The following is a 144179-nucleotide window of genomic DNA, read 5'->3' as shown; positions in this document are numbered from 1 at the left end:
GAGATTTGGCAAAGTAATGGAGTATAGTGGGATATTAGGAAAAGAAACGCATTAACAAACTGCTAAAATGTATTTTATTATCTCCATATATTAGAAATGTAAGCCTATTTAAAGCCATTTCCAAACAGTGGTCAGTTGGCTATCGTCTGCAATCGGATTTCTGTTTGTCTTCAACCGTGCAAGTGATGACTCTTAGCGTGCTCTGTGAATTCTTCAAAATTAAATTCTATTGCTTAGAGAATAATTTGTAAGCCTTTGGAGAGCTCATGGCTGAATGAAATGAGGTGTGAAAGAGCAGTGCAAGTATACACCACAATTTACGTGTTTTATAAAAGGCGACAACCACCCAGAAAATATTATTTGGATGGGGAGGGGAAACGGGGACAGAAAATGGTTTAGACGGGCTGGTGGAGACGACCGCAGGGGGTAATAAACTGTGGTATTTATTAAGAGTGATGATGCAAGGTAAGTGCATGGCAAGGCACTTGAAAGTAGCATTAGGTCCAGCCGGCTAGAATCGGGTTTCATTTTCTTCCAGAAGTTCCTCTAAGACCGTTTAATCATATCAAATAGAAGAGAACTGCGGAGGTCCCTTCTGTACGTATCAGTACAGATGACGTCAATGTAAGTGAAGGAATTAGTAGTATTTCATGAAATTTTTGTATTGAAGGAAACTGGTTAACGTGATATAAGATGGGTGAAAGCATATTCCCTAAAATACATCTTTTTTGGTAAGTTGAAAGTCACTCATCTGGTCACAAAGTTCACCTTCCCTATGGAATAAGAGGTCCTTTGACATGGTCGACACTATGCTGAGCCAGATTAATCCTATAAACATTCTAACATCCTACTTCTTACAAATCCATTTTAGTATTATCATTTCATTTTTGTCGAGGTTTTCCAAGTGGGTTCTCCTTTCATGTTTTGTGATCAAAAATATTATGGCATATTTCACCTTCCCAATGTGATCCACTCGTCAGTTCGGTTTTGCAGTCATAAATGTGTGCTGCTCATACCATAATTCGAAACTAAACATAAACTGAAGTACAGACTATCCTTGTAGCCGAATATTCTTGCATCAAATCATAATCCTTCAGACATTATTAATTATGGTTCCAGGTGGAAAATTATGTTAGCCTGTCTTTCCGTTTGCTTTATGCTAAAGAAAAGTAACCCACTACCTGTACTCTGGATGTGTGGACGTGTGAACGTCACAATCTCTGTGTGGCGTGGCGGTGAATTTCAGACCACGCATCGAGATTTGAACCCAACTGTGCAGCTTGTAACAATGTTTGATGCACATGCCAAGGGCCCAGAACTGCAGTAACAGTCAAAACAAATCTATCTAACCACATAAGCAGACAGTCTGCTTTTACCGGTTCTCACGGTCTCTTAGCTTGCAGATTTCTTATATTTTTTCTTCTACCCTGAAGATGGAGGCGATACCTTCCTCCGAAACGTCGGTTAACACCACATATACACGGTGCCGAATCCCAGAAGACTGCTTTCTTCATAGTCACCGCGGTGAAAGCCTCAAATCTTACACATAAGTTATGTTTGACGATGAGATTTTCATATGTGATAGATGTGCCTACATACATACCCGTATATAATATAGCCCTACTTATTTTTAAGCAGTTAATCCATTTACCAGCTATTTATCGCATCAGACTATAGCATCGAGTTTTTGAAATATTACTAATAATGATTCGGATAGCATGTGGAAGGAACTGGCATCTGCCTGGGGGCCCTGAGGAATACCACGATAACCGGTGTCTCGATAGTTGGTTTGCGAGTAAATGTTTGAGCCGCAGACCTCCTGAATACGGAGGAATGCGAACAGTTTTGTGGCATTCGGTCACTGGGGACTACAGTCAGCCTCTGAGAACACGAGATCTCCCTGGAGGTCTCCCATTGATAGACATACTCGTACAGAGAGGGCCACGATCACCTTCAGTTTGCGTAAAGGTTTGTCATACGTAATGGGACATAGTACGAGTATATTGACCGATATGTACGCAACGATAAATAGAACAAGAAATTTACTGTCTTCCAGGATGTGACCAGCTTAATCTTTTAACCTGAAGACGGAAGTATCAGGTTCCCCTGAATCCTGAAGATATTCAGAGATGTTTAACAGTCACAAGATGCTTGATATTGGGGCATATAGATCCGTTGCTAGGCAACGACCACGAAATAAGGTGCTTTATAACACCCATTGTTAGGTAATGACCGCAACGCATGCACGCAACAATACTACAATTCTTCATGGGAAATATGTGTCTCACTTCGTGTAGCAGTGTAAAATGTTGTCCCTCACATTATCTTAAATTATACTGCAATTAATTATTATTATTGCACGAGGGTTATTTTTATTTTCGTAATGCTAGGATCGTGAACTCAACACCCTGTAATCCCTGGTGGGGAGAGCAGTCTCTTCGCTTGATTGTTTTCATTACTTACAAGATATTTGCAAGGATTACGGCTGCAACATAAAGGAGAAGAAATGAATGTAGGAAGGAAAGAGAATGAAGGGTTTATGAAGCAATTCTAGTGGAATTTCAAGTCACAGGGTTTAGGAATAAGAACTGAATCCGAACAAGAAGGGAAGAAAGTAAAGGGGAAACAGTTTTCAAGTAAATTAGTGATTTTTCTCTACCGGAACCCCTAACGTTTATAGGGACTACCATAAAATCTTGCAGTAAGCAATGTAATTAATTAAATCATTTTCCACTATTTCCTAAAACTATTCTACATTAAATCACATCTTTTCTTGTGGGTAGGCCCCAGATCCGGTCTGAACGATATGGAGAAGAGATAATTCTTGACCTTACCGGGACTCAAAACTCCGACCCGTAAAGACTCGCTGTAAAGAGATTACATATAATTTCTCATACACGAATGACCTTGTTTACGTTACTCTGAACTCGATATATCACTGACAATACTGAAGCGAACGATAATAAAATCAACCCTACATTGAAAGTAGGTTTCGGCACAATTAATACAATACATCACGCCTGAGCTCTGCCGCGCGCCGTTCCTTTCCTGTAGATATTATTTTTGTAGATTTCTTTAGGGATACGATCTACATAAATTACTTACACTTCGTCGAAACGGTTAGAGCCGTTTTCGACAAAATCCCAGTTCTGTTTTGGGGCCTATTTGATGTGTCACTATTTTAGAACTTGAACGTTAATATTCATTTTTATAGACGAACCCTTAAACACCGAATGTCAATAAAATCTGTCCAGATGTTTAGGAATTGGCGAGAGGTATTTCCAAACAAATAGAACGCATTCAAAAACCGCTTTTTCGTATCTGTCCTAATTGCAGTACTGTGTACAGTAGGTTTTTTTAGTTTAGTTTCTTGGGGTGAGGTGAGACTGATTCCATTTGGTACGTCGGTTACTAACTGGCCTTTTGTACCTGTCCCGGATGATAGATTATGAGTGTGGAGCAGTCGGTGGAATGAGAATTGCAGGAGAAACCGAAGAACTCAGAGAGAACCTGCCTCAGCGCCACTTTGTCCACCACAAATCTCACATGACCTGACTTGGGATCTAACGCATGTCGCCCCGGTGGTAAGCCGGCAACTAACCGCCTCACCTATGTCGCGACACTACTGTGTACACTAAGAGATTTGTGATCTGTTGGATGAGCTGACTGGGTGTTTGCTTTTGCTACACATGTTCGGATTCGGCCTAGTAGCCTCAGCATGCTTCAGGAGCAACAGAAGTGCAGGCAATACGAGTATACCAGCCGGCAAACCAGGGCACCACTTTGGTCTGCTCATACATAGTGGCGTAGAGAATACCTTATCACCCAAAGATCGTACTCGTCATGTCGAACATCAGCTTCTTTAATTCGGTATTGGAGACTTTCGCGAAACGTGAGCGAGCAATGAAGATTTTCAGCCACATTCATTTGTAAGCGAGACTAGTTTACCTAAGACCGGAAATGGACTGTTCGTTGTATCCCATAAAACTTGTCACAGACTTCGTTGAAATTCAACACGAGACATTTAGTAAATTGTATTTAATTATTTATAATTTTAGGCTTTATATTATACTTCAGAGTTGATAACATTGGCCGCGCGGACTAAGGCATGAATCGTTTTCGACACCTCGAATTCTGTAATAATGTGGTTCGAAACCCAGTAGAGGCATGGATGTCTGTGTTTTAGTTGTGTTTCTGTCACAAGTAATATGTTTTTTTGACATTATCCATCGTCTTGTCTATTTTTTAAAACCGTCCTGTTTCTTTTTCAAAACACAACGTTTCGGAGACTGGATTCTGTCACCGTCCTCAGGTAGAACCTACTCAGTTAGGTCCAATAGATAGAGCTAGCTCCTACTTCCGGACACCTATTCTAGGGGGCTAGCTCTATCTATTGGACCTAACTGAGTAGGTTCTACCTGAGGACGGGAACAGAATCCAGTCTCCGAAACGTTGTGTTTTGAAAAAGAAACAGGACGGTTTTTAAAAAATAGACAAGACACTGGATAATGTCCAAAAACATAATACTTGTAACACTATACCCTCATCACAAACTTTTAGATCTTGTTTGTGTTTCTGTTGTTCTGTGTGTAAGTAGCGGACTCATTGGACCCCGTCCAATGAGAAACCGAAAAATCGGCAAAGGTTCACGAGTGTTGCAGAGCCACACATGGGATAGGGTAAACTTCAGAGAACACCATTAGCAATTTTGTATACTGCGCTAAGGAGTACACCCTTTCTTGAAAAAGGTAAAAATTGTAAAATTATCACTGTAACAGGCCGTGGAGGCCCGTGGAGTTGAGAGACACCGAGACTCTCATATTTTCTAGACAATCGGGTCACAGATGGCGGTAAGGTTGTCAGCCTTACGCTCCGGCCGCTCTTTACCCTCCCAGGGAGTTTCCTGGTACTCATTTCTGTTAGAGGCTGAGTCGACCCCAGGACCATAGTGCGGCTGGAAGGATTAGGTCAGTTGAAAAATCCAGTGGCATCATCAGGAATAAAACCCGCGACCTTCCGGCTTGTAGCATAGTGCCTCAATCAACTGCACTATCGCATGCCCCCTACATCCTTTCTAACCTTGTTATATATGCGGTGCGATACACGTAGAAGATGGTATGAAGAAAAAGGAAGGTTCTTCTCGGAGAGCTGTAAGCAGCGCCAAGCTCAACGTCGCAGTTGAACTGAGTGTACGTCCCAGTAGGAATGACGCAAACTGTCACTAGAAAGACACGGCTGGTTTCTGTCTCGATGACGCGAAATTCTGATATCCTTCTTTAGATTTACTTTGACGTATTCGCTCTTCTTTGCCCAGTAACTTACTGTCTCGATCAGAAATTTATTCCAGGTCATGCGAAAGGTATAGATGTGCTCGTAGGCACTCTGTGCAAGTCTACTTCTTGCTTCGCTTTGCAATGAATATTTGTATTCATACGCAGTATGTGCTTGCACTAAAGTCTGGCAACAAAGGCAGGGCAGGTAATATCTTTCATTCTAACCTGGCTGGCTGCAGTGATCGAGGTTAGCTTTTCCTAGTGGAACCCACAAAGTAGATGTCTCCAAAACACTCAACTGAGGATAGAAACAGGTCCAGATTCCCAAAATGTGTGTTCTTTAGTATTTTTAGAATACCAGACGATGGACAAAGTCCAGGAACACAATAATTCCGTGTGGTTGAGTGTGTTTCTAGAGGAATATTCTGGGTTTAGAAAATATAAAATAACATTCAATTAAGCAGGACCTGAAGTTCTTACCGCGATGGTTATGAAAGTCCTGTCTTCCACGTTATAACTCAGTATAGTCTGTTGAAAATCGAGCATTCATCTTGTTATCTGCTTCCTACTGGTTCCTTGCTCGTCTTATTCTTCGTTCCTGAAGCTGGGGGCAGTATTTTCCCCTGAAAAGTAACTCAGTTTTCAACGGACTGCATTGCACTATATAACAGAGAACAGAATTCTTCAGCTCTCAGTCATGCTCACAGATTGGCCATGCCTTTAGATATGCCAGAACATACAGGAATTAGTGTTAATAATTAATTCGGAGAACCAGTGATTATCCTCCCCATAGCGTCATGACAATTCACTGAACCGAATCTGATATGCAACCCGCTTGACACTCTCGCATCCGGATGCAGGGGGGTGCTAACAGTAGATTCATCTGAACTAGATACCAGAAAACAATACACGAATACACGAACGCAACAATAGAACAAAACAAACAAAAAAGCAACATATTCCGTGGCATTAAACCGCAAGCTAACTATGCCGACCGAGCGACCGCCGCTTGTCGGCGAATTTAGTGCCAGCTTTAGCTGATAAAGATTGTCGCGTGGTCAGAGCAACGAATTCCCACGGTCGTTAATTTCGGTTTTCTAGATCGCGCAACACTAGAACAGGAGTTGCAAAAGGTGATTTACATGTGGGTCCCCGCCATGCCCATTGCTAAGCAACGACTAGGTAAACACGTCTGTCGAATATTCAATAATAGAGGACGTCCATTGCTAGGCACATTTACGGACGACACCTGTCTGTACGCGACAGATCGCAAGACGGGTATTATTGTTAGAAAACTCCACCGCGGTCTCAGCTCAATGGAGACCTGGTGTGAGCGCTGGAATATTAAAATTAATGAAGATAAAACTCAGGGGGTCTACTTCTCTTGTGGTCGTCGACGGCCTGAATCTTGTCTTACTCTAAATGGACGAAAGATTCCATCTGTAAATAGTGCAAAATATCTAGGTGTAATCTTCGATAAGAGAGTGACATGGAGATTACAGATAGAAATGATCGAAGCCAAGGCCTTCAGAACATTCATTAGAGTATATTCCCTATTCAAAAGTGAGCGATTGAGCGCTAATATTAAACTGACCCTCCATAAAGCTCTCATTAGATCCGTAATGACTTATGCTAGTCCCGCCTGGGAGTTTGCGGCAGACACCCATCTAGTGAAATTGCAGCGCCTGCAAAACAAGGTTCTCCGCACCATTGGCAATTTTCCAAGGCGCACACCGGTCCGAGAATTGCACATGGCATTCAAAATCCCTTACGTATATGACTATATAACAAAATTATGCAGGAAACAAGCAGAAGTCATACAAAATCATGAAAATGAGAGTGTTTTTGCAACATCGGACAAGGCGAAGCCAGACAAAGAAAGTATAAGAGGCTTAAACTTGGCGGCGGTCACTCATACTACCGTTCAAGTGACCAGACTGCCGTGGTAGCGATTACTACTATAAATAGGGCATAATCTGCTGTACAATGCCTGGATTGACAGAGGCCTTGTATATATTGTACAAAGAAATAGGAATTAAGATTAAATTTGTAAATTTATGTAAATACTGACAATGGACTTACTAATACGGACTATGACTGACAAATGATAATACCCGACCTCTCGTCAGAGAGGGCGCCCCAAATGGACAGGACAGTAACTTTCATATAAGGAAAAAAAAAGAAAACAAAATATTTGGTCATGAGCCTCAGCCGGGGCTCGACACCAAGACAGACAGACTGACTGACTGACTGACTGACTGACTGACTGACTGACCGTCAGTCGCAATGTGACTTGAACTTGGACTTGGCCAGATAGAGACTTTGACTTTGGCCAGGTAGAGTCGTAGAGACGTAGAGTCGGCTCAGATCCGAATTCAGGGAGTCGACAGTCGAAGGAATTAGACTGCCAGGAAGACTGTACGTACATATGCTGTAGTTACAGAGATATTACAGAGAGACTGTGATTAGTCGGTTGCCAAGAAACGGATAAAGAAGACTAGTGGATGCACACTGAGAGAAGATTCAGTGTAGAGTGATTTGTAGTGTAAGAATAGGCAAGAGTGTTATATTTATTTGTTGTGGGTGATCAATAAATCCAGCTACCAACCCGTACCCTGTCTATATTCACTAATACACGTGAAAATATGTTATTTAATTGGCGTTTAGAGCCTAATTCTCTGTATTATGAATATCGTTATCCGGAATCCATCTTCGAGTACTCAATTTCGAAGTGTAGCCATGATCAGCATTTAACAACATGCAAGGAAAAGTAAATACCTTAACTTCTAATGTCTGTTGTATTGCTGATCTCTGTGAAGTAAGATTTTGGGGTTCTCACAGAGGTGGTTATGATGAGTACTGCCAACTAGGATACAATGCCGTGTAATCCGTTAAAAGTCAACTGATGTTTCGGAGGAATAAATCGCCTCCATTTTCAGGGTCGAATAAGTTGAGCAAGCAACTCGGCTTGCCACCTGCTTTCACGGTGGTGTCTTTTCGACTTATTCGACCCTGAAGATGGATGAGATATACTTCTCCGAAACGTCGGTCGACTTTGAACGAAGTACACTGCGTTATATCCCAGAAGATGATACAATTTGTAAAGGGATTTAATGTGCAGTAAAGGGTCATTATTAAAGTAAGGTCACAGAATGTTCACTACATGCTACAGAAGGCCTATCGGTTCATCACACAATCATAGAGAATTCATAGCAATTTGACACGGTATGTTGGTAGTAAGTTTTAAACAATTTCATATTACTCTCAGTAATAGCGCAAGGGGATATCACGCAAGGTTCTTTTCTATAGTTATGTTTCATGGCCGTCCAGATAAAGGAGAGATGTTCTAAAAAACAAAGCTCGGACAGCTGCCAGAGCCAACAACAGAAATAGTTTCAAAAGCTGCTTTCTGAGAATTTCGTCACTGATGTTTCTTTATTAGAACTAGAGCTTTACGAGAGATATTTCAGGTAAAATCCCATGAAGAGTGTTCTCTTCAGGATTGTAGTGTGGTTGAGTTTGATAGAAGTTTATTGATGTTTCGGAGGGGCCTGCTTCCTCCATCTTCACGGTCTAATATGTAATCAAACAGACAACGACCAAGACGCAAGTAGCAAACAGACGAGAAATTAGCTATGAAAACCAACTAACAAAATACAAGATGTAAATAGAATATTTCTTGCTGCTTGGTTCTTGCTGGTTACTTGCCTGACTTGCTGTTCGACTCTGGAGGTGGAGGCAAAACGATCTTCCGAAACGTGAGAAAAATTCAACCAGACTTCACGACGTTAATTCCCAGAAATTAGCGATTTAAGAACCAAAAAATCCTAATAGGTTAAACATTTCATCACACTCCGCCTAATTGTATTTTAATGATGCGGCAGTCAACTGCAGAAACTGTTTCGACTCAAATATTAAGAATCGAGTTATTTAAATTTCCAAGATTGTAAATATTAATTAAAACTTCATTTTATCTGTTAATTATGTTTCTATCACTGGATCTGAATATTTTCTTAAAATGGAGAAATGGTTGCAGGGTGTGAAGTTCTCACAGCTCTGGTTATCGAGAAATGTAGGCCTTTGAAATCTAACCGACGTTGCGGAGGAACCTGTCGCCTCCATCTTCATCTGGTGTCTTGCTTGGCTTCCTCTTGGAACTAGCGGATATAGGAAATGTCGGTTGGCTCTTAACGGATTAGAAGCACATATATCCCAGGAGATAAAATTATTGTTACTTGAACCAAAAGAGATAAGGAAACAAACTGCCGTAGATGCAATCAAGCAGCTGTATCCACGTTTCCTGCAGAGCACTGAGGAAAGACATATGAATCAGGAAGATAAATTAATTCTCTGCATGGAGAGACGTCAGTGCTGTACCGACCTGTTCACTTCTTTCCATGATTTTGAGGGATATTTCTGAAATGCAGCCAGGAATGCGTTATGAAATGAATGTGAGAAAATAAACAGAAGCAAATAAAGTGTGTATAGGGTATCATATAAACAGTATTGAGTCTGTGTTCAAAAGAAACAAGTCTCGTGTAGAGGCAAGGTTTGTTTGGTCTCAGCTTGAAGTGTTTGGAAGAGTGTATAGTGACTGCCACCGCAGTCAGAAGGGCTACGACGAATGAATTGAGGCTTACAAAGGCCTATCGGTAACTGACATATCGATACAACTCTCTTGAGTTTTGAGACAATTCATGAACTGCAACTTATCATATCTTGAAGAATGCTGTCTTCTGGGATGTGGCGCCATGTAGATCTTGTGTGAGCCGATGTTTCGGAGGAACGTATCGCCTCCAGCTGCTCATTCTGGTTTCTCGCTCACGGATTTTTCTACCCTGAAGATAGAGGCGATATGTTCCTGCGAAACGTCGGTTTACAGGAGATCTACACGGCGCCACAACCCACAAGACTGCATTCTTCATAGTCACCTTCGTGAAAACCTCAAATCTTCTCATATTTTTTTCCGCAATATTCAGGGTTCTAACGTTAAATATTACTTTGTGGTGAACTGCAATGAAAATGAAGATTCCTATCTTCTAGGTCCTAGAACAGTAATTAAATCTGTGTACGTAAATCAACGTTTACATTATGCAGGATCTGAGGTTCTCACAGCGCTAGTTATGAAGCTATAATATATATCTTCTGGGATATAATGCAGTGTAGTCCACTGAAAGTCAACTACGTTTCTTCAGGGTAGATGATAAAGCTGAGGATCCCCGAAAGGTCTGTTAACTTTGAATCTAGGATATAAGGCAATGTAGTCCTTTAAAATCAACAGACCTTTCGGGGACGTATTTATTACAAGGCAACACACAACAGATTTTATCCATTTTATATCGCTCTTCTCTATTGCAGCTAAGCTTTCACGATAACTCAGGATATAAGTGAGAAGTGGAAGAAATAATAGCCAGACTTTGTACCATATATAGGTAACTATTCCTCCCCTCAATTTCAGAAATATTAAACCATATCCTATATGATACTCATACAACATTACTTGATTTCAGTATATACGTATGGTCTACACGACAATAAGCGACAACCCTTCCTTGTCAGCATACCAACACACATCAGTTGAAGATTGAACGTGAGCAAGCACAGCATCTAACCTGTGTTTTAAATATAATATACAATTAATTGTTACGCTATTTATATTTTAATATTTTTAATATTACTCTTTTCCTTTTGTCTTGGTCTTTATGTTTTCAATCATATAATATGAATTGTATACTAAATTGTAGATATATACCTTATTTAATATATATACTCGCTAGCAACGCACCAATCAGTTGCAAGAATACGGAACTGTATTATAACCAATTTAATCATTTTAGTTATGTTCATGAGCGCCTGATGATGACCTAATTATATGATCCAAACATGTAGCACAGTTACGTTTGTGTTAAACACGTAAGATATATACCAATAGGTATTGTCTTTACTGAAGATATTCCCATATTACTTGTTTTGTCGACGGCCATAAAAATTTTTAACTTTTTTATTGTTTATTTAATTAACAGCATATTTAAAATCTACTCTCGATAATATGGAGTAGTAAGTAAATTTATTCTAAGTAGGTGTCTTGAATAGAGAAGACATCCACTGATAATACTCTGACACAGTCATAATCTAAGGAATTAAATATATTAATGTTGCTCTATTAGTAACGAGGGAAAGTTATGTTGCAGTAGTAATTATTGTAATAAACAAGAAATTCGGATTATAAAATCTTCTGAGATAATTTTTTTAATTCGCTTACTGGGGGTGAGTCCAGTTGGGTCAACTCGGCACGGCGGCCACTGATAGGCCTATTGTACCTGATTATGATGATGGAGAACTTGGTGGAATGGAGATTGGCATGGGAAACCTAAGCGGAGAAAACCCGCCCCAGCGCCACTTTGTCCACCACAAATCCCACCTTACCAGACCTGGGATCGAACTCGGGCCGCCGAGGTTGGAAGCCAGCGACTAACCGCTTGAGCTATGGCACGGTCATTTCTGAGATCATACTCATGTAGAGTTGTATGTGGATATAAATGTTACGGAGAAATATACTGCCTCTATCTTCAGGGTCAAAGTGAATATTGCGAGGATGACACTGGGGTCTGCAAGGCGTAAAGTGTTACAGACTTTAAGGGGGTATAGTCCTCACTTAATCGAGCAAAAGTCTCCGTCGACATTCGTCCAGAAACCAATGCCTCCTGAGATATGGGCGATTTTGCATTTGACTAAATACTAAAGTGATGAACCCCTAGGATGAGACAAACAGATGCAGTATACGATTGTCTCCTGGTGAATGGTTTACAGGTAATATTGGAACATGTGTTATGTGAATACTTGTTCACGCGTGATAGTGCACCACGCCATTTCCTCCGCACTGTCACACAGCGCCTGACCCACACTTTCGGTGAACAGTGGAGAGGATGCGGAGACCCAGTCACCTGGCCAGCACGATCACCTGACCCTATTACTCTTGATTTCTGGCTCTGGAACACCCAAACGTGGTGTACTCAACGCCGATCAATAACATAGATTTATTAGAGGAGATTCGAGTGAAAGGAGGAATTTGTGAAAGTGTTCACCTCTGTGAGACGAAGAGATGAAAGTTGCGGTGAAATGAATGGCAGCCACGTAGAACATCTGCTGTAGAGATCACACGAACATCGCCAATAACTCAACAGGCATTATTTCTGGTGGCAGGTTGACTGGTAGTGTTATGCTCATTTAAGTGAGTACTCCATCCCCTGAAAGCCTCTAAAACGTTTCTGCTAACAATCTTTATAGGCTGATTGAAGGGAGGGGGTGAGGTGGTACCCGGTCTTTGTCAAATTGAAGGATGAACAAGAACAGACAGTCTGAATACAGGAAATTTAAAGCAATAGACGGAATGGTCTGTGGAAAGTAAGTGTTGCTGGGGAAGCTATCGGAGTGTCTTGAGAGCCGTTCTAAATTTCATGTTGAGTTTCCGAAGCTGTAGATTAATACTAGCCCGTCGTATCGACAGGTATATGAAGTAGCCTAACTTATATTAAAGGGGAAACGGACAACAGGTGTGGGGACGGTTGCTACACAGCAGAACTCACGCTCAGCACTTCTCTGAATCCTGCCCCGAACTGCCATCTTTAAAATTACTTGTCACACGGTGTGAATAGCAGCGTTGTCAGAGAAACTGGTAAGGAGCAAGACATTGCATTCTGAAGATGATACTTCGATTTTGTTCCCGGTATAGATAAGAGTATAGAATAAAAAGATTATGGCTGAAACGCAAAGAGACAAGCAAAGTCTATTAAGGTACTATTTTCAACGATGGACTAAGTAAAATCATTGAACAGTTTACAGAGAAAATTCCCTCAATCGGCGATACTTTTCCGAAGGTATCTGATGCTTATTCAGTAGACATGAGGTTACTGAGTTTCAAGACTTAGTCTTCATCTGATATTCTGAAGGAACGCAACCTTTAGAAACGGAATCCCTTCCCATCATCAGGTGAGGTGATAGTGAAGCATCTGAGTTGTAAGAAAGGATCATTATCAACCATTCGAAACACTCATAAACAAATTCGTTCCTGAAACTCCTGGTTATTTCCAAACTTTAAAGGTGGATGAAGTCTAGAAGAACAAGGAATTAAGGTTAGCTCTTTATAACGGGCTCAGCTGAGTAGGTGTCTCCTATCCTTACACGTGAGGATGGAACTATATTCAGCTTCCGAAACATTGTGATCCTTCAGGATGCTAGGTGACTGTTCATTGATACCAATATTACGCCTCTGATTTGCATTCGGCAGGTGGCTGGTTCACATCTTGGCCAAGGCTCCAGGTATGCCGCCTGGAATTTCTTGTGATTCTCCTCTGTGCATCCGAGCGAAGGCCAGGATAATTTTCAAATTACGTCACCACTTCTCCTTACAAATCCTTTCCAATTCATTGTTCACTTATCATTATGACATATGACACCATATTCATATTCCGAGGTATGAACGACATAAAATAAACCATAAATAAATAAATAAAGAATGTACACTTTAGTCAAGATAACCCAACTTGCATCCGTGATTCGGTCCCGGTGCTATCCAGGTACGTACTGCTACATTGTAACGTTCAGAATTTGGATGAGATTTCTGATCAGTTCCTTCCTCTCTTATGATGCGACAGTTTTTCAGTTTGCAGAAGTCATAAAACAGGGAATCATAAACCTTAATTGACTACGTTGGAAATTCCATTATTTATAACAAGGTCAATATAAAAGATTGCCTTCCCATGTTTCGGCCACTATTGACAAGCATCATTTTCTCTAACATTATAAATTGAGACCAAATTTTTAATGCAGTCAAAGTAATTTTTGTATTCAGAATTACTGGGTTTTGGGACTTTTCTCCATTGTCCGGTATTCTATAAACTATAGAACAAAACGTATAGGAAACTATCTCTTTCCGTCCTCAGGTGAGGGGTGAAGACACCTACTAAGCTGGGTCCCTTAGAAAGAGCTAACCTCAATAACTGGACCAAACTGAGTAGGTGTCTTTCCTCCTCACCTGAGGACGGAAACATATTTAGTTTCTGAAACGTTGTGTTTTCTACTTTATAGAATAAGGGACAATGGAAAAAGTCCAAAAACCCTGTAACTCTGAGTGATATACACCATCGCCAGAACCATTTAGAATCAAATTTTTAGTGTTAAAAGGAATTATTTAAAATAAGTTAAACGTTCTTATTGCTTAAGTAGAGGAGCATAGCAAAGCCCTTCATTCCTATCGCTATAAGTTATGCTATTTGATTCTAAATTATTATCGGGGTTTCCATAGATTATACACGTAATTCTCAAGCCTAAAACAATAAAATAAAACTGCTGACCGAATATAAAAGGGTGACTCAAAACGTTTTATATTGTAACCAGTCTTTCTGACTTCCACCTACATATTTTCTAAGTAGTTATATTTCGTTATTTTTGGTTTGAAAATTATACCCCACGGATATTCCGACAATAATTCAGAATGACCCTATAAACAGTTGGGTTGTTGGCCGTATGTCCATCTGCAAATATATTACAGTTATTCTAGTTCGTATTTATTTGTGCATTAAGAAGTGCAACGGCTCAGTTTGGTTGTTATAAAATAGAGACCTTGCAAAGAAATGGATGGGAGACCAACTAAAACTCAATGGCATTAGAGGGTGAAGATCTTCGCTTTGAGGTGCAGAAGATGATGTTATATACGGCCAAATATTATTGGAATATAAGACTACGATATCTTGCTCCCAGTTTCTTGCTGATGAAATGACCCAAGACACCTTCTAAACAAAATCCAGGTCACGTCAACTAACCTGATAAATCCGCTAAGATACGTGAGCTATTGCAACTCAAGAAATCATTACGCAGTGACGTGTCGGAAGATGTATTGCCATTAAGTGGGAAGAGGATTGCTTGTGGAAGCTCGGTTTTAGGAGCCCCAAGTCCGTAACTGATTTATTCATTTCAGATCTTCGAACCATATTTCTGGAAGGTAAAAAGTAAAGCTAACCCTGCGCCGAATAATTTAGCACCACACCATAAGACGTATGGGCTAGTCGAGGTATGACTCCACTATAGTTGACCACAGAACTAGATGGATGTGAGTGGTCAGCGACCGGGGCGGTCGCTTTACCCGAGGAGAAAGAGCCCTCGGTAGCCATTGACTAGGAGGATGGGGACCGGTCTGGACTAAGTGGAGAAAAGAAAATTCTTGACCCTGCCGGGAAAAGAACCCTGACTCCTCTCTCGTCCAGCCCGTAGCCAGTCACTGTACCGACTGCACTGTGTGCTTCTGATAGATGCAGTCAAAGTAATTTCGTCCTCAGAGTAAGAAGCGGTTTTGCAGTGTATTAGGAAAGAAAATAGAAGGTTTACGTGGTATGGAGATTGTTTCCATATTTCGTGTAATATTAATGAACGCTGAAATCCTACTGAGTCACAGACTCTGTGACACTCCAAACCTGTTACTTTTTTTCACGTTAAAGTTCATTTACCATTGTAGTCATTTCTTAGGGTTGACTGATTTATTGGCGAGTTACATGTTTCTCATTTCTGGATAAAAGAAAATCATCTTGTCTTCCCTCCAGTTTGAGTAACCTGAAGTTCCACAATATCAGTCCAGGCGGCAGGTCAGAATTTCTCTGGAGACATGAATTCGTCTCTTGACATATGTAGCTGTCACAATATACAATATGTTAGGAAGGATATAGACAACCCCCTGTTCTGGAACATAACTAATTCCATACGTGAGGTCTAAGTACTATCTCTGTGAACTGCTTTGTTCTCAAGACTCGTTACGTGATTGGATTATGCTGATTTCATAACGACTTTGACTAGTTAATTTCAGTCTGATTTCATAAAGAATTTGACTAGTTAATTTCAGTCAACCTGAGACAAATTCTTATCTGGGACGGTGATATCATCAGTTTAGATCCTTCTGAGTGATGACTCGATACAACTCTCATCAGAGTCAGGTGTTATTTGGCTACTTTACATGTGCTTATCTAAATAAATCAATACACCGATATTGGCATATTCAATTTTGAAGCTAATATTAAAAGCAACATTGCATATTGCGCCGTTAAATTTGTAAATCTTTCGCCATCAATTAATAAAAAGTTTATCAGCAGAGTAAATGTTGTGATTAAAAGGATGGACTAGCTTCTTATACGTAGTTTTCTTTTGTCTAAAATAATGAGAGGAGTTAAATGTTCCTCTGAGCTGGCAAAACCGTGTAAGAGGACGGCTCTATCTCCTACAGAATGTCGAGTCCCTCAGCTGCTATATTTATAGAAAGAATTATCATATTTTCCTCCGTCTGTCAAAACTAAACTTAAAATTAAGCTGTTTATGCTTTCTTACGACTTCTTCTTAGTCTGTACTTTACAAAAACTAACCTCATATTTCAATCTCCTGCCTTTTTTAGTATTACAAAGCTAATGACTATGTGTGTTTCCGTCTGGGTGCACGATCCCAGATTAATCACAGTCACGTCTGGTATAAAGAATTTGCTGCTGACAAGACACCGGAGCAGATCAGCTTGAATGTTTTGTCAGCATCTTTGTACCTCTCACCTCCCTGTCATAAACACTATCAATATGGCGGCTGTTTCATGCAGCTGGAAATCTTGAAGTGTGCGTGATAAGAACTAATTGAGAAATACGGAAATGTATTTATGGTAAACAGAACGAGTAAACGTACCCATCAATAAGTGTGATTACAGGAAGTTTCGAAAGTTTATAAGTTGACAGAAGTGATGATTCTATTGAGACGATGTAAAGAGAATTTCTCTGTCTTCACTCGCTTGGAAACCGGGATCGTGGGTTCGAATCCCACTCAGAGCATGGATGTTTAGTTTGTGTGTGTGCGTTTTTCTGTGTTTGTGTATAGGTAGAGGCCTTGAGACGAGCTGATCACCCGCCCAAGGAATCCTACCGAATGTGTAAAATCTAGAAAAACCGAAATGAACGGAGTTCATGGAGGTAGGCCTAGGTCCACTACGGCTGTAGTGCCAAGAAGAAGAAGAAGAAAAAAAGAAAATTAAAAAATTACATTCCAGAAGAAACTGAGAGAAGACTGTTAAAATAAAGAAAATTAAATTTTATCTGCGTTTCTGTATTTGTGTAGAACGTGGTGTCTCACAACAAGGGAGAAACTAGACTGAGGGTTTTTGGAGCAAACTGCATAGCTGAATATTTGGATCTAAGAGGGAGGAAGTAACTCGAACCCGGAGGGAACTTCATAATGAGGATCTTTATAATTTACACTTTTCACCATATGTTACTAGGTGAGAAGTCGCGAAGAAAGCTCTGCGCAGATCACGAACACATGAAGAATGCATATGAAATTTAATCTGATAACATAAAATGTAAAATCGAATTCAATTGAATATGAATTCATTTCCGGGTGTACTTTTCACGAGATGTGTATGCACTTTCTTGTACCAGTTTCATATGAAGCAATTGCCGCATTTCCGCCACTGGTAGACTGGATCTCTCTTTGCTGCACGAAAGCCAACGGATCTCAGTATGAAACGTATATGCCCGCGGGATGATATCCTCTTTCTTCTCTCGGTGTACCTCGCTCAGCACCGGAAATTAACTTGTGTGATCTTCAGTAACAGTCCGTGGCACAGCGTTTCTCAACAGGTGGGACGCTTCCGGTTGGTCGGCTTGGCTGGATATTGGGTCTAGAAAAAAGAACGTTTATTAGTGATTAATAGAGTATTGTCACATCTTAGGGGTGTAACTATAGAGGGGGTATGGATTGTTAAATGGATCTATTGCCCATTTATACGTACATACACGACTCGGAACTACAAGTAATTACAGCGTTATCTACACAGTCCACAATTCACAGATTACCACAGTACCTGCTATATTCTTTTGCAGCCTGCTGTGTCTTCAACAGCCGTTCTCTAGTAAAGGTTTCTAACAGTGGAAATTCTTCAGGTTCTCTCCCTCATGTCGTTACTGTCCGGCGAATATCCCGCAACTGAACTCTTTTCAACTGTAAACTCGACTCTAGCGCCATCTCAACTGAACTGCCAAACCTCAAACGAATTCACTCACTCAGCAGTCAATTGCGTCCACTTCACTTCACTCCTCTCATTCGACCTGGGTTCCTCACCAGATAGCCACGGGGAGGACCCAAAAAAACACCGCCTCCAGCAATCCCTATATTATCGATATGGGCGGTTGCCTAACAATACCTTGGATATTCCTGACGTGTTTATTTGCCGTTACCAAGCAACGCATGTTCCTTCTCGCGATCGCTTCTTAGCAACGAGATTACACGTTACTGTATTAAAATATACGTAATTGTATAGGTAGGTTTCTTGGAAATGAGGGCTTAACGATGTTTGAGGTTTTCATGGCGATGACTATGAAGATTATTGTCTTCTAGGATTTGGCACTATGAAGTCTGGCAAGCTGTTCCCAGCGGTTTGCGCACCCCCTGCTACCTCCACACTGCTGTTCAGGGCCCTTGTCCTTGTCTCTCTCGCCCTCCCTACATCCATCCATACTACGCTTTTCCACAGTCAGTGTACCTTGTACTTGAAGATGATAGCGGGCTTTTCCTCCGAAACATAGGTAACTCAAAATACTACCAACATATACTTGACACAGGACACACGTCTGGCACAATAACTCAAACAGTAGAAATACTACAGATCGAAAAGAATGGCCAATTGCTAGACACACTTAAACGATTCCAAATATATAGTTTAAGTAAACAGAGATTACAAATTAATCATACTTTTGCAGATACACTTAACCCAAATTCGACCTAATAATAAACAATAATGAATAAAAGCACCCCCAAATATAACCCACCACAGCCACTTTCAAAATACAATCACCCCCACATCACATGACCTAAGAACTATAAAAAGTCAAAGGAGAGCTATCCTTGTACCAGGCCGTGAAGGCCCATAAGGGTGTGAGACGTTGAGGATCCCACATTATCTAGACAATCGGCTCAGAGATGGCGGTAAGGTTGTCAGCCTTACGCGCCGGTCAGGCTTTACTCCCCAGGAAAATTATTTAATTAATTCTTGGTCCTCATTTCTGTTAGAGGCTGAGTAAACACCAGGGCCTAGTGCGGATGGAAGGATTACGTCAACTGAAAAAAATCCAGTGACCTCATCGGGATTTGAACCCGCGACCTTCCGGCTTGTAGCATAGCCCCATCATAATATTGAAGCGTAGCCAGTACAAACAGAAACACAGAATGGGAACAACCGCCATCTAATAACAAGAAGAGATGGAACCCCTCTACAGGACACTATACAGGATACACGTAAGTAAACGGAACCGATGTTAGAGGAAATAACACTAAAATAGCATATAAAAACTCCACTAAAATATCCACTCTCTATACAGAATAACTCTACTATAAGATTTCAGCGAAAGCGAACTAATGGTTTGTTCACCTTTTGTCCATTTCGCTGGCAGAGCGGCAAAGCAAGAAACTCTGTGCTCATTCTGGACAGGAAATATTACATACATATGCTATTCCTGTCGTACAGTAACGCCCACTTGGTTTATCTTCCTCTTTATTGACATTCAATTTGTAACATGGGGTGCCCAAACGAGTCTGCAGGAGCTCAACTACCAGAACAGAGAGAATACGAATTTTCGGGATCCACAAATTTATTTTGTTCTAAGAAGTACAATGATAGCTGGGAATAAATAGGTCGGGGTATAGGTTGGCAGGCGTCGCAAGCCAAGAAGAAGATGGATTCTCTCTTCTCGTACTTCATGCAGAAAGAAGATGAGAAACCTGGATTCTGTACAGACGAAATATATACCAGCAAGTCAAGATGAAACTTTAACTGAATTAAAATAGCTGGGAACAACAAAGTCGAAGGGCAAGCTTTTCTTCCACTGTAGACGTTTCACTGAACAGCGAAAGAACATTAAGAAAAGCTTAGATTTTCGTGTTCTTTCGCTTTCGTTCAAATAGTACTGTATATATACACATCATTAATACTTCAGTTTGTCTTTGTCGCACTAAGTCCAGCTCGCCGAACCACGCAGAAAGCAGCTACTGCGATGACCTAACAAAAGCTGAGGATTACTTACGGTGTTTCCATAAATGTAGGTTTTCTTTTACCATAGGGAAGCTGGAACTTAATGAAACTTGCACTCAGTCTCTTGATGTCTTGTCCAGATTAAGTGGAATCCTCAATAGCTCTATTACATTACTCATAATCACGAGTAACTATCTATCTATGGCTCTGCAGCCCTTGTGGATTTTGTCCGCTTTTTCAGTTTTTTAATCCATACAGAGCTGGTAGGACTCCTTAGACTGTGAATCAGCCCGTCTCAAGGCCACTACCTACACACAGAAGAACACAAACAGACAATCATGCCTCGAGTGGGACTGGAACCCACGATCCCAGTTTCGAGCGGGTGAAGACGGTTCATGCCTTAGACCGCGCGGCCACTGTGACCGGCAGTCGTAGTCACTGCATGTTTATTTAAATTTCTAAAACTCATATATTCACGTTGTATTCCATTTTGCTTAAGTTTTTAGGACGTAATTTCAATTTTCGGCAGCAAATGCGTTACTATGTTGGGGAGGCTGTGACGAGGTCGCCTACAGCTGCAGCTCCGTCTAGTACGTCATGCTCAAGAACAAAAACTGCTGCTGTGATGCTCCATTTTTATGAGCAGGGCAACCGTTACATGGCAGGCCGTCAACAAATGTAGCTTAGAACCTAAATATATACCCACATGCCCCAGCGAGATCTAAAAGTGGACTCGTCCGGCATTGGTTCAATAAGCAAGGGCGGTAGCATTTAGGCCAGTTGTGGGGAGGGAAACTGAGGAGCTAAGAATTGTTCTCGAATTGTAAGATTTGAGGTTTTCATGGCGATGACTATGAAGAAAGCAGTCTTCTGGGATGTGGCGCCGTGTAGATATTGTGTTAACCGACGTTTCGGAGTAACGTATCGCTTCCATCTTCAGGGTAGAAGACAAGAAGGAATCAGTGAGCGAACCAGCGTGAGCAGGTGGAACAGACTCGAATTATCGAATTGTTGCCAACAATGGTTTTACTAACCTTTTCCATATTAATAAACACCGTAAAAATATTATATTAAAAGGAAAAAATGCATTTATGCTACGGTCTTTTGACAGTGGGAATTTTCTTACAGTTCCACAATAAAAAGATTTCATACATTTCCATACTAACAGCAATTTATTCATTAAGGAGTCCATGATTACTCAGTAAGTAAAATAGTTTATACTTCTTTTAAAACCGTCACAACACAACTATATCAAAGTCAGTGCCTAGTTTTGGCTCTGCTACATGTTTCGACTATTAAAATCCATCATCAGGCAAATACATGGCCAGCATATATACAACCACTGAACTGCAGTACTAATAAAATTGGATACAATAATATTAATTATATTAAAATATTTGTCGTGAAAATGCAATAAATTAGATTATATAAAACAAAAGTTATAGTATAAAACAAGAATAACATTCTTCGATTGATGTTCTACATCATCGAGTCAGTCGTTGGTTTTTGTGATTTTGTTGCGTTCCCACGGAAAAATTGGAGTATTCTATATTTTGTGTATATACAGGATGTTTCACGACTTTAGGGCATAACTGCATAAATGTCTTCCATGAGATTACAGCCGTCTGTCTTCAGCTTGTAACCGGAAGTTCGACGAAAGGTTTATGGCAAATTGTTATTCTAGTACGCCGCATCATAGCGTTTCTAAATAGAATCACGGAAGAATAAGACACACAGAAACGAAATTCATTCTTAACATCATTCGTCGCCAGTTGTGCTTCGCAGTAGGATCCGGCCGTCTTATTTTGGTGCCTCTCTTAAACACTAATGAATATTGGTTAAAGTCTGAATCTCTGTGAGGTGAAATTCGGAGGGAGGGGCGAGAGAAGGAAAGAGATGCTTTCAGGAATTAAATGCACCAAAACTTGAAGATGCTAATCGGATGGTGCAAGTTGATGTAAATGTTCCACGGAGGGCAAGAGGTAAGTTAGGAATGAAAATAGAATGTTTCGCTACTTTGCAGCTAGAAATGCGACCGGGCGCTGGAATGCTAGCCATCCAGACACGTAAAATAAGAAATAAACGTTACATCTGCCAACGAAACCAGAAACAATTAGACCGAAAATTAGCCCCCCTCAGTGTGGCCATTGTGTTTAACTCTTTGTTTCGCTTTGAGATATGCTGTAACGGACTCTGGCAAACATCATTGCATTTAGGCAACTTTTCTTGTTGTATATGGAAATGCAAGGTAATTCAAAACACAATTTCTAATTGTGGCAGGGAAGAAGCTCTCGATATAGTATTCATGTAGCACGCGCTGGCAGAGAATCAGTCCAAGTCCCTTACACATTTCTCTGACGCTAGTCTGAGGTTTGCAACTTACACGGCAGAGGGCGACCTGACATTGTAGTTCTTCCCGGTTTCATCAGTGGTGCGGAAACGGCATATACTTTACTTGCATGTGTGTCCTTTGGATACACACAGCTTACACCACCCGTGAATCAACTTTCTTTGTGTTGAGCACTTCCGGTAAAATTTACGGAACTCCGTGGCACACTCGTAGCACAATTATTCCGAGAATATTGAATGCCTTCGTCGGCGCGGACGCCATTTCCATTGAACTTGTACCTCTGGTGGAAGAAAGGAGAACCACTGTCCTATATCCCTCTCCCAGGTGTTGGGTCCCTCCTTGCTACAGCGGAAAGACGCTCGATGTAGCCGAGCGGAGGCTGCCTTTTCTGGGATTTGCATAGGCGCCGTCAAGGACTGATAATTTGCGACAATTCCTCAGCCAAGATGTGTATATGTAGATTTATTGTACTCAGACAGGTTACACAAGTTGCAAGTTGGTTATGCTGCCCAGACCAGAGTACAGTGAAAATTAGTAACTTCCCTTCGAATAGCAGTCTGACGGGGAGAGTGCCATCCACTGCAATCGGGAAAGATGTTCTTTCGGTTGGCGTCCAAAGCCACACACATAAGAGCATGGTACTACATTCTCACCTCTGCTTCTGTTCCCACGACCTGAATACCTTGTTACAAAATTATAAATTCCATTTTAATTCTAGGCGACAGTCAGACAGCGTGGGATGCAGTTGCCAAATCTGAGGTTGGGTTCCGAGTCCTTGCTTTAAAGAAATGTTTAGCTGTAACTGCCCCCCCCCCCCCGATATACAATCCTGCAGTTGTGCTGTCGACGTGACTACCGGATACGGAAGTTATCAACATAATGTCACATCCCAAAATGGGAAGCCTTAGAAATCTGTACTCAGTGGTGTGCTAACGAACTGTAGAACCCTACTGAGCGCAGTGATACAGAATTACGGAACGGTACATATAGAGATTTCATAGAATATGAAATTTTGTTTCCTTTAGCTATCCAGGATTCTACACATTTCCTTCTGGTAGTATAAAACTAAACCTTCTTAGCTAATTAAGGCGCATGATGGGTCGTTGCGAAAATGAATACTGTATTATTAGTGCCTGAAAGTGCTTTTATTTTCGATTACACTGCATAAACTTATGGTCATATCTGCGAATGACATTAAGAAATCAATATTTCATTGCAAACAAATTAAGAACAGATTAAATTCCGAAAGTTCTTAATGTCGTGTGTATCAGAATACTTTATTTGTCCTTCTGGTCTCAAAATATTTAAATTAAAATATTTTGACATGACGTTTGAAAGCCGGCATAGTGGAAATAATAAAGCCAGTCATTGCTAGGCAGTGACTGAGTGCTCGCTGCAGTCAAATCCAGTAGAGTGGGCGTGACCAGTAATAGTCAGATCCCTGCTCTTGTTGAAGAGAAGACTCCAATTCAGAACACGTAAAAGTCCTGGAAAGAACAAGAATATGGTCATGGACACTAATGGTACCCGAAGATAGAATTTATTGTGCTAGCGAGGCCCATCAGTAATATATCCGACCAAACGACAGAGAGGATGCTGGGAGATATAAATGCAGGGACCTGGTCCTGCGGGTTCGGGTAGACACGAATCTGAGAAGGCAAAATATGGTCGTTAGTTCCGTGGGATCGGAACCAAGAATGTCTATGTTGGCAAGGACCAGAAGCTATTTAGCAGCCAGACAGAATTCAGTTAAATAGTGCGACAAACATGGCGTCTGCACCTCCGTTCCTGGAAGAAGAGGCCACACTTCTAGACACGTACGAGTCTAGGGGACAATAAAGATGTTATTCATATATCTCGGTTATACTTGACACAAAGAACGCTTGTCCTGGGTAAGGCCAGCAGGTTTACTGACCGACTGAGAGTGGAAAAGTGGACAGTTAGTGAGCTAGTACCACCTCGAGTTCTGTTTGTAGTAGAGGGGTGACCAGAAGTAGTCTGACGCCTCCTCTCGTTGAGGTGCAGGTCCTGGCTTCCCCCATTTGACCCTTGACGCGTACAGATGAGCCGGGGGGATGCTGTTCTATTCAGGTGGCTGCGGAGAAGCTCGGTAAGGCTTAGTGCTTTAGCTCACTGTACCATCTTCTGTTGTAGATAAATGATCTTCATTGAATGAAAATGAGATACGGACTAAATTTTGCCGAGACTTTGGACACCCAGGAGAAGAGATTCGAACTAAAGACTGATGCTGAAGCTGAGTGTCAGCATGACACTCGCTACTGAATATATGAAAATATATCTCCCTTCTACTAATTTTCAGGTGGTATATAAACGCTTCATTTCCGTGGCTTGGGACATCCAATCTTTCTACATCCAAGGGATCAGTACATTACTCGCTCCGTACCGAAGGCTGGTGGAGTACACGTGTTCAGTTGACTTTTCTGAGTGCTACAGCAATTGTCCCCTGGTCGCTACAGCCACTTAACTATGTCCCATGGTAACCACACAAATTCCTTTCCAATAAATTTCTAGACATCACTAAATTAATGACTTTGATAGTGTTTAGATTCCTAATTCGCAACCGGCGGATGACAACTCTGTATTAGTTGACCTTTGGTCATATTTTTATTGACATTTCCTTCATCCAATTCTGATACTTTTTATTCTTAGTGTGGTGAGACAGTCCAGCCATTATTGGCCTATTGTACAAGCCCCGGATGATGGAGGATGGTGATTGTGGAGCAATTGGTGAAATGAAGATTGACAGGGGAAACTGAAATACTCACTTACCCGAGCGCCACTTTGTCCACCACAAATCCCATATAACATGACCCGGGCTCGAACCTGGGCCGTAGCTGTGGGAAACAAGCGACTAACCTCTAGAGTTATGGCCTTCCCAAATTTTTAGTGTTAGGCGTAGTTGTTCTGGTGTTTACAACAGCATAAATTTGTGTTAGCTTCTGATTCAACTGCATCTTTCACACTTGTCGAGAGGCTGAGGGTCATACCCGTCTGTGAAGTCTGTCAGTAAAGGCAAGAACGGTATTCAGAATCCTAGGTTTAAACACAATATATCAACAGTAATCTGGATCCGTGAACCATTGGACAAACCTTGGCCAAAATTGTCTGCAGCACTTGCAGCAGGAAAACAACATAATATACGGAGTAGTAACAATGATAACAGATCGAAACCTGATTCAGGAGGAAATTAAGAGGCGATTGAACTCGGGTAATGCTTACTTCCATTCAGTCCAGAACCTTCTGTCTTCTCGTCTGTTGTCCAAAAACATAAAAATTAGAATATAAAAATATAATTTTGCCTGTGATTCTGTATGGGTGTGAAACTTGGTCTCTGACATTAAGGGAGGAACATAGACTGAGGGTGTTTGAGAACAGGGTGTTGAGGAGAGTATTTGGACCAAAGAGGGATGAAGTCACAGGAGGTTGGAGAAAACTGCGTAATGGGGAGCTTCATAACTTGTACTCTTCTCCAAGTATAATTAGAATGATCAAGTCAAGGAGGATGAGGTGGGCAGGTCACGTAGCACGAATGGGGGAGGCGAGAAATGCGTATAGGATATTGGTGGGAAAGTCAGAAGGAAAGAGACCACAAGGAAGACCAAGGCGTAGGTGGGTGGACAATATTAGAATGGATGTTAGAGAGATAGGATGGGATGGTATGGATTGGATCGAAGGTTAATGGCAGATCAAGAAGGGAAACACGCAACGAAAATATCACGGTGGTCCATGCTAGCAACTATTCTAGTAGGGTTACTAGTCAGTATATTACTTACTTACTTACTTACTTACTTACTCATGGAGTTGAGCCCTTCTTGAGGAGCCGCCAATTCTGCATCTACTCAAGAATTTCCCAGAATTTTATGAAACCCGAAGGTTCATTATCGTGTTCACAAGAGCCTTCCACTGGTCCCTATCCTGAGCCAGTTCAATCCAATCCATACCATCCCATCCTATCCCTCTAAGATCCATTTTAATATTGTTCACCCACCCAGGTATATGTACCTTGCGATCATATTTCTCTTATTGTTTAATTTAGTTGTTTCCTAATTTCTTCTTACCATGGCATAGCTACTCTGCAGTCTAGCCTCCAACTCTTTCACATACCTGTCATAGGCATAGCATGCATTTGTCGCCTCTTTTTGCAGACTACGTGGCTGGTTTGGCAACCGGCCATACCGTAGTTAAAATGGCATGTAATTTGTTCGAAATTTGTGGTGTGCCATATCTGAATCATTGATCCCAATTCCTTAAATCCATAGCCACATAACTCATAACATATTTCATCAAGCTTCGGTGAGTTCTTTCTATTGATCCTTGCTCCTGTGGTCTATATGAAGGAGACTGACAATAATTTTGAACAGGTTTCTGAAATTTTCACTCAAAAATTTTGTCAACAGTTAGATGAACCTACTTCTGGTGTTACTTACGTATATCAAAACAAGGTTTTCTACACATGCCTTGACTAACTCGTCTGCTGCACAAAATGACTGGGTATTTGGACTTTTTGCATTGTCCGGTATTCTAGAAAACAGAAAACAGGACGTTTCAGAAACTGGATTTGTTTCCGTCCTCAGGTGAATGTGAGAGAAGTCGCTTAGTCAGTGGTGTCCCTTAGAAAGAGTGATTGAGAATAGCCGGACGAGGGGAAAAAGTCCAAAAACTCGGTAATTTCATTGTCAGAACCTAACCTTTAGAATCTACCGACTCCTCTGCTGGTTGTTCTTGCAGGGTTGCAGGTATTAACAATTTTGACAAATCATCCTCCATGGTTACGGTATATCAATAGTCTCTTTGGCTTGGACTAATTGGATCTAATATATCAATTTCGAAACCTACGGAGCTTGTACCTGTGACGCTCATCGGCATTCGAGTGTGACATATGTTAGTTTTTTTATATATAGTTGTGTTGTGACAGTCTTAATAAAGAAGTTATAAAGTGTTAGTTTGTTCTTTTGCCACTTCTCACATTTCTCGAAGAAGATTTCTATATCCTCCTTCACTCCCTCCCAACTAAGTCATCTGTTTCAGCCCTTTCTATGTTCAATACATTCCAATGTGCACTCCTATCGCGGCTTCATGCAGTTCTTTTAAGATTTCTGACGTCTCCCTATCAGTAAGCTTCGTATTATTCACTTTAATTTCCTCGGGTTCACTATTTGTTGCTGCATTTTCGTTTTCTGCACAAAGTGGTTGTGACTTTCCCTTCTCCTTTTCTTCCCCTACTTCTTTAGAAGATAATTTGTCTTCCCCCCACATCATCGGTGGTCATAATAAATATTCTGCACAATCCGTCACTCTTAGAATTTTCTTTACTCTCTTGTAAATAATGGTGTAAACAAATTATTCTAATTTTGCAGAAGCAGTCTTCTGGGATGTGGTATCGTGTAGATATTGTGTTAACCAACGTTTCAGATGAAAGTATCGCCTCCATCTTCAGGGTAGGCGACAAGAATAAATCCGCGAGGAACCAGCGTGAGCAGGTGCAACAGAATAATTTTGATGTATACATCATGATTCTAAAATGTGTGCTGTTCATCTTAAACTTTGAGGTTAAGGGCTTATGGTCTGTAATAATAGTGAGCTATCCTCCATAGATATACGGTCTGAACTGCCTGCATTGCCTTAGTATGGTTATCAGTCCCCTCCCAATTATTGAGCAGCTTTTCCATCTTTAGTTAAAACGCGACTGGCATAAGCTACCGGGACATCCTTCCCGCGTATGCTTTGACTTAGTTCACTTGCTAGTGCACCTGCTCTGGCATCGTACGTTACCACGAGTTACTTTTCAAAGTCAGGGCACAGTAAGAATGGGTAGTTACACTGTGAGATTTTCAGTGTTTCAAAGTCCTCCTGTTGCTCACTTCCCCATACGTAGAATATATTTTTGGGTGTTAATCTTTGTAGTTACTGTAGTAACTCTTTTTTTTTCCTTTGCACTGCAGCACCAGTGGGCCTAGGCCTACCTCCATGAACTTCTCTGTTCACTTCGGTTTTTCTTGATCTTACACATTCGGAAGGACTCCTTGGACGGGTGATCAGCTCGTCGCAATACCTCTACCTGTATACAAACACAGAAAAACACACACAAACATCCATTCCCTGGGTGGGATTCGAACCCACGATCTCGGTTTCCAAGCGAGCGAAGACAGTGCATGCCTTAGACCGCTCGGCTACCGTGACCGGCATTGTAGTAACTTGCAAAGCCTAAAATCCCGTAAACTGTTGTGTGTTGCTTAGAACTTGGAAATTCTTCACCGCAGTATCCTTGCTTTCATCCGGCTTCACAATCTCGGGAGTGGTCCTGCGACAAAATTAACAAAGTTCAATCCTACAAATACACATTTGTCTTGTTGCGGGCCTGGAAAATGACTTGTTAATCTATATACGTAAAATGTCAATTAACCTCTCGCTGTGTTCCCTCGTGATGACTCCCAGCATTACAAAGTCGTTTAAATAAATCAGTGCAATTGAACCACCTTTATATTTGTAATTAGGCTTTGGAACATGGATGGAAGCGATGCAATTCCCATCGGAATAGCACAAAATCCAAAATTGATGTTCCGTCTCTGTTAATGGCACTTAGTAGACTCCATTAGCGACATCTAGGGTGGTATAGTACCGTGCCTTCCCTAAAGTGTCAAATATTTAAGTTATTAGTGATAAAGGTTATGAATGTCCTATTGTGACCCCGTTAAGCCTCCTGAAATCCACGACTGACCTCAACTTCTGTTTTCTTGAAGCTATGGGCTAGTTGAGTGGTTATTTCAATTTCTAACGTCTTTTCGGTAATTTCGTCCAGTTCCCCTTTTAGAGCCCCTGGTTTCCTGTAATTTACACTGGCAATGCCCCTATATGAGTCTGTGTTCGGAGTTGGAATAGAATACTCTGATACCAGAGTGGTCGTTGGTTTGCTTCGCTATGAGTGAAACCTATCGTTACAGTCCTCAAAATTTCTAACAGTGGATGTCCTGTCTGCATCATTCAAGTGTTCTGCTACTAGTCTGTATTTTAATTCATGCAGTGTATCTTCTGTACTACGTATGTATATGTGCATTGCTAATAACTGTTATCAGTGTCGTCTCTTCCCGTAGTCATCTGGGTCCACTTTAGGGAAGCAAATCTGCATCAGTTGATTGAGTGTGATGCCACCATTATTATTCCGAGGATCAGTGGTCTCTTGCATGTACGAGTATATTAATCCTGGCGACTCTGTCGACGACCTTACTATAGCTTCAGTTCTGGGGTATACTGTATCCGCTTGTTCATTTAGTTTCCTGCCTTTGTCAAATTTGACCCATACTTCTGTCATTATGACCTGCACGCCGCAATAATCCATATCGACCTTTTCCTTTCCGAAGAAATCCTTCCCTAAAATACCATCGTGTGGAATGTATAGCCCATGTTGTTCCTTGGACATGAAGGGGGTATGAATTTCTTTAACGAGGGGGCCATCTTATGTTCAATTTATTAGAAATTAATTATAAGTTTTGTAAAAGTGAATATATTAGGTGAGCCACCGGATGGCTGGCCCGCCGGAAACGGGAGATCAGCGTCGCGACTGACACCTCGCATTTCTTGTCAGGCGATCATAAAGTATTTATCAAAGATTGCTCTCGGATCGGGTGAACGAGACAAAGACAATTCTCGCTTTCGCACGACAGGTTATCGGCCAGTAGGAATGTGCCGACTTTAGGGTTTGGAGTGAGCAGAATTTTCGTAAGTTGCAAGAATGTTGAATTTTTTGGTGGGGGAGGGGAGGTTCGGATGGGAGGAACCGCGAAATCTCTGATTCTAGTAGTCGTTCGTAGCAGTCGTTCGGAAACAGTCGACTCTAGAAATCGTGTGGTAGGAAGTAGACGGGATGGCGTCAGATGTGTTCATTTTCAGCCACTTTTGTAAGCGTAATTGCCTGTGGTCGGATCACTGATGGTTTTTGATATGTAATTTCTGGTTCAGTGATTAGGACATGAATTTTGGCTTGTTATTGGATTGTTAGGATAAAACTGATTAAATAATCTTAGCATATAAACTTTGGTTCATGGATTGTTAAAGAGTAATTTCTGATTTATTTGGAGATTATGAGGAAGCATAAATTTTTATTTATTGAGTGATGGTTAAGATATAAGGATCTGGTTTAGTAATTAAGTTTAGCGTGTAACATTTCGTTTGTTAATTGTTGGTTAAAATTTGGAAATTAGTTAAATGATTCGCTGTTGGGATACGAAAATTTGTTTATTGTTTTTAGTGTATGAATTTGATCCCTTGACTGACTGTTAAGACGTAATAATTGATTCACTAGTTGTTTGATGAAAATACCAACTGTTGCTCGTTTATTTAGTGTTAACATAGGAAATAAGATTTATGGGAATTAAGAGATGAAATGTGGGTCACTAATTGATAGTTAGCGCATGAATTTTGGGTTGTTGTTAAGATATAAATTTTGGTTAGAGAATGATGGTTACAGTATGTATTTGGTTCGCTGTCGTTATATGATAACTTTGATTTACTGATTGTAGGATATGAAATTTGTGTTTGAGTTAGCTATGTTTAGTAGATTATGGGTAGTCAATTGTAGGAAGTTAATATAGAGTGTGTAATGGCAGATTGTATATGTGTTAAAAGGGTTGTATATAAGTACTTGTTGATTTGATTATATTTGTCTTTGTTTTCCCATGCTGAGTGTTTATTGGGGTATTCGTTATAATTATGCCACTGAGCTGAGTAGGAGCTATCCACAGATGTGTAACTGGTGGAAATTGGGTGGGATATTCTAAATTTTGATGGTGGCCTTCGGAAGCCACAACAAAACTGGTTTGCTGCGGAGAGATATAATAAGAATTTGGAGGTCGCAACTGGGCGGAACAACAAATTGATGACAGCGTTGGGATTAGAATAAGAAATTTGGGTGCCTCCTCCCCGCTTGCGCCATAATAAACTGGTCGCAGGGGTGGGGGCACAAGGAACTGGTGGTCGCGTGGCATGGAATGAGAATTCTGGGAATCCCAAGGTGGACGGTGCTTGTGACATAACACCCATCTGCCACTATCTGAAATTGGTGTTCTGTTTCGTGCCCTGCAGTGTATAGCCTAATATCAGGTTCTCCTAATATTTTTTCTACTGAATCTAATATATTGTCTACATTTAGGGTTTATTTGAGCTGTATACAATACTTTCTTTAAAACAACTCTATTTACATAGACAGAGCTCTGTACCTGTGCCGAACAATAACTTCATGTTTACTTTAACTTCTGCAAATGTTTCTAGTGTAATTCTACTTAATGGAGATCTTGCTTTTGTCTTAGAGCCTAATATTACTGTTGTTGGGTTCCAAAAGAACTGCTCCCTCGCTCCCACCTTCAGTTTTCCGAATTATTCTTCCTCGTCGTGTTACCGTTCCTCTGCCTACAAATGCGCATTATATGGCTCCTTTTCCCGCATGCGTGGCAAATAATTCCTGTAACTACGGCTTTTGTAACTACGGGTATGTTAATTCCTTCACCATTCCCTACGTCTGCGCACTGTACTGCATCCAGGACGTGCCAATCCTGTATTCAAATCTCGGTTTGCAAACCTGAATCCTCTACCGAAACTCATTCAGGTTTCCATGGTTACCTGCTAACCTAGTGGCAATCTCGGGCCATTTATTCAATTACGTTGCACGAAGCAGTTTTTCTGACTGTTCTTCGGATGCTGAGTCTGTACTACTGAATTACCCTTTGCTCTGAAGATCGTTGGAATTGTCTCATTAACTAATCCTTGCTCAAAACGAGCCCTGGTCAAATGGTTATTCAATCCCATAGCCGCTGTAGAGTCGTCTTCTTCACAAATACTGAAGACTGCTTCTGTCAGCTCCGACTGCATTGTATCTATAATGCTGCTCCTTTATGCTATGGATTCAGAGTTGCCTTGTCTACTGCTGAATATCTGAATTATTTTTACGTCATATTCTTGTATAATATTTATTTAATTTATCACCTGGTGGAAGAAAATTCCGTAACAGGTAGTTTGCTCCATCTTTGTTATCACAAAGTGCATCAGCAAAGCATGTTCTTCCAGTGTAACACGTTCTAAAGCGGTCTTATAAATGCACATTTACAATTTCCTTCTGTCGCTGTCGAAAGGCACGTTTATCAATTTCATTGCTTCCGAATTAATGCAATACTGTTCTACTCTGCTTTCTGACATTTCCCTAGATTCCACTGACTCATGTTGATCAAATATATCAAATATATTAGCCGTTAGAATGTGTGTTACCATTACTATAAATTTAAATATGTACACAATAATATATTTACCCTATCCCCTGACACAATTGGAACCAAAATTCGTCAGTACGAGATGTAACTTTTGGGCCAAGGAAACCGTCAGTCAGTGCTTGCACAAAACCGGTTACAGTAATGCCTTCTTCCCTCATAAACGCCTTAAGTTTATACGGCCTTAGTCATAATAATTTAGTCGCTCTACGCGCTGTTGCCGTTGAAACTTGTGCCTGCTGAACTAATCATGTCAGGGATTTGAGAGGATAATGTTCTAACGTGGGTCGTTTCCTGAAGTTTTTCTTCTGTTAATACAGCATTGTCACATGTGCAGCGTAGAAGCAGCCCGCCTCTTGACTTGTATATATTACCATCTCAATTCAATACTGCAGGTTACAACCCGAAACAGATTTCTTGATGTCTACGGGAGAAGAAATGAGAATAGAGCTAACACGTATTACAGTTACTCAATTAGAGGCGCAGTCGGCCATGAAAGAGAGAAAACAGCTGCTCAGTAACCAGCTAAGGGGCACCCCGGCCGTGTGGGAACTTCAAATTCATATTAATGATTAATTAATAATAATGTAACAGTTACTACTACGTGAAGATCCCTGCACTGAGCGCGGATCTCTGTGACCCTCACTCCAGCGTGGCGTGAATGCAACGGTAAAGTACACGCACTACCACGATCTAAGACGCCCACGTTGATGAAGGCAATAGCTATATCTCACTAACATTTCTCCCAGTGTTTCCTATCATACTTACTTACTTACTTATTTAATCGTGGAGCTGAGCCCTTCTGGAGGAGCCGCCAATTCTGCAGCTACTCAAGAATTTCCCAGCATTTTATGGAACCCGAAGGTTCATTACCGTGTTCACAAGAGCCCTTCACTGGTCCCTATCCTGAGCCAGATCTATCCAATCCAATCCAAACCATCCCATCCTATCTCTCTAAGATCCATTCTAATAGTGCCCAACCACCTACGCCTTGGTCTTCCCTGTGGCCTCTTTCCTTCTGGCTTTCCCACCAATATCCTACATGCATTCCTTTTCTCCCCCATTCGTGCCTCATGACTTGCCCACCTCATTCTCCTTGACTTGGGTCATTTTAATTATACTTGGAAGGAGTACAAGTTACGAAGCTCCTCATTATGCAGTTTTCTCCAGACTCCTGTCACTTTGGCTCTCTTGGGTCAAAATATTCTCCTCAACACCCTGTTCTCAAACATCCTCAGTCTATGATCCTCCCTTAATATCAGAGACCAAGTTTCGCACCCATACAGAATCATAAGCAAAATTATAGTTTTGTATATTCTAATTTTTAAGTTTTTTGACAACAGACGAGAAGACAAAAGGTTCTGGACTGAATGGTAGCAAGCGTTACCCGAGTTCAATCGCCTCTTAATTTCCTCCAGAATCCGGTTTCGATCTGTTATCGTTGTTCCCAAATATCTGTACTGTGGTTTCCTATCATATCACTGCATTTTCATAACTCACAATCATAGTTCATTCGACATACAAAATCCCAACTTATATTCGGGAGACGCCGGATCGATTATTCTGAGACACTTTCGTAAATTTACTGTCCTTGATGAGAAATGCTTGGATAGGACCAAAAATTAGGCTACGGTTGATTGCTTCCATATCACTTCCAACTAACCATTCATCCTACCGTTTCCAAAGTATACATCGTATAGTCTGCAACTGGGGACAGCATACTTAAATGAACCGCGAATAAGCAGACATATATAACCCAGCGTTATGAAACTTGCGCAAATTTTGCAAGTATCCAGCTTGCTGACCAGATAAGTCGTTTTTACGTTCTCTCTTGTATCATCTGTTAACGCAGCGAGCTAATGAACCGGTGTTGCCCACCTTCGGCTGTGCACACAGTTAGAGCTGATGTGTATGACAAGTGCCTCAGAGAAAACGGTTTGATTCTGGCATAAACGACAGGGCCCTTTACGGAGCCCTAGCTGGATAGCGAACATAGAATGGACCCAGTTGTGGCCCGAGTGGCTGGGGTGTCTGAAGCTGCCCCCCTCAACACGGTCAATACAGCGTGAGTGGGCGAGTGTCAATAACCGTGTGAGGGGTTTCTTGCATGGGTGGGTAGGTTTGTGAGTGAGTCGGTCCGACAGCGAAACTGAAGAACAGTGCTGAAGCGCAGGACGAAGGACGGAGACAAATATGTGTAGAACACGTCGAGAGAATCTCTTATGAAAGTGCTTGTTTCCTTAATCCATCTATATTTCATTTTCTTGACAACGATCAAGATGTCTTTTCAAACAGATTTCAGTACACAATAATCTTCTGTGTTGAAAAAGAAATAAACAAGTTATATATAACTAGCGACTGTATACTTTCGTCTTACACTCAAGCGATGCCACGATGGAACAACGCTTCGTGTGTGCATGTGCTCTGTGAACAAGCTGCTTCTTGCTATAATGCATCACAGTCTATAGCAGACACATGGACCCTGACTTGCTACATTACTTCTTTCTGTGCTTTGAAGTGAACGTTTAGAGCACAACAAATCTTATTGAATCACTAAAAGACAAGAAACTTTGGAAAGAAATTATGTTTCCATCAGTACTCGTAAACCTACTGTTTCTCACAGATTTCTAACCCCAGATATATGTTGGTATTATTATTATTAGTAGTAGTAGTAGTAGTAGTAGTAATAGTAGTAGTATTAGTAGTAGTAGTATTGGTAGTAATATTAGTAGTAACAGCAGTGTTAGTAGTAGTACTTGTAGTAGCAGTAATATTATCAGTAGAAGCAGCAGCAGCAGCAGTTGATGCACCGTTCCTCATCCGCGGGTAACTTTTTAGAAGCTCTTATTTATACCTCACAGATTTTCCTATGTTCGATGTCTGTCCATTAAACAGAAAAAGTCCTTCTGTTAGAGGCACATCGTCTCTTAGTGGGTTTTGTAATGTTAAAAAACATCAAATCGAATATTTCTTTTCGCTGTGTTAGTATGGCTCGCACATTACGAGTAAAGTGATTCGCTCATATAAATGTGACACGAAAATTAAAACTTGAGGCGTCGATTTGCCCCTAATGCCGTAAATTTCCTACGAATTTTTGTGAAAATCTGTTAACTGGTTAAAAAGTGTAAGTGAGGCAAACGTACAAAGGCATGGCGATCTCATGGGAGTAGGTCTACCAGATTTAATTAAGAATGCAATGCAAACTACAAATCAGGAAACAGGAAGAGAAAATAATTAAGGAGATAGGAAGGAGGAAGAAGAGAAAGAAGGACAAACGAAAGATTATTTTAGAATTATTGCATTAATGTCGAGGAAAGAAGCCAGCAAGTCACGTGTTATTGCGGGGTTAGCTTTTATTTTGAATGTTGGAGGTAAGGCAGTGTGCCTTCTTGGCTGCGTACAACGTAGAGTGAGTTATTAACACATAATGTGTAGTAGATTTTGTATTGGAGAAGAATTCTTAAAATTATTAGGCGAAAGGAAACAGACTAAATGGAAACGGAATTAGATCTGCAGTCCACACAGTTGAAGAAAGTCTGAAGAAGAAAGGACAGACAGCAATAAGAATGGAAGTGTTGCTAACCTCGTCACTGGGTGAAAGTATGTGGTGAGCTTCAAACTTGTGCCACATAGTCCCAACAGAGAACCTAAGTAGACCCTGAGCCAGAGGCAGGGCGCAATCTCCTGTTTGGCGTTGTCAGCTGCATCTCATGTCATGAAGGGGATGAAATAAGAAAGTGCGAAGAAAGTGTCATTTTCCTGGCCCGAATGTAAGTATGAACAGCATGAGTCAAGAATGTCTAAGTGAGAATCATGATTCGAATTTGGATCTTCCGAATGGGAGCCGTTGCAATACTGAATTCTAGTTTCCTCTCCNCGAATGGAGGACAATGCTTCGAGAACGTATCGTTAACATCAATACACTATATTTCTAAATCCTCTGAGTATATCCTTTTCTTTCAGTTCTATCCTCCTCCTAACCTCAACAATACCTCCCGATTATCACCTTCCTATATTCCTCTATACTCGAGTAGTGGGTGTTTCTTAACTTAAGAGGATTATTCCTAACGTCATTCCGAGGGAACCATTTTTCTGTCATCACGTGTTGAGGCGGATAGTCGCCAGATTTCTAGAAGGGCGGCCTAAGTTCGATCCCATGTTCTGACATGTGAGATTTGTGGTCGATCCAGTGGCACAGGGACGGTTTTCTGCAAGTGCTTGCGCCTCTGCTGTCAATTCTCATTCCTGCAACTGCTCCACATTCGTTAGTCATTGTCACCGCACTGTATAATCCACACAGAGAACAGAAGATGTTGTTTAGTAACCAAGGAAACAAGGGGAAGAAGAGGAATCAAGCACATGGGTACTATTGCGAATGGTTACGTAGTTTGAGATGCAGGGACATGGAGCGGCGCTGATATATGCGGGAGTCACGGCAGAACCTCGTGTTGGCCCCACAGCAGCAAGCAGGTTGCGCAGTTCATGTTTGCTGTGTGACATTTGCGTGCTATAGTAGGACTCACATCTCTTGACTTCTGAGGCGTGGAGGCTCCTAAGCTGTTGGCATTTTTTGTTCTTCATTTTTTTATTGTTTTCACTGTTTATGCGATGAAAGGGTAAAACTGTCCCTGTAACAAGCCGTGGAGACCCATAATGTTGTGAGTCGCCAAGGCTCCCACATTTTCTAGAACATCGGCTCACAGACGGCGGTGAGGTTGTCAGCTTTCCGCGCCGGCCGCCCTTTCTCAGCCAGGAAGATTTCTTGTACTAATTTCTGTCAGAACCGTCGCGACTTGGTATCCTCTTCAACAAGATATTCAGATTAAAGATTGATTGATTTTGTATTTGAAAATGCATATTGTCGAGAAGGTCCTGTCGCTGTTTCTAGCTTTCTGTAGAGTCTTTGTCATTTTAGATTACGCCGGCAACTTCATCTCATAAATATCTGTGTTGCTTTTTTCGTTTGTCTTTTTGTCCATACTTCTTATAACAGTTTTTCTTTATTTCACGTCACACCACCTGGCCACCAAGACCTCGATAATATGAACAAACATATGACGATCAGGAAAGGTTACAAATTATTAGTTTGTGTTCGCCCTTGATATGTCTACCATATAGAAGCTTTGTCGTTTTCTTTTCCAGGACAAAGAATTTCAATTTTTTGTCATAACTATGGGCGTTTCAGCAGACTTGAATATGTAATGATATATACGCTAATTACATTGTATACAATCTCTTATTCAAACTGTCTAAATATATCACAAAGCTTATTAATCCGAGTAAAATTTGCCATGGTCGTTACAGTGTAAGTGTTGCAAACTTCGCAAAATATTATATTTTAGCATCCCGTTGCATTGAGACATTATCCTTATTATCAAAGTACACGTCAATAATGCAACAATATGAAAGACATTAGGAATAACTAGAGACATTTTAGAAATTTGATAATCACTTTTGATATATAAAATATACTTTTAGTGTTCTATTGACATGTAACGATTTTAACAACATCAAAGTGTTAAAATATATTTTTAGTGTGAAACATATTTCTAATTTCTTTATATTGTTGCATTATTGGTGGATACTTTGATAATAAAAACTTCGCAAAATAATTTTTAAAGAGAAAATTTTCCTGGAGAAAAAAGAAGCGGACTGGATATTACTAAATATTAGGATCTCACAACCGAAGTATGTTAGAAAACAGAATCGACTATTTCGAGATATGTCGGGAGGCAAAGACTACAAAGGGCGTTGAGGTGTCTCTTTAAACTGGAAAACACACAAATATTGCAGGAAGAGCGACAAACCTAGAGGAATTTTTAGGGGAAGAATAGCACATGACAGTTTACTTAATATTTCATTCACTTCTTCTGTTGCCACGTGACCGCTACGATATCACTTTCCTAACGCTGACGCTCCAATACGCGTTTGAGGAAAAATAAAGAACGCCGCGGCGACTCCCTATTCTTTCTCGCCAAACGTGAAGATGAGCAAGGCCATTTGTATATAGTGACGAAGATTTAGCTGGCGTGCTCTCTGTCTATAGGTCCTGGAACGGAAACACTCCTGCTGCTGTTCCTCAGGGATATCTGAGGCGAAGTATCCCAGATACATGAGTACTTCGTACTGTGCGCCGACAAATGCAAGAATGGGGAACGTCTCTCGGATTTTCGCCGCCAGCCAAACGTATTGTGAAGCGAAATGTAGACTCACAGAGACCATTAACGGACTCGTGCATTGCAGTCACAGTATCAGTAACCGTCCAAGTGCCACTCACCTCAGTCTTCCTCACACAACATGACGGAAGGTGAATTCTCGTGGTTGTCTGTCCAGCAACACCAGCTCCTCGAACATGGAAGCTGGAGTAGGCGGTTGGAAAAATGAAACTGATTCATTTTATAACCCATTCCTTTCGACCGACACATTTTATACATTGACTAGTCTCATTTTGCCCATGCTGGGGTAAAAAGTAAGTAAAAGTGAAGCTATCCCCGTACCAGGCCGTGAAGGCCCATAAGGTTGCGAGACGTTGAGGGTCCCACATTATCTAGACAATCGGCTCAAAGATGGCGGTAAGATTGTCAGCCTTACGCGCCGGCCGCGCTTTACTCCCCAGGAAAATTATTTAGTTAATTCCCGGTACTCATTTCTGTTACAGGCTGAGTCCGACCCCAGGGTCACAGTGCGGCTGGAAGGATTAGGTCATCTGAAAAAAATCCAATGACCTCATCGGAACTTGAACCCGCGACCTTCCGGCTTGTAGCATAGCCCCTCAACCACTACGCTACCACGAGAATTCAATAAATTCACCCTCATTGTTCGATGCTAATTCAAACTGAACAGTGGGATTGAATTGTCAGTATTGTTTTTCCGCGGATGTATTGTGCGATTTAGTTAGTAGTCACCCCACTTGACATCTCTTCTTGGATGGCCGGACGACAAGTTCAATCTCTGGTGGCTTCTGGGATGTGTCAACGTGTCTATAACATCTCGGAAAGGAATGCATTCTGAGCTAACCTCTTCTGCTAAGTTGGCGATCGCTACGCCCCTGGTGTCATCATCCATGTACCAAAAGTCATTTCCATGTTCTTTCCTATGTGACGCCAGAGATTCCTACATTCTCTTCAGCTCAGTTTCCCCTCCAATCACGGATTCACGTTTGTCCTTCCTGACCTATGAGAAGCTTCCCCCGACAGCAACAACCCTCGACCCATTCTTTCGTTGGAGAACCTGTACGGAGCGGACGTGTGCTCGGTTTTGTCTTGAAATTGTTTTTCGGTTTAATCTATGATAATTTTACGAGTAATTAAATTATGTTTCGTGTGTTTTTAAGACTGGCGGCAAGTTTCCTTGTGGGTGTGTGTGTTTGTGAAATTCCTTCAAGTATGTGCATTGTATGGTGGCGAGTTATGTGTTGGTTTTGTTATCTTCAGTGAGCCCGTAAGTATGTACATTGTATGTTGTCAAGTTATATGTTCTTCTTGTTCCCTTCAGTGAGACTATAATGGCGTTTCTTATGTCGGTCCTTTTGACTGTTCAGTTTACGAGTACTGAGGCAAGATTACGTCACTGTAAATATTCATTGTTATAGGCTTGTCTGTAACTCAGGTTCTGTTTGTATTTTCGTCGTTGTCTAACATAGTGCAAGGAGCCTGAGCACGCCTGACTGTGCAGGAAACAGCCATGTTAATGAAACGGCTTTTGTTGCGTACCTCATGTTATTTTGTTCGAGTGACGACCATTTTCTTACTTTTCGTAACCCTGGTTTTATTTTTCCTGTTATTGATTCATATTAATTTCTTACCATTAATTCTTATATGTTTTCGTTTATTCACTACATATTATGTAAATGTGTGTTATTTTTTCCTTGGCACTACAGCCCCAGTGGGCCTAGGCCTACCTCCATGAACTTCTCCGTTCACTTCGGTTTTTCTAGATCTTACACATTCGGTAGGACACCTTGGGCGGGTGATCAGCTCGTCGCAAGGCCTCTACCTGTACACAAACACAGAAAAACGCACACACACAAACTAAACATCCATGGCCTGAGTGGTATATGAATCCACAATCCCGGCTTCCAAGCGAGCGAAGACAGTACATGCCTTAGACCGCTCGGCTACCGTGACCGGCGTTAATTTTATTCATGCTTACTCAATTCGTATACTTATTATCCTACGCATGATAGTGCAGGTCTGCCTTGGCCTCTCCGTCCTGAACCCACTAGATAACCAATTGTTTTGTTGTGCCTGCCACTGTTGTATCGGAAGATCTGAATTGCTCTTATCATGCTTGTTAGTCTCGGCTATTTCTGTCTACCTTGGTAGGCATGTAATCAATACGTCAACAAGAAGGTAACATCTTGATCCGTACTTTTTGTATCAAGGATGGCTCAAATTCCAGCATGAAGGGAATTTCCCACATGTCATTCAACTTGCGACGGAGGATCTGAATCAGCAATATCCTGGTCTCTGGATTGGCCGTGGAATTTCCTCAAAACTGGCCACCGTGATCGCCGTTATACCCCCCCCCCATTTACATATGTTGTACGAGATAACAAATCTTGCTTATTAACTCAAGGCTGAGACACTTCCAGTGTCGATGCGGACACATGCACCAATGACAGCGACAAGCTTTGTAGACTTACACTTAAAATGTAAACCCGTGGACCACAATAAAGTTTTAGTTGCATTGAGTTGCCGTCCCCAGACATCCGTAACGTTGAGAGTTGTACCCACGTGGTAACCAGATACAAGGAGAAAGAAAATGAGAAAGTGTTCATGAAGTAAGAAGAGAAATTCATGGGAAGAATAAAAAGGCAAGAGCGTGAAGAGGAAGTAAGTCTGTGACACTGGTAATTATCAGAGATTGTAGTAGTGTACGCACAGTAAAACTGCTCATGTGCAATACATTAAATCTTGTACCGAAGGAATAAAATTTTAAGCTAGGTGCCGGAGCATAGGACCAGGGGGTCGAACTCAGTAACCCCAAAAATGAACACAGCAACCGACTGAATAGAAAGCTCCGCCACCAGTTCATTAACATGGAAAATAATTCAAATAATTATAATTATGATTAGCAAATAAGAACCAGACGAAACACAGTCAGTCTTCTCAAACAAGCGCAGCTTATAAACGCATTCGTCAACGAAAATCGTACACGTGTAGGAGAACAGGAAGTAACAGATCCACAAAATCACAACTCACGGCAGAACACACACAGATACAAGGAGCCAGGAGCGAATGTGCTTTTATGATGATGGCCTAAAGGCCGAAACATGTAGAGAAGAATTAACATATATTCTATCTTTACAGAATTTCTAATCACGGAGATAAGTACAATTGTATGCTCCTATATAAATAAAAGCAAGAACGCGTAAAATTTTCGATTACTTAATTGCAGTTCATTTGAAAGCACTATGTGAAAATAAATTATTCATATTAAATTTATAAAATCGTTCTTTTTATTATTTTTATAGATGCAACAGTGTTGTGAGCTTAACATTCTTCAGGGCCATAAGGCACCCTGTGCACCGCCGAGGTCAGAGTTCATTTCCGGGCCAGTTCACACGAATCTCTTGATGAACGAATTGGATTCGGAGAAAATTCATCTGAAATCTGACGTTGATACCCATTTCCCTGTTGCTGATATGTGGCTGGCTTTACCCTGCTTCACTTATTATACTTACACACCTTTGATATTTAGGGTAATGGGTTTTGTTTGGGCGCCAGTAAACTGCTACTATCAGTTTACAGATTTAGGAAAGGTGTGAAGGATTAATGAAGGTGTAGCAGTCGTGGGTAGCTAGTTCCGCCGGTAGAGCTACGATTCAGTTCTCAGGCCGTTTGGCAGGGTCTTGCTCAGGAAGGGAAGTGGGAACTCCTGTTATAACACAAACACACACACACACACACTTTGTTCCACAAGACACTTTATTAAACTGTTGTCCATAGTGGACGCCACTAACGCACTAGATTGAATTTGCGTCCAAATGGTTTGCGATCTGTAATACGAATTTTTTTAGAATTTGGGTCCGAATGGTTTGAGATCTGAAATACGACTTTTAGCAGAATTTGCGTCCGAATGGTTCGCGATCTGTAATAAGGCTTTTTCAGAATGCCTTCTCCTCGACACACTCGGAGTCGTCTCGGTCCACAAGTCAACTCCCTAAATTACGAGGATTGTTCACTTAAAAAAAAATGAGAGTACACTAATTAAGTATTCCTCCAATCCGTTTAGGTATTACAAGGAATTTAGGCGCTAAAACTTAACGTAAATCCTGTCAGTAGCTTTGACAAATGTTTCGCTTGGCTTGGGCAGAGAGACCACCCATCTTTTAAGTTATGGGTTCAAAACTGTCACATATTGTATTCTTAAAGGATTCAGACAAGTAAAATTTTGTGTGACTTTCTAAGGAGCCAAGCTGCAGGGGGTCTTCCTCTTTCATTTCGCATCTGCGTTGACCAGTCGTTTTTCTTTTGTCTTTTTCCTTCGGGAATTTCGGCTAAAACTCCTTATTGAGGGGAAGAAATAGCCTATGTACCTCTCGTCCATCTGCTGTAGGTTACAAGTAAACCTAACCGAACATGTTAATTTACCTGGATCAAAACATGCTACTAAATTAAATCCAGCTGGGGTCGGCAGATCGGTTACATTGCCGATTTGTTACAAAATTTCTCTTCTATTCTTACTTACGGCAGAAATACAAGCTCTAATTGAATTTCGTTAAGCCAACTTAACTTCTGCACTAATTCGCATTTGTGGTTGGTTTACGCCAGCAAAAGACAAAATGGTTTAATTTCAGTCAAACAACGCTCAGTAACCAGTGCAATCACGTCAAAAGATTCTGAATAGAAAGAAGCGAAACAAGTACTCTGTCTATTCGAAACAGTGGAACTTAGTCTTCTGGGTCTTCCAACAAAAGAAGCAAACTTTAAATTACTGGGCAGAAATTGCTTGTTTCGTGTGTGAGGATGAACCTTCTGTTACACTCTCTGTCCAGCTGGGCAAGAAGGAACCCAATGCAAACTGCACATATTGCGTCCTGCAATTGTGAAATAGAAGAATCGAAACGAATGGAGAAGAAAACAAATGTAATAATCATGTAGACATGTTGTGCAAGCAACGCATTGAGGAAACCAACAAACGAACAAATTATTTTAAGGTTTGCTTGCGGTTATACTTATCTATTTTGTAGGAATTGGTTCCAGTCAACATTGCTGAACTCTTAATGCAAATGATATGTTGTAGTCACGTGTTCTTCAGAGTTACAATAACAGCAAATACTTAATAATATCAAAAGGCAATAATGGAAAATGTTCTAAAAAAATGGAGGTGTAAATTTCAAGATTTTTTAGAAATATTAGAAAAATTGTTAATGTGCTTTTGTTTCCCTTTTCCCTGCAGGAAATGCGAAATATGATATGAAAATATTTTTAGTGAGTAGGGCTGGTAATCAGTATAATTTATTTTTATTTTTAACCTCAAGGAAGCGCTAATCGATTCTTTGTTCAGAATTACTGCCTTTGAAGGAATTACACACGCTAAACTGAGATTATGAACTGTTGCCTGTGCACACAGACCTACATTTTTACTGTGTGGACTTGTATCTATTCGCCGAGGCTTGCATGACAGCGAACAATAATTTCAAAGGATGGCCAAAGAAGCGGCTGTGGCCGAATTTAGGGTAATATCCATACATCTGCCTGGAGAAACAGAATAATTCCACGAAACTAATCGTTGTATCCAGTGTAAATACAAGTCGAATCTTTATTGCTTGTGCCATCCTGCTCGGCAACTGCGTGTGGGAATTACTGTTTAAGCCATATGTGAAGTGAAGTGTTCAGATAAGGTAACATTACAGTAAATATGCAGAAAATATTATGTTTGTACTGGTAGAACAGAAGTAATTTCCTTTTAAAATATTAAACATTTCAGTTACTACTTTCTTTAAGAATCAGCAATCTCTTTTCCGAATAGGTATTGTCACGTGGTAAGTATGAGTAGAAACGGGGGTTTGCGTTGGTATTCGGATTAATTGGTCTTTTCAAGAACGTAATTATAATTAAGTACGTCAGTCTCACTGAGTTACACACTCCGAAGGTCACTGTAACCGCAGCACACATCAAATCTTCTCAGTCTTCACTAGCCGTCGCTTGCGAGCATTTTCCTCTTCCCCTGGGTACCCGAACTCTTCCCGGCTTCAGCTATCAGCTTCTCACTTCTCACAAAAGCAACTCTTAATTTACTCAACCGTGGACTAATCCCTGTTTCGGGGATCACGCCCTCGAAAGCAGGCTATCATATCATACCAAATTCGTAGTATTCTAACTGCCTTCGCAAGCTTATCTCGTAATGGCAGCAGGTCTCCCATGTAGAGCTTCGACAAGCACCGCAGAGAAAACACCGCTTCAATTGTTGCAGGTCCTCTTGTTGCCGATGAAACAGCGTGTTCACAGAGCTGTTCCCTAGCAACGGCAGTTGTAATTCTCATCTCTTTACACATGTTTTAATTGGTAATGGATCTATATATCACAATATACTGCTCTAGGTTAGATTCACGTTGTTTTTATACGATGGGACGTAGGCGAGAATCGCTATTGGTGACACATTCCAGATCATGAGTTCTTATGGTCAAACAGTTGACAAGCACACCACGCTACGGTATGCTATGTAATTCTTTGATGACAATTCGAATTGAAAATTATTCGGTGCTACTCACAATGGATCTGAGTGGGACTACTTTGTGAAGAGCATGAATATTGTAGAAAATTGTAGTTCCTCTTCTTATCGTTTTCTCCACCCTCGTGTTACGTCCTTCGCCCTGGGTTCACGTATTGTCTTAGCGCTTTATTCTCGTGTTCTTCCTTCAGTGCAACAGATAAGTTTCACAAAACAAGAAAAGTTGAAGTTCTCTCTGTCCGGATATATTTGCGTGTGGTCCGGTGAAGGACAACAGACGATTAGGACAACTATATGGTGTTCAACTTCAAAGTTGAAAAGGAAGTCAAGCAAGAAACCAGCATGAAGAAGGGTTTTTGCTTTAATCTAAGGTGTGCTACATTTGAACTAGTAGGAAATGTTTGGTTTACGGAATAGCTGTCAGTAAAGCGACTGCCACAATCTGGACGATAGAGGCGTATTCCACTCAGGGAGAGAGGTTTTACTGTTTCCAGCCAGTGTTCAGTTGTCAAAGGGGTAAAGCGGTCAGAGCATGAGACTGACTCTGCTCTAGTACCGCAGTCTGGAATGAGCTTTGCTTTGACTATACGTCTTCATGTCGCTAAGCAGAGACGCAGAGCCCATTTGCATTTGAGTTCAGTTCGGACACGTTTATTTGTTAAGTCACGGAAGGGATTAGGTGCAGCAGCGAAGAAGTCCGGATGGCAGGCAGTCTGCTGAATTTGGATGCGGTCAGGCATCAGTGTTCTGCTTTCCTCTATTCCAGTAGGCAGAAAATTCGCCGTCACTGACGAACCTGCGAACCAACCGAGAAGTTTCTAAAAACGTTTTCATACATTAATCTGAAATTAGGTCCATCACTGGAAAGAATAGTCTTATTTTACCAGCAAGTTGAACTTAAATGTGAGAAAGAAACTAGTGAAATGCTACATTTGGAGCATGGCTTTGTATGGGGCTGAAACATAGACACTTAGGGCAGTAGATCAGAAACATCTGGAAAGTTTCGAAATGTGGTGTTGGAGAAGGATGGAGAAGATCAGTTGGACCGATTATGTGAGAAATGAAGAAGTGTTAATTAGAGTCAGTGAGCAGAGGAATATCCTACATGAAATAAGAAAACGGAAGGCTAATTGGATTGGTCATATCTTACGCAGTAACTGCCTTATAAAAGAAGTTATTGAAGGAAAGATAGAGGGGCGGATATAAGTGACCAGAAGACGAGGAAGAAGACGTAAGAAGATGCTGGATGACCTTGGGGACAGAAGAGGATATTCTCATTTGAAGGAGAAAGCTCTAGGTCGCATTAAGTGGAGGAACTGTTTTGGAAGAGACTGTGGACCTGTCGTCAGACAGATTGCTGATGAATGAATGAATGGGTGGTGGAGTCCAACTGGGTCCACTCGGCACGGCGGCCACTGATTGGCCTATTTAGCCTGCCCCGGGTGTTTATGACGATGGAGAATTTAGTGGAATAAAGATTGTCAGAGGAAACCGAAGTACTCGGAGAAAACCCGCCCCAGCGCCACTTTGTCCACCACAAATCCCACTTGACCAGACCCGGGATCGAACCCAGACCGCCGCGGTGGGAAGCCTTATCGTGTAAAGGTAAATTCTAAATCCTGCCGTCGAGCTGCGTCTTCGTGCCGCTTCTCATCCTTCCCAAGCAAAGGTTGGACGCATTGCTCCGATGTTTCCGTTTTACTTGAAGACTAGTCGAGACGGTTTTGAGCAAATTCAGGGCCTCTTCGATAAAACAGCGGCCCATTATAATGACAATTAAAGGAGCAGTAGGGAGAGAGGGATTGTACAGACGAGCCGGGAGAGTAGTGATATGATGGAAGATAGAAATTTGGAGGCGAAAGGAGTTTGGGAGAAATGATGAAGAGACAAATTTCTCCATATACAGCAAAGAGGAAGAGTGGAGTAAAGGAGACACAAAATTTTGGAGAAGAGGTTTAGACTATCGGTGCAGAAACTAAGATTAGGAGCGTAGTATGATGCTAGAAGAAGAAGGTATGGCAGAGATAATATGAAGGTTTAAGGATGAAGGGAAATGGGAAAGGATGATAAAGCACGAGCATAAAATAAAAATAAATCTGAATAATTAGTAATTAGCGGAGATAGTAAAGGGGCATGCATAATTAGAATAATATGTAGTGAACAGTTCTGTACAATGGACAGAATCAATGAAGGGGGTCACACACCAGAGCTCCAATATTTAAATTGTAACGTATAAAATGAAACACTCATTTCATTCTTATATTCATCAGTGGCTCTACAGACCTTCGTTCGGCCATGGCCACTTCCTCAGTTTCGTAATATTTGTTACACTGTCGGGAGGACTCCTTGGATGGGGGATTAGCCCGTCGCAAGACCGCTGCCTGCACACAGGATAAAAGAAACACAGAATACGCACACACATAGGCACCTATGCATTGCGCGACAGTTCATGTACTTAGACGGCGCTACCGCTGTGATTGGCATTCAGTGATAACTAATCAGGTGAAGACGGAACTAGGACGAAGACACGTGTTATTTCGTGTAGTCTGTCAAATGTACCTCAGAAAATGAGTAAGTTCCAAAATAAAGCTGCAGATTTTATGTTATGTATAATAAAGTGCGATCGCAAGCACGTTTAACCGAAAGGGCACGGAAGAAGGTGAGTAGGCCCAGTTCCAGCTACCGCCCAGTAAACAGGTCGACAAATTACGGAAAAACACGGAAAGCCCATGTAGAGTCGAATACAAATGCAGAACATTGCCGCTGCATCAAACTGATCAGACACTTCAGCTGAAACAGCGTCGTTGAATAACTTAGGAGTTAAAAGCTCTGCTTTCAAAGCTCGTACATGCGAATGTGCAATGTTTTGTTGGAAGTATGATGTTTGTCTTCTTCTCCTAACTTTACTCAGAAGTTGAATATAATTCGCCAACGTGCGGCCTCAGGTTATTAACCTCTAGCAAAGAGGAAGAACAAGTAGTGGGAAACAGATCAGTAGAACATAAAGTTGTTATTATTAGTCAAAATAAAATGAGACTGTTTGCATCATTAAATCTGAAAGAGCTTCGAATTTAAATTCCCTGGCGCACATTCTATTCTTAAAGGCTGAACAATTCGACACAAAGTATTTCCTTTCCTCTTGAAATACTTTATGCCGACTGTAAAACAGATAAGCACTACGCCATGAAGACTCAATGCATTGTTAACCTCGGCACGCAGTGATGGCAAGATTTCTGTTCTGCAAAGGAGCTGCCAGTTAGTCTGTGTTGAATAGCAATGGTGCCCAACCTCGTCCTCTCTATTGTGCCGTTTTCTCGAGGCCAACTATATGACTCGCTGTGGAGTCAGATTAATACAAGTATAATTTTACTGCTTCAAATCAACTAATTTGTATGTATACAAATTAAAATTCCCCCCTCCAAATTCCAAAAGAAAAAAAGAGTTCATTATCACCATTATCGAGTGATTTATCTTTTCTTAATCCCAGGCAATATGTTAATTACGTGGTGGGAGTTTTTGCGACAGTCTGTGATTCGAGACCCTTCTCTGTCCCTGATTTGTTTGAATCGTGAAAAAGCTTGCAAAATGACACAGATTTTCTGTGTTTCTGAGAAATTTTATAAGGCAGTAACTTCGAAAACTGTGTAGTGTCAACTGATATATAAATTACAAGAAGTTTACATTTGTTTTTAATGTTGTATTATATTTTAATTCGATCACTTGCATCTATGTTTGTATCCAGTGCTCCTATTTCCTCCATAGATATAATAATTGGATCAGTGAATAAGATGATGGTGATGTTCCCTCTTAAACACTCACTAAATGTAGAATGAAAAGTTTCTCGCAAAACATTTATTGAACTAATGTATTTGGAAGATTAACACATACTCTGATTTTCTGTTTGTGATTTCAGATGTTCGAGATAAGATAAATTTCTTTTTAAATTGAGTACAAAATTGTAATTATATATTTTGATTATATTTTTACTAAATGAAATAAAAGTATGCACAAAATATTTTACTGTAAAATGTTTTTGTTAAAAATTACTGATGAATGACACGAAAACTTCAGACAAGNAAAAAAACACTAACAGAATATAATTTTGACTGGAACCGTCTGCAGTGCGTGACAGTTGATTGAGGAAAAAACATGTCTGGTATAAAATATGTTTGGTTTGCCAAATCACAAAAGCTTGTGAGGATGCAGGAATATCAAAGCCAATGTTTCTTCACTGTGTTATCCACCAACAAGCACTCTGTGCAAAACACGTTGATATGAGCTCTGTTTTAAAACCTGTTATTTCTATCGTTAATTTCATTCGGTGTCATGCGCTTAACCATCACCAGTTTCGGTGATATCATATATCATATATTAAAGACAAATACAGGGAAAGAAATTTGATCGAATTTTATAAATTTCTGAACTCTAAGCAATTTCCAAATTTAAAGAAATTTCCTTGTAAATTTATCTCCATTTTAGGGCGACATATCTGTGTGAACAAACTTTTTCCCCAGATGAAGTACATCAAGTCGAAATACAAGGCAAACTTATCCGATGAACATTTAAGGTCGCTACTTGTGATTAGCGTTTCAAAATTTGAACCTCAATTTAATCAGATTTTAAGAATGCAAAAAGAGTTCCATCATTCACATTAATTGTTTTATTATAATTTGTGATGAAAATATGAACATTTGCTGCTACTGTCTGCTGTCATTAATATACGATAATTTATTCTCATGTACTTTCTATTTAGTTTATGAAATTCTGTGCTTTCAATAAAACTCATATACCTAGAGTTATTAATTTCTCATTTTATCCGGCCCGTTGAAAGTGCTGAATTACCTAATGTGTCCCGCGGTTAGAAAAGTTTGGAGACCCCTGGTCTAGAGTGTGCCTGCTGCACCAACCTGCTCGGCGTAAGTGTTTTGCTTCAAGCTCTGGTTGCTTTACCTGACACGGAAAAACACCGTGCCTTTAATATTACTTCATTCTAGTCTAATGTAGTTGCTTAGTTTTCAGGTCCTACTTTCCTCTCCTGTCACAAAGCACGTTATAACTGCAGCGAATATCTGATAGCCCAGGCCAAGGCTCAGGAAAGAAAATTGAGAAGTGTTAATGCGAGTGGAAGGCTACCAGACTGGAGTTTGAGAGGAGGGCTAAAGACTTCTTACTTTATATACTACAATATAGAAAATATTAAATATTGTCACAAATTTTTGTTTATTTTACTTCGTTATCAGTACCTCAGATTACATGGTGTAGAATTCGAATTCGATGTTCTGTGAAAAATGAAATGTGAAGGATTTGAAGGCAAGCTGTGGCGGATTGACAACGATGCTATCACGGCGATCTTAGCTTCAAGATACTGAAAAAAAAAAAACAGAAAAATGTCAGTAGAGCCTTTGTCCCAACCGAGATTCGAATCGCTTATCTCCGGAATGCAAGTATAAAGTGTTACCGCTACGGTAGCCTATTCCGTGTCTCGGAACTAGAAGCATTCTTTCCAACCGCCACTGCAACCGGAAATGGAGATGAAGAAGCAGGATGCGAGGGTGCGAAGACAAGAACCAGTGAACACGGTGATGACCCTTCAGATTCAATAAAAGGAGAGGAGGATACATTTACCAACAAGAGTGTCTTTATGTTTTCTGTTCAAAAACTTTCGAAACTTTTGAAATAGCGCGCAAACACGACACCTTTGCAATGTCGGGTAAGTTGCGCTGCCTAGCGGCATGCTTCCTAATTATCATTTTTTTGCTGCGTCACCCTAGAGCTGCTTGTTCACTTGCATGTCGGGTATAAGAACTGTGCTTCATGGAGTTTGGTTGGATGGTTCTGTTTAGTTCTTTAAGATATCTGTTCATGAGAGAGGGAAGTTTGGAATCCAACAGCTGGAATGAGTGAGATTTCAGCAAGTGATATTCTGTTTTTCTCGGCAACTACTCGTCACTCTATTAATATATTAGTTTCGAAAAAATGTACTAGTCAAAGAATTTTTTATATTTTAATTTTTCGTTCTATTACGCAGTTACTGTGTGCAACACAGCTGTTACAGTTAGAGGAACACTGGGTTCCAATCCCACTGGGGACATGAACGTTTGTCTTTCTTTTTATGTTGTCATGAGTAGGTACAGAATTTGCGACGGGCAGATCCCCTTTCCAGGTCTTATAAAGTATCTGAGACATTTTTAAATGCTGAATCAATTCCGATGCGCAACAGCACTGAACAATCAGTGACCAAGGGGAGAAATTAAATCCTGCCGGTGGCGATGTTAAAATGAGTACTGGTCATTAATTTTCACGTAAAGAAAAGATGTAGTATTGCGGTACCAGAAGTTAAATAAACCATAAGAAATTATTATCAAGGAATTCGAATTTTGGGGCTTCTAGTAGAACATACTTATATAATTATGTATGAAAAATATGTAGTTGGTCTAACTTCGGTTCAAACATAATGCATATCACTAGCGTATAGATTTGGAAGTGTAATGACTCACTTGTTATTATTAAAATACTCTATTGTTATTAAAAATTAACAATTTTCGTGGAGGCGATGTTTGCTGCTTAAAATTGAATAAAATTTAAATTAAAATTGTACATTCGTTAATTTATATTAATGGGTCTTAATATTAATTATGGTTGTAGTAAATGTGATTGGGGTAGCCGTCCGTGCTGGGAAGCTTCTCAAAATTATGGCGTATTGCGTTTATAATATTCTTATTGTTTAGCTGCTCTACTCGATTTTGAGCTTGGGATCCCCTCCTGGTAGATTTTCGTGGGATTGGGCACTTGTAGGTTTTATGTGACGTAAAATGTACGGGTCTCCCGTTGGGGTGTTGGTGTTAATGTTGTAGGGATCTTGTCAGTATTTGTAGTTCCTTGTCCAGTAAATTGTTAACAAATAAGTTATTATTTATATTCATACAAATCTGAGATGTACTAAAAATATCATTTTACACATACCGAGAGCAATTGTTGGCGCGGAACGCGGGCTCGCGCGCGGACGTACGCAAGCACACACACATACACGAACATACTCTGATTAATCTGTTAATTAGTGTCATATCTTTTCTTCACTGCTTCTACAGCCCCCTTGGGCAGTTGCCTCTGATTTTTCAGTTTTATGATTATTTTACATACGGTAGGACTGCTTGGACGAGTGATCAGCTCGTCACAAGGCCTCTACCTAAACACAGGACAAAACAAACACAGAATAAACGCATACACACATCAGACATCAATGCCTTGTGTGGGATTCGAACCCGCAAGCCCGGTTTCCGAGCGAGCGAAAACAGTACATGCCTTAGACAGCTGGGTTACCGTGACCGTAGTAAAACTGAGCATTCTGCCCACAGAGTGAATTTATGTGTGCCGTATGGTTCTCACAATAAACAGCGACTGTTTCAATAAACAGTATTAACAGGTTGATGTTTGTAGTAAAGGCGTAATGTGTTTCCTACGAGATTCTAAATGAATTTTCAATATCGTTTATAAGAAACTATGTCTTTATGCTCATTCGATGTATGCATATAAAAAAAATTCCGTACGGCAGATCTGTAAACTTTTTCAAATAAAATAACAACCGAAATAGGACTAACGCTATTCGTGTATTTCATGCCGAACTGCTGGCTAGAATTCAGTTTTCATCCACAAGGTACTGCTACGTGCCAGATTGATCAAGGTTTACTATGGTTTTTCCAGATCCTGGGGCAAATTCTGTAATTCTACTTTGTATAGAACACCTCACATGCAGCTTTCTCAATGTTTACATAAAAATGTCGCCCTAATGCAGCCTTCTCGATGTTAAACAAAATTTTGCTCTGATACAGCCCTCCCAACGTCAATATCAAAATTAATTCAGATGGTGCGCAGTTAAGTCCCTGCTCAAATTCTCTCCTCTGCTGACAAGAAAGTTCACATCTATATCTTCACTCTCTTTACTTCCTAAAGGTTTATCCTCCCGCAAACGTACCTCTACCAGAAGGGTTAGCGCACAAAGCCTGAGAACCTCCAAAGTCGGAAACGTCCCACTCTCCCTTCTCTCTCCCAAACTTTTGCAATCTTTAAAGAGTTACTAACAACTTGGAAAGCTCTTTATCGAGAGCAGGTGGATGTATCGGCAATTTTCTGCGGCCTAGAACTATGCTTTTATTGGGGAGGTGCCCGGTTCCATCTCGGTCACGAAACAGCTCTCCTGACTGAGGAGTTTTGTTGTTTTCCTCAGCAATCCAGGCAAATGTTGGAATAACACATCGATTAGGCCAAATGCTCTCTAGTGCATTAATTAATTACCTTACAACCTTGACGCCATACATTTGAATATCTATCTATGGCTCTACAGCCCTTGTGGAGCTTGGCCGCTTTTTCAATTTCTTAATCTATATACAGTCGGCAAGACTCACTGTACGGGCGATCACCCCGTCTCAAGGCCGCTACTTACACACAGAGCCACACAAACCCAGAATGAATGCATACAGATAACCATGCCTCGAGTGGGATTCGAATCCATGATCACAGCTTTCGAGTCGAAGAATACGGTTCGTGCCTTAGACCGCACGTGCACTGTGATCGGCCGTCATTGGAACTTACCACAAGAAATTGAGTTCATCACAGATTTTTACAAGGCTTCTAACTCGTCTGTAATGTTAAGTGATGAAACAGATACGATCTGACATCTTTGCTTTAATGACAGTCAATGTCGGAAATTGTACGTATTGTCACGTGTATGGGATACTAATGAGGACTGTGACGGATTCTAGTTCGGATGGTTGGATTTATTAGCACTTCGGCTACAATTTCTCTCAGTTACAATGAATACAGCGCTATCGCTGGTTTGTACATTTTCCAGTTCACCGTTGAGCACGCACTAGGACTTTACGTCTTCACTAGTCGTCTCCTGGCAACGGATCTCATCAAAGAAAATAGAACTTCAAATTTCTATGAAGTCTTCTTACAATTTCTTGTTCAATCACCATGAAACATTGGAACTCAACTTGAAACTCCCAGTACTCTTCTTAGCTGCATTCGGACTCGTGTTAAGGCGCGTCCACATTACTCGTGCTCGTGCTCGCCAAACTTGTGTTCGTCGGAAGACTCGTCTGGCCTTTACTTGTGCTCGTGAATCTTAATTTATTGGCTATAGTTTTTAAATTAAAAATTTTAAATTTGCTTGTCTCGTGACTTGTCATATCATCCACATTACTGACGAGCATAGCGAGTCGCACGAGCAGGAGCACGAGTATGTGGACGCGCCTTAATAAAGCAGCGGTACAGACACGCAAGGAACAATAGTCACGTGATACCTAAGCATTGTTGGAATGTGACGTCATTACGCCTACGAGGAAATGTGTTTACCGAGCCGTTGCCTAGAAGCGGGTTGCATAATCCCGTTGTTCCATTGTTCGTGTATTACTTAGAAACTGCTGTTTCTATGGCTCAACCGTTCTTGCATGGGGCAAATACGCCACAGTATTATTAATCTATGCTGTATAGTGAAGCAGCTGGTTCCTGTGAAACTTTTCCACCCATCTGTTAAATCACACGGCATTAGATAGCATTAAGAGCTTTATATTCGCAGCGGTGAGAATCTCAGATATTATTGTCAAAAAATGGATAAGAGATGACAAGTTAAACTGCGATAAAAGCTGCTCAAAGCGAAACGATATTTTTCTGAATTTCTTGTGACATTACAGCAAACTGAACAATTCTCACAAATTTGGTTTATGTACGGAAATATTCAAGGAAAGCAAAATGTTTTCCATATCATGTTAAGAACTGAATTAAAGGGTATAATCACAATACTGTCATTAAGACTTCGTTATCAAAATTTCGTGCGGGTAGATCCTAGTTCCATCACCAGTTAATGTTCTTTAATTTTGGGCTGTAATTATATAAAAATGTAAGTGAAGAACTAGCAGATAATCATATAAATATTTATTGAAATACAAATCATACTTAAATTCTAGTAACTTCTGATGCAAGTTACAGAAATAAGATAACAAAAAAGGAATATTGTTTAGTTAAAAATAAGCTGACTTATAGCTGGTCAAATATAGCCAGAAATTTCTGAAATTAATGTTTAGTAATCTCAAGTTATAAAAGAATACAGTAATTATATAACTCACGAATAAATGCTCTAGTACAAAATTTGTGGGCACTGTGACCTTTGACATTCACTGGACAGCCAAAAGAGTAGGTCTGATATTTCCCCAATCCGTGGAAGGTCCATTATTTTTATCAACTAAAGTAAAGTCTAAGTTGTTCGGTATCCGAAAATATTAATGTATTCGGTTAAAGTCTCTGCAAATTTATACCGCTTTATAAAATTTTTACAGAAACAGAGCTTCTAGACGCACATTTTCACCCCCACCCCTTTAGTCGGGGTATTTGGTCGCAGTAGAATTTAGTTGAATATGTGATCTTGTTGTTCAATATCCGAAATTTTTCGTCCATGTATATCTACTAAGAAGATATCCACCAAGAACTCAGCGATAATATTTTGTTTCGACTCTGAAAGAAGAAAATGAGCCGGGATAGCGTAATCGGTACAGCGACTGGCTATGGTATAGACGACACAGGGGTCGGAGTTCGAGTCCTAGTAGTGTCAAGAATTTTCTCTCCTCCACGTCATCCAGACTGGTCCTGGGGTCCACCCTACTTCCTATCCAATGGGTACATGGGCTCTTTCACCGGGGGTAAAGCGGCCAGGGCGTGAAGCTGACAACTCATGTCCAACTAGTGCCGAGGTCAAGAAAATGTGAATCGATACACCCACTCCCCCATACGCCTTTATGGTGTGGTGCTTAATTAGTTAAGCACAGGGACAACTTTACTTTTTTGAAAGGGGAAATTGAAATATTAAAGACTGAAGAATGGTGAACATCGCGTTACTGTTGGTTTCTGTAAGCTTCTTCATGCAGCCGGCAGATTCATGTAACCAGCATAACCCGTTACACGCATATGCCGAATAACGGAGAGCCTACTCTATATAGTTTAAAAATTATAATTTTTAAAAATTTCGTTATGGTAACTTGTTAAAGAAGGTAAAGCTAAGCCTGTAGCAAACCGTGGAGGCACATAGGGTTGTGAGACGTCGAGGCTGCCACTTTTCTAAACATTCGGTTAACAGGTAGCGGTGAGGTTGTCAGCCTAACGAGCCGGACTCGCTTTACGCCCAGAAAGATTCCTGGTACTCATTTCTGTTAGACGCTGGGTAAACCATAAGGCCCTAGTGCTGCTGGAAGGATTAAATCAATAAAAAAATCCACATCATCGGAACTCGAGCCCGCGACCTTCCGGCTTGTAGCATAGTGCCTCAACCAACTACGCTACGGTGTGACCCTCGGTAATTTGGTACTAGGTCTTAAAATATCATCTGAAAATAGATGATAAACTCAAGGACATAACTGCAATTCATGTCGATAATTCTACTGCAAGGAAAGTGAAGTCATCAGTGTTACATTTTAACTGTAAGCAGAGAAGGAAAAAGAAACAAGAAGTTCTGGGAAGAACTAATCTTCTACATTACATTAATGTGGCACACGCCGCATAGAACACGATGCGTCCAATAATTCTTCTGTTGTTTCGAATGTATTCGTTGCATCGGGAACGTGTTTACTGAGCTATTGCCTATCAACGATTGGGGAAGATATACACACAGGCACAGAGCAAGGTGATTCTATAGGAATAATTAAATGTTTCCAAATATGGGAAATAGGCTGAAAAAATTGGACTTTCCAACGCAAATACAAAAATAAAAAGGCCGTTGACTAGCAAAGGCACTAACGTGTTTAAATCTGATGCTTATCAATGACGGTCTCCTCTGTCTTTTGGCTGTTACAGTTAGTGTTCTCTCACCGGTCCGCCCCAGTGTATAAGGCAGATGTTAAAAACAGATGTTGTCACCCATGTGGGGGAAGGCGGTCTGTTGCTCTGTTCAGTCAGAACGCCTACAATGAAATGCCGATCCCTCCTGTAGTCGGAAAGGAGGCCCCTTGCCTAGCAGCGATACGGAGGACACACGGATACAAAGACAAACAAAGAGGAAAGAGATCGCATAAGCCTACTTTAGGAAAGTAGACTAATCCTTTGTTACGTCACAGACCGCATAGAAAAGACACCCCTAATATTTTTGTTGTTGCCACGGAAGCGCGTTTAGCAAACTGTTACCTAGTACTGATAAAGGCGTACGTAGACAAATCCACAGACTCTTATATGATACTATACGGACCCTATAGAAGACGACATGCCAAAAAATTCTTTGTTTCATGTTTTCGTTGCCTTGGGAACTTGTATACTCAGTCCTTGCCTATCAACGGCTGGAAGGGTACATACGTGTATACAGGCACATAGATTGAAGGGAGGGATTTATGAAGTACTCCACTGAAATGGGCTAGGTATTGTTACATATCAGTACCTCAGCCCATCTCAAAGGCGCTAGTAGCAAAGTAACTCTGATTCTGACTCTGACTCTGGTTACCTGAACAAAATTTATTAAATTTGGTATATGTATATACACACACACACACATACATACCAAATTTCATAACTTTTGTTCAGGTAACCATACTCAGAGTCAGAATCAGAATCAGAATCAGAATCAGAGTTACTTTACTACAAGCGGTTTACCGCCAGTCAGTTCGTCCTGGCGACAAGCCCCTTGAGACTCATGACACAGTTATTTTATTTTCCAACTGAACCCTCGCGGTTGTAGTCCTTATGTAATATCCTCTCTGACGAGAGGATGGGCCTGTCGTTTACATCTGCCGCTGGGCCTCGCCAGCGCTTCAGATATACAAAAGCTGGTGGGGGTGATAGATAGACAAACAGACCAGATGGAGATTGCATAAGCATACTTAGGAAGCAGAAACTGTTACCGCTTACACGTCAAATTCCGTATCATGACCAATAATTGGGAATGTGGGAATTAGGATCGTGACTGAGCGGCGAGGCTCACGTACTTTACTGAGATAACCTTATGGAGTGAGGTGTTTTCGTGAGATCCGCGCCGAGAGAATCTGTGGGCTGCTACGCACTTCTCTCCTTTCTCTTTCTGTGACGTTATATTGCAGGATAATTTCTCTCCTTTAAATTAGTTAAGTAGGATGGCGAGTAGATATAGAGAGACTTCACATTGCCCTTCCCACAATTAGGAACAGTTCCCTCGTGGTTGCTCACTCATGAGAGTAAAGTGACTAGGATACGGATTCGGGTTCGATTCGAGACACTAGCTAGAGACATTCCACGGAGCCATGATCGGCCCTGGGTTTCACGCCGCCCCCTCCCCAATCCGCAATAAAGTGACCGGTGACGTGAAGCTGATCTCTCACCCCCATCTAATGCCGGCGCTAGGGGTGCGTGGAGCTTCTCCTCTCCGTACACCTTCATAGCATGGTCATTAATCACAGGAAAATCTACACCCTACGATCTTAATTCTTAGGGTAAGACGAGATTGAGTTCTTCAGTGCTTAGGCCGTAGATTATCCTCTATACTTGAACCGAGTAGCAGACGAGAGAAATTGCGAATCTGCTTGAATACAAATTGGCAAAGTAAACGGAAGTACACGGAGAAAATCTACTGCAGTGCCAGTTTTATCCAGAAGTCCCTCATGGACTGAGTTTGGATTTAACCAAGGCCACTGCTATGATAAGCCGCCACTAACCACTAGAACTGTGACACGATTTATTACTTACTTTTCTTCGGTAAGTGCCAGGCCACGAAGGCGAATGTGGGGCATGTCGTTAAGATCCTCTTATTCTTACCTCAGAGAGATGTGAAGCTCTTATATATGCGATCCATCTTCCTTTACTCCCAATGAAAGGGTCACTGGACCAGGCCCAGTCTGGCTGAATTTATAACGCTAAGAATGTCAGTGCCCTTGCTAGGAATCAAACTCCATTTACGTAGTAGTAATCTGTCACGTCAGAGTCTAACCTCTCACGATTTCAGCACACAAGCTCTCAATATTTTCCCTTGTTCAGGTTCTCTGCGGAGAAATCTTTTGTATGAGGAATTTCATTACACGAGGTACTGCAGTTAGTTTGATTACAGTGTCGAGAGATGGCAGGACAAGTATTTCTTCACTGTGTACACGGCCTACCGAAGACCAAGAAGGAAAGCGGATTTGAAAGCAATATACATCTCTCTTCTGTAGCATTCTAATAGATTATTGCAAACTACGTTAATTAGTGAATCAACAAAGATACGAAATATAAGATAAAGGAAACTGGACAAGTTCATTTGTACTCCATAGAAACGGAAATCGTGCAGAATGAAGACACAGTTTCGGGAAAAATCCTGTGATGCAGTATGTTAACCGGCGTCAAAGTTTAGCGTAGTTTTGTTCTTGTCACTGCGTACAGCGAAGCTGCGCTCTATTCAGCCACCCCCGATGTGAAACAGCTGTTCTTCAAACAAGTGCCAGGGACATTCAACAGATAAACTGACTCGAATTACATTATTTAGACAGAATCGTAAGCTCCACATCCAGACAAGCGCTACGGATCTCTTCTTCTGAAGCACCCTCCATAAGTGACATGCATTTGCAGACTCTAAGCGCTTACGTGCATCTTGTACGGTTGAAAACTTATTACGAACTACAGTTTAACAGAGTGCTCGTAAGAAATCACCAATTAAATTCCACATGAAGAAAGCAGTCTTCTGGGATTTGGCACCGTGTATATGTGGTGTTAACCGACGTTCCTACGAAACGTCGGTTAACACCACATATACACGGTGCCAAATCCCTGAAGACTGCTTTCTTCATAGTCACCGCCGTGAAAGCCTCAAATCTTAAATTCCACATGTCGCACTCCAGTGTTCACTCACAATTACAAGGACATATTTTGCAATATCACACCGCTATTACTTTCCAGCGCCGTAAAATCATCCTGATGATATTGCCACGTGTGTGTGACTATAGACGGGGTTTGGATTAGTGACTCAATTTATTGACCACTTAGAGATCGTACTACAAACAACTATAATCCTATCGCTATTTCCACATTTTACATTTCACTGTTAAACACACTAGTTTCCTTAGACTATTACAGTCTCCACTAACCGTTTCCTGGCAACGGATTCTAACATATTAGTAAAAATATTATGTTTCTGTCCAGAATCTAGTCCCCAAAACGTGTTTTGAAAAATAAGCACGGCGGTTTTAGATAAAGACAAGACGATGGATAATGTTCAAAATTATAATACTTGTGTCAACTTACCAAGAGGGCGGGTCTATCGTTTACCTTAATGACTTGTCAAGGTAAAAGTTTCTTTGTGACTGGCGATTTACTGCCAAAAAATTCATCTTGGTTTCAAGCCCCTTGAGACACACGACCAGAGATATTTGTTTCAGCTGAACCCTTGAGTTCATATTGCTTATGTAAAACACTCTCTGACAAAATGATTTTATATCTTACGAATATGCTTGGCCTTTAGTCTAGTGTACGTATCGCACATATAGCGTTGAATTCCTTGAGCCGACCTGAGTTCCTCATTCTATAGCCTCGGAGCGGACCCAAAGGAAAACACCTCTCTCAACAACACAACAATTGTTGGACTTTATCAAGAAAACGTGTTTACTGGGCCGTTGCCTAAAAATGGACGTCACCTCTGGCTTCACTATTCCTACCTTCAGGCGTCATGTCATAATATTGGGGCATATCTGTTGAAAACCAGAATAGTGAAGGCAGCGGAGACAGGTGTTGGTAGGAAACGGCTCTGCGAACACGCCCGTTGCTAGACAATGGTTGAAACTGACACGTACGCAAGAAGAGAAGGGCTGTTGGAAGCAGTGATCTCTGTGCGGGCCGTGCTGAGGCTATATATAGATAGAACGAGAGCCAGCTGCCATTATGATAGAATCCTGGGACGGCATTCAGAAGAGTAGGAGGTTGGCGTGAGATGACCGCCAGCCTGCGAGGGTGTGAGCTTGGGAACAGAGGAGAGTCCACTGTTGAAAGACATCACCAATCAGAGCCGTGAAGACCGTGACTGAGAACACTAGTCTGTGTATGATAGTGATTTGTAAAGTGTAGTCAAGGGTTTTGTGTTAAAGTGTCCAATAAATCCGATTACCAATCCAAACCTCGCCTATAGTCACTACATCACGTGACAATAGGTTTTCAGAATTTACGTTTCATAAGTTCTAGTTTGAAATCTTGGCCTGGCGTCTGACTCTCCTCACTGCGGGTTCTCTGAACATTGACTTAAAATTGACCCGACCCACTTCCAGTTCATCATCGTACCAATCCACTCAATATGAACTCTACTCTTGATGGAGCGTGAAGCATACGGAGACTCAATGGAACTTAAAACACCAGCGCACGCAGTATCCAGCATCGAGTTAGGAATAGCGGTCCTGTTGACGTTAACATGCCTCTGTTGAAGATAAGACATCCTTCTGCTGTTTAAGACACGAGTAGGTGTGTGGCCTTCATACGCACCATATGCATATTCAATTTAGTGACAATAAAATATTAATATTCACTAATAGCCAATTACAGCGGTAGCGCGTTTAGGAAACAATGTTTCCTACCGCTCGGCTGTTCATATCCCACTCGGGAAATGATTGCTTACTTGTCCGCGCTCCTTCTTTGCTGTATGAGCGGCAGTCAAATGAAAACGGGTCAGAAGCCAAAACATATTAAAGAACTTTTCTTACTTCAAAAGTAATATAAAAAACTATTTATACCTTTATCCCACTGGGAGATAAGACGGTCAATCCCTTCCTTGAAAAAGCTTGTGGCCTCTCTACGGAACCACATCTTTGCCCAGCCACACACTTTTTCGTCCGATGCCAACCGATGTCCACGAATGTCTCTCTTCAGGTCTCCAAAAATGTGAAAATCACATGGGGAGAGATGTGGACTGTAGGGGGGGGGATGTTGAAACACTTCCCAACCAAATCTCTTTTAGCGTATTCCTCACAGAGGTGGCAGTGTCGTGGCGCTCATTATAATGAAGGTTAATGCCGTTCGATAGCATTCCAGGGCGTTTTGACTTTATGGCACGTCTCAGTTTCTGCAAAGTATCTTCATAGCGCTGTGCACTAATTGAGGCCCCATGCTCGAGAAATTCGACAAGCAGACGGCCCTTGCAGTCGAAGAAGAACGTCAACATCACTTTACCGGAACTTGTGTATACGGCTTTGGATTTCTTCGGTGGGGGAGAATTCACGTGTTTCCACTGTTGACTCTGCCGTTTGCTCTCGGGTTCAAAATGGTGGCACCAAGTTGCATCCCAAGTGGCAATACGGAACAGAAAAGCATACTCTTCCTCATGGTATCGTTGCGAGTGACCCAGTGATGCAGCCATTCTCTGAGGCTTCTGTTCCTCCGTGAGTTGATGTGGAACCCACTGCGCGCAGATTTTACGGTACAGCAGGTGTTTTGTCACAATGGCGTGTACGGGCCGTGACTTATTCCCACAAAAACTAATTTCTTTCACAGTGATCCGTCGGTTTGCCCGGATATGACCATCCAACGCAGCAATAACATCAGGAGTGATGACACGATGAGCCTGTCCTGGGCGAGCATCATCTTGCAGTGACACACGTTCCTCTCGGAATCTCTTATGCCACGCCAGCACACGCGAACGTGACATGTTGTGTTCGCCGTAAACAACAGACATACGACGGTGAATTTCTCGTCTTCCTCCTCCTTCAGTAGTCAAAAAGCGCACTACACTTCGCTGTCCTCCTTTACCCGCCTACATTGCTGATGTTGGACGATCATACGTAGCGCTAACCTTACTTCCAACACAATAAACAAACGACTAGTTTGCAAGGGCACGTCGTCACTGTGCTCTCCCGAGTCCCCAACATATGTTCATACCGTAAGCAAATTCCAGTGTTCCCAACTTGCGCGCCGCATACGTGGTAACCCCATTTTCATTTGACTGCCCCTTATTCATTGAGGTCTTACGATTTCTCGAGCCCTTTTTCAAGGATTTCCCCAAATGTGTGATAGACTGGTGTTTTCGGAAATTAATTCTGAATTTGAACGTGCCACAGGTCCTGGTCCGTAAGGCTGCAGAAGAAGAAGATGAAGAAGAAGAAGAAGAAGAAGAAGAAGAAGAAAAAGAAGTATTTTCACTGATGTAACTGACTCAGAAGTTTTGTCACAAGCAGCAAGCGAACAAATGCGCCTGGCAATTTTGCTTCCAACAAATCATGAAAGTATGGTGCAACACTATTTATTTCGACAGCAGTGAAAGGAAGACACAATGACAGGATTCTATTCCTCGTCTTCTTCGTTGTCTTTCACGATACCGAGTCGCTTAGCAACCTGTTTTACAGTGTTAATAACTTCTTCCTGCACTAGGTTAAAACTCATAGCAAGCAATGCTATTCCGAAGAGGAGGTACAAGGAACAGAGGGCAATGCTGACTGTGGCGTCCTTGTTCTGTACACGTTTCGCAGGAACGAAATCACCAAATCCAATAGTTGTCAGCGTTATGAAACAAAAATACGCAGAATCAAGAAACTCCCACTTCTCCCATTTCGAAAACAAAAACGCTCCACAGAGTATGTAAGTGACGACAAGGAAAACACAGAGCCAGATAGGGACTGGTTTCGACCTGCTCGACTGTCCGCCGCCGTAGTCATCATAATCGTAGTCTACAAAGTAGTCTACAGAGTCGTCATAGTCTGCGTCTTCTCTCAGTCTGGAGAGTCGAGATGATTTCAGTTGCCGCTGCGACTGCTGGCGACTAATGGCGAACCCCATGGGCGACATGATTCTGGCCCGGCAAGGCGATGGCTGACGGGGATCATCTCCATGGTATCGGTGTTGCCCACTGCCCGAGTAAGAGCCAGAATAAGCTCCCTTACTGCGAATGCTGCTCTTCAAGGAATCTCTGGTTTGCGCTGCAGGTGAGGGCGGCAATGGCGGAGGTGGAGGTGGCATGTCAACGGCTAGGTAGTGCGGCTGGCGGCCTCCGTCCTTATCTGCTGTCGTGGAGTTGGCGCGCCTGGGGATGGTATTGTCAGCAGCCTCGTCGCGCTCTATGGCGTACCTGTTGGACAGGACTGGCACTGTCTTCGTGTCTAGCCCCTGGAGAATGTCGTCACTACCTGAAATCCAATTTTTCAGCTGTCAACAGTTCTGCAGATTCTTCTCTGTTAATTTTACTATATACCAGAAAATTAAAATATATATAGACGAAGTTAAAATATTTGTCTGAATCTCTTGTAGTTCTGAATGGCGTTAAACAAAGAAACGCTTCATAGACATTGCATAATTAGGTAGGTGTAGGAGAGTTAGAGGAGACTGGGAATGAATGGAACTAATCAGGTTCTGGTTTGTTCTCGCGATGTCAATTTACTGGGTGAAGTATGAACACCATTCGCAGAACACACACTGTCTCTACGTCAGTAAGGGTGTTGGCCTGGAAAGAAACAATGACAATTAAGTGTATGTTCATGTCTCGTCATTAACTTGCGGGACAAATTCATATTGAATCGAATGACGATAAATCGTGTTAAAACGTGGCAACGTCATGAAAGAAGGAAGAAGTTGGGGGCGATAATAACACGCTGAGAGAACTTAACTGTTACTCAAACCGAATCCCAAGCAAGTTTCAATGACGTTCCACTTATAGCGTTGTTGCCCAAATGTGTTCCTTATTATTACAGGATGGAAATTTATCATCCTGTCTCGTCTCTTTGGGGCGATAATTATAATAAGACTCACGAATTTTACTCATAACCAGTGAAGAAAATAGCTGTGAGTACATAGTGAGTGGGCCAACACACACACTCAGATGGTAAAACTTAAAGGAGAAATTTTTTATTGTATTTCCGTCTCGCAAGCAACGCTTTTGATGTTCTGATATTGTTTTCAGTTCGAACATCCACACAGTCCTTATGTACTTATTGGCAGTTCCTGCAAGCAACAGGAGCGGATATATGGTTATGTAAGTTGGCACAGCTTGTATGTTCGAGGCAGTTCATAGAATAAAAGCTATTTCAGTTGCAGTTTACAGTTACAGCAAAATCAAAGTTCAAATTAAGTTTGTGTCTTCTTACACTTTCTCGATTATTAGTTAGTGATATTCTATTGTTGTGTCATGATTTGTTTTATTGTTGTAGTTTAGCATGTTTCTTTTGTCTTTTGATGTTTCTGAACATTATATTTCAATCACATGGAACGTGTTTCTACAATGCAGAACCAACGATTAAGTCTGGGGTCGAATCCTAGATTAAAGGATTATCTCATCGGAGAGGCAGAGAGTTGTCCACCATCAGCTAATATGCGGAAATTATCACGGGCAAGGGGGTTAAGGGCAAAGGATTAAGCAAGTCTTCTTAAATACTTTATGGCTGCTGTCACATTCCTTTACACTGAACAAGAGCATTCCAGTTTGCGTTGTGAACTGCATTATATTGATATAACTAATTTTATGACCAAAATTATTCGTAACAATGTTCCTTTCATTCTTCTATTATAACACTACAGGCCCCTAATCTAAGTGTCGCATTACAAGCACAAGATTGTCACGACTATATTCAAGTCTGTGCAACAGGAAGCAGACTTAAGGATTTCTGCCTGAGGCATTCACTTTCTTGACCACTGAGGGACTAGGGCCGAGAAAGGGACTGAGGTACAAGTGGAGAATAGTACGAAATCGATTTTAGAGAAATGGAATGTGAAAGAAACTTTAAAAGGTGTTTTGTGCTTACAGCACTGAATTTCTGATTGATGTAATAACAAAAAAATTACAGAATGAAAGACGAAACTCAAGAGTTTGTGCACAATTAAATTTGTTAACCAGTTAATCCGGTATTTGCTTAGTAAGTAGTGGGGGGATAAAAGGAATGCGTATAGGATACTGGTGGGAAAGCCAGAAGGAAAGAGACCACTGGGAAAACCAAGGCGTAGGTGGATGGACAATATTAAAATAGATCTTAGAGGTATAGGATGGGAAGGTATGGATTGGATTGATCTGGCTCAGGATAGGGACAAGTTGAGGGCTCTTGTGAACACGGTAATGAACTTTCGGGTTCCATAAAATTCTGGGAAATTCTTGAGTAGCTGCAGATTTGGTTTCTCCTCAAGAAGGGCTCAGCTCCATAAGTAAGTAAGAAAGTAGTGATTTTAATCTATTACGTAGTTTTCCAATCAATAATTTCCCCACTTACTAAGATAGTCGGTCAATCAATAGATCTGTTAGTAAATGGAATAGTTATTTGGAACATTGGAGGTATACCCAGACTTACGCAGTTTCGCCTCATTGTCATCTCATTTCAACTTATTATCTGTTTATTTTTAGCAAGGTCTAGAAAGTAATGAAATTTTCTAATTGTCAAAAAACATGATTCATGAACGGCTAAAATGAACAGCATTGTAAACAAAGGATTGTTTGTTTTTCAATGAAAATGGAAGGCCCTGATGCCAATGGAATAACAGACATTACAGCTATGCCCCCAGTCTTGGGAACTCAATTATCCAGTAAGTCAGTGGATGATTATACCTATTTACTTATTCAGTTGGTCACATAACTAAACAGTATGTTACTATATTAGTAACTTTTTTTACCTTGGCACTACAGCCCCAGTGGGCCTAGGCCTACCTCCATGAACTTCTCCGTTCACTTCGGTTTTTCTAGATCTTACACATACAGTAGCACTCCTTGGGCGGGTGATCAGCTCGTCGCAAGGCCTCTACCTGTAGATAAACACAGAAAAACGCACACAAACATCCATGCCCTGAGTGTGATTCGAACCCACGATCCCTGTTTCCAAGCGACCGAAGACAGTGCCTGCCTTAGACCGCTCGTCTACCTTGACTGGCATATTAGTAACTTACTGTAACGCAATTCAGTCAATAGCACTGTTCTTATTTCGTTAATAATTTCGCATGCCCAACAGTTACTTAGTTAGACGGTTAATCATAGGGTGCTGAGAATATTTGAACCGAAGAGGGATGAAGTGATAGGAGGTTGGAAAAAACTGTACACTTCGCCAAATATAGGCCTAATTAGAATGATCAAATAAATGAGGATGAGATGGACAGGAAATGTAGCACGCCCGAAGAAGATGAACCCATACAGTTTTTTTTTTTTTCGTGGGAAAGCCAGAAGGAAAGAGACAACCAGAAAAACTTAGACGTAGGTGGAAGGATAATATTAAAAAATAGATCTTAGAGAAAGAGAATGGGGTGGTATGGACTGGATTGATCTGGTTCAGTTGGAGACCAGTGGAGGGCGCTTGTGACCGCAGTAGTGGACCTTCAGGCTCAACAGTATTTTGGGGAATTCGTGAGTAGCTGAACAACTGATGGGCTTCTGTTGGACTCAGCTCCATGGAGCTAGTTATTTATTTGGTTAGTTAGTCAGCCTGTCATTTAACCAATAATTTGATCAATTTAGTCCTGTTAGTCACTTAGTGCCACTGTACCTTGTTCGAGGGCTGCCCCCCCATGGCTGGACACTTGCAGAACAGTATCGGAGAAGCGCGAATGTTGAGAGGCCCTGTTGCTATGCATCCCGCGCGACATCATGGCCAGGTCGCGATCTCCATCGTCGTAGTACCTGCAGGCAAGTGTATAACAGGCCCGCAGCATTAACCGCTGAGAAACGTAGCTCTCCAACATTCATGTACATGTCCTTTTGTTCTCATGTTTAATTTCCCAGGCTTTGGATGGATTTAGGTTAAATTTAGTTTGGTGAGCCTACACTAAGCGTTGCAAGGGGAAATTCGGTTTTGTCTACTAAGTCTTTACAGTACAGCAAAATGGTAGTCACAGAGCCTTGGCCTCTCGAACACTAGGATCACGGGTTCATATCAGTTTCGGGGTATTGCCACGCATGTTCACGTTTTTTTCTCTCTCTTACATTTGGTTGTCCTTTGAAGGCAAAGGTTTTGCAGAGTGGCCGATCCCTCGTCCAAAGAGCCCAATCAAGCTTCCAAAATTTTAAATTTTCTGAATTAATTCCGAATCAGATTAAAAGAACTCCTGTTCCGTGAACACTGAAGTAGGTAAATGAAACACTGCGTAACATACGAAGAACTGGTAGTCCACAATTTATGACTACGTTCACATGTATCAATAAGTGTGGTTTTCCGACTTCCCACCGCGACGGTCCGGGTTCGGTCTCAGATTAAATTATTTGCGATTTGTTGTGGAAAAAGTGGTACTGGGACAGGTTTTCTCCGAGTACATCGGTTTCCTCTGCCAATTCTCATTCCACCGACTGCTCCACACTCATCATCTATCATACGGGGCTGGTACAATAGGCCAGAAGTGGCCGACGTACCAAGTGGACGCAGTCTCACCCCACCACAAGAAACTAAAAGAAATAGAAATTAATTTTCATTGAAACGTTCCTCGATGCAGCATATTCGTCTGAACAGAGAGAAAAGTAATTGGAGTGCTCATTCTGTTCAATTACCCTTCTCTGCAAGGATTTACTCTATTTCTGCTGCAGTTCTCCCTTCGATTCTCTCTCTCTGTCTCTCTCAACGACAGACAAACATCTGCAACAAAAGTACATCGAGAACAATGGGGAATGGAGAAACCTACAGGAAGGAGTTTGTAATCCAGGCTTAGTATGCAGTTGAACTTTTGTTTCAAGTATATGATGTATGAATATTTTGAACGATGCCAGGAGATTTAGTCTTCAGCCGCCAGTACATGTCGGCTGATTTGTCTTCAACAGAGACAGTGCGAAACGCTTGTATAACATCATTTTGTTACGAAACTTCTCTTGTGTAAATGGTCTCATGAACTGTGCAAACTATAAAACACGCTTCAGTGATCTGTATAGGATGTGTAACGTTTCAAATTTATGTATAAAATGAACAAAATATACATAAACTTTGTTCTGAAATCATATTTGTTCCGTTCACTAAACCGTCTATTAACCGAAGTCTCTTATTATCAGGGCGAATGTGGGAAAAAGAGGACGTTCTGGAGCGTAAAACACGGAACATTTACAACAGAACCTAGTTTCTGTATTCTTCCACGACAGTTCCTGAATGCAGATTTGACTTTTAAACGCTAGAATTTCAAATCCTTCCTCTTATCTTATTTAGGCCGAGACCGTGTCATAACTCACGCGGTTAGTCGCCAGCTTCCCACAGAGGCGTTCCGGGTTCTGGACTAGGTCAGGTTATGCGGGATTTGTGGTGGACAAAGTGGCACTAGTGCAGGTTTTCTCCGAGTATTTGGGTTTCCCCTGCCAATTTTCATTCCACTGCCAGCTCCACACTCATATATCGTCCGGGGGTGATATAATAGCCCAGTTAGTGGCCGGCGTACCAAGTTGACTCGGTCTCACCCCACTTCAAGGAACTAAAAAAGAAGTTAGTCCGACGAATTGAAATATATTTTGTAATTATCTTTTGAAATATGTCCCATCGCTAAAATATCTGTTAGTCCTAGAAGAAGAAATGTGCTTTAAATGTTCTTATTTGACAATTTGTGTGTCACCGAGGCATGGCATGTCCTCGGGTTATAGATAAATAAGACGGCCTTCATATATGAAGGGTGCCCACCAAAATAAAATTCAGTAGCGGACAGCTGAGAAGGATTGGTCTTCCTCCTTGGGAACTGGGCAGATTGCCAGCAACCTCTCAGCCTTACGGAATGTCACACAGGATCTGCAACTTTGGCAGATTCAGCGAAACTACTTAAGCAATGGATAATGGACGAGAGATTTAGAAACTGGAGTTTTGAAGAAATATATGTGTATTAGGCTGAATTTATGTGACCCTCAGTGGGGGCAATGGTAGTGTGCCTCTGGGTTCTGTGAAGGGCGGGGAATTTCTTGACAAGCCGAGCGTTGATTGATCCCTGAAGGAAACGTGTGTGCTCCAAGTAGTTACACAAATATTATATCGTGAATATTTTACCACCTAAGATATATTGCCTGGTATCTTCGTTTCCTCTTTTGTGACAAACAGTATTACTTTCACACATTTAAATAAAAAATAATAAATATCACAGGTACCGGTAGCGTAGTTGGTTGAGACACTATGCTACAAGCTGGAAGGTCGCAGGTACAAGCCCCGATGAGATCATTGGATTTTTTTTCAATTTACCTAATCCTTCCAGTCGCACTACGGCCTTGGGGTCGACTCCGCCTATAACAGAAATGAGTACAAGGAATTTTCTCTGGGAGGTAAAGTGCGGCCGGCGCGTAAGTCTTACAACTTTACCGCCAACTTTGAGCAGATTGTCTAGATACGGTGGGACTCTCAACGTGCCACAGCTCTATGGGTCTTCACGGACTGTTACAGGGAGAGCTTTATCTTTTTACAAGAAAACAGTAAATTTTATCGTGTAAACAAGCTAATATTTCCTTACCAAGCACGTAGATATATGTAATAGTATGAGAATGAGGAAGTGAGGTTTATTTGCAATACTTATGTTCCATGTTCCTTGATTTTTATGGAACTCGAAGTTACATTACCATGTTTACAATAACCACAAATTGGTCTGTATCCTAAGTTAGATACATTTTAATATTATCCTTCAATCTAGGCCTGAGTCTTCCATGTGTTACCTTCCCTCCATATTTTTCGGCCAAAGCTTTCAATGCATTTCTCATTCTTATCATGCCTGCTACATGAGTTTCTCGCCCATCTGCCTTGATTTGGCTATCATAGTAATGTTTGTAAAGAGCACAGATGTTATAAGGCAAGCATTACCTTCTATTTCCAGAACTCCGACACCGTGAGCTCGTATCCCATTCAGGATATGGATGTATTTCATCTTATCTGTGCTTGTGTTGTCTTCTGTATGTACGGGCCTTGCGATGGGAAGATCTCATATACTCGTACAAGGAGCCCCACAAAATATTAAGAGTTCATAGCCTAAGAAATTAATTCTGAACTAGAACGAACCAGGGGACCTAATCCGTACAGCAGAAATCAAAGCAGTAGACTAATATAAACTGCGAAATTCGTTACAAAATTGTTTTGAATCTCTAGTCACTTCCTTCTGCTTAGGTTCAAAGACTTCCTATGGAGTTTTCTCAAATGGTCTCAAATTTTGTTCTTCTCTTACGTAAGACTCCCATAAAATGCAGGAATAGGAACGTTCTTATATAAATTGTAAGTCAAAGTATTCTGAACAAAATGCTAGTAAGGGTTCCTCGAATTTAGTCGGATATTAATTTTCTCATGAAAAATATTTTGTTTCTGGCTTTTCCTTCACATTTAACTGTGCCACATTTTCAGTAAACCTACCAGATCTCTTTGTATTGTGATCCTCTTGTACATTCTGAAGACGAGACATGGATACATGCTTACTTTCCTTTGATATCACTTCCAAAGGTGTTTCATTGCTAGCGTCCAGAGGAGCTTCTGTGTCTCCTTGTAAGACATGTACATTTTCAGCCAACAAATTAACATCGGCTTACATCAGAAGAGGGAGCACGTGGTAGCGTAGTTGGTTTAGGCATTATACTACAAGCCGGAGGGTCGCGGGTTCGATTCCCAATTGGATCAATGAGAAAGTGTTTGAGCCTCGACGTCTGCCAACCCTACGGGCCTTCGCGCTCTGTTACAAAGATAGACTCACCTTAACTTATAATCGACACCTAATGATTGTATGCAAAGTATCACTATTATTTTGCTGTACACGAATGTACTGATTAATTTAAAGTATGTTAGTATTAAATTTAAGGTTATTTTAAAAATAAAGTGAAACAATTATAGTTTCATCCGACTATAAATTAGTGTTATGTTAATTATATTTTGGGGAACAATTCCAACGAGTTCTTTTAGTAATTCCTATGTGAGTAGGGCGTTGAGTCCCTTATTTTTATATTCATGCATCTATGCATCGCTGTATTACGCAAATCGGGCCTAGTTAGAGAAAGAAAGCTGATGCAGAAAAGTGTACGAACGACAGAAAAAGAATCTGCGGCAAAAATCACACTCAACACATAAACAAGGAGAATTGGGACGAAATGAAACATAAGAACACAAAGAACTAAGCATAATTTAATCAATAATACAAAGGAACATCAATTGAACGGATCCAAAGATGAGAGAATAAACATAATATTAAGCACCCGTTGTAAACAGAAGCAGGATAAGTACCATAGCAACAAGAATACAGCCAGGATCAGTCGATCTAATGACGTCACACACAGAAAACGACGCGACGTTGCGCACAACATAACACGTTCACGTAGAAATTTGCGTAACACAGCGATATATAGATACATGAACATATAACTATATATAAAAGGGGCTCGCATAAACGCCCTACACACATTAGAATTAAAAAAAAAAAACACTTTGGAATGGTCCCTTCAAACATATATGACAAAACATTAATTTATATTAACATTAAATTTTAAATATTTTATTTCATTTTTAAGTTAAACTTAAAATTAAGAAGTTTTAAATGAATCAGTAAATTCCTATAGAGCGAAATAACAGAGATGCTGTGCATACAAACATTATAGGTCGATTATAATATTGGACAAATTGTAACATATGAATCCATATAAGGTAAAATGAAAGTAAAATTGTCGCTGTGCTTAACTAATTAAGCACTGCGCCATGAAGACGTATGGAAGAGTGGATATATAGATCACGTTTTCTTGACCTCGGCACTACTTCACCCCTCGACCGCTTTACCACTGGAGAAAGATCCACCGGTATGCACTGGGTAGGAGGTTGGGTGGACCCCAGGGCCGGTCTGGACGACGTGGATAAGAGAAAATTCTTTACCCCACCGCGATTCGAATATCGGCCCCTCGTTCTTTCCAGCTTCGTAGGTAGTCGCTTTACCGACTGAGCTATCCCGTATATGGATTCATATACGAATTAAAAATCAATAATTTAAGTTCGCTTGATGATGACTTCATGAGAAGTCAAAACATGTAGCGAAAATGTATTTTAACCCAAAACAAACGTACAATTAGTACGATGAAAGTGTAAGAGAATTATTTTTTAAGATTTGTTTTGTCGACAGTAAAAACGTCAACAGGTTGTTGAGGAGAATATTTGGACCGAAGAAAGTTGAAGTGACAAGGGGTTGGAGAAAACTGCATCATAAGGAGCTTCATAACTTGTATTTTTCTCCAAGTATAATTAGAATGATCTAGTCAAGGAGGATGAGGTGGGCAGGGCAGTTAGCATGAATGGGGAGACGAGGAATGGGTATAGGATATTTGTGAGAAAGACAGAAAGAAAGAGACCACTATGAAGACCAAGGCGTAGGAGGGTGGGCAATATTAAAATTGATCTTCGAGAGATATGATAGGATGGTATGCATTGGATTGATGTGGCTCAGGATAGGAACCAGTGGAGGGGTCTTGTGAACATGGTAATGAACTTTCGGGTTCCGTGATATACTGGAAAATTCCTGAGTAGCTGCAGAATTGGCGGTTCCTCAAGAAGGGCTCAGCTCCATGAGTAAGTATATATATATGAAGGATTAACACGGTTATTGATCTCAGAACGCAATTCTTTCGCGCTAGCTTGGATTAATATTGCAGTAATTTTATCGGTAGCTTGCAGCTGTAAGCTTTTCAATGGGAACCTCAAAGAACAACGAGCAAGTTTCAGTACTCGTGGCTCGACTATAGGTATGTAAATCTGACCAGTTTCATTATCTCGGCGTGAATTCAGTAAGCAACAGAACAAATTTTTGTATCGAAAATATCGTTGGATTCTGCAAGCACATTGCCGTTTTCATTGTCTACATAGTTGGTCTTGTACAAAATATTCATTTTATCTTTTCCAAATTTCTCTGTTGAAGTAAGGTCGAAGAAACAATCTGCAAGCATATCACCATTCATATCAGCCACCAGGTTCTTCCGACAAAAAGTATTAAATAATTCATTTTAATTTTTGCTTGACTGTCCGGATTGGATTCTGGGGCCCACACATCCTCCTATCTCATCAGTCTTTTCCTTGAGGGAGAAGCGGTAGGGACACGAAGCTGGCCACTCACCTCCATCTAGTGCCGAGGTCAATAGCTCCACTCCCCCATATATCCTCATGGCGTAGTGTTAAGTAATGACATAGGAGCAACTTTATATTTTATTCTAACAAGTTTTGTTGGGATATGTGAATCAGAATAAGCAGACCATCATTCTCATCGCCTGCCAAGTTATTTCTATGAAAAATGTTAAACAGTTCGTTTGTTATTACCTCAACAAATTTAATGTGGGATCATAACTCTCAATAATAGCCTATATAACTTTAATTTAATATCATACTTTTAGAATAGGGAACATACCACAATGACAGCCATAAATTTGTTCTTCTTTCCATTTATTGTACATAAGGTGCAGTGTCTGCCATATATGTGTGTGTGTGTGTGTGTGTGTGTGTGTGTGTGTGTGTGTGTGTGTGTGTGTGTGCGCGTGCGATTGTGCGCCTCAATGAGTTATGTCCAATTTACCGCTCATTTATTAATCAATGTTATAGTTTTATTGGTTGCTTTACTCAAATCTGTCTGGTAGAGTTAATACGGATTTTCGTTTATTTCTGTGTGTTTACGGTACCATGCGTCACAGTAAAAAAATACACAGAGTGGAGAAATTATGAATACGTTTACTGCTGCTGGTATACGTATGTACTACTATTTAAACCTATAATGCCAGTATAACGGTGGTCTGTTTCTTGCGATAAGCAAGTAAAGAAGTTAAAAGGTAGAGCTGTCCTTGCCATAGGCCGTGGAGGCCCATAGGGTTGTGAGAAGTAGAGACTCTCACATTTTCTAGACAATCAGCTCAAAGATGTCAGTGAGGTTTTCAGCTTTACGCACGGGCCGCCCTTTATCACACAGGAAGATTCCTGGTACTCGTTTCTGTTAGAGGCTGAGTCGACCCCAGGGCCATATTGGGGCTGGAAGGATTAGGTAAATTGAAAAGTCCTAGGACTTCATCGGGAATGGGACCCGCGACCTTCCGGCTTGTAGCATAGTTCCTCAACCAAGCACGCTGCCGCGTGTCCCTCATGAAGCAGGTCTCAGTTGAAATCTCAACAGAAGAACCGGCAATCGTATTTGAAGTTGCCCGCAGTTTTCCTTATCGTATTCCTGTACAGATGCCACAGCACCCCCCCCCCCAATCAGGAAGCTGCGGTATATATTCACCCTGTTATCCTTTAGTCCTCTTTTCTCTGTGTGCTAGCAAACCATGTACGTGTAATATAACGAATGAAATGTCATGCGCTCAGTGTTGCTTTGTTGCTAGGTAACCAAATATGTTTCTAAAGGATAAAGCGACACGGCAACGTATAACGGAAGGCGGTTCTGGTTCTTTAGAATCTGAATTTAAAAAATGGTTTTGTTTCTTGCAGTTTCTTGTAGGGAAGTCTTTATGCAGTTGATTTACCTTGTCAACTGAGAAGTGAAATATTTAACCCTCTAAGGCACAGGTGTGCTGAACCTCTTGCTTTAACATAACAAAAATCTACGCTCTACCCACAGAGCATATTTGTGTGTGTCATATGGATCTGACAGTAAACAGCGATTGTTCCCCTGAACAGTATTAACCTGTTGGTCTTTGTAGCGGAGACATAATATGTTTCCTTTGGGGAACGAAATAAATATTTGTATATTATTTAGTAGAAATACACTCTATAAAGGAGTTTTTAATGGCAATATAATATAACAAGGCAAGAAGGAGTTGATGATTTTGTACATGTAACTGGCTTGGTGAAGACGTGGGTTGTTCCATAATTTTAGTTCAGTTTATTTTGAGAGAACTCCATGTGACAGGTTGGCCTACTTCGAGGTTTCTTCAGTGTACCTTCTTTCAAGTGCCCCGTTAGAGTTTACATTCTTTATGCGATGTAATAAACATGCTTGCAGAATGTTAGTAAACTAATTATGTACTTCACTGTCTTAAGAATTAAACGGAGCAGAGATCTTCTTCAGTAGCTAATAGTGACTCGGATATACGTAGTTAAGAAATTGGAAACGTTGTACAAAGCCCGAATATGTACTGACGTTTTTTACTACTTGAAAACTTAACACTTTTACATGTTTCGGTCCCTATAGACCATCATCAGAGGGACATCGATAATTTTGTAAACTACTATCACAATGGGTGTCTTGAGTGTTAAAATACCTATACATACAATGGTTGTAATGCACAATATATATATAATCCAACTTTTTCACAACTACAACAGCTTTCTTGGTATATTAAAGTTTTTAAAACTTTGTTATTTAAGTTACAATTTATAAACCAAAAAGGTTCCTGTCCTTTCTGCTATTGTCTTATGTTCAGCCCCCGTCAAGAGAGACAATAGGAGAAAGGACACGAACCTATTTGGTTTATAAATTTTATCTTAAATAACAAAGTTTTAAAAACTTTAATATACCAAGAAAGATGCTGTAGTTGTGAAAAATTTGGATTTTGTATGTATTGTGCATTACAGACATTGTATGTATATGTATTTTAACACACAAAACACCCATTGTAATAGCAGTTTCCAAAAAAGTATCGATGTCCCTCTGATGATGGTCTATAGCGACCGAAACATGTTAGGGTGCGTAGTTTTCAAGTAGTAACAACTTCAATACTCACACTGGGCGGAGTTGTCTTGCCTTTGTAATTGTTAGTGTGACGGACCAGAATGAAACAAATCGAATGTATTGACGTGTTCACAAGAGTTAGCCACTGGGGCCTCTCCTGAGCCAGGTGACCCCAATCCACGCCTTTCCATGCAGTTTGAGTTCCTTACTATTTTCCCATCTATACCTCTGCCTTCCAAAATCCCCTTCCTTTCGGTTTGAACACCATAACTTAGACTTCTTGCTGTCCACTCCTATGCATGCTAAATACCCTGCCCATTCATTCTTCTTGGTTTGATATGCCTAATAATATGTGGCCAGGAATACAAATTATAAACGTTTATTCAGCTTGTACGTACTTTCTTCCTCCCGAGATAAAGGTAAAATTGTCCCTGTGCATAAGTAATTAAGCACTAGGCAGTGAAGACTTGTAGGGGGACTGGAGGTAAAGATTAACATATTCGTGACCTCGGACTAGTTGGAAGTGAGTGGTCAGTTTGACTCCCCCGCCGTTCTAGCCCCAATGAAATAGCCGACGGTAACCACTGGGTGTTTTTCAGAACCGGTCTGGACTTCGTGGAGGGGAGAAAAATCTTGAATCTATCCGGACTCGAACTTCGAACGGTCGGCCCTCAAGCCTGTCACTTGTGCTATCCCTACTAGGTCCAAATATTGTTCTGAGAACCCTATTCTCAACCACCCTCAGTCTGTATTTGTCCCTTAATATGAGAGGCCAAGTCTGACACCCATACCAAACAACAGAGAAAGTTGTAGATTTCTGTACCTGAAACTACATATTTGGAAGGGAAATCCCATACGGAAGGCAACACAACATTTTTCTGCCAGGCAGTGAATGTGCTCATAGCCGAAACCACACATAAACTGTGTCTGAATATTGCCAAAAGATGTCACTGCTGGAGATTCTTTTCTATATATGGCAAGTCGTTTAAGATTGAATTCCGCCTAACACATGGTCCGATGTGGACGTCTGTTCAGTACTCTGTTTTTGGATGCATAAAGGCGTGACCTGAGTGGTTTGAACGGCTGTTGTACTGCGATGTGGAAAGCAAATGGAAAAACTAACACATTATCATTTTTCCTGGATAGTCTCTTTCAAAAAACAGAGACACCATGTATGCGAACCAGAAGACGTAAGAAGATGCTGGATGACCTTGGGGACAGAAGAGGACATTCTCATTTGAGGGAGAAATCTCTAGATCGCATTAAGGGGAGGAACTGTTTTGGGAGAGACTGTGGACCTGTCGTCTGACAGATTACTCATGAATGATGAAAGGACTTAAACCTAGAATTTGTGTCTCTGTATGGAGAGGGCATTGTGTCAAGGAAGCAGTTTTGCTTTGCTTTTAGTGTAACTAGCTACTGAAAGGAGGCGTTGAGACGCTGGACAGGAACGCCATATGAGTGGTTGCAATGCAGTCTGTGATAGGTGCTGGGTCCTTCACCCTACAACCCAAACTTGCCCCCCCCCGAATTCCATTTATTTGGGCCAATAAAGAAGCAACTTTGGGCAATTCAACACAAGTGAATTGCGTCGCTGGTTGTCACGAATGAGCGAGTGTAGCGGTAATCTCATCTCGAGGTAAGACAAATGCCTTAATAGGCAAGGTGAATGTTTTCTAAAATGTACAAATGTATGTCTCTTCATTGTCGCATAATGCCATAACGATACAATTACAAGGTCTTTTCACAAATGAGTTAAATTACAATGTCGAAACTCCCTCATGCAGAGCAGACGGGAGAACTGAGATCCGGAATTGAATGGTACTAGACTCGCGCAACAAGTGATGGAGTATGGTCGCGCATGAGAGGGGAATGCGAAGGGAAAAATTATTGTGGTGGGGGTATCTCTCGCCGTTATCAGGCGATTTGTCCCCGCATAAAGCTTGGAAGCAGACTGACCCGCTTCACCTCTCTGTCCACTTTTAACTCAGTCTCTTTGTCTGTGATTACGATTCTGACCAAAAAAACAGATTAATATTTCTGTGCGCAAACCATCGTTCGTTGCGCGAGCTATAGCAAGGATTCCTCGAATTTATTCTGTCCTTAATGTTCTGATGAATATAATTTTTATTTTGACCTATTACTGTCGTCCCGCCATATATGACCTGTACCACGTTTATACATATCTGTTGCCTAGCTTGTCCAGCTTTCTGGCGAAAAGGCTTCAATATATAAACGTAGTTTTAAAGCCTTAAGTATGAGTTTTAAAGCAGTTAATATTATTCCAGCGTAGTTTATTTTAAAGAGAACACGGGCAAATAAAGGGCATTTTCCCCAGTTCACACTTATGTTATTGTCACAGACCTCCGCCTTATCTCAGCAGCTGATACTGTTTTGCAAACCAATCTGAACCTCACGATGGACAAACTGCTAAGGGTGGTTTTGTGGGCATACCTGCAGTCCGTGTCCGAATAGGAGGACCGACACTCCGAAAGCCCCAGAGCGCTGTCGGCGGACCTCTGTGAAGTCCGGCCCGATCTTCGAAACGAAGCAGTCCTCGACCTACCGGAATATCTTGCTCTGAGGAAGAATAAGTAAGATGGCGATTAGGCCTATAGAAACATTTTTCTGTGTTGAGTACTGTATCAGTATCATGGACATGCGGCATTCTTGACAGAATATATGAATGGGACTATGCCCCTTGCTACTGCTGCCTAAAATGGGCTCTTGATGACCAGGAAGAAAGCAGCAGTTCGGGACATTGACGGAATAACGACTGGAAACGGAAAACCGAAGACGTCGCAAGGAAAGGCAAGGAAGCGGTCGTGGGCTACTGTGGCGCGCTGTCCATTAGTTACGGTTTGTTAAAGATGCCGCCAATATCCCAGTCTATACAATGACTAATAAGACGATAAACAAACAATGAATTGGAAGAGAAATTGAAAGAAGCAGTCATGACCTAATCAGAGGTTCTGTCCTGACCTTTGCATTAATAAGCTGAGGAAAACAACGGAACACCTCAGTCAGGATATCCTGTGCCCTGTGGCAGAATTGAATCGAACACCCGCGAATACAGTTCATAACCTGGAGCGTAGTTGCTCAGTGACACTACCTCAGTTCTTGTCATGTGTGATTGTGGGAAACCAAGACAAACCTAACAAGAGGCCGTGACTTGAACCCAGGTCTCTTCACTGGGAAGAGAAAACGAGGAGCTTCAGTTAAGCAGTTTGCAATATCCGTGAAGGTGTAATATCGATTGAAGCGATAGAGAGGATATATTTTACGAGAAATATCGATTATTTGTCTCTTTGACTCTTTCATCTTTTTCATTCGTCACTTGGTAGTAGAGGTCCCTTGCGATGTTTCGTATTTGAGAATGCCAGTCAATAAATGCCCCACTCTATCTCACAGCAGTTACTTACTTACTTACTTACTTACTTACTTACTTACTTACTCATGGAGCTGAGCCCTTCTGGAGGAGCCGCCAATTCTGCAGCTACTCAAGAAATTTCCGACCACTTTATGGAACCCGAAGGTTCATTACCGTGTTCACAAGAGCCCTCCAATGGTTCCTATTCTGAGCCTGATCTATCCAATCCATACTATCCCATCCTATCTCTCTAAGATCCAATCTAATATTGTCCATCCACCTACGCCTTGGTCTTCCCTGTAGTCTATTTCCTTCTGGCTTTCCCACCAATATCCTATACGCATTCCTCGTCTCCTCCATTCGTGCTACATACCCTGCTCACCTCCTTGACTTGATCATTGATACACAGCAGTTACGTGTAAATATTAACGTCACTTGAACAGGAAACATGTAACTTGTTTCTGTTAGGAAATCGTTGCTGCTAATGGAAAGGGCGAAACACAGGAGCAAATCGTAAGGTTACGTCCCATTTCAGTAATAACGTTACCTCCGTGAGGCAAGTCATGTTGAGAAGCGAAAGGTCGTTCAGCTGATCAAAGAATTCCATGCGTTCTTTGGAACACAAAATTTCGTTTAATTCTTTTGATGACCCCCCCCCCTCCCCGACCCACTGTCCCCTGTCTTGCGCCAAATAAGCCCGGTCGACAAACTCATATATTATTTTGCATTCGTCATACTGCTTTTCCCCTAGCCTTCTGTAATGTTCCCTAGAGACAGGTGTGCAGTAGCAGAGGAGTATTTCTTAAATAACAGTAATAACACGAGGGTCAAAGTTAATGTCGATATATCAACTACCGAAGTTGTTTGGCGTCGAATTACGCACAGTGAGTCAAGAATAAGGTGATTTATTTGTCTGCTTTAAGTTAGCTTCATGACTGATTAATGAATAAAATTACGAAATACCTTAGTAAAAGTAACGAGTACTGGGTGCATAGTCGCTGTACCAATCTGCTTCATAATATGTAGGAGTCTAAGCGTCGGCATATTAGGGTCGTTGTGAAGTGCTTGCAGATCGAGAACAGTATGGACGTGGCCTAATTTGACAGACACTTCTAATTCAATGGTCTGAGCTCTTCTTCGTTAGCTGTAGAATATTTGAACCGTGGCCTCCTGTAGTATATCGGGCTTTCAAGATCTTTATGTAAACTAGCAATAGGAGTCCTTAGATGAGGGATCAGATCATAGCAAGACTTCTGCTTTACAGGAATTAAGGACAAAGGCATACAAATACTCATGCACTGATCGGTATTCGAAGTAGTGTTCCCTGTGTTTGAGAGGCTCACGCTTACGTGGGCAAGGAAATCGGCATCCAATGGAAATGCAAGAAACCACGGGATTGGGGCGCCTGCGCGAGCTGTAAACGTGCCCTTTCACTGCGGTGATATCCTGTAAGAAAAGAGACCTAAATCTTCATGGTTACTTCTCTTCTACCCTGAAGATGGAGGTATCAGGGACAGGTTCCACGAAAACTTTGAGAAATACACACCAGACTTTAAGTTGTCTTAGGAAAGAAGACAATCATCATTGTATCCACTCTTCTGCCCCGAAGATGGAAGCAGCAAGTACCTCTGAAACTTTGTCTATTGTCTACCAAACCAAACTTCTTCATATCTAAAAAAAATCCTCTTTTCCTTTACAGCCATGGCCTCTTTACCCTGAATATGGAGGCAGTAGGTGCCTTCGAAACTTAGGTAAATATCTACCAAGCAATGTAGACAATGGAACATTACTCTCTATCCATTTAATAGAAACTGTTTCTTATCACCCGAACTTCATACTGATCAGATCATCACCCCAATATATTCTGTCCGTGAAACCTGAAGTTTCATTGGCAATTTGTAAAAACCCGCAATTCGACCCGTCATGGGACTGCTTAATACACACTTATAAACTGTTCCTAAAAATATAATTTTAATATTACCCTCCATCTGTACGATGCTTGCCAATTTTTCCTTTATTTATGATGGTTCAAATACTGCAGTTACTTTCCATTACCCCGTACATCATCAAACTCATTATCATAATATTAACTTTATATTGTTAAGTCGTTAAGACCTGTTCCTATGAATCCCAGAATTGTCGTAATCTCTCCATTGTCGTCTTGGTCGTCCTATGTTTCGTTCTCCCCTCATTTGTGGAAGGTGGCCTCATATATTCTTGCCAGATAATTCTTAAAATTCTGTAGCTATTCGTGAATGCTTTCGACCATATTTGTAACTTTATTTTTTTTTTCTAATAAATTATGCTGTATTTTGCTGAAACCTAGTTCTGTGCGACGTCAAATTTCTGCGATTGTTTTCGGTTTAATATCAAGATGTCACTACACTAATCAAAAGCTTCTTACGACCCGATGTTATATGAGGGTAATTTTCTCTCAGCTGATTTGTATGCAAAACTATCCCGTAATTACACAGTATATTTTGCTGAATCATTGTAACTTTATGTCAACAGCTGTCTTCAGTTCTGACATCACGATTTCGAAGTAAATAAAATCAGATTACTTCTCTCTTCACCTTTCAATCTATTCTTATACTTCCTCTTTTAACATGCATTTCACACATTCTTGTAACTTCAGTGATTATGTGGGAAGTTCAGCGCTTTTCTAGTTGACGCATTGCAATTTTGTAGTTCACCTTCATAATTTATTATTATTACCTGATCATCTGCATATATTTGTGTTTTAATTGCTTTATTTTTTGTAATTTATAATTCATGCTTGTAGCCCGTTTCAGCTCTTTCATTATTTAATACGTAAATTAAACACAGCAGACACACATTGCAGATTACCGTAACATTATTACATGAAAGTACAAATTATGAAACTCATGACTTTGTAACTTCGTCCATTTTCATGATTCTACCTCATTTTTAAGTCTAAATAAAGCGACTTCCTGGAGATGCTGGTTCAACTTTCTTTCCCCAAAGAGCAGAGTGACCCCCATCTACTCACCCCGGCTGCCGACTGCTGCCTCTCAAACTTCTGCCCCGCCTGGAGTGTCCCTTCTTTGGCTTCCTGGTGCAAACATAGCAGCATACCCGCCAGTACAGGAAGCGGAAGGACTGCGCCATGATGTCGCCTATATTCGAGAGGCACAGCAGCATCATGGGAATCCCCAAGATGGCGTAGAAGATCGTCACTACTTTTCCCCATTGTGTCTTAGGAGCTATGTGTCCATAACCTAAAAATAAGAAGAATTACGTCCGAATATAAGGTTATCCCTTATTTCTCCAATGAGGAAACGAGTTTTTTTTAATAAAATTGACTATGTCATTTAGTCCTGAGGGTTGTAAGACGTAGAAAACGTACTGTTAAGAAATAATAAATTCGGAAACCTGAAATATAATTCTAAGTATATTCGTATATATCTTTATAATCAACAATTATAACTGCTAATACTACTACTAATACTACTAAAGAGTGCTCCGACAGAAGAGGATAGGTGTGACTCGCGTAGTGAGATACGACGTAGTAACACCGCTCTTTTCCAACCCGCCTTTGCTTGTATCGGCGCAGTCGGAATGGTGCTATCCCTGCTACACCTGTTTCTACCATAGGACAGTGTATGATGGCTACTGGAAGTTGTCCTCACAGATCAAACTAAGGAAGATCGGTATAGGTACGGGAAACTAGCTGGGTCGGTTTGCATGGGTCTCAGGGTAGCGATGCCGAATAAAGCGTTTTTCTGAGAGTTGAGCCAATTGACGTTTATTCACCTGCTAATTCACCACATTGTTAAATTAATATATTCTTAGCTTTAAGTTACAGTGTTACACTATAGGCAAGCTATGTCTCGGAGCGTACAAGGGTCACGTCCGTTCAGTTCGGAATATTGTGAAAGTCTCCCCTTTGTGGAATGGCTTGCACCCCCACGCCTGGAATTCGAAAGATGGTGTTGACATATACATTTTCATCCCATATTCCGTAGGAAGCTTGAACGAGGCAACCCAATCCTACTGGCCCTCATTCACAGGCAATTGTAACAAGCCCTGACCTGTGTAAGATTTGAGGCTTTCACGGCGGTGACTATGAAGAAAGCAGTCTTCTGGGATTTGGCACCGTGTATATGTGGTGTTAACCGACGTTTCGGAGGAACGTATCGCCCCCATCTTCAGGGTAGAAGAAAAAGTATAAGAAATCTGCAAGCGACAACACCGTGAGAAACGGTAAAGCAGTCTGCTTTACCGTTTCTCATGGTGTTGTCGCTTGCAGATTTCTTATACTTTTTCTTCTACCCTGAAGATGGGGGCGATACGTTCCTCCGAAACGTCGGTTAACACCACATATACACGGTGCCAAATCCCAGAAGACTGCTTTCTTCATGCTAATACTTACTTGCATATTTATTCTTACCGACCAGAAAACAAGGCGACCCCTCTTGTATAGAAATAAGTATTTGAGAAAATATCTCGCCTCATATTCAGGCAAATCCGGAACTCAAAACAACTTAACACTACTCTAGAGAATGTACATATTGAGATTCCGTTTCTACATACAAGAAAATCAGCCGCTACCAAATTATCAGTATTCAGTGGTTTGAGAAAAAAAGTTTATTTTTGAAACAATGAAAGTTTGTATAGGCATATTCGCTTAATATTAGAAATAGTCGATTATTTACTATCAAGGCAGGTTAGTGGTACACATATTTACCACAGGACTCTTCTTGTTTTTTCACACGACTATTTAAGATATCAGTGGAAGCTTATACCAAGTAATAGGAGACCGGAGGTAATTACATACTGAGGAGCTCCATAACCTTTAATTTTTCCCTAATGAATTTAAAATGCTCAATCAAGGTGTATGAGTTGGGAGGAGCGTGTAGCATGCATGGGGAATATATGAGATGTGCGTACATTTATAGTCAGCATACCGAAAGGAGAAACTCAGTAATGAGTATTCAAATGGATTATATAGGAATTGGATGTGTACTAGACTCATCTGGCTCAGGACAGGGTCCAATGGCGGATTGTTGAGAACAAGGTAACCCTCTTTTGTGTTCCAGAAGAGGCGGGGAATACCCTGACGGCCAGCTTTGTAAATACTGTTTCATACAGGTCATACAGAGTGATGTGATGATGTGACAGGTCCGACCCTGAAATGTTCATGAAGCCACTGGCGCCCGGACAGCCGGAACCAGAAGCACATGCAACTTTTCTATAAGGAGTACCATTTCGGATTCTGGTGTCGGGTGATGCGTTTCCGAGTGCATGAGCAGGGCCTGACTGTCTTGGTCGCAGCTGTTACCACGTCCTTACTTTCTCTTTGAAGGATGGAAGCAACCACACATGAGCACATCCACGCTTCCATGCTCCATATTTCATTTCATTACGACATTCTGTTTGTGTATAGGCCATATATCAGCCGACTTATGTCTTTCGAAGAAAGTTTGTGATTGTTCGCTTACATATTGTCACATGTCCGGGTATCCGTGACAAATAATTAACGAATTACTGATTTGACGGAGGTGTTTTATTGGATATGTTTAAGTTGTAGCCACAAAGAATCATAAAACTCCATATTATTACTGGAATAATAGCACACAAAGCAAAGTCTTCACATTTCAATTCTATTATTCGTTTGTAGCCTCCGGGACTCTGCTGTTGGATTCTGTCTGTCAGTCCGTTATCTTCCGTTATCATCATCATCATCATCATTATGAACTGTGCAGACTTACGTTTGCTTTAAACATCTATTTCTAAGCCCAGTATGTGTGGTTGATCTGTCCCTACTATGTAGCACCTGCTTTAATTTGTTTCCTTATTTACTTGTTAATGTATTTATTTACTAGCTACTTTTGTACTCATTTGTTTATTTGTTACAGCATTTTTTGGTATTTATTGCGCATGTACGTATTTATCTTTATGTTCTTTTCATTTTTTATGCAACTGTTTATTTATTTACGTTTTGAGCTCTAGGCAAGCAAGCGAAGGTCGCGGTAACCACTGAAGCTTTGTGTCCCCCAGGACTGTCGTTCAAATCTCAGTCCACAGACAGTATTTCTTACGATTTCTAGCTTTTCTTCAGTCCCTTCAAGGAAGTCCTGGAATACAACCTCCAAGTAACACGCGATCGGATTATGTCGCATACTTTCCATAATCACACTCCTATTCTTTCACAACAGTTTGTTAAATGAACATCAACCATTAGGCCAATTTTATGTATGTTCTATTATACATGTCTCTCCTTTCCTCTTTTTTTTCGTGTGTGTATTTATTCTTGATACGTATTTGCTATTCTACAAGAGTAAAAAAATTACGGTCGCTTGGTCATCTCTAGCGGGCAACGAAACACTGGGACTGGCGACTATTTCCCATTCTGTATTCGATGGTTGGGTCTGGAAGTTATATCAGTCTCATTCTGATACTTGCAGCACAAGGGAAGTAGGAACCACATCCAGTTTATTAAATATTGACACAATTAAAACAGCCTTTGCTTTTGTTAAAGGTTTTCTAGAACAGTAAAACGAATGGAGAAAATGAAACTTCGGCGAGGAACTGAGGCGAGAAGCACAGCAGGGTATTTTCTCCTGGTAACCAAATCATGGCTTCCAGATTCTAGAAACAAATTTCTACCTCTGTATATGTAGAATTTTATAGCTAGAAACAACATTACAAGTTCAATATACTTTCATATTCAGTGTATCGCATGAACTTTGATGAACAGAATTAATTATGTAATAAAATGTGTTATTCTCTGTGATTGCAATGGCGCGTGCAAGGAAATGGCGCTGTGCATCACTGTGACGTAGTTCCGCAACTTTTCAACCAGCCATTGTTTCTCATCTACAACAATAGCTTCGCTATGGATGGATGGCTTTCACCTGCTGCCATGGTTACCGAACACGAAAGTGAGAATAAATGATCGTGTCAAGGAAACATCTCAAGATCCAGACTACTGTTGGCAGAGAAGGTGAAAATAAACTTGGAAGATACGATGCTTCGTGAAAAAATTCCTTGCTCCATTACCACTTCTTCCTCCTACAGCTTTTCAGCTGAAAATAATTCCTGCTTTCTACGAAACCTGACGATTCATAAAGAGCATTCGAGCATACTTTGACAAATTTGACGTATAGGCCCATTGTTAGGCAACGACTCGGTGAACACATTCCCGCCGAAGCGTAAGCGCGAAAATTAGGACGTTCATTGCTAAGCAACGGATTAGTAATCACACTTCCTCAACAATAGAGAGACCGTGGTTTCTGCGTGGCCCGTGCCAAGGGATTATAAAGAGACAGAGAAGCTTGCAATGTTCGCAACATCGGACAAGGCGAAGCCCGACGTAGAAAGTATAAGAGGCTTAAACTTAAACAATGTGACTTTGACTTTGACTTGTTTGACTGAGATGTTGTCGAGAAGTGGTTCGAGTTCTGCAGATGGGAGTCGAAGATGATTGAAAATAGCAGGAAAATAATTAAGCTCTGAAAAGACTTCATGTTTTGAAGTTACAGTGAGACTGCCATAAATCCGTTGCCAGGATACGACTAGAGAAGACTGAGAACCCTAGTTTGTCTGCATCAGTGAACTGTAAAGTGTGTAAATCAGTAGTAGCTCTGTATTGCCTGTAGTCCCGAGTTGTGACTATGTAAATTGCAATAAATCCAAGCCTCGTCTACACGTGACAATATTTCCAACTAAAATCTAAGATCCACTTCAGTATTTCTCGACATGTTGGCCCAAGAAGAAATCCGCTAATTGTTACTTTAGAGGTACCGGTTTAAATGTAGACTGGGGCAACCTTTCTATCCTGACTGAGGTTAGCTACCTATTTTCTCAGACGTATCCTATTGATATAACTTCTTGAATCACAACATTGTCAGTTTCTTCACCATCGTCTTCCCGATAAATTGCATTCCTTTCCTATTTCATCGTCTGTCCGAACGGGCTTTCAAGTTGGTAGACCGTAGTTAAATTTGCTTTCAGTTGAATAATATAAGATTAGCCTTTCGCAATCTTGACTCTCCCCGGGTTAAATGACCATGACACGAAGCTGGCTACTCAAGTCCCTTTAGTTCCTTCTTCAATTCTTTTTATTTATAATAAGTAAAATTAAGATTTAATTCCATCAATTACAATAATATTGTTTAATAATGAAATGGAGCCTGTACATTTTTCAGCCAAATATGACCGCCTCTGTGGTCTAGTGGTCAGAGTTCCTGGCTACAGATCAAAAGGTTCCTGGTTCGATTCCCGACACTACCAGATTTTCTGAGAGGTAGTGGGTATGGAACGGGGTCTACTCAGCCTCGTGAAGGTAATTGAGGGGCTATTTCAAGAAAATAGCGGCTCCGGACTAGAAAACCGAGATTAACGGCCGTGGGGATCCGTTGTTGTGTTGTGTGCTAAGAGCTTTTGTGAGCTTGTGCTTAATTAAGCACAGGAGACAACTGCGCCTCTACCCATATTAATTCTTCCATTTACTGAATAAATATTTACACGTTTCGCAAGCGGCCTTCGTAGTCTAGGGGTAACGTTCCCACCTCATGACTCAAGGTACGCGGGTTCAAACCCGGCGGAGGTCGTGGAATTTTTAAGGGCGGAAAAATTCAGGGAACAAGTCCTCCGGGAGGGACTTTAAGCCGTGGGTCCCGTGTCATAGATTTACGGCACGTAAAAGAACCTCATATCTCTAGGAGACCTCTGAGCTAAATTTGGCTAAAAGGTTTCCCGCCCAAAGTAGTTTCCAATGCCTCCGGTAGATGGGGGAAGTATTAGGTACCACTGCCAGAGGAGGGGGGACCTCTCTGACACAAAGGGACTAACTGTTAGATACCACTGCCAGTAGAAGGTTGGAACTTCGCTGGCAGAAAGGGGCTGATAGTAAGCAACAGTACCGGTAGGGTATGGAGACAGTAGAAGTTAAAAGGGGGACGCACAATGGACCAATAACTGGTCTAAGTGCATGGGGAAGCCCACCCCCTCAATACTGAATACTGAATACACGTTTCGCACATCGTCACATTTTTCAACTGTATCTAACCTGGCACATCCATTGAGAGCTCTTAAGAACACCGTTCCTTTTGCGTAAATTTTATTAAAATTTTCTACCTGACTTAATCAATATTTCACTTTCACATAATAGCGTTGAACCTATAAAATAAAACACAAAGTGAAGGCCACACGCACAGCTCCGCATTATGTCAGGGGAACTGCGCAGAAGTCGTTCACTCCATGTGCAATCCATTTCTGCCCCACTTTGTCATCGTTTACGTTCTGTCTTTACATAAGCGGCCATAGTCGAACCGAATTCTGTCCAGTTTCTTTGGTGCGGAAATCTCATTTGCGACGTAGAAATTTCAGGTACTAACTACCAGAAGTCGAGGACATGGGAAGGAAAACGGGGAAGAAACGGCTACCGAGACAGAGAAGAACTCTGTCATTTTGGGCTATAAGGCTGTGTAGTCTATTGAAAGTCAACCGACCCTTCAGAGGAACAAATTTCCGTCTCCAAACTCTGCTTGCAACCTGCTTCATGCTGTTTCCTTACTTGGCTTCTTCTTCGACCGTGAAGATGGAGGCGACATGTTCCTCCGACTTTCAACGGACTACACGGCGTTATCACAGAATTCTCCATAACCACAGCCGTAAGAACCTCAGATACTTTATACGGAGAGAGTGGTCACCTTCACTGGAATGAACCTCGACCTGGTGTGCAGGTAACGTTCAAGGCTTCCATTTGGAAGGTGGTCGACTCGAATCTCGCCCGGGACATCGGCTATCCTGACTGAGGTTTTCTTTCCGTGGCCTTCATCAGTCCCTCTGAGGAAATGTTGCAATAGTTCCTCAATTAGTCCATAGACACTTTGTTCTAAATTAATTATTTCACGATTATATTGTCATTGGAGCCGCTATCCCCCGAAACACTGAAGTGTCGTGAAATAAACCACGAAAAAAGATTTTGAACTTGTTGCAAAAGGAAGGAACACGAGAGGTATAGTGAGTCCATGCGAAAGCTGATTAAGATGTCGGGATAGGCTTGAGTCTTATCGGGAGATATATTGGGTTTCAGTTCCTCCGGGCGAAACAGAAGAGGTAACTAACTACGTGATCCTTACGTTTGTTGTTGTTTAAAATGTTGAATGCTGGCGCCATGTGGCGCGGCGGCAAGTTGCCAGGATCGCTTGTTGAGAGTCAAAATAAGAATCAGTCAGCAGGATGCGTGGGCAGGGTGGAACAAAATCCATCACATCTCCAGATATCCCAGCGCTCCGTATATTGACATGTACAGAGTGCATGATACTCAAGACCTAACATTAAATAGAATCCTACGGTAGTCCGATGTTGCGAACATTCTCATTTTCATGATTTTGTATGACTTCTGCTTGTTGCCTGCATAATTTTGTTGCAAATTCATATACGTACGGGATTTTGAACGCCATGTGCGAATCGCGGACCGGTGTGCGCCTTGGAAAATTGCCAATCGTGCGATCTAGCCGGCCTGGGTTTCTGGTTATGTAGCCTCGGGTCTGACTTTACGGAAAACACGTCCATTGCCTGGAGGTGGACGCGTACTACTGTCGCGTATTGTTGTAGGCATTACCTAACAACAGGCCGTTTACCAAGAATCTGTCTCCAAGGGAACGTGTTTATCGAGCAGTTGCCTAGCAATGAGTATGTACGTCACAATATCATTAGTACCCACCTCGGTACTTGAAACACAAGGATGAACCGATGCGCGCAACTTGTTTCCGCAAAACGACCTTAACGTATGAAATATGAAATTATTTATTAGTTTTATGACTGTAGCTGAAGATTTAACGTTCCTATTAGAATATTCTGCCGATCTGTCTAAGACATGTACTGTGTTCGCTCGCTCGGATGCTGGGACCATGGTTTCGAATCCCAATCAGGGAATAGATGTTTGGTATGTTTATGTGTTTATTCTTTTTTTTTTCTTGTCCTGTGTTTAGGTAGAGGCCTAGCGACCAGCTGATCACTCATCTAAGGAGTCCTACCGTCTGTAAAATGGCAATGAAACTGAAAAGTTAAAGGCCAGGACCCAAGGGGGCAATAGAGCCAATGAAAAAAAAAATTAGAGTATACTGTATGAATCATGATGTGGTTTCAGAAATGATTAGATATTTTTATGAACGATTCATTGCATCCAGTTGCCGTTCTGTCGCTTTAAGTCGGGATTCCTCAGTTAGCCCTCTTGCGTTCCAGGCACTCTTTGCTTTTCTTCTTATAATCTAATTATCGTTGCCAGGTCGTATGCCATGTTTATCCGTCTGGCCTCTTCTTAGTCTTCCGACAGATATAAACTCCTTTACCTTTGGCTGGGTTCCAGTAGACCGAAGAAACCTGCAGAACTTAAACAATGTTCAGTTGGTCTTTGACTTTTTTGTACCAGCTGAAAAAATAGAATCTAATAAAAAGTTTGTTATATTCAAATACGCGACAGAAAAGTCTAGTCAGGTTTTAGGAATTTAACTTTCATCCGCAATTTCGTATTTTCTTTCTACATGTACAGCTTCGAGCAATTCGTTCTTACTTGCCACTTTATCTTTCACCTCCCTGCAGGACTCTTCCTGTCATTTTCTATTTATGTCGGAGATCCTTTTAGGAAAATCGCAGCCTTCCATTTTCTGTAGGCTCCATGTACAGCCATTTTGTCTACAGGGCTGAATCTTTCCTCCGCGGAGATGCAACATCCATTATACCACAGTCCCTTTCGCAAATCATAACTACAAGTGAAAGTGTTCACTTCTCTTTCAAAGCTTGTTTCTGCATAGAGATCAACTCCCCTCCTGAAACAGAATACCAGTCCCCCTTGCAAACCGCCTAATGTAGGAAGCGTCACAAATAATCTGTACAGAAAATTTTGTGGCGAAGGCGGGCCGGGTGTAGACAGGCATTTCGCCTCCTCGTACTTCTATTTCCCTACTTGTGGTAATTAAATAACAATTCCTTTAGACGTTTGGATGGTGAAGGCTTTGGACTAGTTAAAGAGTTTGCAAAGCAATTTCCAAATACATTCTGCGTGACTGTGATTCGCCTGTTAGCCTCGCATAATTTGTTCTCTTTACTAAACACGTTTATCGTGATGAAATCAAGGAGTATCATATGAGCGGGACATGTAGCACTTATACGAGGAGATACGAAACTAATATAGAATTATTGTCATATATCTTGAAAGGCATATACCATTTTGAGAATTGAGTGAGAGGAAATGAGGGAGAAGATGAATGTATTTAGGATATTGGTGGGAAAGCCAGAAGGAAATAGACCAATGGGAAGACCAAGACTTGGGTGGGTGAACAATATTAATTGGATCTTAGAGAGATAGGATGGGGTGGTATGGGTTGTGTTGATCTGGCTCAGGATAGGGACCAGTGGAGGGCTCTTGTGAACACGGTAATGAACCGTCGGGTTCCATAAAATGCCGGGAAGTCCTTGAGTAACTGAACAATTTGCGGCTTCTCAAGAAGGGCTCAGCTCTATGAGTGAATGAGTGAGTGAGTGAGTGAGTGAGTGGGAGGATATTAAAATGGAACTTAAAGTGCATGGGAGGAGAAGGCGTGGAATGGACTCACCTTGGTCAGGATATGGTTCAATAGCGGGTTTAGCAGAAAATGGCAATGTTAAGATTCCATGTTCAGCAGGATATTTCTTGACTATCTGATCGACTCTCACTTACTCCAGGAGCACTCAGCTTCGACAAAATTAATTGCTCAGTATGAATCATTTGCGGATTTAAATGTGACGTAACAGAGGTAGCTTATTTTACCACAAAATGGTGGCCATCAGCTAGAAGGCTTCACATCTAACCATGGATACTCCCATATGAAACCTTGCTACAGCTATGTAACCATGACATGACGTGCTTTCAATTAATGGTTTCACAGCACAAACGGAAAGGAATTACATGTCGTATCTGACCTTTCGTTCGTGATAACGTATATTTGAATTTTAAAACAAAGTCCGACAATGTAGACCTTGGCATAGTTTCTGTCACCTGGGTCACGGGACGTATCAATTGAGGGGGCAGGAAGCGTGAAGGGAGACACTGACAACAGGGTCCGACCGGTCAGTGAGACGATTTGATTACGGCTTTTCCTCGACCTAACAAGGTTTCCATCAACGAAGCACGTTTTACGGGCGCAAGCAGCAAAATGCAGCATTCCTAAAAGATAATACCCAATGTGATTTTTGTTGGTGGATTACTATACAACGCTTCCAAGGTTTTTATACGAAACGCCGAAAGATGAAATGTCTGATGAGTTAGAAATAATTTGAAAGGAAGTGATCTTGTTCTGGTCGAGGTAATATCCTGGAATTTTCATGCAGAAACTGACGAAAAACACGAAAAATCTCAGGCAGGATAGCCATAGCCTAAGCATAGACTCGCACGAAGAACCTACCGAATATAAAGCGAAAATGCGACCTCAGTAGAGAGTTCAAACATAGACTGCAATGATGACATTAAAGGGTCTGTGTCATAATACTTTAGATGAATGTACGTCACGGCGTTTATATCTGACGTCTTCAGTGAAATGAAATATATATGTAATATTACGCGTTATGCAGGGAAGAGTAAAGTATTAAAGGAATTTAGTATAACGCAAACGTGATATTTGCAGCGCTGGGAAATATGGCTCGTATAAACAATATAATTTTTCATCATTTGAACTTCGTTTTTTTTATTTATTCATTTTTATGTTATTTAATGACGACATAGCGGGTGGAACAGTTACTATGCAATAACCGGATACAAACACATTTTTAGAGCAACGAATCGACACGCGAACAATGGAGGTACTGTTTGAGACGGTGTTTTCTCTGGTGGTCCGTGCCGATAACCGACACGCGAACAATGGAGGCACAGTTTGAGAGGGTGTGTCCTGTGGTGGTCCGTGCCGAGGATTTATAAGTGGGACGAAGTGAAGATTTAGTTCAGTGAGTGGGAGGCGGGATCGAATACCTCCACCGTGACCCTGCCAGTCGTCGGAGGCGACGAAAAGGGAAATCTCAAATTTGATACAGTAAAATATGGTCGAGAGTCCCAAGGGACTCAGATCCGAAAAAGACTGCGCTGGCAAGGTCCAGCAGCATTTATAAAAGAGAGACCCGTCCTCTCGTCAGAGATGGCGCCCCAAAAAACAAGACCGTAACTGTCAAGCAGTAATAAATATCTGGTCGTGAGCCCCAAATGGGGCTCGACACCAAGACTTACTGGCTGACTGACTGACTGTCAGTCGCAACGTGACTTTGACTTTGACTTAGTTCAGTGAGAGGAACTGTTGGGAGCTATTCCGTTTTGAGGCGGGGTCAAACACCTCCACCGTATCCCTGCGAGTCCTAGGAGGCGACGGAAGTGGAATCCAGTGCCTGGGAGTATAACCGGGCCACCCTGATCCTGGGGGATACAGGGATACAAATTCGGGGACCTGGCCCACCAGGTTTGTGGAAGTCTCAAATCTGAGACAGTAAAATTTGGTCATGAGCCTCGCGGGACTCGAACCTCAGAATGATTGGACTGGCGAGGACCAGCAGCAATTGTAAACGACAGACCCATCCTCTCGTCAGAGAGGATGTTATATAAGGACTGTAACAGGAAGTGTTCAGTTGAAATAAAAGACTGGTCGTGGATCTCAAGGGGCTTGGCACCAAGACGAACTGATTGGCGGTAAACTGCCAGTCGTAAAGTAAATCTGACTCTGACTGACTTTGACTTATTTCAGTTGGTAGGGGGCCGCCATTCAGAGAGGATTTGATCCCGAAAGCAAAGTAATATCCCTTGTTTGAAGTCGTTAGCAGGCAACTACTAGTGAAGACACTGGAGACTGGAAAAAAATTAGCGTGTGATTCATAAAGTGTAGACTTCTTCGACGGCGCTGCTACGAGTTGTGAGTTAAACTCCGCCTATAGTCACTACATACTACGCGACAATATTGCCGAATAAATGCATGATAGTGATTATTTAGTTAAAACTTGTAATAAATGCCATTTAATTTCTTGGCACCTTAACTCAATAAGCTGCCAAGGTTGTGTTGAACTTGCCATAGTTCGTGCACACCCCTGCTCCGAATACTGGCACAGTGTATGCAAACTGCAATTATTCAGTAAGGTCTTCATGAGACGTGCCAATTCGGATTCAGAGGTCCGATGTACGGATAAGAAGAATCCGACATCGTGTTCTTGTTAAAGTGTGACGAATTTTTGTCTTATTTCCTTTGGAGTCAAAGTCAACGTATTAATATTCGGTAAATGTATAAAGTTGTCTCTGTGCTAAACTTATTAAGCACTACGTCATTAAGGCGTATGGGGCGTGGATGTGGAGATCCATATTTTCTTGACCTCGGCACTAGCTGTAGGTGAGTGGTCAGCTTTACGGCCCGGTCGCTTTACCCCCGGGGAAAGAGTCCCCGGTTCCCATTGGATATGAGGCTGCGTGGGCCTCAGAGCTGGTCTGGACAACGTGGGGAAGAGAAAATTCTTGACAGTACCTGGACTGGAACTCCGACCCCTCGGTTGTCCAGCCAGTAGCCAGTCGCTATACCAACTACTCTCCCCTGCTCCTTCAATATTCGATAGTAATCTCTAAATACTAACTTCCTATGTAAGCCTTTCGAGAATAAGATTACGTGTAAACAGCCAGTAAAGCTACTGTTATGTAACACAATCCAAAGATTCAGTCACGCCTATTAAGAAATTTCAGAACTTGACACGATTCTTTAATCCTCATATCGTATCTAAGATGCAGATTAATGTTACCCTCTCGTCTCCCTTTGTCTGCTCTAAGTGGAGCGTTGCCAAGAGGTTTCCCCATCAGCATATTGCAGTCTCCTAACTGAAGGAAACCAGGTGACTTATACAAGCTTCGTGTTAAGTAACCGGCTGCGTTGTCTCCACTTACACTGAAATATTTTAGTGAGTACCTTGTTTTTAGACACTTGGGGTTTGTATTCTTTTCTAAAGTAGATGAGTAAAGCTATCCAAGGAGAGGAATAGCAAAATAAATTAGCATTGAATACTCCTAACCACAAGAGTATATGCTTTGCGCATAATTCATATTTACAATTGATTTCGACTGCAGTGCCTTGGAAAGAAATCGATTGCTGTTCAGCTGACCGCTGTTGCCTGCTGAATATCGAACAATGAATTCAAACTGACCGATAAAGTCGGTTTCAACGAAATCTACATTTTGCCTTTTGGCCCTTAGTGCGCATACCATTATTTTCCTGAAATTACCAACAATACATCTTCATTTGCAGAGAAGGTATCTATAAATAATTAAATTTATTCCTAATTATTAGAACTATTCTCCAGAAAAACGCCATTTTGTTTCTTGGGAGCAGAATGACTCGTATTCTGCGAGCTAGGCTGTTCATATTCACCAGAAGGAATAAACTATTAAATTAAGTTAATGTGACTATGGTGAACATATTCATGCAATCATAACTAATTATAGTAATTCCGGTTATTCAGATCATATATTAGCCACGGGACATACATATGGTACAATACTGTGATGTCATAAGGATATGAAGGAAGGGCAGATATTTAAATTACTTACTTTCTCATGGAGCTGAGCCCTTCTGGAGGAGCTGCCAATTCTGCAGCTACTCAAGAACTTCCCAGCAAGATACATTACAAAAAAAAATATCACAATTAAAAAATTAGTGGGAAAAACTTGCACAGGTACAATACACACATCGAAGCACATGATCCTATATTCCAAAGGTTACATGACTCAGCTTCATGAGGAAAAGTTGTTCTTGAAGAGAGTCACAGATACTGAAGAAATTTCTTGTCTTGTTTCATTTCCCTTTTCGGAGAGCTGAAATAGCCGTATTCTTACTGTGAAGTATCGTTAAGGCCTCGCCAGTGTCTCAAATGAGGAAACAAAACACTGGAAATTGTGTGCGACTTTGTATGCAGTATATTCGTAGCTATATTCAAAGCCTGGAAATAAAATATCTGTAATCTCTGTCACCATACAGTAAATCGGTACTGCGAGTCTGCACGCTCTCCATCTTCCTTTGTTAAAACACAAGTACAATGCGACCTCCAGCAGCAAATATCTTTGAAGTAAATCCCCTCAAATGCCGGATCAGAAGTGAAACCACAAATTTGAAGATCGAGAAAGCAATAATATATTTCCTTGTCAGGACTGCCATAAGGTGCCAGAGGAAGGCAGTAAAGGAGAGAGAATCAGCAGTAGAATGTTCAGTGGGAAAACAGAAAAAACCTAAGACGTATCAGTAACTTCGTCCTCCACGAATATCAGATGCACTGGATTGAACCCGGTTCTCAGCCATCAGAACGGTTTGAGCTATGGCTTGACGTCCAATTGCACACGGTTCGAAGCGAGAAAGGAGACTCGGTAATGTGATGCCCGTGAATGAATTACGGGACAGATATACAGACAGACAGGCAAGATTCTGAAGAAGAAACCGTGTTCGTTCGGAGCCCTGACGTTATACAACGTAAATCTTCCATAGCCGGGAGGTTGATTTCGCAATTGTACGGTATCAACTTCGCCGTAACGTCCAAACGCTCACGGTGGTCACATCAACATTCAAGCTGCCATTTCCTTTCGTGGAATCTTAAAACTCAACGATGAATTTCTAAGAAATTGAAACATGTCGGCCTCACCAGGACTTCCGCCGACCCTGATGGTCTTTATTTATCCCAGCATTGACTAGGGATCACCCGTAATCACATTCATGAGAGTGACCTCCAGAGTAAATAATAGAGTAGTTGGCCCGGAAGTACGTAAAATGTAATTGACATGCTTCACACGTCACAGAACAGGGATCAGTGTTGTGTAGTACAAGACACTAATGATATATTGTTTCCTGCAACCAAAGCGGATGGCACCCTGCCCGTGGTTTAGTAACATTCTGAAATCGAACAGACCTGCCCGAGAAGCTTCAGCGGGAAGGACAAAGATTGAGAGCAGAGAGCAGGATGTTGGTGAAGATATCTGGCTCTACGGTAGAGATGATAATATTAGAAGGGAAGCACTAGTACAACTCTATCTTCATACAATGTGTACTTTTCGACAATTAGTGTTATTGTGATGATATGTGACGTGCAGGACATGGGATAAATGGATATGCCTCGAAAATTTTGATCAGAATACTTCAAGCGAAATAGTGTACAGGAGACGTAGATGTAAAGAAATATTAAAAGGGATTATGAAAATATACCGTGAAGTTTTGGGATGAACTGAACTGACTTTTGTGAAAAACATCAAATGAATTTTCTAGTTCTCGTGCTCAAAATTCTGCAACCTGTGTCTCATATGCAAATCCAGAGTTGGCTATTTAGCCACATTTCGCTGTACATTGAAAAAGCCATGTTCAGGAATTATATGAGTCCCAGATGGAAATCATAAAGTCTGTTTCCCTATTACACAAACGTTTGCTTATACAATATTTGTTCGGTGAATGTCTTCTTCATGTAATTCAATTATATAATTCAGCAATGGTATATTGAGCAAGTTGGTTCCAGCATTTGGACTTATATTCGGGAAGATGCCGGTTTGAATCACGGTAAGAACACCGGCTGTTCTAATTGTACTATTTCCTCTACAGCTTCAGTGCATCCAGGCAAATACCAGGAGAGTACAATAAATTAAACCACTTTCTCTTCCTTCTCCGCCCTTACCAATTCATTGACCACGATTATTTAGTGATTCGATATTGTGAGAGCGACAGTAAATAAACTACAAGAACTGGCACGTACAGTACTTGTGTTTCTGAACATTATCCATGGTCCTGCTTTTATGTGAAACACATAACGTTTCGGAGACCGGATTCTGTCTCCGTCTTCAGGTGGGCCCAATCGATAGATCTAGTCCCTGTCTCCTGACACGTGCACCGAAACAAGATACGACAAAAGCAGAACTATGGATAATGTCCAAAAACACAATAATTGTATTAATATACCTTCGTCACAAACTTTTAGGTCTTAAATGGCATGTGGCTTTATCCGTAGGCTATCGTGCAGAACCCGTTCATAGATGGGCGAATGATCAAACCCTCGTCGAGTCTATTATTCTCAGCTTGAAAAATGTTCTATATTATTATTATTATTATTATTCCTTTGAAGAAGTTACGAGTTAATTAGGAATTTTTTCCCCGCCGAATTTATTGGTCACAACCCCAAGGACTCAGTACTTCGTCATGTTCTTTATTTCTTGATTTAAAAATATTTCTTTGTACACATGGGGCACGCGGTAGCGTCGTTGGTTAAGGCACTATGCAACAAGCTGGAAGGTCGCGGGTTCGGGGTTCGATGAGGTGGATTTTCTTAATGAACCTAATCCTTACAGCCGCAATATGGTCCTAGGGTCGACTCAGCCTGTAAGAGAAATGAGTACTAGGAATATTCCTGTGGGTAGAGATCGGCCGGCGCGTAAGGCTGATAAACTTACCGCAATCTGTTAGCTGATTGTCTAAAGAAAATTTGGGAGCTTCTGCACAGTCTCTAGTAGTCTATTAATTCCATGTACTTCAAATTTTATGGGGGCACGCGGTAGGGTAGTTGGTTGAGTGGCTATGCTAAAAGGCGGAAGGTCGCGGTTTCAAGTCCCGATGAGGTCATTCGATCTTTTTCAACTGATCCAATCCTTCCAGCCGCACTAGGCCCTGGGGTTCACTCAGCCTCTAACAGAAATAAGTGCCAGGAATTAATTAAATAATTCTTCTTGGGAGTCAAGCGCGGCCGGCGCGTAAGGCTGACAACCTTACCGCCATCTTTGAGCCGATTGTCTAGATAATGTGGGACTCTCAATGTCTCACAACCCTATGGGCCTTCACGGCCTGGTACAGGGATACCTTTACTTACTTTTTACTTTACTTCAATTTTTCTAGGTATTAGGCCAACCACAATGTTTCGCATCTTCCTCCGTATTTATAATCCACATTAATAAAAAGTTTAGTCGGTCGAGTCACTATGCTACAAGACATTCGAAAGATAATTTAATAAGTATGAACCGGAAGTTACAGGATCTAACTCTTGAAGCAGAAGAATAAGAATATATTATTGCCAAACACCATGCATTTGGTTCTTCCCAAGTTGCACACCCATATAAGCAGCGTGTAAAATTATGGATTGCATCTTATAATTCTTAGATTTTTCACGTAGGTTATGAAAGTACAGGAAAGCTAACTTAATTATGCACATATTGATGATTGGTAAGTTGATATAGCTACAAGATTACTTATTGAACGACCGAACAATCCGGTTCAATTCCTGACAGAAACAAGAGAGATTTGCCTCTGCAAAAATATTCAGATTGGCTCCGTGGGCCACCCAGCCTCCTATATAATGAGTGCCGAAGACTGTTTTCGGGGGATAAAGTGGTCGGGTTGTGAAGCAGACCACTTTGCTCCACCTATTGCCGGGGTAAAGGATGGTGGATCTATGCCTCCACTTCTCCAGACTTCTCCATATCGTACTGCGTGATTAATCACAGGTTGCATCTTCACAAAATGGGTCAAAATTTGAAAAGAAGAAAGATATGTGGATTTTAAATGTGTTACAAAATACAATCCGAAATGTGCAGGAAAACTGCGAGGGATCGGTAGACATACTTGTAGTCTGTCCTTGAAGGAGTTATTGCATTCCGTTTCTGTTGCACGAGCTAAAGAGAAAGAACACGGTAACCTTAATCTCCTCGCCAAGCGACATGGAAATCCCGCGTGTAGTTACCATTATTATCAGTTTCACTGTTGCACTAAGGCTGTATTCGAAAACTGTGCGTCCATGCTCTGCTTCCACTGCTTGGGCACGAAAGAGGGGATTCCCCAGAGAGAGCTGGTCTCTTGCTTAATCTGTACACTGCGCATGTGCTCACTCGACCTGCACAGGAATCTCACGAGGAATGCAGCTGCGAAACGACTGAATACGACAGGGTCAACTGTGGAGAGAATTGCGCAGTCTACGGATTATCCCAATGTATCGCACACTCAACTAGCTACCTAATTAATCAGTGGACTTAATATCTAACTAAGTAGCCCAGTAAGGCCGCGCCATAGCTCAAGCGGTTAGTCGCTGACTTCCCACCGCGGCGGCCCGAGTTCGATCCCGGGTCTGGTCAAGTTGGATTTGTGGTGGACAAAGTGGCGCTGGGGCATGTTTTCTCTGAGTGCTTCGGTTTCCCCTGCCAATCTTCATTCCGCCAAATTCTCCACCATCATAATCACCCGGGGCAGGTACAATAAGCCAATCAGTATCCGACGTGCCGAGTGGACCCAGCTGGACTCCACCCCCCACTAGCGAATTTCAATTTTAATTTAAGTAGCCCAGTAACTAAAAATAATATGTAACAGTCGATTTTGGTTAAATTTGGTTTTCGAGGCTGGCACAAAAGTTAAAATTCTACATATTGCAACAGAGCATATCATTTTACTTGAAGTGCTATATGACTGAATGTTTTGGAGCAGTATTCGAACTTCTTATTTTACGCAGCTTAATCATTTGGAAGGCCGTAAGCTTGACCACCACCAAGTTTAAGCCTCTTAAATTGATCACCATAATAATACCTTCTGTTGTACTTTCGGAACCTTTTAATAAATTCGTGTTGTCCTATAGAATTTACCACGAAAACATTGCCGGATTTCGTTGAATAAAATGCAGATGGGAAAGATACAAGGAGAAAGGCCTGGAAAGCTGCAATCCGTACAAGAATACAAACAGTTTCGCTAGGCATTCTTTGCAACTGTGCCTTCTGAATACCGCTAGATGTTAGCCGCAGATTCCATGAACCCGACAGCAAAATCAAGTAGGCTTGCACATTAAATATAATGTTTCCACTGCTCCCTTCGTATAAATCGAGATATTTTAATGTTTATAACATATAATATTCGCATCTTCGCCATATTACTAATTGTTGACGTAGAAGCGGTACTTATTACAAAGTGTTAAAGCATGTGTATAGTCTATCTCCACACCAAACTCCACAACTTTAATTCCAATAGTTCATAGCTAACGCTGTCAGAAAGAAAGATAAATACGAGTATATTGTTACATGTATGAGTGATTATAGATGTTGTTTGAATTGGTAATTGGATTTATTGTACACTTTTTTCCCCCCCTTGGCACTACAGCCCCAGTGGGCCTAGGCCNTGTAACCGCTCACTTCCTTTGTGCCCTTTTCGTTGTGCGCCACTCTCTCACCTATCACTGCTTTGGGTTCTTTTTGGTAGTCGGTAGAGTTGAGTTCCTATCCCAGGGTCTTATAAGGGTCTGGCTAGGACAGGGCAGGAAGAACCTTTCTACTTCAATTNCTTCCGAGCGAGCGAAGACAGTGCATGCCTTAGACCGCTCGGCTACCGTGACCGGCTTATTGTACACTTACACACCGTAAATACAAGTAGTTATGGCTTTTTCGCTAATTCATACACTCTACAATTCACCAGAGCACGCACCAAATCTTCTTAGTCTCCTGTGTCTTCACCGGTTGTCTCCCGGTAAAGGCCTCAACGCCGACACCTTCCTCAGCTTCCGTTTCACGTCCTTATTTGTCGGCGACTGTCTCACAAATAAACTAAACTCTAGACTTATCCTGCTTATAACACATCGGCACGGACAGCACAGAAAAGAAAAAACTCTCCCAACAGCTTTTCAATTGTTGCATCACGTAGCTATCCCACGGACCGTTTAGAGAACAGCGCCTCCCAGTTACTCCATTGTTGCTTGTTACGAATCTGTTGCTGAGAGTATCTATCATCGGCTGTTGTTTAAAGAACCACTACCTAGCAACGGCTGTTGTATAGCTGCTAATTTTGCAGTAGTTACCTAGCAGTGGTTCTACATACCACAATGTTGTCACGTGTATGCTTGTAACTATAGACAGGATTTGGACTGGTAATAGTATTTATCGAACACTTAAGCACACAACTCGTAACAAGTAACTATAGAACTATCACTAATTCCTACTCAGCAGTTCACTACAGCGCGTATTAATTCTTCCTATTCCGCTGTGTTTTCACTAGTTTCTGCCTGGTAACGGCTTCCAAGATCATTCTAATATCTGGACAGTAGTTAACCACTGCCTTCGACTTTCTCATTTTCCGACGACTTAAAAGGAAATAAAAATAATAAACTTACCGAATCCCTACAAAGACCCTACATTTGCCCCATATTTATGCTGCTGGTTTAGGATGAGCAAAATATTCGATAAATGTATTTTAAAAATAGTCCAAATATACATTGAAGTAAGAGATCAGCTTATTTCACGTAATTTTGTTCCGTGCACGTCACAGTAATATATGATGCTTACGGATCACGTGACTTGAGAACCCCCCCCTGTGTGTCTGCGGCTGCCGTATTCTTGAATAAGGGAAAGCCAAATCATGGCACCCTTTGGTGCTAGGTAATTTATCTAAACTACGGGTTTCAACTAGTAAAATCAGGATTGCTAGCTCTTTTCTTTCTGAGAAAAAAATTCAAGATTTCGGTTTAAGGCGAAATGTCTATGGCATGGGGTGCCACAAAGTTCCGCCCCCGCTTCGTACACCGTGAAAGTATATGAACTGTGTATAAACGACGGCCCCCTCAAACAATACTCATCTGGGTGTCTTCGCTAAAGACACTTGTAGATATGTGAAAGTCCAGAAAGAAAGTTATGTGCTCAGCAAGCTGAAGCGCCGCCTCCTTTCTGTGAAGACATGCCGCTGATTGGACTCAGGCTACCGATCTGTCTCAGAGACTCCTTAGGCCCGTAATGAATTACGGGTATGTCTGTCCTACCTGGGAATTTGTTGCCGGATGCTTGTTGAAATTTCAGTACCTGCGAAACAAGTTTCTTCCTTGGTCATCCTCCATGGCGCACGCAGAAGCGATTTGCATAAGGCTTTCAAAGTACCGCGTGTTTATGATTGTATTACGAAGTTATGCAGGCAGGAAGCGGAAGTCGAACACATTAATGAAAATGGTAAAAGGTAAAGTTCTTCCTGTGCTTCACTAATTAAGCACTACGCCATGAAGGCGTATGGGGGAGTCGATGTCTAGATCCATATTTTCTTGACCTCGGCACTAGTTTGAGGTGAGTTGTCAGCTTCACGCCCCCATAGTTATTGTTGTACATTTGTTTATTTAAAGCAACATCCAGTGTATGTTACAGTTACATCGTTGACAACATGAGTAAACTAACAAAGACGTCATCTTTCGGTCCTGCGTACGAACGACAACACTGTTATAGCAGTTGTTTTAATTGTTATTTCCTGGACGACGCTGTGAGTCAGACAGACGCTTAACGTCGAATGGTTGGATGATGATGGAACGAAGAGGATGTAGGAAGAATCGGTTTGTGGCCTAATTTAAGATAGTATTTTGGCATTCGGCTGTAAGAGCTGAGAAAATTCACGAAAACCTCAAAATATTCGGTGCCCCTGTCGAGATTCGAACCGGGTACATCCAAAATACAAAGTTACGTTACTGCTTGAGACAGCTTGTTCGGTGATGAAATATATTATAACATATTCATATGCCGATCGCAGTGAACGCTTAGGGTCCCCCCTAGGGACCCGTAGGGTACCATTAAACACAGTTAAAGGATCACTGTCAGTTTTAAGTGCGTCATTAAACCAAAGAATGAGTAACCGAACATGAGCTGCAGCAGGTGATATTGGGGTCATGGTTGTCAGTGCGAAACAACTGAACTGACCAATGAGGTGGCAGCTTGTCAGTAATCCTACATAGATACACAAGATTACGTGATACGTCTGACCCCACCTCAGCCCCATCCGCCGACCAAACCGTCTCGAGAGCATTACAACGCATAAAAACAGAACCACTTTCCCCCTTAATGGAAGTACGTTACACGCGTGAGGAGGCAGAAGACAGCGCTGTGCTGTACAGTGGTTAAAATTAAAACAAGTGTTATTAGTTGTCAAGATGGCGGATAAGGATGGTGAGGTTTGGTTGTCAATACTGTAATAATATATTTTTATTGTTAAATTATTCCTTATAAACTTACTGTTTACCTTTGTGATAGAATTACTAAACTTAACTCTTTGCGATTCTTTCTGTTTTCTGCACTAATTACGTCGAACTGCCCCCTGAGTACCCGTTTAAGAAATTAAGAAGTCACATACGACCCTTCACTGATGTATGGTCGCCGTTCGACTCCGACCGACAGACACTGAGAGTGAATGATGCCGGAGGGAGGGTAAAGCCATGATCTTGTGTTCTATACTAAACGCTTTCTAGCGTACATACTGACTGTCCTCTAGCCAACACTGTAACTTAAATACAGGGCTGCAAATTGCCTTTCGCTGCACAAAATCTAATCGTTTCATCGCCTTCAGTAATTTCATAGTTCCAACTTCAAAGTAATTGATTTATATCTGCAGTAGCTGACTCTATGGGCCAGAGTCCATCTTGAGACTTTTAACACTCGTTCTAGCTGCAAAGGAAATGTCTTCTACTTGTAAGGAACCTGAAGGTTCACCGCCCGAGCCAGTTGAATTTAATCAAGGTTCTCGGACCCAGGAAGGCGGGATAACTAAGTCATTATACTGGTTAGACTGCGGTCTGAACAACCAATGAATTGGGGTTTGATTCTTGCTAGGGTAGATAGTATCTTTCCTCCACAGTGCCCAGACCGCCTCTGGAACCCATCCGGCCTCCTATCCAATGCACAATAAGAAAGCGTGGAGCCGCAGCTCCATTCCCTCATATGTCTGATAGTGCTTAATTAAGCGCACTGATAACTTTGTCTCTAAGTCATATCATTGCACTTTGTGTAAAATTTGAATATATTTTTTTTTTAATTTGCTTAGTGGGGGTGGAGTCCAATTGGGTCCACTCGGCACGGCAGCCACTGATTGGCCTATTGTAGCCTGCCCCGGGTGATTATGATGATGGAGAATTTGGTGGAATGAAGATTGGCAGGGAAAACCGAAGTACACGGAGAAAACCCGCCCCAGTGCCACTTTGTTCACCACAAGTCCCACTTGACCAGACCCGGGATCGAGCCCGGGCCGCTGCGGTGGGAAGCCAGCGACTAACCCCGTGAGCTATGGCGCGGTCTAGTATTTGGGTAACTATAAAGAGAATGGAAAAAAAAGGAACAAGTTTGGAGTTTTCTATATTTGAATTGATCTGTATTTCAGCATTGCCAGTTTGTCATCCACAGGTCCTTTCGCTGTAATAAGCCTCAAGTCTCTGTTAAAATTTTTGCGAAATGTTGGAATACCAAGAGACGAAAGTGGACAGTTGTATGTCAGTGGGGTGAAGCGCCGTTCCTTCAAATTGTAAAGTGCTGAACAGAAATAAATGAACGTGTAAGCGCAAGGAAAACAACACTGCCGTAACCACAAGGCAACATAAAACTTGGTTCATTGTTGATCTAAAAGGAAGGGGGGAGCTCGCATGAGGACATTTGCCTGTGCATTCACTGTTCGGAGTAGTGTAATTTCGGTTACAATGGAAATTTGTTGCACGTACCATAATATTCATACCGGCAGCAGGACGTATCGTATCTGGTTTACTACTGTACCATCTTTACTTATCTAGTGTCTTCTTTTCATTGTATTGACTGCAACAGAGACTTTCGTCTTTCCGTGATGCTGCCGAAAGGCAGCACGCGTTATGTTTTTGTTCTTGGATCGTCCGATTTCTCGGAATGAGTGCGTAATAACCTAAATAATTCGAACTGGGTCTCATTTTATGAAACTAAATGTACTTCTGCGTCTATCTCAGAGCACGAATCATTAAAAGTTCCAGCAATACTCGTATTATCGCTGCTTCCAGGAATTCCGGATCGATTCTCTTTTACGTCTGTAATTCTTTTTTCTCTCCCGGTACGCAGACTGCAAGACACGACCGCAAAATGTTGCTTGGTTACCTCATCAGTGGGCCACATAGTCATTTCTTCAATATGGCGTTCCAAACATGAGGCCAGTAAGCGTAGTTAAGGAACAATGAAGAAGCATTCGGTATTTCCACTTACAGCTGTACAAAAGCAAGCATGGTAAAGCTGAAGTGACGCAGAAGTAATGAGATTTTCACGGCAGTGATAATTCAGATGGTGGTCTTTTGGTTTCAGAACGTTAGCATCCAACTAAAAGAATACACGGGGCCATAAGCCTGAAGACTTCAATATAAATTTACCGCGTGGACGATTTTGGACTTTGAGAGGACTGTATGGAATTCCCAATAAAGTTTTAAGCCTACAGATCGATAATGGTTTCAGTCTATGTGCAAGTACTCGTTGTACACTTGAGACCGATTAAAGAGATACCAAAAGAATTCATAGTGACGTGATCCGCCTGTTTATTCCTGTAGTTAGACTGCAAAAGTATTCCGTCGGCAGTTTCGTCTGACGATTAGACGTAGGATATTTGATACGAATGAGCGATTTTTTAGTCATCTCCGGGAAGTGCGTAAGTCCATTATAAAAAGCCAATGCTGTCCCTATGCTTAACTAATTAGGTGTATGGGGGAGTGGATATATAGATCCACGTTTTCTTGACCTCGACACTTGTTTGAGGTGAATGGTCAGTTCCACTCCCAGGCCACTTTAGCCCCGTGAAAGAACCCCCGTACAAATTGGATAGGAGGTTGGGTGGACACAAGAGCCGGTCTGGACGACGTGGAGAAAAGAAAATTCTTGACCCTACCAGGATTCGAACTCCGACCCCTCTGTCGTACTGCCTGTAGCCAGTCGCTATACCGACTAAGCTATCCCGGGTTCGTAAAGCCATTGTATATCTAGAAAATATAAATTAAGTATCATCTGTACAGTATATGAAACTCAAATTGAGCTTAACAAATATATGGAGATCGTCTTACTACCTCAGCATATCTACAAATTATATCTAACATTTAAATGTGTTTTCTTTATTTATTCGCTGTAGAATAGTGTGTTTTTGGTGATGTGTTTCCTTCGATTGTGCCGTCTATAGGTAATATATTAAAATCTTAAATTTTTTATTTTCAAACATCAGTATGACTCGCGCGTGAGGCTGCAGAGATATAAACGCGGACACAGTGCAACAGATTGGTACAATCCAACATTGTGTTTCATTTCACTTAACGAAATAGAAACAAAATTTATTGTGCCTATTACACAAATTACTTTTTGAATTTACAGGTTGGTTAAACTGTCGGATATCATTTCTATTAATGCAGATCCTAGGCCATAATAAAGTGTGTAAGGTAGAGGCAAAGTTATCCCTGTAACAGGCATACATGGTTGTGAGAAGTCGAGGCTCATACAATTTCTCTAGACAATCGGCTCACAGATGGCGGCAAGGTTGTAAGCCTTACGCGCCGGCTTACCCTTAACCACCAGAAAGATTCCTGGTACTCGTTTCTGTTAGAGGCTGAGTCGACCCTAGGGCCATACTGCGGCTCGAAGGATTAGGTCAATTAAAAAAAATCTACCTCCCCGGGACTAGAACCGGCGACATTCCAGGTTATAGCATAGTGCCTCAAACAACTACGCTACCACGGAATGTAACAGAATAAATGGATGTTACGACACTCAAATTGTAATGGTATCCAAAATTATGTAAGCTAATTCCAAGACTTGTTGTTTGGAACCAATAAGAAATGTGGATAACAACAGAAAGTAGGAGACATAGCAGCTGAAATGTGTTTCCTGATATCAGTAGCTACAGTTTTCAGACTAAAAGAGGATTGGCGATATTGGGTAGGAATTACAGATAAATGCCAGTACAGAAAGATTTCAGTTTACTGAAATAATTGGTGGACACCTTTCGAAAAAATCGAATAAAATAGTAGGCCTATCTCAAAAGTAGTTTCTAATTTTGGCCTGCGAGGGAGAAGCAACGTTATAATTCTACAAATTGGACTGAAGTAAATTGTGACAGAAGTTCTGACAGATTACGCAATTGCATATTACATAATAATAAACTTAAAATTTATTGTGCAAGCTTTACACACAACTCCCACATGTACCCTTGATATTGTTACGTGAAAGTAGTCCTTGTGATGACTTGCCTTAAGGAGGAAATTCGTGTGGGTCAGAGTAGGTCAGTCATACATGTAAGATCTAAGTAAAATTCTGTGCTCTTTGGACTATTGCAACCTTGACCCAGTTGGCCAGCAAAATCTCGATTTTAGGTGAACATTTCTAAGCTGAGAAATTTTTTACGTTCAGTGCGACGTAGTAGGTATTTCTGTTAACTGTGATGTATGAGTCTTCAGGTTATGAATCATTCTTTTAGAATATATCGTAAAATCCTATTTGCGTTTTATAAGAAGTGGAAGTTATGAATTGATTAAAGCGAAACTTAAATTCGCCCAACAATCTGCAACATTGACCCACAATTAAAAATACATATTGAAATCAAACTGAAGTTTCGATGCAATATGAATAGACAGGCAACGTGTTACAAACTTACATCGAGCGGGCTAGCATAGAGATAACATTAGAGACTCTTTCCGGAAGTGATCGATGTGAATATCGCTTGTACTTTTACGAGTAAAATAGAAGGTGCCCGAAGTGCTGCATTNTCCATCAGTCCGTCCAGTCAAATGATGGGATAGGTCACTACGGCTTCCTTCCAAATATTTTCCAGTTATTGTATATTCTAGGTACTGAGACCGACGCGTTATAACCAGGAATGAAAAATAAGAACTCTTAAATAGGATTTCCTCTGTTCACACTGAGGTCTTCAGATTTAAGATACTTTGAAAATGCTTCGGATAAACATACTGCTTCTTTCGTAATTTTTTTTCACAGCTCAAAAAACTACAGTCTTAATACTCACCTCACAGAAAAGCTCAAAATTTTTAGTATTGGCTTTCAGAATATTCCTATTGTGAATATGAGTGAATATTATGAGTCCAGAGATCTTTTTTCATCTGACAAATAATTTTATAAGCCGGCTAATATAAAATCATTGTAAATGGACGCTGAGTTTATGGGAACAGAACCACACAAATCTTCCATCTGAGGTAACCTGCACATTCCTCTCCTATGCATACACATCTAAGCAATATCAATTCGGCTTTCTTGAAAAATGTAAATAAAGACTTGTTATACTGGAAAGTTTGCATTACATTAAGGGCTGAAAAGAGAGAGGATTATAAGATCTATTGAACAAAATATACATAGAGACTAGTTGAAATTGAAAACACAATAGCAATTGGAAGATTAATAATTTAGTTAAGAAGTTTCCATATTTTAATACTAATATACTCGCAGTGACAAACAATTTTATAAAATAATCTCTACTCAGACTACAGTATGGCAACAACGCTTGTACTTTTACGAGTAAAATAGAAGATGCCCGAAGTGTTGCATTGTTAGAACGCTTGTACACGTACTTTGCTGAGTGAAATACGCGGTGCCTGCACTACTGTGCTGATATAACTCTTGCCCTTCTCTGAGTGAAATACTCCGTGCCTACACTACTGTGCAGGTGTAACACTTCTCCTTTGTTGAGTGAAATACGCGGTGCCTGCACTACTGTGCTGATATAACTCTTGCCCTTCTCTGAGTGAAATACTCCGTGCCTACACTACTGTGCAGGTATAATACTTCTCCTTTGTTGAGTGAAATACGCGGTGCCTGCACTACTGTGCTGATATAACTCTTGCCCTTCTCTGAGTGAAATACTCCGTGCCTACACTACTGTGCAGGTATAATNTTAGAACGCTTGTACACGTACTTTGCTGAGTGAAATACGCGGTGCCAGCAAAACTATGTGGTTATAACTCTTGTCCTTTTCTGAGTGAAATACACTGTGCCTACACTATTGTGCAGGTGTAACACTTGTCCTTTACTGAGTGAAATACGCGGTGCCTGCACTACTGTGCAGATATGACTCTTGTCCTTTGCTGAGTGAAATACTCCGTGCCTACACTACTGTTCAAGTGTAACACTTGTCCTTTGTTGAGTGAAATACGCGGTGCCTACACTACTCTGTGGGGGTAGCCCTTGTACCGTGACGATTGAAACACAGGGCGCCCGCGCTACAGTATGGCCACAGAGATTTTGTTTGAAAAGTCAGATTTGTGCATCAGAAATGAAGTGAAGTTTTTGCGCTGTCTTCCCGGGTGCGAGTTGACCCATTGAAGCATAATGGTTACCACGTGTACTAACTGCTTGAATATTTAAATAATCCCCAACTGCCCACGGAATACATTTACATATTTCATACGATCATCGAGAAATGGAAACTATTTTCCTGAACAACATTAACCGACTGGTCTCCATGGTAGTGTATTTCCTGTGAGGCAGGACCTGAATATATAAGTATTATTCGCAAGAGATTTGTGTTTCAAAGAGCTAGAAGATAAATGATTTATGAGGAAAGTGATAATGTATTTTAATCCAGATATAACAGTGTGTGAATATCGACCACTTCTGTTGAGCGATTATTAATTCTGAGATTTTGGGTCTGAATATACGCCTCCTTTAACAACAATCCTACCGTTCTGCCCTATATAAAGGAGTCAGTCGATACAGCATCGTTACATGATGAAATAATCAGTTAGTCATTAACAAGATAGGGGCTCTACTCTAAGTTGTTATTGGTGTATGGCTGGCTCAGTGGGACCGAGTTACACGTCTGGTTTTCAACTTTTCATGAAAATCCATGCTTTGATAACTACAGTAAATCGGAGTTGTGCCTATGCTGATTAAGTTTCCCGGCTACAGAAACTTATAGTGGAATGGACTTATAGTTCCACTCAATGTTAACCTTGGTACTAACTTAAGATCCCCCCATAGGGTTGCGAGACCTTGAGGGTTCCACATTGTCTAGACAGTCGGCTCAAAGATGGCGGTGAGGTTAAAATCCGCGGTGAGTTTCTTTCTCCAACTGCTTTATCCTCGGAAATATGAGGCTAGGTGCGTTTCAGAGCAAGTCTGAATATGAAGAAAAGAAGAAAAATTTGCTGGGAATCAAATTCTAGTCGTCCCTAGACGCCATAATGACCAAGCTGATTTGAAGGTTCCCCTGCTTTTATTCAAGCACTGGCGTGTGAACGAATGGACGAATAATCCAACGCATTCTTAACCTCTGTCCTATTTTAGTCAGTTTCATAAACTGACCGCTTTACCCAAAGGGAAACCTTATTGCTGGTGACAGACACACACAAGGCCATAAAGATATCAGTTCTAATACCACGTGATAATAATTAGGTTTATAGAAGGGGCCCACAAAATACTTTGATACCAGCGACCCATCAAGCTCGTGTCTTTTAATACTGACAATGCACATTGTCAAGAATGTAAATTCATGCCGAGAATTTAATAAACCATTGTCACAAAATGTTTGTCTGCAGTGGTCAGGGCGCAGTTGTTCTACACTGTGCTGGGTGCCGTGTTGCTGACCTCAGCGCCAAATGCGGAGGGTGAGAACAAATGGGTCTGGTCTGGCAGCGGCCGAAGCGCCTCCGGCGGCAGTGCGTCGCCCTACTTCCCAGGGGAAACAAGCCTCCCACTCTACAGGTAGCTACTTTCTTCGCAGAGACTCGGCGGCTGTGTAGGGTTAAACGAATGGCAAGGACGTGAAAGTAAGCGGACTTGGACTGTTTTAAACCACTTGCCAATAGGGAAGAAGGGAAATTACAGCAGCCGAAATTCAAACCAAAGACCCCAAGCGGTATGTTTTTATTGACATTTCTTTATTTCTAATGATTGCAATTATCCTAATGATTGTTCATTCATAACATCGCTATTCTGACTGGCAGCGGGTATCTCAGTATAACTATAGGATACGGGCTGGATGACCGAGGAATCAGGGTTCAATTGCAGGTAGGGGTAGGAGATACTTCTCTTCTTCATACCATCCAAACCGGTTCAGTGGCCCACTCAACATCCTATCCAATGGATACGGGTGGCCAGCTAGTACCGAAGTTAAGAATACGTGGAAGTACACCTTTACTCCTCCATAGGTCTTTATGGCGAGGTGCTTAATTAATTAGAAGGCAAATTATTATTTTTGTGTTCATTATCTGAAGTACTGTAGACCAGTATACACGTTTCGAGATGTAAGTCTGCTCCCATTTTCATATTATATGCTGTCGTCGTACGACCAGGATATTTTTAGTTCATATTTGTGACACTAGAGGCGATATTTGTATCCGGACCCAGGGGCTATTGAATTTGGGCCAGTTATATTTATCACCAGATAACCAGAGGCGATCTTTTGTATGTGCAATCATTGTATTTCCCACGCGGGGACTATGATATCAGCAGTGAATGAGAACAACTGGTTTCAGTCATCTCTATTTAAATATAAAAGCGTTGTGGCCACGCGCACGATCCCTGACTGCGTAAGCAATGGGTTCATTGTTTCTAATTGAACGTAGGACACGCCTTCTTCCGTTGGCCTGTGAAGGTCGAGGGTTTGCAACGGACTGATTTCCGCTCACCGTGCTTCACTGGCAGCCTCTGTAGTAGTTCGCAAAGGCCTGTGATTAGAAGAGGCCGCGGATCAGAACAGGCTCTACCTAAAAGGGAAAGGAATCCAGTTTAAACATTACATTGAGTAACGTGTGCTTTTGTTTCCCATGTTATGAAGTTATGAACCTGTGAATAAACGGTTCGCGTCCGACTTCGGATCTCTCGACGCAATCTTCATTTCTCCTCTCTGTATGCCACCATTCGAAATAGTTTCCAACGAAGAATATTACTTTAGGCCGTAAACTACAGACGAATGCCGAAGTCTATTAAAATTACGAGGTCTGGCGTTTCGAATCCCTCAAATTCATCACCACGGCTACATATGTTTTCCAGAAACTGAATTTCGTTCGCGTTGAGAGCAATTTGCGTAAGTAATTTCCCCGTTACTTTTTATTAAATCTATTTGATTATATTTCTACCGAATAGAGTTATTCTAGTGTCAATGTATCTATATATGATATGAAGAACCTGAGCCGTCAGTCGATGTAGCGACGGCATTCGGGCTGGACGGCTCGGGTTAGATTCCTGTCAATAAAACAATCTTCTCTCTCCACAGCGTCCAGACCGACTCTGGGACCCACCCAACCTTCTATCGAATGAAAACCGGGGTTTCTTTCCCCGGGGATAAAGCGGTAGGGGTGTGAAGCTGACCAGTTAGCTCCATCTAGTACAGAGGTCACTATACCATAAGTATTCATGCCATACTGCTTAATTAATTGAGCACAGGGACATCTTTACCTGTATACATACAAAATAGGCGCAAAGATATTACGCTCACTGTTTTATACGTGATCTGACAAGAAGGTTCGCGAACTCATTGCGGTAAGAGTGCTGTATACCCCATTGCTGAATATAACTGTGGTCGCCTTCAAAGTACTCCCCTTGGGAAGCCATGCACCGATGCTAGCGCCTAGTCAAACTTGCAAAACAATATTGGAACGGGTTTTGTGGAATGGCCTTCAGAGCTGTCGCCGTATTACTCATGATGTCATCAGTGTCATCAAAATGCCTTCCTTTCAATATTTCCTTTATCTTCTGGAAAAAGAAAGCTATTGGGAGCTAGATCCGGTGAATAGGGAGGGAGTTTCAGCACAGTTATTTGTTTACTAGCTAAAAACTCCCTCACAGACAGTGCTCTAGTTCAAGCTCCGAGATTCTCGTGACGGCACACCAAAACACACTCAGACAGTAAGAGACGGCACTCAGAAAGAGACTGCCGTAGATCAACAACACAACTGTGAAACGCTGATATGCCAACGTCATCAAATATACTGAGGTTTCTGTCCACTACTATCACGGCAAGCACACGGTAACGAGTTTTTAATGTCACACCTCGTATACGATTGACCTTGACTGAGTTAGCTTCGAGACGAAATCGATTATTGTTTGGTGGATCATTGTCGCTGATTTCACTATCGTTCTATAGTCATTTAGAATCCCACGCCAGTGCAGGCACCGCTCTTTTCATGAACATGCTGCCTATGCAGTTCGATTTAGGAAGATGATCTCCGTAAACTACAAAAAAAATTAATTTGATTCCTTTGAAACGTTTCCGAGCAAATTGCCATTTTGCTTCTTGGTTTCCAACTGCAGGGCTCTTTATTTTTGTAGCTAGAATATTCATGCTCACCGAGAAGAGCCCTCTGACGGCTGGTCCGTTAAATACGGAATATGAAATCCGTTTCAAAAGCTGAGGCTGTAGCGAAGGGGCACACAGACGGGATTCCAAAACCACTTTTTCATAACCGGGGGAGAGATGGACACTTATAAAGTCGTCAGAATCTCGAGATCCGTCCTTTCATCATAACAAGAATTTGTTATGTATACTGAGACGCACTCGCGAGTTCGAGTCCCGGTGAGGTGAAATCTTCAATTTACCTAATCCTTCCAGCACCACTATGGCCCTGGGTTCCACTCAGCCTCTAACAGAAATGAGTACCAGAAATCTTCCTTGGGGGATAAAGTGCGGCCAGCGCATAAGGCTGACAACCTCAACCCCATCTTTGAGCCGATTGTCTAGGGAAAATGTGGGAGCCTCGACGTCTCACAACCATATGGGATTTCACGACCTATTACAGGGTTATCTTTACTTTTTTTTTTCTAAGGTAGATGGTAAAATAGGTAAAGCTATCCCTGTAAAAGACCCTGAAGTCCCATAGGGTTGTGAGACATCGAGGATCCCACATTTTCCCTAGACAATTGGCTCAAAGATGGCGGTGAGGTTGTCAGCCTTACCGGTCAGCCGCACTTTACCCCCCCAAGGAAGCTTTCTGGTACTCATTTCTGTTAGAGGCTGAGTCGACCTAAGGGCCACAGTGCTGCTGGAAGGATTAGTTCAATTGAAAAATCCAATAACGTCATCGGGAATCGAACCGGCGACATTCAAGATTGTAGCGTAGTGCCTCAGCTACGCTACCGCGTGTCCCCTTTTCACATGTACTGCGTATTTTAAAAACATGCAAACCCGTCCGGATCTCGAGGCCGTTAACTTTTGCACATTAAAAATTTTTTCTATGATACCTTATGTACAAATAGTTACGTGACTGTTAGATGAAAATCAGGACATTACGCAGCTCCGTGTCTCCATAACAAGTATAGTATAATGAGAGAGAATATGGTCATTTTCTAGGCAATGGCTAGGCAAACACTTTCTAATAACCGGAATAATATCACAAACGGAAGTAATTTTTGCTAGGCAACGGCTAGGTAAACGTTTGTTTCCGCGGCAGCGAATGTTAACAAAGGCATTCCCATGACAACACAAAAGAAGAGAAGAACTGCTCGACGTGGCGACTTCTATCCCGCCTTGTGACAGTTTAAAAAGGCAGTGCCTTCTTGAATTCGAGTAGTAGAGATCAGTCCGAGACTAGTGAGAGACTAAAGAGAGATTCTTCATGCAGAATTGTCATACAGACGTCGTTCAGAAGGAGCTCAATGTTGTAATAGACTATAATTGCAAAGAAGTGCCAATAAACCCAATCATCAAATCCAGAACCCATTATTATAAGTCAAGCAAAGTCCTTAGGAGTGACAATAAGAAAGAGACGCCTTACGATTTACTTTCTCTTCGTGTTTTTCGTGGGTGATGGCGTTAAACGTCGATCTCACATTCTTAACCACAGCAGACAGCAGTGGGTAAACTTCACTCCTCGGTGTCTGCCCCCAAGGGATGAGCTTTGTGTAGAAAGCTGTGTACCACTGTCATTTTGAATGAGAAGGCGTAGAGAAAAATCTATGCTGCTATAGAGAATCGAACCTCGGTTCTTCAGTTCATAAGCAGTCACAATACTGACTGAGATATCTCATTTCATATACACTCTTCGTACATAAAATATTTATATTTCACGAAAATATTGAGAATGTTTCCGTGTACTACCACAAGACGATTGTACGTCGAAATCCAAAATTGCTGTCATGTAATACCAAAAAAGTAAAAGTGATATAACCTGAAACTTTATACAAGTTCGTTTAATTTACGATATTCCAGGCCGCCAGCACCGGTGTTCGAAACCACCGACTTTATGAACTCTCCGCCGTTCTTACAGCCTTCGCGTCCTGTGTCTAGACCCCCTTACAACAACCGTCCGATCAACGTGCCTCGACCTGACGGTCCTGGGCCTCAGGTTTCACGGCCTGGAAATTCTGGAGTATTAACCAATCCAGACGTTTCACGGCCCGGAGGTCCTGGAATATTAACTGGTCCGGTCCCATCGTGGGAACAACGACCTGGTGACAAGTTCGTCTACAAGGACTACGAGCATTGCAAGTGCGCATATTCGTTCAACTGCGCATCTCCAGGAATAAAGTTCGTAAGTGTCATTGTCCCGACAAAAACGTTCGCACCTAGGGTATATTAAGCAGGCCTAGGCGTAAGAGAATTTTCTCTTCTCTAAATCATCCAGACCGGCTTTGGGGTCTACCCAACCTCCTGTCCGGTGGATACCGGGAGCTTTTCCCTGGGGGGATAAAGCGGCAGGGGTATGAAGCTGACAACTCACCTCCAGCTGGTGGCGAGGTCAAGAAAATGGGGATCTATACATCTACTCCCCCATACGCCTTCATGGCTTATTGCTTAATTCGTTGAGTACAGGGACAACTTCACATTTTACTCTATAAACAGCCAAGGGGTGGGTCAGAAATGGGGCTCCAATAAAAATGGAGGGTGTGATACGAGGTAGTTGCACTCCTCAAGATGTGGTGGTAGTTGAGTATGGGGCAGTAGTGGCTGATGATAGCAGGAAAATCTGGGGAGAAACCAACTTCACTGTTACTTCGTCCACCGCATAGTAGTGTTATTGTTGTTGTTGTTAATTGCATTGCACACAATAATGGCCATTCTGCTTATCAAGAGAAACCTTACTGTTTGTAGCTCATGGTCTATTTGCGACAACATGAAAGCCAATCACCTGTTTAGTAAATTAGTAGATCTTGCATTACTTGAATGTTTTATCTTATTCCTTAAAAACTGAAACATTACCAATCTTCAGGGGCACTGTGACTCTGGGAAGCAGTACTGTTGCTACAATCCCAAGCCCGGTCCAAACTTGGCGCCATCTGCAGTCAACAGAGGACCAGGATTCATCGATTCTCCTGCGAAACCTACTTATGATCGCCCTATCCTAATTGGTCCTGGTGGTCCAACAGGAATTGTCAGTGAAGGAAGTCGTCCCTTCAAGCCTCCTGGAGGGCTTTATAGACCTTTGGCAGGAGAGGAACTTGATGAAGATTTTAGGATGAATAGAAGACCTTATCAAAGATATGGTACCATCAATGATGAACACTTCCCACGACCACCATATGATCCTTATGCCCGAAGTGCTAACATTGAGATGAAGAAGAATGGCAAGAAACTGTAACGGGTCTCTGTTCATATGTTTCATGTGAAATATAGTAATTATATTCATATATATCATTTAGTTTTCCGGAATCTCAGAAGTTATAATTTCATATTATAAATAATGCATTAAACCTTTCTTCCATTGATATCAAAGATGCTTTAAGAGTTCATTTTTAAGATAATTTGTCCATAAAAGGGTGGAGTATGAATTTACTTTATTAACGTGTATAAAACAGTAGCCAAACTTATCTTAAATATTAGAGTTTTACTGCTAACACTTCAGTCACTGCATTCTTAATCATCAATAATTTCAGTTTACTACTTATTCAATAATTATTCAAAATATCCCCTTGTGTATTATTTTATAACTCATTTATAGTTCACATACCTCGTATATTTAATGTGTTATTTACGTTGTGATATCGTATTATTGTGTTTAGTTTGTGTGTGATCTCTGCACAATGTACATAAAATGAACGCTTACCATGAAGGTAATTTCCATCAGTTTGCCACCATACTGAAATAAAGCAATTTTATCCCAGTGTTTGACGAAACTTTATGCTACGAAGACATGTGAGGGGACACAGCTCTAATTTTACGTATTCCTAACCCCGGAGGTGAATGATGAATGGGGTTCGACATTAACAGTTATACAGAAAATTTTATTTTAATCCATATTAATCAAATACAAAGAGTGCTTCATGTGCAGTACAAATCAGATTTCATTAGTAGTTCTCTTAAACAAGACTCGTCGTACTAATATTTCAGTGAATGATATTCATAAAGAAATGATTTCTGTTTACTGTGGGAAGTGTTTGTCGCGTAAAGCGGTTCACAGCTGGGTCGAGAAATTCTCTCAAGGACTTTCGAAAGTCGCAGATGAAGGCCGACTAGGTGCGGAAGTGGCTGAGACAACATTCAAAATACTTCAATGTTGCAGGTTTCGACACACTGGTAAAGGAATTGTACAAGTGTATCAGTGATGGTCGAGGATATATCGAGATATTTATGTTTTGAACATGTTCGAATATAAAATATTTTACGTTTTATGTTCATTTGTGACCTATTTACTGACCCTCTCGTAAATGAATAGACAGGCAATTCCACTGAAGTTTAAAACGTACTAAACGAGATATTATGAAATTACGAGAGTTTGCTTTGTTGGTAACATTGATGAAAATTGATGCAATTATGGTATAAATAGAAATCGCTTTGAAGTATTTATACAATAAGTAGCGGAGAATTTTGTAGAAGTCATTAACAATTCTGATGAATGCTGTTAATTTATTTGCAACAAAATCTGCTGAAACTTCTACTTGAATATTTGTGGAATAAACCAAATTAAACTCGATTCCGTTTGTTCATTTTAAGTGATACATTTCCTGTTTTCAACAAATTTAAATTTCCTTTAGTACTTTCCAACTAATATTATTAGCGCGACCCAATCGAGCCTGTAGTATGCATGGGAGAGATGAGAATTTCGTATGAAATTATAGTTGCAGAGCTGAAGACGAGAGACAACTCTGGGAATCTTTGTATGGATGGGAAGATACAGACTGGTGATAAAGTGCATGAGGATGTGGACTGCGTCCATGTGACTCTGGATAGGGCCCAGCTCTTCTGAACACATTAGCAAACTTCAACTTATATAGGGAGGATTGAAAGGAAACGTTCAGATGGACACATGTATGCATAGTTACTGGCATAATGACGTAACACTAATTGGTGATCAACAGCATTCTATATAATATTGTTTATTTTTGTTATGTCAGTTACTTTTAAAATGATCAGGCTTCAACATAACTACGCATTAAGCCGATTGTACTCATGCATTCATTAAAGGAAATATAATTTAAGCTCATAGACAGATTCCACTTTAAATTTTGCTTTTCTTCTAAAATTAATTCCAATTAAAATTTGTATCTTACTAGGAATCCGGTTATCTAACTAGTGCCTAACAGTACAGAGCGCTCACGCCTCAGGAGCAATTCATCCTTCTTTATGTGATTCTGTTGGGAGCCAGGATACCGCACTCGGCATAGCGACTGGATAAGGGCTGGACGACGGAGGGGCCGGAGTTCGAGTCCCGGTATGGTCAAGAATTTTTTCTTCTCCACAGCATCCTGTCGAATGGGTACCGGGGGCTTTTCCCCGGGGGATAAAGCGGCTGGTGCGTGAAACCGACCACTTACCTCCATCTAGTGCAGAAGTTAAGAAAGTATGGATTTATACATTCACTCCCCCATACGCCTTTATGGCCTAGTGCTTCATTAGTTAAGCACAGGGACATCTTTACCTTTACCTTATGTGATTCTCTAGAAACCACAACATATTTTTGTCAGATTTACGGAAATTCAGAATTACTGGGTTTCTGGATTTAGTCCATCTTCTGTTATTTTAAAACGTAGAGAATGCAACGTTTCAGAAACTGGATCTGTTTCCGTCCGTCATATAGACTCAGCACGAACGTACAGAAAACACGTTATATACATGTTATAATGTGTGGGGCGGACCACATAGAATGTATGTTTCCAGCGTTGTTGCCTAGCAATAGAATTCTTATTGTTGCGTACAGGTGTGTTGCGGGAATGCGTTTACTAAGCCGTTGCCTAGTAATGGGGATAAACATTAAAATAGCTATTTCATACATCTTCCCACCTCCTAGGTTAAAATAGGCCAACATAAATCATATAACACATTGTATGTGGTTGTCAAACTTAGTCTCTCATTCTCCGTGAAGAGTATCGACGAGTGAAAAAGAAAGGTCATGTAGAGAATATTCAAATGGAAGACAGACGAAGCAGCAATGAAATAGAGACAATTACATACAAACAAACTTGTTATTTATGCCTTTCGTGTCATATTAGGGATAAAAAAGTAGGTGCCACATAATAAATTTATGTAATATAATAAGCATACTTGACTTCCAATCAAGTCATTTTTAAAGACAACGAGGAAAATAAGAAATTCGCACATAAAGTTGCATGTTATTTAAAGTAATTTCAAGTGAGTCACACAGCAAGGGCAGTTCTCAGTTTCCAGTTGGAGGAGCAAACCTCTGGATGTGGAGAGTAAATGTAAAGGTAAAACTGTTCCTGTGATTCAGTAATTAAGCACTACGCCATGAAGGCGTATGGAGGAGTGGATGTGCCCACGTATTCTTGACCTAGGTACTAATTGGAGGTGAGTGGACAGATTCACTCCCCGCACATTGTATCTCCGGTGAAAGGGCTGGGTGCGCAGAATTACCGGTCTGGCCTACATGGAAAAGAGAAAATCTTGCCCCAGCCGGGATTCGAACTCCGAACCCTAGACCGTCCAGTAAGTAGCCAGTCGCTGTACCGACTGTGCTTTCTCGGCTCCCCACGTATGGAGATTAGCTACAAATATACTGAATAAAAAATCACACAAAATCAGATGTGGGATTTTCCCCCAAAGTGAGAACATTGTCAGGTAGAAAATTCTTAAAAAGCCCCAAAAAATTGGGTGGATTCTTAGGAAGGAACTTGGTAACAACTGAAGGGAATGAAAATTTGTATGTTGAATATTTTTAGTGCATATAGTGCTATTCACTATGGTGACAATGTAGTACAATGTGCGTAGTGGGAATCACAGGCAAACGAAATTAACAAACTACAGAAAGAACACAGTCAGGAAGCAAACTGATATGCAAAGAGGCACCTAAAATACATTGATATCATATGCTAATATCTGTGTATTCAGTACCAAAGCAACAGAATATAAAAATGAGAATTAAGCTAGAGAAATCTCTTGATACTGATATGTTGGGATTTTGGACTTTATCCATCGTCCAGGTTTTTAAGATAAATAAAAACACGACGTTTCGGAAACTGGATCTGTCTCCGTCCTCAGGTGAAGGAAAACACCTATTCAGTTGGGTCCCTTAGAAAGAGCTAGCCTCAATCCAGGACGGAGACAGATCCAGTTTCCGAAACGTCGTGTTTTTATTTATCTTAAAAACCTGGACGATGGATAAAGTCCAAAATCCCAACATATCAGTGTGTTATACACCATCGTCAGAATCCTATAGTAAATCTCTTGATGCTTAGGAGGAATATATACCACATAATAGACTAAGAAGTAACACTAGAGACATGCGAGAGAGTTGGAAGGTTACAACAGGATATAGTAACTGTTAATTTTATTTGCTGGTAACTCGTTTAACAACACCGTAATTAACTAAGATTCCATAACATCAAATGACTTGGTGATAATGAATCATGTGTGGTAGGAGCATTCGTAATCCAAGTGTGAGTTCCTATTTCGGTATTTGGTTGTAGGGACTGAAGAAATACATAAAGAACCTCAGTCAATATATTCAGTGTACTAACCAAGATTTGAACCTGAAACCTCACAAAACTTAAGCGTTACTGGTTGAACCAATTTGCTCAGCCTTGAAATAAAGTAACAAAATATGACATCTTGTAGTGTGGTAGAATGTTATCAATGTTATGGAGAAACTTGTGTTCCCATCTTCAGGGTTCATGAGGGAATGCGATTTTCATATTCGCTGAGGTGACAACTTTAAATCTGACTTATGTTTTTACAGTTCACATTATAGATATTGTGTAATTTACTCTTTGAACGTTGTTCTGCCTTGCTTACCGATAGTGGTGATCACTATGATTGAATAGAACAGTGCTCCAGCAAAGGACCATTGAACAACATTTTCGTCCTCTGTTCCGTCCCAACCGTCTGACTTCATGGACCGCAGCAGTTCTTGCTCGAACACTTTCAACCTGTCTCTCACTTTAGCTGTCCATGTGTCCTCTTTCAGCACATCTGTCGTTTGGAATAATATCCAGAGATCTTCCGTTACGTTAAAACGGATTCTACTGATATTACGTTTCACCTGAAAACAATTAAATACAATAACTTATTTCCAATAATGGTGTACTACACTTTTGGACTTCAGCAATCTTCTTGCATTCAAAACAGAACACAACATTTCGGAATCAGGATATGTTTCCATCCTCAGGTGAAAAGATGGTAGGATCTACTCAATTGGGCCCGGTATCCTCATAGAATTATAAGCGTATTTAATCTTTCGTTTTAATTTTTATTTATTAATTTGGCTTATTTGATGCCACAATTAAGGTAATTAATTTACGTAATCCAATTTCATCACTTAGTTTCGCGTTTTTCTGGGACTGGTAGAAGTAAATTTGGAATAGAGACATATTACCTTGGTACTTTTGCGCTGAAAGTAGGAGGGGCAGTCAAAAACTTTCCAGAATGGTAGTATTGCACTGTAATGGTAGGGCATACAGCAGCGCTTACCTAATCACCTTCAAAGTAGAACATATGCACACACACACACTTGCTCCACCGATCCTGCATTGTTGGAAGCACTGGCACATAACGCAAGGGAAATTCGATGTCTTCCGTCCTCACATGAAGGGAGAGGCACCTGCTATGTTGGCTCCCTTAGAAAGAGTTAGCATCAAGCACTGACTGAAGTCAGTTCATTCTAACGAACCCAAAATGGTAGGTGTCGCGGCCCCTCACATGAGGGCGACAACAAATACAATTTCCGAAGCGTATTCCTTAGTGTTATTCGGAATACGGGACAATGGACAAACTCCAGAGACTCAGCAATTCGAGTGTTATACGCCATCTTCAGAGCCATTTAGATTCTACTTAAGACTGCAGTTCCTTGATTCATATGGACTCATAATGTGCAGTATAGCAACTGATGTCTGCATGTAGTCAGCGATTCTGCATCTGTGCATGAGAATGGACAGATAGCACCTTTAATTGGACGGAAATCGTTCGAATAGCGTTGGAATATTACTCTTCACCACCGCGTCTTGATCTACACGGTGCCCGTACACCCTTCAATCCAGGTCTTACCGAAAGATGATACCGAGAAAGCGGGAACTTGACCACTATAAAACACTACTGCTGAATTTATGGAACTCTCCCTCTATTCTCCGGCACACGGAAGCGTAGTTGGTTGAGGCATTATGCTACAAGCCGGAAGGTCGCGGGTTCAAATCCCGATGAGGTCATTGGATTTTTTTCAATTGACCTCGTCCTTCCAGCCACACTATGGCCCTGGGGTCGACTCAGCCTCTAACAGAAATGAGTACCAGGAATTAATTAAATAATTTTCCTGGGGAGTAAAGCGCGGCCGGCACGTAAGGCTGACAACCTTACCGCCATCTTTGAGCCGATTGTCTAGATAATGTGGGACCCTCAACATCTCACAACCCTATGGGCCTTCACGGATTATTACAGGGATAGCTTTATTTTACTTACTTTACTTTTACTCCCTCTACTCTCCTGACATACCTTCATGACGTCACTCTTGAAACAAGTGGTGGGGAGTCGCGCAGCACTCGTAGGTTATGTAGTGACGCAGACATGATTATATGATGATTATAAATGATGTGCAAAAACGCTGTTGCAATCTACTTTAAGTTACACTATGAGCATTTGGCTGGAGTGACTGAGGAAACTAAGAAGAGGGACAGACAGCAGTTTGTCTCCAGGCAGATATTAATAGCCGACACCTCCTGAATAGAAGCAGAAATGTTAGGTACAGCAACTGATATTTTGCACGACGAGTTTTCTTGAACCACAGCGCTCTGTAAGTCTTCTTAAGGACGAATCGGGGTAAAGCTCCTTCTTTCTCCACACTCCGAGTGTTATATCGGCGGCAACCACAGAAACACAACAAGGAAACAACATAATCTTACCTTTATTTCATTGTGTGCCTCCAGATTCTGGAAGGTGAAGGCTCCCATTATGCAATACGACACGACCAGAGAGACAAGGGTCACGTGGGAAAAGAGGCAGGTGCATATTTTCCAGGTGTAACGGAGCAGCGTGCTGCACCGACTGGCCGCGACGTCCTCAGGTTCCTCCAGCATGTGGTGTAAAGTTTCTGCACATCCACTAAATCTTCGTTACACGCTTTTCCTACCCAGTTCGATGGGTTTAATAGTCACACAGCTTAAAGAACTGATATGTTAAGTTACAACACAGAATTCGATTTTAAATCAGTTAACACTGCATACGGCCATTTGCTTATAATATTTATTCAGTAGATAAAAGTGATCTTTCAAATGTATTTAAATTTTATATGATACCTGTTTCATGAGTGATAGATTATATCTGAATAACTATACGGAAACAGCTGCACATGGGATAGTCGCGGCTGAAAACGTGGTCATTATTTCTGTGGGTTATTTTAGGCCAATTCTATCCATCACCTACAAAACTCTGACGTCATAACGTATGTAAATTACGTAATTGTATGACGTAGTTTGGGGCGACTGAATCGTTCCCTCGAGGTCAATTTTCTGATTCCCAGCCTTTATTTTCTTTATATTTTCCTTCGTGTTCTCACAACATTAAAGGGAAACGGCTTACTTGATAAAGTGTCATAATTTAAAGTTACTCTTGAAATAGAATTTTCCTTTTCTTTCTTCAAACTGCACAATTTCACTCGAAACACGGAACACACACAATCTCTCGTCCACCACACATTCATCTCGCCGAACTCTTGTAGACGTTCTACATGTTATAAAGTGATGTTTGTCCTTTTTCTTTTCCACTTGGCTCCAATGCACGAAGTCTAAAAAAGAACACAGCCTATACCAAGAACTTCTTCTTCTGTGCAGGATTCCTTTGCCGTTGACTCCACACTCTCTCCCTTCCTAGAGCGACTGCTCTCCCCACCTCCCACTCCTCTGCAATCCATCTATTTCTCCCCCGTTTTCCTATTTTAATACACTTCCCCTCAGTAGTTCTACTCCATCATCCTGCAAATGTCGCCAAAGTGTTTACTCCCTCTCTCCCGCTAACATCATAACCAAGGAACCTCTCAGCACAGAAACTTTTAGCCCTCCATGAGGATTCTCAGAATGTGTCTAATTATCGCGGAATATAATGTAAATAATGAAATACATCTGTATCAGAAAATATATGGTAAGACAAATAGAGCATTACAAAGAGAGTACGGAAAGTTAAAAGTTAAAATTTCTTAAAGTGATGTCATTTTCCACATCCGTATGCGAAGTGAAAAAAAAAAAAAAAGGCCAGTGGCTTATAATTAAAGCAAAATTGAGTTTTTGAAAGCCCTGAGAATTTTTCAATATTAGACAGTATTAAACTTGAATTTTTAACGATGAAAGGAGACGTTTCTATACGTAACATCATAACTTAATAGTAATATACAATATACATTAATGGAAGAATAGCTTNGGGCGATACGTTCTTCCGAAATGTCGGTTAACACCACATATACACGGTGCCAAATCTCAGAAGACTGCTTTCTTCATAGTCACCGCCATGGAAGCCTCAAATCTTACAACTTCTAAGGTTCTTTCCTTGTTAAACTTACATTTCTCTATCACATTTATCCTTATATCTTATACTTACAACATAATGATATGTATCCATGACATAATAGCGTGATTCCATCCTCATTCATAATTGTGAGCCGAAATCCATTATTTAAATTTTACATATCTTTATAAATATCGTAATTTAAACAAGATACGAGTATATGATATTTCATCAAAACTGTACAAATTTCTTCTTAATGAATGTCCAGATGAACCTGGCACCATCACATCTATAATTTTAACATCTACGTGGCAAAAATGGGGGCTATCTGTTTTTCTCATTTTCAAGGAACAGCAACAGAAACTGTACAAGCTAGAATATGTAAATATGAAGCTGGAAGGGGGAAATGTACTATCAGAAGAGAATTCGCTCAAACAAGAGATAATTTTTGTTATTAAGAGTGATGAACGGAAGGAGCGAAATGTTTATTCGGCAACTGGAAGACTGGATTGCAGTTACTTCGACAGAATGGGCAGAGACAGGTTCCCTAAAATTCCAGATCGCCAGTATCCAACGGAGTGCAGGGCATGTACACATAAACAAAATCTGGATTTGTCTAAGCTGGAACATGTTCTTATCTAACTCCTGGATTGCAGAAGAAGAAACGTCACATATGCACTAAAAACTTCTGAAACTCAGTGAATTATTTGGTTCATAATTTTCGATAATTTCGACAATTTTGCGACACACAACAATTAACTAACGAGTTACCTCAAAACCCTACATAGGAACCGGCTACGAGGGGTGGCAGGATTATTTACAGGACGCTGTCACCTGAAAGAATATCTTTTCAATTTGGGATTGACAGATAACCCTATTTGCGACATATGCCAAGAAAAATACGAATCGGCCACACATATTCTATGTGATTATGAGGCCATAATTTCGTCATCTGGGCCAAATTTTATGGATCCAAACGACTACTATGATGCCCTCATACACAAAGTCCTACATTTCATTCGAACTTTGGGATTTATTAAGGGGTGACTAGAGGAGGAAGCACAATAAGTCACTGAAGGTCGCAGTACAAGGGCCGCATAATTCTGGTCCATCCATTGTGCATTCATTTATTCAACCCCAAATCCTGATAGAAGTACTGTTAAATGTTGCATAGGTAGAACACCCAAGTTGCTAATATATGGGTACGAATACGAAACTCAAAATAAAAGTGATAGAAAAATATGCAGTAAAACTGAATGCTATTGTCTTCATAGTCACCTGTTACAGAAACTCAGGTCTAACACCGCAGGATTGAAATGTTTGAAACTCTTTCTGTGCATAGTCTAAGTACTTGACAACGTAATTTACAGCTAATTGGATGGAAACCTAGGAAAATAACCAAGGACGAAATGTTGAACTGTGTTGGAATACACAGAGAGTTCTAACATGAAAGTCGGCTGGCCACAGACACTAGGAATTTCTGCAAGATGTAATGATCCCATGTGATATGGACTGCACTAGTGACCTGCTTTGTAATAATGATAATACTGTAATGGATTTGGTGATTCCGTTAGCAGGCAACAGTTCCGTAAACACGGTCCAGCAAGCAACAATAGCGGAAGCTGTGTTTTCTGTATATCCGGCTGACGCGCCAGTAGACTGGCTGGATAGCAATAACGTGATATGTGTTTACTGTAGGTCCATGTCCGTTTCGCGGCTGTATAAGTAAGTGACAGAATTCGATCAGGGCAGTTACGAGTTACGAGTAAGTCATAAGCCGGAGAAATGTGTCCAGAAGAATTTAGTTCCGAAGTTCGAGAGTGATCAAGATCAAAGCATCAAGTGGACTCTCGAAAATCACGTAGAAACAAGTCAATGTCTCAGAAACGGAATGACACTGAAACACTTTACATTTGTAAAATTGCGTGAGGTTCAGTCTTCTCATACCATATTAAATAATTGTTTAGGAAACCGCAACAAATTTAATACCTGGGTAGCTAGGTCGGTATTGAGACAAAGCTACTCACTGAAAGACAGAGGATCTGGAGTTCAATTTCTGGCAGCGTTCAGACTGACTCTGGGGTCCTCCCAGCCTACTGTCCAGTAGGTACTGGAGACTTGTTACAACAGAATAAAAAAAGCCGTTGCATCATTATGATCTCCCATCTCCACCTGTGTTCAATTAAGAATTCGTGGAATTGTACCTCTAATCCCCACACATATTTTCATGGCGTTGTTCTTAATTTAGCACAGGGATAACTTTGCAGCAAGAACATAAAATGATTTGCTACAAGTTCAAACCAGACAAAAAGAAAGTGAAAACTATATCGTGGTGAAAGGTGAACTGAAACGAGACATCAGACATCATGCCGCAGCAGGCTGGAAACTGCAATGTTCTCCACTCCCACCTGATGGTACTCATTGAACTAAATATCTGACTGATTGACTGACTAACTAAATAACTAACCGACTGGTTGATTGGCTGACTGACTGACTGAATAGGCACCTAACTGAATTACTGTCTCAATAGCTAACTGACTGACTGGCTGACTGACTAAGCAACCATCAGCAAATTCAAAGGAGCAAATTCCTTCATCGGAAACTGAAAATTGCTCAGCCAATTAAAGCATCCCCAAAATATATTTTGAACCCAAAGGCATTGTGACATGATAACCCGTTGCTAGGCAACGAGATGTTGAACGAGTTGCCATGAAGACGAACTCCTGTTTGCTAAGTCGGTTGTGAAGTTACGCAATAATGGAAAGAGGTTACCAACCCTCTTCTAAAGCAGGCTCTTTAAAAAGACTTCCACTCATACGGCGCGATGACGTCACGCTTCAACAGCACTAGCCATCACGTGACTGGGTATCTATGGAGTCATGCCTCGACCGTTGCTATGCAATCGTTCGGTTAACACGTTCCAACAATATAAGCTGTTTTCTGCCTGTTCAGTGCTGAGGCTATATAACGACAGTTAGAGACAGAACAGATTCCAGTATTGAGTATTTGAAGCGTATTTGTCAGAATTTTCGGAGTACTGAGACGGTCTGTGTGTGTTTAACTAACAGCAACTGGAAGTTCGTAGAAGACCTGTGAAGAATTTGTGTGTGCTGTAGTACAGTGATATTGGGAGTGTGTCATAGAGACGTTTATGGTTCCTGTGTAAAATCTGTTGACAAGAAACGGATAGTGACAACACTGTCAAGTCTTAGCCATGGTTCAGATCTGTTACCTAGCAACGACTAGTGCAAACATATATGGAAGACTTTATTTATGTGTTACAGCAATCATTAGAGTATTATAAGTAATTGTATTTACGACCTGAAAGTTGTTAATAAACCCATTTACCAATACGAACGGCGTCTTCAGTCGCCAAGCACATTACAGTATTGTAATGTGGATGGCCAGAGTGTTTCTAGGCAACGGCCAACAACCTGCCGTCGCTTAAGAGCATTCCCAGTCCAAGTCCAAGTCCAAGTTACATTGCGACTGACAGTCCGTCAGTGTGTCTGTCTTGGTGTCGAGCCCCGACTGGGGCTCATGACCAGATTTTTTATTTTTCTCTCTTTTTTTTTCTTATATGAAAGTTACTGTCCTGCTCATTAGGGTGCCCTCTCTGACGAGAGGTCGGGTCTGTCATTTGTTAGTCATAGTCCGTATTAGTATGTCCATTGTCAGTATTTACATATATTTACATTTTAATCTTAATTCCTATTTCTATGTACAATATATACAAGGCCTCTGTCAATCCAGGTTCGGTACAGCAGATNATTTTGAATGCCATGTGCAAATCGCGGACCGGTGTGCGCCTTGGAAAATTGCCAATCGTGCGGAGAACCTTGTTTTGCAGGCGCTGCAATTTCACTAGACGGGTGTCTGCCGCAAATTCCCAGGCGGGACTAGCATAAGTCATTACAGATCTAATAAGAGCTTTATGGAGGGTCAGTTTAATGTTAGCTTTCAATCGCTCACTTTTAAATAGGGAATATACTCTAATGAATGTTCTGAAGGCCTTGGCTTCGATCATTTCTATGTGTAATCTCCATGTCACTCTCTTATCGAAGATTACACCTAGATATTTTGCACTATTTACAAATGGAATATTTCTTCCATTTAGAGTAATACAAGACTCAGGCGGTCGACGACCACGAGAGAAGTAGATCCCCTGAGTCTTATCTTCATTAATTTTTATATTCCAGCGCTCACACCAGGTCCACATTGAGCTAAGACCGCGCTGGAGTTTCTAACAATAAAACCCTCCTTGCGATCTCTCGCATATAGATATGTATCGTCGGCAAAGAGGGCCAGGTTAACACCTTGAGTTTGGGGGGCATCATTTATGTACAAGTTGAAAAGAGTAGGGGAAAGGACAGAACCTTGTGGCACCCCTGCTTGCATTTCCCTTGGCGTTGACATTTCGCCTTCAACAGAGACCCTGAATTTACGTTTAGAGAGAAAGGACCCAATAAGCTTGGTCAAGGAGTTAGGGAATTCCAATTTTGATAATTTAAACAGCAAGCCTGAGTGCCACGTGGTATCAAAGGCTTTTTCGATGTCCAAGAACACTGCAGCCGTAGACATTTTATTGTTGAAATTAAGGGTCACGTGGTCCGCCAGCCTCATACATTGCAATGTCGTACTGTGACGTGCACGAAAACCAAACTGACTTGCGTTGAGTAGGCCTCTTTCTTCAATATGTTTACTGAGGGATTTCAAAATTACTTTTTCGAATAGTTTTCCTGTCGTGGACAGGAGGCTGATCGGACGTAAATTTTGAGGAAATTTCGGGTCTTTACCCGGTTTAGGTAAAGTTATTACTTTTGCTTCTTTCCAAGTTGTTGGAAAATGAGAGAGCCGAAGGCAGTGATTGAATAAATGAGTTAGGTGAACCAATGGTCGCCTTGGAAGGTGCATGAGGCATTCATTTGGGATGCCGTCAATTCCACAGGCCTTTTTTAATTTCAGGGACTTTATTAATTTCTGAACCTCACATGGTCTGATCCTTTGAAGGGGGTTGTCGTCTACGCTTTCCAGCAGAACTTGAACTCTAGCCTCCATCCGCCAATCCTGGTTATCGTCGCACAGATCTTGCGGCGAGAACTGAATTTCCAAACAGTCGGCACTTTCGTTGGCTTTATCCGAAGGGTGAAATTTATGGCCAGAAGAACCATGAATAGCAGTTGGTGCCCTTGATTCGTCTCTCTTTAAGAGAGATTTCGCAATGGGCCATGTACTCTGAGGTGTGACTTCAGCGTTACTTATTTTTTTTCCCACCGTTCAAGTTCCTTTTTACGGGTCATTCGCCTGATTGATTTGGTGACCCAATTGACTGCCGTTTTACACGCTGGATCCCTGGTTTCAGTTTTCGTAGCTTCCGTTTATATTTTGTCAAATGATCTAGACCAGGAAGATCGTTGTTTATGTCCGAAAGTGTAGTTTTACTTGTCGACAGCCTATATGCCGAAGCAATAGAGGCTACAAAGTCGCGTGCCGCTTTATCGGCTTCTACCCCCGAATTAATTTCTAGTTCAGGTGATATTAATTCAGAAGCGAGGCTTTGAAACCGCTCCCAATCTGTAAATTTTTCAATGGGTTCCGAAGGATTCCTAATTTTAACGTGATCCAGTATGTGGAATACTATTGGTAGGTGACCTGAGTCCAGAATATCAGAGACGATGACATCTGACACTCTGATATTTTGGTGAACCACGATGTCTAACACGTCACCATTTCCCGCAGGGGAATAATGAGTGGGGCACTGTGGTGCTGAGATTTCGAAATCACTCATATCAAATAAAGCCATAAGTTTCAAGCCTGAGGGGTTTGAAACTCTGCTCTTCCAAAATAGATGCTTAGCATTCAAATCACCTGCCAAAATAGACTTTCGCCTGAAGCTTAAGAGCTCAGTGATGTCAGCATCTCTCCAGGCAAAGCCTGGAGATTTATAAACAGCTGCAAGCAGTACTTCATTGTTACCAATTGGTATGCAGACCCCTGTCGCTTCTACTGAAACAAGAGGTGGTAGGTCTACATGGTAATGTGGATGCCTTTTCTTACTGTAACGGCAGTTCCGCCTTTTCTGCCTGAGTGGCGGTCGATTCTATAAAAGCGGTAATTTGGAATAAAGGACCTCTCATGAGGTTTCAGACGTGTCTCTGAAAACAGGGCCACATCTACGTGTACGTATTGTAGCTGTTTACTGAGCTCGTAGCGCTGCCTCCCAATGCCGTTCGCATTAAATGCTATGATTTTGAGGGGCCTATGAACTCTAGTGGCCATTTTGTTTCATTAGCTTTAGAACAATTTTAGTAATGGCCATTATTTTTTCCTCCTCGGACACTGCACCACTGACCTCTGTCATAATCTGCTGTACTACAGTCACTATTCTAAACATATTATCGAGAGATGGACGGTTTACATGAGTGGCCTGAATTGACTCACCTGTTTTTTTTTGTTCCTGTACAAGGACCGGGGAGCTCGGTTTCGTGGCTTCTGGTGGAACTGCCACTGGAATTTGGAGAGTCTGAGGTCGCTGCCCCTGCGATGTGCTGCCACGGAGCTCCGTCGCGAAGGAGACTCCGGGGGTAACGATATTCGAGGAGAACACCCTTCCCTTTGTAGTTTTGGGTGCTCTCTGCAATTTCCTCCTTTGCAGTTCCTCCCTCGCGTGTCTGCAGCACCGATAGTTGGCGGGATGGGGCTTCTCTACTTCCTTCAATTCGCAATTGCAGCAAGCTGGAGTGGAGGCAGTGTTCTCCTACTCTGGACACTCTTTGTGCAGGTGGCCACCCCCGCACCCCATGCAACGGAGAGGTTGTTTGCAATTGGCCCAGACGTGGCCAAACTGTTGGCAGTTGTGACATTCCGTAAGGCCACTCTGTGCTCTATATGCCTCAACCCGAATTGAAATGTGGCAAAGGCTTTGAAGATGGAAAATTTCTTGCGATTTTTCCTTCAGGGGTAGGGTGATAAGGAAGAGCGGAAGGTTCCTTGCTATCCTTTCTTCTGAGGGCGACCCGCCTGTGTTTGTCATCTGTTTGACGCTAACCACATCAAATCCCAGGGTCACCAGGCCATCAGATATATCCTCCGCAGGGGTATTGTGAGGAAGGTGACGGATTACAGCCTTTATGGGTTTTAGGGACTTGGGGAAAGAAGGTAAAATAGGAAAGTTTGTTGTTGGATTGATGGGACTTGACGGCTTCGAAATCCGCCATGCTTTTGTTGAGGACTCTGGTTCCGTTTCTGTTATTGCGGAACTCAAAGTCGCCTTTGACCACATTTTTCAGTTGCTTCTGCAACTGAATGAGGTTCACTGTGGACGTGAGAATTATTGGGGGGGGGGCTGCCTGCTTTGCCTGAGGTTCCCTCCTCCAGCGTAGTGGCTTCTGCAGCAGACGTGTCCGTTTCCATCATTGCCGCCCTGAGGGGGGCGAAGTAGTTCTTGGTGGCAACCTCTGTTTTGGGGTTCCCTTCGGCGGCTGCCGTTGATTTCTTTGGAGTCGGTGAGGATTCAGCAGTACTTTGTCGTTTCCGCCTCCGGACCTCCTTGAAGCCCTCCTCCCGAGCTGGGGTTCTCGTGCCTGATGCGCTGGCCTTTACCAGGGATTTCAGCTCGTTCAGCCTAACAGTATAGTTTCCATAGAGCGCACTGAGCAGCGTCTTGTCGGAGAGGGCTTGCAGTAATTAATCCTATTGTCGTCGGCGGTGCTGACTATTGCCGCCCATTCTGCACTTTCTCCAATCGCAGCAGTTGTGAAGCTGGCCACGTCCTCAATGCTGCACAGGATGTCGAATAAGCGTCTGTATTGGGTTTCGGCATCGGGGCACTGCTTAATAATTTCTTTAGATTCGGCCTTTAGAGCGGCACGTTTTTCGGCCCAGAATGCCTGGTACCCCCGCACATGGACGGCAGCCGTCTCTGGCTCGACACTTACAGATGCAACAGCCCAGACGAGTATTGATCTATAAGACTAGAAGATAGTAAGATACAACTCACTGCCCGCACTGAATCCACAAGCAATATTGCCTAAGACACAACAATAATTCACTCAGTAACGCGCAATCCAATCTCGAATCTTGTTGAACAGATTCTCACTCGTCGACGTCACTCCTTACTCAATGATCAATCCCGAACCTAAGAGCAGTCGACAATGGGATGAATGTTTATAGTACCTTGATAGGCGAAAGTCAGAGCGCCAATGGGCTGGTGAGATGGCTATCACGTGACTGGCTTTCTTTGGAGTCCATGTCACAACCGTTGTTATGCAGCGGTTAGGTGAAAGAGTTACAACAAAAGAGGGGTTGTGTTTTCTGTGTGGTCCGTGCCGAAGGCTTATGAGAGAAGTGAATTCTGAGTAGTAAATTCAGTCCTAAGCCGGCGAAGCGAATTGGAACCAGGAATACAGAAGAATACAGGAGGCCGGCCTGCGAGGTTTTAATTGTGATTAGAAGACTGTATTCATGTGTAATATTTGGAGTTATTTGAAGAGCTAATTTCTGTGTTGAGATCCGTTACCAGGAGACGACTAGTTTATGTGTGTAACAGTGAATGATGAAGTATGTGTAAACCGGCGATAGCGCTGTAACTTAAATATGAATAATAGAGTTTGTAACCGAAGTGCTAATAAACCCAATCATCCGAAGTAGAACCCGTCATTTCGTCACACGTACCACCCTACACGTGACAGTATTTTACCGTGTTGGCAAAAGAGTCCGCCACTAATTCCTACCACGAGCCAGATAAATCCAGTCCACACATTTCCGTCCCATTTCCTTAACACGCATTTACGTCTTCCAACTGGTCTTTCTCTTTCAGATTTTCCTGTCAACACTTTATAAGCATTTCTCTTTTCACCACGCATGTGCTCCGTTTTAATACTTGACATGGTGTACAAGTTATGAATCTTATCATTATGTATGTTATCCAACCTTTTGTCACTTCTGCTTCGATCCAAATATCTTCCAAGTATCCTGTTCTCAAAGCCACCTAATCTGTGTTTCCCCCTTAAAGCGAGAGACCAAATATCATACCTATGCAAAACAAGAGACTAAATTATTTTGCTAGTATTTTTAATAATTACATTTTCAGACAGCAGAGGTGAAGTAGAACATTCTGAATTGAAAAATAACAGTCATTCATCGAATTTAGTGTGCTCTAAAACTTCGTCATTGGAACAACCTCTCCCCCCGCATAAATTAAAGTAGTTATAAAACTCTGCAAGTTAACTACAGCAAGCACCAAGACTTTCATTCTTCTACTTTGTTTTGTAGCGGCTTCTAACAGTGCCTCTGCTTCCGTGGCAACAGTTAACCACCGATTGCGACAGCTGACTCCCGGCTCACGACTCAGTCCAGTCCAGTAAATTTCTGTGGGCCTCGCCAGCAGAGCCGTCCTTTCTTTCGAGCCTCGTCGATATTCATGACCTAATTTATATTCGTTCCAAGACCGTTTGTGAGTTTATAAATGAGGTCTTCCTTTTCGACGAGAGGAGGGGTTTGTCTTTCGGAATATTCACCACATTTGCTACACTGTAATTTCGTGCCAGGATACCTGCACTCACATTGTGTCAAGGTAAGAGCGTTTGTACTTTATGGCCACCATACAAGCTTAGTCGTTTTATCACAATGTTGCAAGGTGCAAGCTACACACAGGACATCTATCAATGCAGACTTCTACAGCAGATTATACGTTAACTTATTTTGTCACTCCGAAACGGCAGTTAGTCACTTTGATAGTCCTGGACATGACCGCCACCAAGTTAAAGCCTCTTATGCTTCTTATGCATGGCATCTTCTTATTAAACTCCATGTACATTTGGATTCCGATGACTTCTGATGACTTGTGCCGGTTTGGTGCATGATTCTGTTGTGAAATTTTACACGTACAGATTTTCGCGAACCGGAGTACAGCTGTCAGGATTGCGGAGAATGTTTTATAGGCACTGCAATTTCATGAGGTGTCCATTTTAATGTACCTATATCTGTACATGATCCAACTTATTATCACGTGATAGAGTGTAAATAAAGATGGGGTTTGTATTGGTAATTTGTTTTATTGAAATCTTACAGAAAGTAAGTACAAGTAACTATAGCGCTAATGCTAATTCACACACACTCTGCAGTTGTCTACAACACGCACTAATTCTTCTCAGCCTGCTGTGTCTTCACTCGTCCTTGTCTGGTAACGGCTCCCAACGGCGGATGTTCCCCTTACTCTGGGTTCCAGAACTATCCCCGTGCCTCGGCTACCAGTTCCTACCAGGAACAGCTCACAAGGACTGATAAGCAACAGTCCTGTAACTAACTCAATCACCAGCCAACAATCGCTACTCACTGAACTCCACTGCACTAACGAAACTGAATTAGTGAGAGTTACGAGTACTTTTTGACTGGAGGTCTGCGGTCAATCAGTTCTTCTTGGCGACAAGCTCCTTGATAGTCACGACCAATATTATTTTTCAAACGGAGCTGTTGTGGTCATAATCTTTAACTATCGAAAATAAGTGATGTCAAAGTCACATTGCGACTGACGGTCAGTCAGTAAGTCCTGGTGTCGAGCCCCATCTGGGGGTCATGACCAGATACTTATTACACTTGGACAGTTAAGGTCTTGATTTTGTGGGGCGCCCTCGCTGAACAGGGGACGGGTTTGTCTTTTATAAATGCTGCTGGACCTTGCCAGCACAAACTTTTTCCGGCCTGAGTCCGTTGGGACCTGTGATCATAATTTAATTCTCAGATTTCAGACTTCCTTTTCGTCGCATCCTACGACACGCAGGGTCACGGTGGAGGTATCAGTCCTCACAGCCACGCAGGTTATTTTAACTGAACTAAACACAATAGTTCGGGTAGAGGGTAAGCTGTGCACTCACGTGACTGAAGTTTCTTTCCTTATATCTGTTAAATGTTAAGAAAACTACGACATTTTTCAATAATAAATTAATATATTGAAATAAAATTTTACAATGCATATGTATCTAAAATACAAATAATTCAAAGTACATGAGTCATGCATTTCACACACAATGTTAAAAATAATGATAAAATTGATTCATATAGGCCGTAGTTAGAGAGGCGGGTACTGCAGGTATAGTGACTGACTATGAAGCGGACGGCTGAATATTCTGTGTTCGAATCCTCTCCACCTGGTCCAGACCGGTTCTGGGGTCCACGCAACTTCCTGTCCAGTTTGTATAGGAATTCTTTCCCAGAGGGTTAAGCGACCGGGGCGTGAAGGCGCCCATTGAGTTCCAGCTTCTGCCCAGTTTAAGAATAAGGGAAATTTATCAATCACTCCTCCATATGTCACCATGGCATCATGCTTAATTAGTAAAGCACCGGGAAAAAGTTTACCTATAGGCAATGGTTAAAGAAATTTCGTTGGTTGTAGGTCTTCATGCTTCGATGTGCTTTCGGTCATAAGCTCGATTTCAGGTGTCGAAAATTGGCGATTTCAGAATTCTTTTTTTTTCCCTTGGTAGGCTAAGTACTCTGGAGCATTCCATGACTATTGGTAAGAGGCATATTGCCAAGAAGTAAATTCGAAAAGTATGAATATAAAATGAGCGCCTACCTCTTCCTTGAGTTCGTCGCACTACACTGTTACTTGAGCCATAGCCTCCTTACATTGAAGTTTGAAGACTTTACCTTTGAAGTTCAAAAGCGCCCCTATTTTTTGTGCCGTCACTGTATCTGCTGCTGTACTTTGAACTTCTGCGTTTAAATCATCCCACAATTTTTAATCATCCGGATTTTAGCATTGGACTTTGTAATTACACTTCCAGAAGCACAGCTTCGTCCCGCCCCTCCACTGTTGGCTTTCTATCTGTCCCAATATGTTGGCCTTCTACAACTAAATAGTCTCCCTCTTTTGGGAAGTAGTAGTAGCAGCCTTCTTTTACAAAGTTATATTGCCCCTCCAGTAGCGCAGTGACGCCCAAGTCATCCTCAGTGGCCTTTCTATCCGTTCCCATGTGTGGATTCGCGTACTGAAGAATAAATTTTTTTGCGTGGTTGCCGCAGTCTCCTCTTACCAAGTTTCACAGCTCGTCCAGCAGCGCGTCGTCGTCGAGTTCCACGTGTGTGGCCCCTCTATCAGTTCCTATGTGTTGTACTTGATTTCCACATAAGTCTCTCTCTTTGCTAGGTTGCTGCAATCTGCTCTTACGAAGTCTGACGTTCTTCCAGCGGCGAATCATCGACGAGATCCTCCTCCCTGGCCTCTTTATTGGTTACCATATCTTGGACTTCGAGTATTGAAGAATTGCTCTCTTTTGCGATGTTGCCGCCGCAGTCTCATCTTAACATGTTTGATAGCCCCTCCAGCAGTGTGCCTTCGTCGAATTCTTCGTCTGTGGCCTCTCTGTCGGTTCCCATGTGTTGGACTTCTAGTATTGAAAAATCTCTCTCCTTTGCGAGATCGCAGCAGTCTCGTTTTACCAATTTTGAGAGCTCTTCCTGCAGCGAATCGTTGTTGTGTTCCATGTACTTGGCCTCTTCATCCGTTCCTATGAGTTTTACTTGAGTTCCACGTAGTCTGTCTCATTCGAGAGTTTGTCGCAGTCCCTTCTTACCAAGTCTGAGCCTTCTTCCAGCAGCGCATCGTCGTCGAGTTCCTCGAATGTGTTCTCAAGACCCGTTTCCACGTGATGGACAACGAATACGGAGAAATCTATTTCTTTTGTCATGCTGTAGACGTCTTTTCTTACAACATTTAATAGGTTGTTTATTAGCTCATCCTCTACGGCCTCTACATCTGTTCCCATGTGTTGGACTTCGAGAATTGAAGAGTTTTCCTCTCTGCTGTAGTCTTCTCCTACAACGGTTAATTTCCCTTCCTAAAGAGCAGCGCCTTAACGCTGGGATAGGAAGTTTCTACTTCAAGCTTCAGGGAGTTCCTCTCCCTTCTCATGGCATCCCTAGCTGCTGCTGTGCGTTTGGCTCTCAATTCGAATTCCTTTCGCTCTTTTTCCATATTTTCGCAATCGTGGCTTACAGAAGCCAATTGCTTTTCCAAAAGAGCACGCCTTTTGCACTGAGTCAGGAGCTTCTCTTTTTCAAGTTTTAGGGCGTCTATAGCTCTAATCATGACGCCTCTTTCCCTTACTGCCTTTTGCGATTGTAATTTGTAAAAGTCTCTTTCTTTTTCGAATTTGTCGCAAAGCAGTCTTGTAGCGTCTAATTGGTTTTGCAGCAGTGCTTTGTCTTTTATCTGGGCTAGGAGATTTCCTCTCTCATGATATAAGGCGTCCATCTCTCTGCTTATGTTTCCTCTGTCCCTAGCTAATTTTTGAGCCCTAAATATGGAAGCGTTTCTCTCTTTCTTTATTACTTCGCAGTGCTGTTTCACAGTGTTCAATTGCTTTTCCATTAGAACACAGTCCTTAACCTTGGCTCTGAGTTTTTCTGTTTCAAGTTTTAGGTCCTCCGTAACCTTACTTATGGCCCTAATACTACGTTCTGAGCGTCGGTATGTAGATTCGAAATAGATTTTTTCTTTAGCCATATCCTCACGTTGCTTCCTTGCGACTTTTAATTGTTCTTGCAGGAGTTCAGCGGCCTTGCACTTGGCTCGGAGTTTTTTCGATTCAAGTTTCAAGGAGTCTCTGTCCTTGCTTAACGTGTCTATATCTGTTGCTATGTTATGAGCTTCTGACAGCAAAGCTTCTCTTTCTTCTGTGACTTTCTTGCCTATGTGTTCTAGAAATCTTAATTCGTATTGGTTTCTGAACTCCTCTGACTCAAATCTTAGGATGTGCCTTTCATTCTTTGTATTATATTCTGTTGTCGCTGCCTTGTTTTCGGCTTGTAGTATATGCGCGCATCTCTCTTTTGTGACTTTTGGGACAGGTTTCTTTAGTGTCCAAGGATCCCTAGGCTGGGTTCGAGCTTCTGCTGCTCGTTTTATGGCGGCCCTGTCCCTCTCCACAGTCCCTGCTTTACTTCCTCTGCACGTTCGTTTGTAAAGGAGTTGCGATCCTCTGTCTTGAACCATTCCAGTTTCTCTGGTATTGTCCACTGCAACCTCATCAACCTCATTTTCTTCTACTTTATCCTCTTCACGTGAAGTGCAAGGGTCTGAGTAGTGCAAACCAGNTCTCTCTTTTGTGACTTTTGGGACAGGTTTCTTTAGTGTCCAAGGATCCCTAGGCTGGGTTCGAGCTTCTGCTGCTCGTTTTATGGCGGCCCTGTCCCTCTCCACAGTCCCTGCTTTACTTCCTCTGCACGTTCGTTTGTAAAGGAGTTGCGATCCTCTGTCTTGAACCATTCCAGTTTCTCTGGTATTGTCCACTGCAACCTCTTCAACCCCATTTTCTTCTACTTTGTCCTCTTCACGTGAAGTGCAAGCGTCTGAGTAGTGCAAACGAAATCCCATTTTTCGAAGCGTAGTTCCTTGTATGCGCTGTAAATCTTCACTCTGTAAATAATTTCACAACACTCATTAGAGGCCTATGAATACTGGCATTTTCTCTTGTCTAGAAATAATGAATTAGATCACAATAAAATATAGTAGTACCATACGTCAGGTATTTTGCTGTAAAATGTTTGGCACCTTCCCAATTTTGTGTAGGCAGTGAAATCGGAATTTAATGCCTGCAATATCAAGGTAGTCGTCCCTGTTCTGCCGTGGTGACAGGGGGCGTGGAGGTGTCCTGACACTGCCACCATCTTTTTGAGACTTAGGGAGGGGCTCACATAAATTTACAATCACTGACGTATCTGCCGCCTTGGCTTGAGTTTGCAATTCTCCTGGAGGATTCGGAGGGAGGCTGGAGTCGGCAGGGAAGACGATAAAACTTGAGGGAATGCTAGGTTCAATTAATATTACAGCGCATTTCCATAACACTCTATTCACCCATGTCGCTATATACATAATACATAAACCAATTGCGACGTTCGTCGGTTCGCATTACATGTGGGTTTTTATCCTGTAGCATACACATTAGTTCACTCCTGTCACCCTGCTATTAGGTATCCTATCACTCTATCTCTCTTTCTCAGTAAACCTAGTCCATCTAGTCTTCACTTTCTCTCCCTGGGGTTTGCACTTTAATATTATCACACTTAATGTTCATGGGGATAAGAAGTAAGTCTACTTACGTGAGCTGAGGAAACAGGCCGCCATCACCAACCAACAACTACTCATCGCAATCACTCTCTCGGCGATAGCCTACGGCGGGACTCCTTGACAATTAATAATATTAAAAAGTTCTTTGATTGATTCCTCTAGAGCTTATGTACCCTCTATTCGCTGACTCGCTGGGTTCCGGGGGTGTATTCACCCGCCCATCCTGACGTGATTTTGGGTCGGTGTGGTCCACTTATTGGCTGTTTATCGAAAAGTTGTTGGCCACTTCAGTTCATAGAGCTTCTTCCTCAATGTCAGTGTTATTACCTGTTGTGCCTGTTACTCTTCTTTGCAAACACAAGCTTCCTGGTACGTTTCATTATTTCTGTTTCTTAATCTTAAAATCTAGACACCATTATTCTAAATTACCCAAAAAAACATATCTACTTGTATATAACCCTTGGGCCATAACAGTCCCTCTGTATATTTCCTCAAGCATTATGTCGTAAGGACGTAAGGGCCAGTGGGATTATAGTGGTCATCTTCACGCCACAGCCGATTTATCGAAAGTCAAATAGCTCAGGGTTGCCGTCGGATAGGAGGCATGATAGGAGCCCAGCTGAGAATCGAACTCCGGCTGTCCGGCTCGTAGCCCGTCATCTTACGTTCAGATATTCCGTCCCCCCATTCTCGCGGAGCGACGTAAACTTCTAACCCATCGGAGGGAAGTGGCAGAATTCAATCTTCAAAGTGCGATGGGAAACAAAGTCGCCAGAGCAGAGGCCACGGTCATCATACAAGACTTCTCTTCCATGTGATAGACTAATCAAGGACTGACGCATCTTCTGACACACATTCGGTAACGTCTTTCAATGAGCGAAATCTTAGTGCATGTCACCACTTTCTGGGAAGTAACTGGGCATGTCTGGTGGACGTCCCCCGATGTTGTCGAGGAATATGTTGCTTGCTTCTTCAACGTCGAGGAGCAAGACAGGGAACAGACAAGCAGGCGAAGTAGCCTAGTAGACCGAACAAATGCTTGCTGTTTCGTTGTAGACGAGGACATACTTACACCTCGTTGCAGATACTAATCACAAAGTATTGACGTTACGTCAGTCTTGAGATTTCAATTTCTGCTTTAGGAATCAGAAGGGAAGTGGCGTTTACTTAAAGTAGTTTGTAAGCATCAAATTGATATTGGAGGATAATTATTGACTTTTCACGGATTATTCATCTTCCTTTTTTGCTTTAACATAACGTTAAATGCATTAAATTTCCATCATCGTGTAAAAGCCTACATAGCTGGTCCCCATCGAAGGAGCTGATCCCTTTGTCCACACAACGGAACCAACACAAGACAGGATACGTAAACGAAACCCAAAATAATATATCAGTGAGTGGTAAGGCAAACACTAAAGTATCTCCACACACCTGAAGCCTTGCACCTATTGCCATGAATATTTTAACAGCCAGAATCTATGAAATCAGACTACTATAAAATAAGAAGACACGCGGTAGCGTAGATGTTTGGGGCACTACGCTACAAACCGGAAAGTTGTGTGTTCGAATAGCGATGATGTTATTGGATTTCTTTTTAATTTACCTAATCCTTCCAGCCGCACTCTGGCCCTGGGTTCGTCTCTGCGTCTAGCAGAAATGAGTACCACTAATCTTCCTTGGGGGTACAGGGCGGCCGGCACGTAAGGCTGACAGCCTTACCGCCATCTGCCAGCCGATAGTCTAGAAAATGTGGGAACTTCGACGCCACGCAAATCTATGGGCTTTCACGGCCTGTTTCCGGGATATCCCTTCTTTTTACTTTTTACTATCAACACAAACCAATACTAAACAGACAAGAAGTCACCTTACTACATTAAACCACACCATGTCTGTAGACTATAAAGACATACAAACCACACATTTCCATTAAACCAATAGTTAGCTGTATTCATTCTCCCTGTTGTTCCCTAGCATACAGGTCCTCCCTTAGATCCTTCGTCCTCTAGTTGGCAATACAGACTCCATCGTGAAGAACTCAGGATACTTCATAGAATTAATACAGGACATTAAAAATCAAAACGGAGACTGCCGTTGTCCGTCCATTCACCAGTGT

At 41.5% G+C, this 144179-nt stretch overlaps 3 protein-coding genes across 4 annotated transcripts; 1 reads left to right on the top strand and 2 right to left on the bottom strand.

Annotated features, from left to right (window-relative positions):
- Positions 1 to 63174: 63174 nt before the first annotated feature.
- Positions 63175 to 126547, bottom strand: LOC111861543. 2 transcript variants are annotated; one of them, XM_023846201.2, is made up of 6 exons: positions 125403 to 126547; positions 123307 to 123553; positions 83454 to 83682; positions 79528 to 79653; positions 68016 to 68149; positions 63175 to 64691 (listed from the first exon to the last, which is right to left on the bottom strand). In XM_023846201.2, the coding sequence occupies exons 1-6, from the start codon at positions 125574 to 125576 to the stop codon at positions 63853 to 63855; spliced, it is 1749 nt and encodes a 582-aa protein (XP_023701969.1). In that variant the 5' UTR covers positions 125577 to 126547; the 3' UTR covers positions 63175 to 63852. The 2 variants fall into 2 exon arrangements, with proteins under 2 accessions (XP_023701969.1, XP_023701970.1); XM_023846202.2 differs by lacking the exon at positions 79528 to 79653 and having other exon boundaries at positions 125403 to 126546.
- LOC111861544 lies at positions 105251 to 119528 on the top strand. Its single transcript, XM_023846203.2, has 4 exons — positions 105251 to 105365; positions 112721 to 112886; positions 117331 to 117652; positions 118331 to 119528. Exons 1-4 carry the CDS (start codon positions 105350 to 105352, stop codon positions 118697 to 118699), a joined length of 873 nt encoding a protein of 290 aa, XP_023701971.1. The 5' UTR covers positions 105251 to 105349; the 3' UTR covers positions 118700 to 119528.
- Positions 126548 to 139822: 13275 nt separating the features above from the next.
- Positions 139823 to 141373, bottom strand: LOC111861546 (axoneme-associated protein mst101(1)-like). The gene has a single exon (XM_023846205.1). The coding sequence runs from the start codon at positions 141371 to 141373 to the stop codon at positions 139823 to 139825; it is 1551 nt and encodes a 516-aa protein (XP_023701973.1).
- Positions 141374 to 144179: the final 2806 nt, after the last annotated feature.

This window comes from Cryptotermes secundus, unplaced genomic scaffold (assembly GCF_002891405.2).
Source record: "Cryptotermes secundus unplaced genomic scaffold, Csec_1.0 scaffold48, whole genome shotgun sequence".
Lineage (NCBI taxonomy): Eukaryota > Metazoa > Arthropoda > Insecta > Blattodea > Kalotermitidae > Cryptotermes > Cryptotermes secundus.
This window is presented reverse-complemented; position numbering and strand designations above follow the sequence as displayed.

Bases quoted from the DNA above. Each gene is read 5' to 3' on its own strand.
- LOC111861544 (XM_023846203.2), top strand. The intron at 112,887-117,330 runs GTAGCTACTTTC...ACGATATTCCAG, and splicing joins ACAAGCCTCCCACTCTACAG to GCCGCCAGCACCGGTGTTCG. The intron at 117,653-118,330 runs GTAAGTGTCATT...ACCAATCTTCAG, and splicing joins CATCTCCAGGAATAAAGTTC to GGGCACTGTGACTCTGGGAA.
- LOC111861543 (XM_023846201.2), bottom strand. From the start codon at position 125,576: ATGCTGGAGGAACCTGAGGACGTCGCGGCCAGTCGGTGCAGCACGCTG. The intron at 68,150-79,527 runs GTATGCCCACAA...ACTTGCCTGCAG, and splicing joins TATTCGGACACGGACTGCAG to GTACTACGACGATGGAGATC. The intron at 64,692-68,015 runs GTACAGTGGCAC...ATTGGATTTCAG, and splicing joins GGGGGCAGCCCTCGAACAAG to GTAGTGACGACATTCTCCAG.